The sequence below is a fragment of the Miniopterus schreibersii genome, assembly GCF_964146895.1.
Source record: "Miniopterus schreibersii genome assembly, chromosome: 2".
In the NCBI taxonomy this organism is placed as follows: Eukaryota; Metazoa; Chordata; class Mammalia; order Chiroptera; family Miniopteridae; genus Miniopterus; species Miniopterus schreibersii.
In genome coordinates, this window is record NC_138102.1 from 184,882,862 (window position 1) to 184,985,924 (window position 103,063).

Below are 103,063 nucleotides of genomic sequence, written 5' to 3' on the forward strand. Positions count from 1 at the left end.
GCTGGGGCTGGGGCTGGGCTGGGGCTGGGCTGGGGCTGGGGCTGGGGCTGGGGCTGGGCTGGGGCTGGGCTGGGGCTGGGGCTGGGCTGGGCTGGGGCTGGGCTGGGCTGGGGCTGGGCTGGGCTGGGGCTGGGCTGGGGCTGGGCTGGGCTGGGGCTGGGCTGGGCTGGGGCTGGGCTGGGGCTGGGCAAGGGGAGGGCAGCCCCTGGTTGGAGAAGCCACAGATCCAGGTCTATAGACTTGGCCGGCCGCGTCCTCACCTGCAACGGGACAATGAGAGGGTCAGGAGAGAATGCCCGGCGGGATGCGTGGGCAGCATTCGTGGACAGTGGGCGGGCGTAGGCCGTGAAGGGGCCGCGGGGACGCCCTGTTCCCTGATCCGAGGCCACTCCCGCCTCTTCCCAGAACAGCCCCACCAAGCGCTGGGCACTTGGCCGGCTTCAGCGACTCATTTATTTGCTTCTCTGGGCCAGATGTTTCCACTTAACCAGAGAAATCATTTCAACTTGCCCGTCCCTCCGGCCGCCTCGCGGTCTGCGTGCTGAGAGGCGGGGTGTGTCCAGGCCCCGGAGCCTCAGGACCCCTTCCTTCGGGGAGGCCCAGGGCCCCGAGGAGGGGACACCCCGCTCTGCTTCCCGGCGGAAGCGGGGCGAGGGCCAGCCCTGCCCGGGGAGGGGCCCGGCGTGGGGAGGCTGCGGTCATCTTTTGTCCACTCGCTCGGCCGCTCATTCTCTGGCCCGATGTCCCTCGCTTCCTCAGTGTCGGGCCAGGCTGGGGCTGGGGACAGAGAAACAAAGCCGACAAAAGCCTCTCGCCAGCTACTGCCAGGCCCTGGGAGAGACGGGAACGTGGCTTTATATCCCCTCGGCTGTTGGAAATCTGTCCTCTGAGCCCTCCCGGTGGGACACAAACGGTGCTGGGGGATTCACATTGTATGAGTTCTGTGAGCTGGGGGCTGAAAGTGTCCCAGGCCCTCGCTGGCCGAGGCGGACGGAAGCCCCTCAGGGCCAGGGCCACGCCGGCCACACCCGGGACCTGGACCTCAGCCTCTCGGGCCCGGGGAGCGCAGGCCAGCACCTGTCAGGGAGCCCGGGGGCCGGGTTCCTGCCGGCGGCTGGGGCAGGAAGCAGCTGTGGGAAGCCGAGCGGGGGCGGGAGGCAGTCACACCACAGCCCCCTCCACGGAAGCGGGCGGGGAGGGGACACGGCTGCAATGTGGAACCTCGCACTGAGGCCAGCCCAGCTCCAGGGCCTGACCGTCCCCGCCGGTGGGCCCTGCCTCCCTCTCAGCCTGGCCCCGCCCAAAGCCACAGGGAGGTGGCAGCTGGTGAGCACAGGCTGGGAGCCCCTGAGAGGCAACGGTGTCGCTGTGGTCGGTCCTGGAGGGTGAGATGGAGATCTCTAGGCAGAGACGGGGTGGAAGATACGAAAAGACAAGCCCAGCTTCTAAAGAAAATGGAGTAAAAATTGGCGGCTTTCTTTCCTAATTGACTTCAGTGTGGCCTGGATCCATTCCTGCCTTAATTCTGTTCCAAACTGAGGTCCCCAGCCCCCTGCCTCCAATAAACCCAGCCCACGAGTAGACAGCCCAGCTGAGGCAAAAGAGGGGGGAACAGAGAGTTAGACGAGAAAGATCTTTCTCCAGACTGAACCCCACAGTGAGAGCTGGGAGTAGTGAGCCCACCATCTCTAGAAGCAATCAAACCTGAGAGGAGCTGCTGGGGCTGGCACCAAGGCCGGGCACACAGCAGCCTCATAGAAACCTCAGCACCTGTGCGAGTTCCGTGCCCACGCGGGAAGGGTTGTTACTCCATTCCACAGCTCGGAAAAGTGAGGCTCAGGGAGCTCAGGCCAGCTGGTGTCCCAGAGAACGTTTTTACCCACCGGTTCCCCAAAAGCCCCAGTTCCCACAGGGCAACACAGAGGGGCCAGGCGGCACCTGTGGACTCAGAGGCTGTGTAACAGGAGGGAGCCCTGGACCCAGGGAACCTAGAACGTTTACAGAGGCGGGAAGCACGCCTGCCCTTCGCCCGGGGTGGGGGAGGACGAGCTCCGTGTTCCCAGGATGTGCGCTTACGCTGTTGAATAGCGTCCCCCCCATAAAGTTACGTCCTGCCCCGGCCGGCGTCGCTCGGACCGAAGGGTGGAGGGTTCGATTCCCAGTCGAGGGCATGTGCCTGGGTTGCAGGTGGACCCCCAGCCCCGGTCAGGATGCCTGCAGAGGTAACCAATCGACGTGCCTCACATCAATGTTTCTCCCTCCCTCCCTCCATTCCGCTCCCTGAAAAGCAATGGGAAAAATATCCCCAGGTGAAGATGAAAAAAAAAAATAAAACAAAATAAAATAAAAAGCCACGTCCTTCCAGAGGTGCGGATGTGATCTTATTCAGACACAGGATCTTTTCGGATGCAGTCAGGTCAGGAGGAGGTCACCTGGACCGGGGTGGCCCGCAGTCCTATATGACTGGCGTCCTTACGAGAAGGGAGCCTGGACAGAGACACGCGGAGGGAAGGTGACCGGTGAAGGCGGAGGAGGTGGCGGCTGGAGGGTGCTGCTTTGAGCCCAGGATCCCCTTGATCGCCGGCCGTCACCAGAAGCTGGAAGAGGCAGGGACGACCCTCCCCGAGCCCCCAGGAGGACTGGGTCCAGGACTGTGAGACAACACATTTCTGTGGGCTTAAGCCGCCCGGTTCGCGACCCTCCGTTACGGCAACCGTGGAAACGAATACCTCACGGCGCAAAATCCCCGGAAAGGCGGCCAGGCTCGCAGAGCGGCGACGCCTTGCTCGGGACGCGCTCAGAGGCTGCGGGGGGGTCTCCACCTCCCCCCTCCCGCCTCCCCCACCCAGGCCAGGCCTTCCTGCTGAGACCCACCCATCTTCTGTGCCTTTTTCTTGCCCTCGGGTGGGGGTAGGGGGTGGGGTCTCACCTCTGCCCCCTGGGCCCCCTGCGGCATCTCCCCTCCTTGCAGAGGAGATGTTTGTACCTGCTGATGAGAGATTGTACACGCTCACATCACGCCATGGCTACGTGTTGAACTTCCCCCCGAGACTGAGGAGGGGGCTCCACGGATTTCAATATTTAAAAAACCAGACCAGGCCTCACCCGCTTAGCTGGCAGCTCAGAGAAGGGCAGGCACCTGCCCAAAGGCAAGAGAAAGTCAGAAGCGGGGCTAGTGGGCTTCACAGGCTCCTGAATTAGTCCTGGTTCCCCCATCAAATGGGGTCAGAGCGGAAGGCGGGAGGGGGCCACGCGGGGACCAGCCCCCCCCACCTCCGCGCCCTGCCTCCGGCCTCACCACAGAGAACTCGGCCACGATCGTGACACCCAGCCCTCCATCCACACCACTTCCTCAGCCCTAAGAGCTGTCAGGCCACTGTGTTGCCTAGAAAACCTTGCTGAAAGGGGGCCACCTCTGCACCGCTCCTGCTCCCCGGACACAGCCCGAGCCCGGTGGCTACACTCGGGGCACAGCCGCACCCGCGTGCCACCCTGGACAAGAGAGAGGAGGAAGCCTTTTCCTCTGCCCATCTTGGGGTCTCTGGCGGGGCCTGTAAATCAGGCTGGCGAGACGGGTTAGCGAGAGAAACACAAACAGGAGCTTGTGAACCGAGCGTCGCCCCTGAGCAACCCGGGGGGCGGCGAGAACCTGGGCTCCTCTCCCATCGTGGCTGAAACGGGGGAGGGGGTGGGGGAGCGATGGGCAGGCGGCCAGGTAAAGGGTGGGAAACGAGTCAGGTTTGCTCCGCGCACCCAAACAGGTGCCTCCTCCTTGGAAACAGTTGTTAAGACACCTTTTCCTGGTCCCGGGAGAGCATCGGACATTCAAGGGAGAATTAATACCAGCTTCTAAAACCCCTTCAGAAACTAGAGGCGGACAGAGCACGTCCCAAGGTGTTTTAACAAGTGAGAATTACCCCGATACCAAAACCTGGCAAGGACGTTATTTTCAAGAGAGAAGAGAGAAAATCACAGACCAGTATCACTCATGACCATATGTGCAAAATCCTGGACGCGATTTCAGCAGGTCGAACGCAGCAGTAACGAGACAATGGTGAGGGGTGACTAGGTGGGCTTTTCCCAGGAAGGCAAGGTTGGCTTAATATTCAAAAATCAATCGAGGGCATTCCCTTCGTAGGCAGGAAAAACAAGAGAGATTTAAAAAAATCATATGATTTCAGTAGAGGCAACAAAGCATGTGACCAAATTCATTCATGACCCAAAAAAAAAAAGACTTTTAATTTTCAGCAAGTTAGGAATGTGAGGGAACTTCACCAACTAGACGACCGAAACTGCTGGAAACCCGGCCGCTAACATCGCAGGAAATGGCGAGAGACTGAAGGTTTCCCAGAGCTCCAGGAAGGAGACGGGAAGTCCACTGACCCCACTTCCACTTGTCCTGGGGGTCCCAGCCCAGGTGTGGGTGCCAGAGACGGGACTGTCCATGGAGAAAACCTGTGGGATCTACAACCCACCTCCTCCCACCGGCAGCCCAGTGAGGGAGGGAGGTCCTTGCATTAAAGGGGCCTAGGAATGCAGAATGTGGGAGGGGGCTGGGGCTGCTTCTGTCCAGAAGGCCACCCAGGACCCGAGTTATTTTAAGGCAAATTGGGCCTGGGCTTCCTGCGGAGACCAGGCCGGTTCTGTTTGGGAAATTGGAGAGCGGAGATTGAAGACAGATTCTTGGCGGGACTGTCTGGCTCACTGGCCTCGGGTGCTTGGGCCCAGCGCAGGGGGTGGGCTGCCAGTGTCAGGCTGGAGGGGTGGGGGGATGGGAGCTGGCTGCCCGCGAAAGGCCTGTTCAGACCCCTTTTATCCCCAAGTCAAATCCCCAGGGCAGGGGAGTGGTCTCAGGAGGAGATCTTACTCCTGGTTGGCAGGCTGGGTCCTGCCGGGTTCACAGTCTCAGGCTCCCCTGCTTTGGTCCAGCACCTGGAGCTGAGCCGAGACCCTCAGGGGCGGCACCAGGCCGGCACCAGGCCTAGAGTCCTTAACCGGAGGCTCCGTGCTCAAGGGCGCTGGCCTGTGGGATGAGCACTGGTCTCGGAGTCCAAAGAGGTCTGCCCTCTGTGGGGAGCTTCTGCTGACCTCCCAGGTGGACCGGGCATCTCCATGTCCAGCTCCTAGGGCCCTTTCTGCACCTTAGGTGTCACAGACAAGTGGCAGAATTGGTTTCCAGACCTGACTTCTATACTCCAACCCCCCAGCCCCCCAGAGGTCCCCAGGGCCCTCATCTGTATCCCTGCCCCCAACTCAGAGCCTAGCACAAATGAGACATATGGAAAACACTCCTTGAATTGAACCGGACTCAGCTCTGCTGTGGCCAGTGGGCCAGGGACCAGGGGCCAGGCCAGTGCTGCAGACAGAAGGCCTGGTTTTCAGCTGGGACCAGACCTGGGCAGATAAACCTAGTGCAGGAGCCAGAGCAACAGGTGGAGGGTCAGGTGGCAGGGGCCCCACCCCTACAGCCCAACCTGTTGCCCAGGTGAAGTGCCCAGGTGTGGTGCCCAGGTGAGGTGAACAGGTGAGACACGCATTTGTCAAAACATCTCTTGGGTGCTGACTTTGTACCACGCTCTGCAAGGCACATGCATCGTTTGCCAGACACTCACTGAGCACCTACCGTGGGCCAAGCCCCAGGCTGTGCCCAGGGGACCTGGAGCTGAAGGCCTGGCTCCCAGCTTTCGAGGACTTTCCATTCCAGGGGGAGAGAAGGGGGAGGTGAGAAAGGTGCCTCAGCAGCTGCTGCTGTTCATCACGGCTTCAGACCAGACCAGCTCCTGCTCCGTCACTTACAGGGGCTCGCCCAGGGGTGAGGAGGGACCTCCTGCCCGCTCGGTGCCACCTAACGGAGCAGCTGAGACAAGAGGTCAAGTCTGAGACCCTATGGTACAAAAGAAAAGCCGGGCACACGATGGGGGAAATGCATGCGAATGTCACGTTACCATTACTCAGAAAACTGTACCTTCCCTTCAAGCCACGCAGCCGTGGGGCAGGGCGCTCAAGGTGGTGACGGTGAGGCCCGAGGCGGCCTCAGGCGGACAGTCAGTGGAGAATGTTCCAGGCAGAGGCTCTGAGAGCTGCTACCGGCCTGCCTGCCACCCGCCCCGGCCTCTAGGGGGATGTTGGCCTCTTTCAGCTGAAGCTCGGGGTTTGGGTGGGTCCTCCGCTTCCTTATGTGCCCTGAGCTTGCAGGATTGTCCCCCGAAAAGAGGCCCATGGAAGGCACGGGTCCTGGCCAGGAGCTGGCTGAGCGGCAGGAGGCCCAGCGTCCACTCCCGGCCCCGCTGTGCGTGCTGGTTTCCTATGGCTGTTCTAACACGTGGTCACAGAGTTGCGGGCTCCAAACAACACAGACATATCCTCTTACGGTCCTGGAGGCCGCAGTCGGCCGGGCTGCGTTCTTCCTGGAGGCTCTGGGGAGAAATTTTGCACAGGGCCTTAGGCCTGCAGAGCCCTTGTCCATGTGCCAGGCAATGAGCTAAATCTCATGAAATACCTTTAATGACTCAATCAACCAACGAAAGACCTGTGCAAATGCAGGTGTGACCACCCCCCGCTGTAAGGCAAGGAGCCTGAGGCTCAGAGCAGATGGGTCTCTGGACAAGGGGCGCAGTCTGCTGCCTGCAGAGCCTGTGCCCTCCTGACGCCAGGACAGCCCTGCCACACGGGGGGCGCTGGGCTCATTCAGAGAGCAAGGGAAGGAAATGGAAGATCAGGCAGCTTCCATGTCCAGGGGAGGGGGCCTCACCTGGGGGCAGCTCTGGGAACACACACACACACACACACACACACACACACACACACACAGGTGTCCTGCCAGGCCCGGGCACACTCAGCTCTCAGGGCATCACGGGAGCAGTGCCACGCAGCACCCTGGGGCTCCAGGGGTCGGCTGCCTTCTGGATCACCTGTGTCATGTTCACGCTCACCCCAGTGCTGGTTCCCCCAGAGAAGAGGAGCCTCCGTTAAACCAGACACATAGGTTTTTAGATCAGGAGGTCCTGGGTTCAAATACTGGCTCTGCCCTTACCTGGTGCATGGTCTTGGGCTTTTTAAAATGACTTTATTTTTTAGGGCAGTTTTAGGTTTACAGGTAAATTGGGTGGAAGGTACAGATATTTCCCACATATCCTCCTCTCCCCGCATACCCACGGCCTCCCCGCTATCAACGTCCCCCAGCGGAGTGTGTCACAATCGACGAGCCTGCGCCGACGCCTCGCGGCACCCGGAGCCCGCAGTTTACATCAGGCTCGCTCTCGGTGTGGTACATTCCGTGAGTGTGGGCCACTGTGTAATGACACGCACCCACCATTGCGGTGTGATAAAGGGTAGTTCCACTGCCCTAAAAGCCCTCCGTGTCCCACCGACTCATCCCTCCCTCCCTAACCCCTGGCAACCGCTGATCTATTTACCGTCTCCATGGTTTTAATTCCCAGAATGTCATCTAGTTGGAATCATGCAGCAGGCAGCCTTTTCAGATGGGCCTCTTCCACTCAGTCATGTGCATCGAAGTTTCCTCTGCGTCTTTTCAAGGCCTGGTGACTGAAAAGGTGCTGAAGGGACCAGTTTATCCATTCACCCACCGAAGGACGTCGTGGTTACTTCCGAGTTCTGCCAGTTATGAATGAAGGCGCCCTAAATATCCATGTGCAGGTTTTTGTGTGGACACAAGTTTTAACCCCTCTGGGTAGATACCAAGGAGCGTGACTGCGGGATCATACTGGAGAACGTTCAGTTTCGTAAGAAACCGCCAGACTGTCCTGAGTGGCCGCGCCATTCGCATTCCCAGCAGCAGTGCGCGTTCCCACGGCTCCCGTCCTCGCCAGCATCTGGTGGCGTCAGTGCCTTGGGTTGTCATCACTCCAACGGGAACGTAGTGGCATCTCACCGTTGTTTTAATTTGCATTTCCCTGATGACGTAGGATGTGGAGCATCTTTTCACAAGCTCATTTGGCATTTGTAGGTTTTCTTTGGTGAGGTGTCTATTAAGGCCTTTGGCTAGGCACATTTTTTTTTAATTTTTTATTTTTTTTTTAGAGAGAAAGGAAGGGAGAGGGAGAGAGATAGAAACATCCATGATGAGAGAGAAACATCATCAATCGGCTGCCTCCTGCACGCCCCCTACTGGGGATCAAGCCCGCAACCCGGGCATGTGCCCTGACGGGGAATCGAACTGGCGACCTTTTGGTTCATGGGTCGATGCTCAACCACCGAGCCACACTGCCTGGGTGAGGCATGTTTTATAACCTCTGTGAGCCTCGGCCTCCGATTCAAAAGACAGTATCCGTCCGTTTCAGTCTGGGTCCCAGCGGAAAACAGAATTTACCCCAAGCGGTCCAGATAAGAGGCGTGGCTAAAGGGACTCACCGCGAGCCGGTAAAGGGGCACCCAGGGGCTGGCAGCTGCGGGAAGGTGCCATCCTGGGGCTGGGCGAACAAGCGGAGAACACGGTGTTTCCAGCGGAGGCTGGTGGGAGCTGCAGCCTCAGAGGGACACAGCCAAGGCCGGCTCTGTGGCCCGTGCGCAGTGCGTACGCCCCTGCCCTCTGTCCTGTCCCTGATCGCCAGCGGCTGCCTTCCACGGGCCAGACCCAACCAGGCACCAGAAGGGGACACAGTCCACCAGGGTGGGCACGGAGCCCGGCAGCGAATGGATCTGGGGGGACCGGGGGTGCCATAGATGAAAAGTGAACAACACCACTTACTGTCAGGTTATTGATCTACTAGGCACCTTCTAGGTGCCAAACACTGTCCTAACCACCAGGGACACTCGGGGTGAAGGAAAGGCACCAGTCACCTCTCTCAGGGAATGTCTATCCTACTGGACAAACTAAATAATAAAGAAATAAGCAATTGTGGAATATCATGCCAGGTCCAAGTTTAAAGAGGACAGCAGAGCAGGGCGAAGGAGGGGGTGACCGGGAGGCTGCTGCGGAGGGTCAGAGAAGAACCCGCTCGCAGGGTGTGTTTGCTCCAGTTTGTCCCTCTGCCCAGATGCCCCGTCTGCCTCTGTTTCTGGGAGTCGGGAGGCTTCCCTTCAAATACACACAATGGGGGGGGGGGGTGAACACAGGCAAAAGTACTTCACCAACTGCATTTCGAAACTTTCAACCACAGCCCTGGCCGGTGTACTCAGTGGTTAGAGCGCCGGCCCTCGGACGGAACGGTCCCAGGTTCGAATCCCGCCAAGGGCATGTACCTCGGTTGCAGGCTTGATCCCTGGCACTGGTCGGGGCTCATGCCGGAGGCCACCCATCGATGTTTCTCTCTCTGTCTGTGTTTCTGAAAAGCAACGGAAAAAATTCTCAATCGCTGCCTGTGAGCACACAAGAACCAGTCACCGCCACCACCGGGATGGCGTCTGCCCAGTGCTGCCAACCCCCCCAGAGCATTCCCGCTCCAGCAGCCACCCCACCCCAATACAGTGTCACTGGGGAGACAGGGGGAGCCTTTTTACATGAGGGATGAGAAGAACCCCTTTTAGACACTCTGGGGTGCTGGACCTCGGGCGCTGGGAGTGGGGTGCTGGATACCCCCACCAGGGCAGTACTGCTCAGATTCCCGGAGCTGGGGGGTCACCTGGAGGGCTCGCTGAAACCCAGATTCCCGGGCCCCATCCCGGGCTCTGTGAGTCAGGGCGGGGCCCGAGGGTCCGGATTTCTAACCAGCGGGGGGGGGGGGGGGGGACGACGACACACGACGCTGCTGGGGGGCTCTAGCCGCAGCCCGGGCTCTTTGGGGGACACCGCTGGGGGCTCTAGCCGCAGCCCGGGCTCTTTGGGGGACGCCGCTGGGGGGGTCTAGCCGCAGCCCGGGCTCTTTGGGGGACGCCGCTGGGGGCTCTAGCCGCAGCCCGGGCTCTTTGGGGGACGCCCCTGGGGGGCTCTAGCCGCAGCCCGGGCTCTTTGGGGGACGCCGCTGGGGGGCTCTAGCCCGGGGCTTGGGGGACGCCGCTGGGGGGCTCTAGCCGCAGCCCCGGGCTCTTTGGGGGACGCCGCTGGGGGGTTTAGCCGCAGCCCGGGCTCTTTGGGGGACGCCGCTGGGGGGTCTAGCCGCAGCCCGGGCTCTTTGGGGGACACTGCTGGGGGGTCTAGCCGCAGCCCGGGCTCTTTGGGGGACGCCGCTGGGGGGTCTAGCCGCAGCCCGGGCTCTTTGGGGGACACTGCTGGGGGGTCTAGCCGCAGCCCCGGGCTCTTTGGGGGACGCCCCTGGGGGGTCTAGCCGCAGCCCGGGCTCTTTGGGGGACGCCTCTGGGGGGTCTAGCCGCAGCCCGGGCTCTTTGGGGGACGCCTCTGGGGGGTCTAGCCGCAGCCCGGGCTCTTTGGGGGACGCCCCTGGGGGGTCTAGCCGCAGCCCGGGCTCTTTGGGGGACGCCTCTGGGGGGTCTAGCCGCAGCCCGGGCTCTTTGGGGGACGCCGCTGGGGGGTCTAGCCGCAGCCCCGGGCTCTTTGGGGGACGCCCCTGGGGGGCTCTAGCCGCAGCCCGGGCTCTTTGGACCTGGACCCGCGTGTCGCTGCCTCTGTCCCCCAGCCCAGGGCGGGCTCGGGAAGGGTCCCCCCCGCCCCCCGGCCCCCAGGCCCCTGCGCAGGCCGGCGGGGCGCGCGGAGGACCGGAGGGGCCGGCCCAGGCGGGTGGCTGGCGGAGCGGGACGGGCCGCAGGGGTCACCGGGGCGCCCGGTCCGGGGGGGACACACCCGCAGCCTGCGCGGTGCGCGCGTGGGAGGCCCGGGGCGGGGCCCGGGGAGGCGCTGCGGCCCCCGCTCGCCGCCTCGCGCGGGTTTCCCCGCAGCCGCGGGTCGGGGCGGCCTCGGGGCCCCGCGTCCTGCGCGGGCCGGGGGCGGGGCGGGGCGGGCCCGGGGCGGGGCGTCCGCGGCCCCTCCCCCGGCCCGGCTCGGCTCGGGCTCTGCGCGGCGGCGGCGGCGGCGGCCCGGGGACCGAGGTGAGCGCGCTGCGGGTCGCGGAGGCCCCCCGGGAGGGGACGGGGTGGCCTGGGGCGACACGCGCGCGGCGGCGGAAGGGGGCGCGGGCGGCGCGGGGGCGCGCGTGTGCGTGTGTGTGCGCGCGTGTGCGTGTCGCGCCGAATGCGGAGACATGGGGCGGGGCGGGGGTCTCCCTTGGGTGGGGGCCCACCCTCTCCCACCCTCTCCCACCTGGTCTCGCCGGGACCCCCGAGCTCGTGCTCCCTCCCAGCCTCTCTCCCCCCGCCCCGCCCCCCTTCCCCACCTGGGTCTGAGTTTCTCTGGGTGTCCGTGGGTGGGTCCCTGCCTGTCCGTCCAGCCGCTCGGCCAGCGCCTGGGCCCCTGATCTTCCTTCCCGACACTGCCCGCTCCCCATCGCAGCTCTCCCCGCTTCCATTGCCCCCCTCGAGAGGGCAAACAAAGATGGACAGGGAGGGGGACACCTCCCTTAGGACCCTGCCCCGGCCCGCGTGGGGCCCCACCCCTCGGGCCTCTGGCCTGGGCCGCCGCCACCTTCCTGCAGGAGCTCGCCCTGCAGAGTGTGGGGGTGGGTTTGGGGCATCAGGCAGATCCCAGGGCAGAGGCCCCAGGGCTGGAGCATGGGGGGGGTGGACTCTGTGCCCTCAGTGCCCGGGGCCCCCCCACACACACATCTCCTGAGAGCTGGCACCTTGGGTAGATCTGCCTGGTCAGGGTCTGGGCCTCTGGCAAAGTCAGGTCGGGCTCCAGGCCCTGTTCCCATGAGCAGGGCCTGACGCTTTCTAAGATTTTTTTCCCGATGGAGCCCGGTGGGGAGAGTTTGCTGGGCTGGAGGAGGGTCCCTACCCGTGGGTCCTAAGGTGTGGTCAGCTCTGCTGCCCAGGCCACTTCCTGCTGGCAGCCCCCATTTCCTCGCCCGTGGCCTGGGCAGCAGTGAGATCCGTGGCTGGGCAGCAGCTGCCCTGAGGACCGCGTGGGGTGGCCCTTGCTGTCCAGGTGGTTAGTGACACTCTTGGTGAGAGTGTGGCCGTACCCAAGATGCTGGGGATCCCAGAGGCCATCCCCTGGACTGCATGTGGGGGGAGGGGCACACCCGAGAGCCCTTCCTGGGAGGGTAAGCTAGGGGCTCTGGGAGTGGGGTTCGGGACCACTGGGTTGTCCTCTAATGACAGAGCTTGACAAGATGCTTCTTCCTGTCCTGACTGATGGGGCACCAGGAATCTGCATTTTACAGCCCACCCCCATTCTGGTGCACAGTCAGGTGTGAGCACCGCCGGATGGTGCATTGAATGATGGGACAAGGTCATTTAGCTCCCTCCGGCTGGCAGGCAGTGGGGTGGACCCAGGTGGGGCTTGTCCTCGGGGCCATGGCCCTGCTGTGCGCCTGAGCAAGCCACTCCCCCTCTCTGAGCCCAAGTCCCCATCAGTCAGAGGATGTCAGGGCCTCCCCAGGGGTTTTCCTGCCCATGGGCTGGGATTCTGAGCCCTTTGTAAAAATGTGTGTGTGTTGGGGGCCTGGGATGGGGGGATTTCTCTATAGAGGCGGGCAGACCTGAGTCGGCATCCAAAGCCACCACTGGTTGGCTGTGTGACCCTGAGCAAGTCATTTTGCTTCCCTGGACCTCCCTTTTGCAAAACTGGGACTCATACTACCCACCCCTCTGGGTGGCGGAGGCACAGTGCCCGCTCCGCACCGCACCAGCCCGCCGTGACTGTGGGTATGTATACCGGCCGTGGGAGTGGTTGGCACTGCCTGTGTACCTGCCTGTCTTACCTGTCTGGGGATAGGGACAGTCTCATGGACTTAATTTCTCACCGGCAGGGACAGCGGTCTGTGCAGAAACAGTCGTTAGCTAATGGATTTCTCTGTTTCTAATGGATGGTTTAAAAGCCTGGCGATGGTCAGGCGCAACCGCCTGGTCAGAGTCGGGTGGCGTTTTGTGGGATCCGGCTGGGCTGCCGGGCCGACTCTCTTGCTCAAGGCAGGCGCCGGGAGACAACACCCATGTGTCCCAGGTGACTCCCGGCAGTCAGGAGAGCAGGAAGCCAGGAGGGGCCGGCCAGGAGACAGAGGGGAAAGCCCGGGCCCTCCCCGGATGCCCCGGGTCATGGGTGTTCGTGGGGACGAGGTCCTCTTTCAGGGCATCTGTGCGGAGAGTGGAGCTCTCAAGAGACACCCGCAGAGGACAGGGAAGTCACTCACTCAGTCGCTCATTCACGGGCCTCGCAGGCTGGCCAGATGGCAAGGGCATCCCCAGTGAGGCCAAGAGACCCACTGAAAGGGGGGCGCACAGATACAACCTGGACAGGGAGCTGCCGGGTGAGACAGTGTCATCAGTGGTCTTCGGAGTCAAACAGCAGGTGAGGACATGTGCTGTAGGGTCAGGAAGCCCCACAGGGGTCAGGCACCGAGGAGGACCAGCCACCCCCTGGGTTAGAGTCGGGAGATATGAATTAGAACCTTGGGCTGTTGTAAAGACTTGGGTGAGGGGCTCAATGAGATGGCGTCCCGGTGTCAATGCAACCCTCTTTTATGTCTCAAAATCCAGTCTTGGTTGGGGAGCATCTCGTGGAGGGGGGCTTTGAAGTCTGAGCATAGTTCTAGTGACTCGGGAATCCCTCATCCCAGGACTGGAGCGGCCTAAAGCACTTGGCTCTGGCCTCAGACCCTCAGCTTTGGGTGGCCTGGGGGAGAAGCCAGCAGGGTCAAGGAGGGGCTGCAGATGCTGGGGACCCCAGAGTCAGGTCCACTGTTATAGATCTTGGCAGCACTGTTTAGCTGCTGTGTGGCCTTGGGAAAGCTGCCTAACCTCTCTGAGCGTCAGTTCTCTCATTTGCAAAGTGGAGATTGGAATAAAGAGTTCAGTGGGTGGTTGAGGTACTGGGAGGCCCCTGCTTTGGAGAGATGGGGAAAGTGGTCCCAAGTTCTGTATCACTGACAGTTGTGTCCATCTCGTCCTTCCCAGAGACCAGACTTAAGGCTGAGAGAGGAGAAAGCTCTCTGCACAGGAGGGCAGACAGCAGGTGCCCAATAAATCCTTAAGTCAGACTAGTCCTATTAATAAGGGAAACTGTTAATTATAAAACTGACATAGCTCCTGGCCAGTGTGGTTCAGTGGGTGAGTGTTGATCCAGGAACCACGGGGTCTTGGTTTGATTTCCAGTCAGGGCACATGCCCAGGTTGTGGGTTCGATCTCCAGTAGGGGGCGCGCAGGAGGCAGCGGATCGATGATGTTTCTCTCTCATCGATGTTTTTATCTCTCTCTCTCTCTCCCTTCCTCTCTCTCTAAAAATCAATAAGAACATATTTTTTTTAAAAACCACAAAAACGACATGGCCATGTTGCATAAAGTCTGGAAAATAGATCCAATTCTACCTGTAACCTCACCCCCTGAACATCATTTTTGTGTATCATTTCCAGTCTTTTTTTCAATAAATATATCTTGATGTGGAACTGTTTTTACAGGGTGTCACACTGCACATAAAGTTTCATGTCCTGGTGTTTTTCGCTTAATGTAATACTATGAGCACGCGCCCTGCTCCTAAGTATTCCCGTAGTTCTGAAGTAGGCAGGGCGCTCTGTTCAGGGGCCACACATCCCACCTGGGGGTGTTTCATGGTTTTCTTGGACCGTCCCCCTCTCAGTGGCGCTTCCACGTGGACAGTGATGTAAAAAGCAGGTGTTGACCCGGAGGTCATGCCCCAAAGGCCCAGCAGGACCACTGGTCGCAGGACCACTGGTCAGCCCCCCAGGCTGTGTGGCCTCTGGCAGGGCCCTTCCCCTCTCTGAGTCTCAAGTCCCTGCTCTGCTATGAGTTGGGGGCAAGAACCCCCCATCCTAGGGCTGCTGGAGGAGCAACTGAGGGGATGCGATGTCATGTATCTGGCATGTGGCAGGGGCTTAAACTGTTCTTGTTATTGTTGTTATTTAGGTCTATCTCCCCCGTTGTATTGTGGACCCCTGCAAGCAGGAACCAGGCTCTGTGCATTCCCGTGCCCCAACCCAGACACCCTCAATCATATTTACTGATTTCATCCCTGACATTCCAGTCCCCTCAAATAGAAGGAGTCTTCGTGTGGGCAAGACACTGGGACATTTACACAATCTGATCTTGTTCCCCACGAGTGGGGATCATCAGCTCCATTTGAGAAACGGGCTCAGAGAGTGTGATGGTCTTGCCCAAGGACACACAGTAGGGGAGGGGAGAGCCAGGAATACTTCCTGGAGGAGGTGGCAGTGGCACTGGGCCAGCAGGATAGGGCGTTTGACTGGGCCAAGGCGCAGAGGGCTGGTATTCTAGACACGTAAAGAGGAAGATGGAAACTGTCCGTAGGGCAGGGCGGAGCCCAGCACCCAGCAGGGTGAGGCTCTCGGGCCATTTGCTGAGCCGAGCTGACCTGAAGTCACAGCAGGGCAGAAATGAGCTAAGCGAGCTGTCTGGGCCCCTGACCCTACCCCATGCCCCACCCAGCCACTTTCTCCTGTCTAGGCAGGAAGGGGTGCTCTGCGGGCTCTGAGCCTGCAGACACCTTCCTGGGGACCGGTCAGGGAACAGTGATAAAATATTTATCAGAAACGCCGGAGCTGGGCTTCCCTGCGGGGGTACAGCTGGGGCAGCCGGCCCCAGGCCTGCAGCCTCGCCGTGTCCTGCTGAGTCACTGGGAGCCCAGCGAGCACCTGCTGCCCTCCTCGCCCCTCTGCCCTTTGGCCACGTGGATGCCTCCTAATGTGTAAGCCATTGGGCTGTGTGCGAGGCCAGGGCATCCGGTTCGGCTCCTGCTGAAGGCGGCAGAGCTCGCCCAGCAGGAGGGCACCAGCCTCACCAAGGTCAGGCAGAGGAGGCCGCGGGGCCGGGATCCCCCTGCACCCGCTCCTGCAGGGCCGCACCTCCTTAGTCCTCGCAGCGCCCAGCAAGGTAGGTCCTCTTGCGCCTCCCTGGCGGCAGGGACACCAAGACTCAGAGCCGGGCGCAACACGTCTGCTCCGGTGGCCGCTGGTGGCCAAGCAGAGATTTGGCCCTCGCCTGCCTGACTCCCACCCTCACGGTGCCCGACCCCGTTCCTGCCCCGAATCCGGGCCCGAATCAGGGCCTGCGTATCTCTCCTCCTTGACTCCAAGCTGAGCTGTGATTTCAGGTTTGCGGTTTTGATTTCCAGAGTAACAGCAACAACAGAAAAAACAGTAGCAGATGGCGTCTCCCTGGTGCCGTGTTGAGTGGGAGGGCGAGCGGGCTCTCAGATTCTTTTGTTCATTCATAAAACGCATTCTGGGGACTTGGGCCAGGGGCGTGGGAGACACTTAACCATGTGGCGGGAGCCCACGGAGCCAGCGAGGGCCGAGTTCAGGGCCTGGCCTCCTTACCGGTTATGTTCATGCTGTGTGGCCTCTGGTAGGTTGCTCCGCCTCTCTAAGCTTTGGTCTCTGATTTGTGAACTGGGGGTAAACTCTGCCTTTTCGACTGGGTCGCACCTGTGTCCTTGCTCTGTCACATCCTCACATCCATCTGATGGGCATTGATTGGCCTTTGGAACGGGTCTGGTTACCAGAGGCCCCAGCGGGCTTTGCGATTGACTCGCGCAGGAAGTAACCTCGAGCTGGTGCCCCCCCCGGGGGGGGCCTTTGGATCTGAAGGTTGAAGGTGGAGTTTTTTTCTAAGCTGAGTTCTGAAGGGAACTGGTCCCTGGAGCCACGCTCGCTGCCAGCAGCTGTGAGAGGGAGCCGGTGGGTCACACACAAGCTGTTGATGGGAACCCTATGAGTGGCCAGGGTCATCTCCACTCCCAGTTCTGGACCGGGGTCCCTGTCACCCCCACACTGCCTGTCCACGCACGCAGGTCACGTTCCTCCCCACCCTACGCCTTCCCTCCCGCCTCTGAGCTCTCCCTGCCTTTGCTTGGCCTGGATTTATTTTCCTCCCTTTTCCACTTGGGGGCTTTTATTGGTTCTTCAAGACTCTGCTGGCCAATGCCCTCCTCTTCCAGGAAGCCTTCCTGGCTGCCCCAAGCCTACCCAGGCAGGGCAGGCCAGAGCCCCTCCCATGCCCTCCACACGGGGATCTTTGCTCGTGTCTTTGACCGAGAACTAGAACCTCCAGCTGGAGTGACCTCCTCTCTGGTCTCCAGCCCTCCAGCCCTGCTCCGCAGGCCACGCTCTGCTCCGTTCACCTCTGCGTCCCAGGGTCCAGCTCAGGGCTGGCACAGAGTGGGACCCAGGAGCATCCGATGAATGAGAGAGTGAGTGAGTGAGTGAGTGATGGGCGTCCAGGGCCGGGGCAGGTGTCAGGACCTGTGGTAGGACAGGAGTATGTCTGTCAGGTGTGTCCCATGTGGCCTGTCTCTGTGGACGGGGCCTCCGTTGCCTGACGGTCACAGACGATGGTGCTCAGCAGGATAGCGGGGAATCAGGATTGCTGGGGCTGAGGCTGCTTTGGGGTAAGCAGTGTGACCCTGAGCAAGCCATATCCAGCCTGTCAGGCCTCAGGTCCGTCTGCAAACCCAGCGTTTGCTTGTTGGAGGGAAGGGGCCTTATGTTTGCGGGTGCTCTCAGCATGTCCCACCCTGGCCGTGTCACAGCCCAGCACATGAAAGAGATGGAAGGAAGTGCACCCGGGCAGTTGGCAGTCACTTTCTCTGGTAGCTTGTTTTCTCTTTCAACTTTTTGTCATTTTCAAATGTTCTAGTTCATTCAGTGACTTGGCGTGTGTGTCTGAGAGCCTCGTGCTAAGCCTGGGGAATGACTGTCCTGGTCACACTGCAGTGCTCCATGGGCACCCATCTGACCCAAGGGTGACGGATCTGTCACAGACGGAAGCCCAGAGGAGGCCCCTGGCCCAGTCCGAGGGCTGCAAAGTGGCAGCTTCGCTAGGGAGGCGGGGTGCTAGGGAGGCAGGGGTGCTAGGGAGGCAGGGGTGCTAGGGAGGCAGGGGTGCTAGGGCCAGTAGGTGCCGTGTGGCTGTGGCTGGGGACCTGGAGGAGATGAGGTAGGAGTGGCAAGGAAGTCTGCATGGAGAGGGGCTGGACCAGGTCCTGGATGACTGGGGGGCGGAGCTCCTTTCAGAATTAAAGTAGCTTCACCCCCTGAGGACACCCCCACCGCTTGCCCTGGGGTGCGGGGGCCTTTGCACTTAGGAGCCCTTGAGATCCTTACCGCAGCCCTATGGGGCAGGCACTGCTGTGTCCCCATTTCACAGGATGGGGAAATTGAGGCCACGCCACAGTGAGTGATGGAGCTGCACTTCACATCCAGGTCTGTTTGTCCCCAGAGCCCAACCTGGAACAGTGGGCCTCTGCCACAGCCCTTACTTGTCACCAAGCCTCCGGGCCTCTGCTCTGTCACTTGTAGAGTGGGGACTAGGATGTGACATTACAGACCAAATGAGCCCCAGTTCTGGAGCTAATTCTAATGCCCAGCCCCGAGTCCCCCTGCACTCTGCTGTCTGTGTTCGGAGCACTGCCAAGGGCGGCCAGTCAGGGGGACAGGATAGGAGGCACCTCGGGGACAGGGCTGTAAGAAGGACAGCCACAGAAATGGAAACGCATTTGATTTCACAGCAGCCCTAAGCAGCAGCCAAAAGGAGGTCACCACAGACACAGCCCCAGGTGCAGACCAGGGAGCGTGGGCAGTGGCCTCGGGGGGTGGGGGTGGGGACAGAGTGGGGCGGATCTGAGAGGAAGCCACTCAGGATGCCCCGGGCCCCGGAGGCCGGCGGGGAGCTCGCCTGCCTACTGAGTCACAGAGGGGACAGGGCCAGCGCAGGTGAGGGGACCTCTGCTTCCCCCGAAAGTGAGAAGAACCGGCCCACTGAAAGGAAAAGGCCTCCGAGCTAACAGCCAAGGTCAGAGGCCCTCACCTTGGTCTGAGCTCTGATGGGCACTGCGGGCGGTGAGGGGGTGAGAGGAAAGAAGGGGGCAGGGAGGGAGGCCCACCCAGGCCCCAGCCAGGCCCCACTGTCCTCCTTCCCTGGCTCCACCAAGAGAGGGTGAGGGTCCCCTGCCCCCCGTGGGTCTTCAGCTGGGTGGGCAAGGTGGGCGGAGAAGGTGGGCTGGGCTGGATGTGCCTCAGATGCTGGGTTGTGGGCCCCACGGTGTGCCTGGTGTGGGCCTCTTGTCCCACACTGGTAAAATGGGGACACACCCCGCCTCCCCCACCTTCTAGTCTCCTCCCGGGACACTTTGTGAAGGCTAAAGAGACGCCGAGGCCGGCACAGGGGAAAAGATTTGGCCAAGGTCAGGTTCAAATCCGGTGTTTAGCTTAGAGTCTGGCACATAGCAGGTCTTCAAGAAATACTTGTTAAATGAGAAGCAGAGAAAGGGCCAGCGGCCTTTGGCAGATGACACCACCCTTGCCGCCCCTGTGTCCTCAGTGAAGGGGGCTGCAGGGGGCCTGCCCCACCGGGGACACCGTGGGGACAGGCGCAGCGTGTGGGGAGTTTGCCCACTGCAGCTGGTGGCCTGGGCTGTTCTGTCTTCCAGCCCACATGTACATATGGTGGGCCGGGGCTCGTGGAAAAGGCTTTGGTGGGTGAGGTCACCCTCAGCAGGGTTTTGCAAGATGAATAGGAGCTGGCCAACCAGACCCGGTTTAGGGAAGGTTATCCCAGAAAGAGTGGAGGGCAAGCACGTGGACATGAACTGGGCCTGGCCTCCGGGGACAGGGCCGCTCACCAGGATGTGGGCCTCCACTCTGATTTGCTCAGGAGGCTCGGGGAGGCTCCTGGACCCCTGCCAATCGCCTCAGACACCCCAGGAGCTGACAGGCTGGGCTCCCTGTGAGGGCTAGAGCCTGTGACCCCAAGCACACCCTTTCGTCCCATCCCCGCAGTGAAGGGAGCCCCAGAGACCCCTTGCTGCCGCCACCCCTGAGTCCGGGAAAGCCCCTGAGGGCTGAGCCGGGGCGGGAGGAGGCGCGCAGGTTACAGCTGCCGCGAGGCCACCTGGCAGGCAGACGTGTCACCTTCCTCCTTGTCTGCCACCCACGCTGGGAACCACAGAGAAAGGCCAAGACCTCGGTTACTCAAACCCAGAAACTGCCGAGGAGATGTGAGGAGGAGCCCCTCGGGGGCTGGGCGGGGGCTGGGCCAGGCCGCCCTCCCACACCCAGCACCCCATGGGAGGGCTCAGGGGACAGTAGGCTCCAGGACACGGTGTCCACCACCAGCTCCTGGCTCCAGCCCAGGGTGGGCCGTGGACCTACCTGGGCCCTGTCACTGGGTGACTGGGATTCCTCTTGCTGAGCCTCAGCTCTAAGCACCGTGCTGAGTGTGGCTGGTGTCACCCAGCCACACCCCAGGGCCCCAACCCAGCCTTGGGCACACCCCTAGACACCGAAGTCCCAGTGGATGAAACGACGGACGACCCTCTTCAGTAACCACCCGCCCGAGGCCGTCCGTGAAAGGTGAGACGTCTCCGTGGGTCACACCCAGAAGCTCATGCTGTTCCCTGGGCGGCCTGTCAGCGCGGTTTCCCATCTTACAGATGGGGAGACTGAGGCTCAGAGGATGCAGCACATGAGCAGTGGGGGCCAGGGGTGGGGTGACTGCGTCAGTGCTCCTAGGGCCCCTGGGCACCTGGATCCGAGTCCAGCCAGGCTGACCGGGCCACAGACAAGGGTCCCCAAGTTTACGTGGGTGCAGGAGGGCAGGCTGGGGGCGGGGCCGGGGGCTTCTCAACTAAACCAGCTTGTGTAACCCCCACCCCAGCGCTCACAGAGCCCCAGCTATGGGCCTGGCCTCCTCTTAGCATCCAGCTGGATACAAGCGGAGGGGCTCCCATAGGCCCCCACCTCTTATTTCACATCATGGTCCTTCCCGCCATGGCCACAACCCCGTGTGATTGTGCCACCATCCCCATGGGACCCTCCCGCGTTCTCACTCCTGGAGACTCAGGCTGGGCAAAGCCTGGGCTGACGAGGCCTGAGGCGGACAGATCGGGATGTGGGGCAGAGCTGGGGGTCGGGAGGCCTGAACCCCAGGTGGTGGTCTCCCTGAAACCCTCCCCTGCAAACCCCCTCAGGCACCCTGCAGTCGGCTGCACGGCGCCCACTCTGCGCCCACCCTTCACACCTCCCGAGACCTGGCTCCAGCCTGCCCTGGGACCACCCTCACCTGGCTTCATGCCAAGTGCAACTCATGGCTGGTCCCAGGAGGAGACCCTGGCTGTCTGCGCACCACCCCAGGGAGCAGGTCTGGGGACCGCAGCTGCCCTGAGGCAGAGAGCACCAAGGGGAGGGATCAGGAGGGCCCAGGGTCACCTCCTGCCTTTGCCCTGACTGCCTGTGTGGCCCCAGCTGTCCCCTCCAGAGCCCTTCCCCATGGACTGCAAGTGGTTACTGACCCCTGTGGGTGTCTCTGCTGGTGTCTTCATCAACACTGTGGGTCAGTCCCCATCCTGTCCATCTGACCGTGCCCCACCCTGGCCCTGGCCGGCAGTCATCCCTCCAGGCCTGTTTGAAATGTCACCGATGCTGGACAACCCCAGGCAGTCAGTGTCCTTCTCTGCAGTCCCAGAACCCTGCCCCCTTGCCTCCCTCACTGCCCTCAGGGACTCCACAGGGGACAGGCTCCGGCCTGCAGGCGGTGCTCACGATTATTGTGTGACAGAGGCAGGAGTAACAGTGTGAGGTGTGTGGGCTCCGGGCCAGAGCCGGGCTCAGGTCTCAGTCCTTCCGGTGCGGTCAGCTCCCTCCTCTGGGCCTCAGTTCCCTCATCGGTGGGCACTCTGCTGGTGGGGCCACCCCAGGAGTGAGAGTGGTGGGGTGCCGGCACCCAGCGGGACCCCTGGGAGAGGCCTCAGTCTTCCCATCTGTCAAATGGACAGCTGGGCTAGATGCACTCCAGGGGCTTTGGGGCCTGGCTTCCTGTGGCATGGTGGGGCGGGGCGGGCCCGGGAACAAGGTCACCAGCGTCCTTCCTCGGGAAGCCAGGCTCTGACTTCCTCCTGCATTCGTGGTGTTGAAACGGAAAGGAGGGCCAGGTGCGTTCTGTGAAATGCCCCTTCTTAGCTGCTGGGTTGGTTCCTAAACTTAACCCACGTTTATGGACAGGGAGAGTGTAGGAACCCTGGCACAGGAGTGTGGGGAGGGGAGAGGGAGGGAGGGCCGGAGGCCTCCGGGGCCCCCCGGGCCTGGGAGTGGAACCCTCCCAGTCTCCTTGCTTGTCCCCCCAAGGAAACAGGCTGATCGCTGCTGCTTCCCTGCCCTGTGGGCCACCAGGGGGATGCCCCGTGTGCTGCTCTGCTGTCACCCAGCCCACCGCCCACGGCTTCATCAGCCTTGCCGGGGAAGCAGGAATGACACCACCTGCCTCAAAGGGCGTTGTGACAGCCTGATTGTCTGCACAGCTTTCAGGCCTGTGTTTGGCTGTTAGAAGATACTCGTGTGATATCTGTGTTTGTGTTATTGATATAACCACGGCCAAGATGTATCTGAATTTAAAAAAAAAAAAAGAGACGTGCCAGGAGGCCCAGTACACTGTGAGATATGGACTGAATGTTTACTGAGCTTCCTAGCGACAAGAGCAAAGAGGGAAAGAGGACCACTAGATTCATAATGCCCTTAAGACGAAAAGACAGCTTTCCTGGTAATGAGATCCAAGGGGCAATCCTTCTGGGAGCCCTCGTAATGGGCTCCCCACGCGATGTGCTGAGCAGCATCCTCTGTGGTCTTCCTTGGTCCAAGGACCCTATGTCTGGAGCAGGGTCCTCAGCAAAGGAGAGAGAGAGGGGCCCCCAAAACTTTGAAGTTTCCTGTGTTACCTTCAAAATCCATGAGGAGCTCACCTCGATCTGGAATAGAGCTGACGTGTTCAAGAAAATAATGTTGTTCTCTGCTCCGAATCCTTGGGTCCCACGGGTGCTCCACACAGATGGGCCAGGCTGGCTCCTTAGCCCTTGTGGGGAAGGCTGGGAAGGCCACGCCCCTGTCCCCGCAAAGGGCACACTCACGTGCGGGAGTCGTGCGGACAATCTGGGGGGTTCCCAGATCCCGAAAAACTACAGTGCCCCAGGCCCGAGGCGTGGCGGGCTCTGATCCGGGGTGACACGGGAACTGGTATCTTCTGGGCAGCGATCCTGGACATGATCCCTCCCAGCTGGGCATCTGTTAGTCACGGAGTAGCTGAAAGCTCCACATGGCCGTGACGTGAGTCTGTTCAGGTATGATCAGTGTGACCCAGGCAGGGGTGGGCTTCAGTGCTGAGGCCCAGAAAACCTCAGTGTACTGGTTGTGGATTCCAAAAAAGTAACCCGGAGGACTGGCTGTGAAAGACGTGGGTGTGTTAGGACTCCCGTGGGCACTGTTGATGGCTGGCTGGTGAAGCTGTCCCACTGAGTCCCATCGGGCCTAAGGACAGGCCCTGGGGGGGGGGCACTGCCAGTGCTGTTGTTTTCCTACCACCCGGACTTTCCCAGCACAAGGTTTTAATAGAAACAGAGGAAAACGGGGCCTTCAAGGGGAGGGGTCGTGCCACGGGCAAGCTGTGTCAGATCAAAACACTAGCTGTTTACGAGCCAGGCTGACATCTAGAAGCATCTGGAAGTTTCTTTGGCCTTTCGTAGGTGGAGTTGCTGCCAGGTTCCCAAGGCCTCACAGTCTGCTGCCAGGTGGCCGACATTCCCGCAGGGTGGGACAGGGAGCTGGTGCGCGGGGAGGGGCCCCTGTGCCCACTTACCATGCGTGCCGAACGCCCTCCCAGACAGGCCCAGGCACTTGGGTCATCAGTCGGGACTTTTACAGAGACTGCGGGACACCGAGCAAGGAGACTGCAGACGCTCCCTTTTCCCAGGCCCCGTCCCCTCTCACACCCGGGCAGGTGCCCAGTCAGCTGGTGCCACTGTGACTCGCCCTGAACACCCGCTTCCTAACAGGCCCCTGGCCTTACAACATCCGTCGATGTTTTAAGAATGTCCAAACTTCTAGAGAACTTTTACAAAACTCTATTTGAGCTAAATAGAGGAGACGCCTGAAAGCAAGATCTCAGTAGACCGAGAAACATGCTTCCAAGAATGGCCGTGTGCAGCCCGGCCTGGCGTGTATTTGGAATTAAGGAGGGAACTACGGACTGTCACACGGGTCGGATTGCAGGGCAGTTCACAAGCTTATGTGCCCCCTTGGGGGTCTGAAGGAGGCGTTTCAAAGGGGACGGAAACGATAGGCAGGGCTGGCAAACACAAACCGCGGAAGGACAAGATAAACCTCTTCCTAAAGACCCTACGTGCCTGGGGCGTGACGACCCACGGGGACACCCGCCAGGTTAGGAATTTATGCCCCGGCCACCCCGCGTGGCCTCTCCCTTTTCGGTCCCCACACCTTGCTCTGTTCTGTCTTTGAATGATGTCGAGCCCACTCGTTTCACAGCCTCCTGCCGCCCGCCCTTGGCCGCAGCGCGCGTGTCGCTCGGCCTGGCTCGCGGTGGCCTGTTTCCTGTTCCCGCGGCGCTGTGTGACTGGGGTCCTGGGTTCACGTCCAGCCGGGCTCTGCCTGTGGAAGCTCTGGAGGCCCGGCTTGTGGGCGTCAACTTTTACGTTGCCCTTCAGGCCTCGTGCACCAAGAAGGTGACATGAAACCAAACCTCTCCCGCCCCCAACGACAATCCCCAGGAGACGGGCGTGTTTTTGCCCGGCTCGGGCTTAGGCGGACTCGGGCAAGCTCTCTTGTCATCTCTCTGTCTCAGGGGGCAGATCTTTCTCCCACGAGTCACTTATGAGGGGTGCAGCCCCCGAGACCCCCGGCTTTGCGTGAGGAGCCCAGTCCCACGTTCCGGGGTCTTGTCCCCTGACTGCTGGTTCTAACCTCTCTTTCTCAACACCCCCCCCCCCCAAGGCTGCCGCACAGCTTCCCTTACTGGCCGGGCTTCTAGCTCACAACGTGTTCCTGTGGCCACTGTTCGTTCCAGTTAGAGTACGTTAGGCGCGGACTCTGGAGCCCGACCGCCTGGGCTTGAATCCCGGCTCCACCAGCGCAGGATGTACTCAGTTTATTCATCTGTGAAATGGGGACGGCAACAGTGGGGCTTGCGGCGTTGACCTAAGAAACATCCACACCTGTAGAGAATTTTTCATAAGAGCTTATTTGAGCCCAACTAGCAACATGGCTAAGAAGCAAGCTCTCAAATGCTCCTGGGAATGAAGTTTTGCAGTTTCTTTTATGCATTTGGATTTAAAGAGGGAACTTAGGGGAGATTTCGTGGAGGTGGGAGAAAGCAAGGTACAGGATGGTGTGTTCCCTTGAGGGTGGTTAACCCTTTCCGGGGGCCTGGGAAAGAGGAATCTCTAAGGTGTGTGACCCCAGATGCACAGGAACAAGAGGCGGGCCCCGCTCGAGGCAAAGGTCACCTTTTACTAGGGAAGTAATAGGCCTGGGCGTGACTACCCACCAGGACTCGCCCCGTCAGGAATTTATGATCAGATCACCCGGTGAGGTTCCTGTTGGTTAGATTTACTTTTAATATGTTTTTATTGATTTCAGAGAAAGGAGGGGAGAGGGAGAGAGAGATAAACATCAATGATGAGAGAGTCACGGGTCAGCTGCCTCCTGCGCGCCCCCTGTGGGGATGGAGCCGAAACCCGGGCATGTGCCCTGCCCGGGAATCAAACGCTGACCTCCTGGCTTACAGGCCGCGGCTCAGCCGCCGAGCCCCGCGGGCCGGGCTGCTGGCTGGGTCTGCGGCAGCGCCCCTTTTCCATGCACAGCTGCGCGGGCTGGAGCGCTGAGCGCGCCACGTTGTTGCATATTCTTGGCCCCGAGTGCAGTCGGTGTTGCATTTGCTAGAACTATAGTGGTCGTGTTATCTCAGTGGTCATATTAATGTCTTCACTCTGGCCCCTGGTGATTTCCCTCATTTTCTCACAAGCTCAGTTGTGCGCTTTGACGTTTATAACGTTTCTCCCCGGTGTTTCCTAGGAGATATGTAGGAAGGAGCTCTCGGTTGCATAGTTCTCAAACCGCCCTGCCTCTCGGCCGTCAAGGGGTCAATGCAAAATAATCGTGACGCTCCCCACCAGTGCGGACGCCTCACCCAGCTCCCACAGAGCCCTTCCTCGCCTGTCGCTAACTTTCCTGCTAAATTCGGGCCATCTTAGGAGTCCAGGGGAGTCCAGCTCCGCCACCCCCCAACCCCAGCTCTGTGACTCAACTTCCCATCCGTGCAGACCCTCCCTCCGTGGTCTGACACCCTCAGGGCCAGGTGTGATTTGGGAATTCCCGTCAGACTTTTGTAATGATAATAGAGTCTGCTATGCCCATAGGAGGGGACAATTTCTGCCCAATCTACACAAAGCGGGGTGGACCAGACCCTAAATAGCCTCAGTTCAGGTGGGGTCAGGTTTTGTAGCCCCTTCATTTCCAGAGGGTGGAGGAGGTCTCGGGCGGGGGGGGGGGGGGGAGACTGAGCTCAACTCCTACAAGGACATGTGGGGGTTCCAAAAACATGTTAAGAAGACCATCGTGGTCAGTGTCCAGGGGCCTCTGCGTGCGGGAGCTCCAGCCCCAGGGAGAGCCCAGTCTGAGGGCCGGCAGGCCCTGTCCTGAGACCCCAACACGGGGCAGAGGGAGGGCGCCTAGGGAGTGTTAGCCGAGTTGTGTCAGTGGGAGAAAGGACGGCACGCTGGGGTGCGGGCTGGGGTGCGGGCTGGGGCGGGGCAGTGTGGGACCCAGCGAGGCTGGTGGTCCTGGCACGTGGGCCAGGCATCTCTCAGTGTTTCACAGCTGTGAAGACATCCACAGCCCTGGGGTCACCCAGGGAGGAGGGTGGCATGATTCCTTGAGGGTTCAGAACGAGTCACCCCAAGAGACGCCTCTGTGGCACATGGATAGCTTTGAGCTAAAGGCAACATTAGCTGCGGGTTTAAGAGAAATGCCTGTGCCTCCCCTCAACTACCAAGGAGAACTTGACGGAGGGGCCCTGCTCGTAATAAGAAATGATTTGCCCGACCTGTACGGCAGGGCAAACTACTAATTCCTAACACCTGCTCTTCCTCTGTCCTGCAACGACCTTCCCTCGTCCCTAGCTCAGGATGTCTTATGAGCCCAGTTCCCTTTCTGCCTCAGAACCCCTCCTGCATGCGGGGTTCCCATACGTACGTATGTATTAAATTTCATCATTTTATCTTGCTAATCTGTCTCATGTCTGTCTATTTGACTATCAGACCAACTAAAAGAACCTTGAGGGTAAAGTTTCTTCCTAACCCACATTCCCATTTTACAGATGAGGAAACTGAGGCCCAGTTAAACAATCAAACAGCCCAAGTGGTCAGCTCTGACCAGCTGGAGCCACAGTCCCACCCCGGCAGTGTGCTCCACTGCCCACCCGACACCACAGGGTCTGGCCTCTTGCCGTTGTTACAGTCACTGAACCGGAGACCAGCCGGAGGCAAGGGAGGAGGGCAGCCAGGCAGAGGGCAGAACCTGGGTAAAGGCCCAAGTGGGAAGCAGGCAGCGAGTCTAGAGAACAAGCCGTTGCTTTGTCTCCTGGTTGGGGGGTGGGGGTGGGAGAAAGGGGCCTGGAGGGGCTGAGTGGGAGATGAAGCCGAAGCGGAAGGAATGGAAGGCTGTGCCCGGACTGTGGAGGGTCTTGGACGCCAGGCTTGGAAAGTTGGAGGCCATCCTGCAGGCAGAGGGCCTCGGAGCAGGCGGCGCAGGTCACATGTGGGGCCGAGCGATGCTGGCAGCAAGGAGCCCTCCAGCCGCCGCGAGGCCCAGGACAGGAGGCCCGGCTGGGGAGGGGACAGTGGAGGAGTCCTGAGCCCTCAGGAGCCTGGGGGCCCAGAAAGGTGGGCAAGCTGTGGGGGCAGGGACAGGGCCTGACCGTGCTGGCCCAGCAGGGGCTGGAAGGACAGCCAGGGAACAGTACCTGCCCAGGCTCGAGGTGGGGAAGGTCCCAGCCTCCTCCAGGGAGTTCCCTGAATGCAGTCCACAACCCACCCTGGGGGACTGGAATGGGGACCTCAGTGTGCATCCTGGCCCTGCCCCTCACCAGCCTGTGCCCTGCAGGTCACATCAGGGCCTGGGACTTAAGTGTCCACCTGAGGTGAGGAATGAGGCCACCCAGCTGGCAGGGTTATGGTGGGGACACGTGGGCCAGGCTGGCTGGGGTAGGTAGGCAATAAGGGGTACCTCTTGTCCCCATGGGGAAATGGGACCCCAGCCACCCAGCCAGAGAATCTCAGCAGGTTTCTCCAGTAAGTACTTCCCTTCACAGACTGAACCACGCTCCTGCAGAAGCAGGGATGGCGAGTGGAACGCACTCCTGGGTGGGCACCCATCATCCTGAGCGAAGCCCTGGGCTTGGCAGAGTCCCCACGACCCTACAGCACCTCTTCGCTGGGCAGCCTGGGCTTTATTTACAAAGTCAGCCACACAGGCCAAGTTTCAATACCACGGCGTCCTACTTACCGGGCTGGATCTGAGTCCGGCTGGGACCAGGGATTCCTGCCTCTCAGGCCATCAGGAAGAGTAGTGAGGTGGCGAGTGAGTGACAAAGCCCTCCCAAGGCCCCAAGGCCCCACCAAGCCCTCCTGCGACCTCAGGCTGCCTTTCCTGGGGCTTTTCCTTATCGGGGTGAGTTCTGAGATCCACAGTAGTTCCTTCTTTCCAAGGATTCTTCTAAGAAAAGGCTACTGGCCAAGACAGTGCCCTAGGGAGACTAGAAAGCTGGAAGGCAAGGCTGGTCTGTCTGTTTCTGCCCACATGGCCTCAGTCTACCTGTCTGCACAGTGGGGATGGTCACAGGGCTGCCTCACAGGGCTGCTGCAGACCCAGGTCAGGAAATGCACGCGGAGCTGGCACTGCGGGCACAGCGTGGGCAGAACGCTGCACTGTCGGTGTTCAGGGGCAGGGCTGCATGCCGCGCCTCCAGCACACGCCTCTGCTCCCGTCCCCAACGGCTGCAGTCGGCATGTTCCTACCGGACAGAGCACAGCGAGGGAACAAGGGTGTGTCTTCTGCGAGCACTAGGCCTGGGCCTGGGCCTTTCCACACTGGGATGTGGGGTTCTTTGGACCCCAAGGTCAAGGCCAGGGCCTGGGAGTGCAGGCCCTGCCTGGGGAAAGGCCCTGTGCTAGTGTTATAGGGCCACCTTCACAAATTACTACGAACTGGGCGGCTTACAGCAGAACTTTATTTCTCACAGTTCTGGGGCTGGAAGTCTGAAGTCAAGGTGTCAGCAGGGCCCTGCTCACCTGTCTCTTCCAGCTCCTGGTGGCTGCTGGCAGCCCTCAGCTTCTGTCTGTCCCTCCAGTCTCCGCCTCCCTCTCCACATGGCTGTCCCCCCTTTGTGTCTCTGTCTCCACGTGGCTTTCTTATAGGGACATCAGTCATTGGATTCAGGGCCACCCTACTCCAGTGCGCTCTCATCTCAACTTGATCACATCTGTGTCCAAATAAGGTCGCATTCACAGGTACTGGGGTTAGGACTTCAGCGTGTCTTTTAGGGGTACACAACTCTACCCACAACAGGGGAGCAGTGTGGGAACCCCAGGACTCGGCCCAGCAGGCAGATCACCTTTTGTCGACTTTTTTTTCTTTATTGATTTTTAGGGAGAGGAAGGAAGAAAGAGAAACATCACTTTGTTGTTCCACGTATTGGTTCTCATATGTGCCCTGACTGGGGATCGAACCCCCAACCCTGGGATATGGGGACCATGCTCTAACCAACTGAGCTCCGCGGCCAGGGCAGGGTTGCCTTTTCTGTATCCAACTCAAGTGTGTAGATAGACCATTCCCGGGAGGGGAGGCTGGAGGGGGCGGGCACCTGGGCGGGGTGGCCGAGCTCTCCCCACCCGCATTCTGCCAGCGCCGCCTCTGTTCACGATGCTGATTAAAGAAACTGCGGCGGCTGCTCGTTCAGGGCCTGCTCTGGGCTGGGTCCCTGGTGACACGAGCTGTCCTCATTAGTGTGGGAGCTGGCGGGCATCCCGTGACCGTAGGAACTGTCTCGTCCCATCTCACCCCCTTGAGGGGCAGGTGTGACACCATCACTGTCCATCCCAGAGGAGGGTTGAGATGCCCCCCCTGCCCCTCCCTGGGCGTGGCCTGACCCGGGGCTCCCCAGCCGGCAGACTTTCCCCGTCAGCTGGGAAACACCAGGCACCACCACCAGGGGGCAGGAGCGGGCAGTGCCCGGGGTGGGCTGGGCTGAAGTCGCAGCTGGCAGGTGTGACAGAGCTGGGGACAGCCTCTCTCCCGCTCAGCTGGCCTGGCTCCTGCTCCCGCTGACTCTGACTCCGGCCTCCTGAGCCTCAGTTTTTCCGTCTGTAACCCCTGCCTGTCAGCCTTGCGGGGACTGGACAAGGCAGTGTGGCTCAAGGCAATATGCTCTGCCCTGCCTCGCACCCAGCCCTTTGGGGAAGTAACTTCCCCCAGCCCACTCAGACACAAGCTGGAGGCCGGAGCTCATGACCTCGACCAGGTGTGTGTACCTGAGGTCCCCAGTCCTGGGCTCCAGAGCTGCGCTGACTGGCTGCAGTCCCCCGGGGCCCGGGGCGTCAGGGTTTCCATCTGTGAGGAAACAGGAGTGGAAGGCAGTGCCAGGCTCAGGGGTCCACAGAGTCCCGGGTACCAGACCCCCTGAGATGCCCAGTAGCTGTCCTCAGGCAGGCCATGCCCCCAAAGGTCCTGATTCACAGGGTCCCAGCGGGAGCCAGGCCTGTCCTGCAGGTGCCAGCACTGTGCCTGTGAGGATGATATCTCTGGGCCAGCCCCATGGTGCGGTCATACCACAGCAACCAAGGACCCAGGGTCACCGTCTCCAGCCACGCCTCTCTACAGGGTGCCTGTGGCCCGTAAAGGGCTTTGTGGGTCCTCATTGCCCCTCAAACTCCCCCGTGGCAACTGTGAGGGAGAAGGCAGGGGTCCAACCCTGGACCTCACTGATCTTATAGATGGGTAAACTGAGGCCCTATCGGTCACCTGACCTGGCAGCAGGATGGGGTGGACACCACTTCTGGCTGCCTGTCTGAGGGCCCCTTCTCCCATTCAAAGGACAAGCCCTGGGGATAGAGGGATCCTCCTTGCTGACCAGGGGCCTGTACCAGTCCCTGACACCCTGCTGGCCAGGGGGACTTAGGTCCTGGGGCAGGAGAGGATGTGACTGATGCCATCAGATCTCTCCAGCAGCTTGGGGGACACATGAATAGGTCCCTCTAGTCTCCCATTCCCTTTAAAAGAGAGTGTTTCCCTTTTTTGAGTCTCAGGCACTGGTGGGCCCTGCCCGGGGCCACCCCTTGATACAGTTGTTCAATCCTCCAGCCCTTATCAGGTCTGGAAGGCCCGGTAAGCGAGTGGCAGGCCGGTGGGCACCTGGAGCCCTGTGCCTGCCAGCGGGGGAAGCAGCACAGTGAGAGCCATCACGTGGGGCCTTGGGCCCGGAGGCCGGTCATCTGACGCTCCTCGGGAAGCCAGAAACCAGGGTTTCCTGTCAATCTCTCCATTGTAAACCCCGGCTGCATGTAGCTCTGGTTTTTGGGTTTTCCCCCACACTGCAGGCTGTGCAAAACGCATTCAGGGGTCAGACTTGGCCCTCAGCACCCAACTGCCCCCGCTCTGGGGGGCTGTGATGGCTTTGTCCCCTCCCGGCCTCTGCCTCAGATTTGGTGGCCTGGGGGCTGGCTTCTCCCTGGGCTGTCAACCCCCACCCCCACCTGCCGTGCCCCTCTCTGCCCGTCACCAGCCCACACACTGCAACGACGCCTTCGCCTGCGTCCCCGCTGCACCTGGCCCTGGGCTGTGGGGTGCAGGCCGCCGGGGCCTGGCCGTTACAGCTATTCCTTAACTCTGACTGTAGCTGGCTGGGCCATTCCTACCTCGGAATTTTTTGCAGCCCACCTCTCTCAGGCCCATGCTGCAGCCCAGCCCCCTTTCCACCAAGACCCCCTCCCGGCCACCCCTCTCCCCCCTCCTCCTGCCCCCCATATTCCCTGAGTTTCTTATCGGAGCAGTCCAGCCTCCTCCCCACCTGGCCGGCCCCTCCAGCCAGGAGCCCCCCCGCCCCGGCCTGCTGGTGGACAAGGCCAGGCCTCCCCCCAGAGCCTGCCTCCAGCTCGGGAAAGCCTCTCACCCCGTCCCACCGGGTATGCTCTGCTGCATCTCGCCAGGAGCAGTACCCGTGTTCTATCCATCTGTCTGTCCAGCACAGCACCTTCCTCTGAGCGTCCGTGCCAATCTGGTCTAATTCCTCCCTACTGGGAGGACAGGTGTTTATCCAGCCATTCAACCATGCCTACTGTGGGGGGCGGGGGGGTGTAGAAGTCACCATAGTTCAGCTTACGGCACAGGACGAAAGAGCCACCGAATGACCAAAGGGCAACCTCTGAGCCTCACCCAGGGTAAAGGCAGTTGGGGGAGGGGAGGCAGCATCTCCCGTAGACATCCTGGGTACTGGGGGGCAAGGGCCCAGGGGCAGAAGGCCCTTCCCAGGACTCCAGGCTTTGGACTTTATCCTCAGGCAGTGGGAACCCACGGGATGCCAAGCAAGGATCTCTCGGACCACCCGGAGGAAGAGAGATCTGTTGAGTGCCCTGTGTGGACCCCCAGGGGATAGGGGGCAGTCAGGAGGTGTCTGTCATCCTGGCCAGAGATGCCATCAGCTCTGCCTGGAGAGGTGACCATAGAGGCGGAGGGAGCAGAATCCATAGATGTTTCTAAAGGGGTAAGAAACCACCAGGGGTGTGGCTGGGTGAAGGTGAGGAAGGGGTGACCTGTCAGGTCACACTGGTCTCAGCCTTGGGGATGGCAGCTCTGGGAACTGAAGGTGTCCACACCCTCAACTTTGAGCTCAGGGTCCCAGAGTTTGTCGGTTATGATCTGCCTCTCTAGGACGAGGGCAGTGTCTGGAACATAGTAGGTGCTCAGGAAATGCTGGCTGATTTGAACTGGACAGTGACTCCTCACAAGGCTCTCAGACACCTAGATGGGGCCCTCCTGGCTCCTGAGACCACAAAAGAAGCTCCTGAGCTTCTCGGCTGGGCCTTGGCAAGCCCCACCCATCGCCCCCTTCACCCTGAGGTGCAGGCTTCTGTCTCTGAGTGGGCACAGTAATGTTGCCCTACACTGCGTGCGACACACGGAGCTGGTTCACAGCTCCTGAGAACCATGGAGACGTCAGCTGTGTCCCACCCCCACCCGTGGTATGGAGCCTCTTCCCCAGGGTGCAGGTGCTTTGGTCCCACCGTCGAGGGTGGAGTACAAGAGGCACACACTCTGGGATAGAGGACCCAGTGGCCTCCAGGCCTCAGTTTCCCTCTTCAGTACAACATGGGGGTGGGGGGCTTTTAGCACATTTCTCATGCTGAGACTCTCGGATCAGCCCCTCCTCTCCCCCCACTGATCCATGGGAAGATACGGGGCTGGGGCTCTGGTGACACCATGGCCTGCTCAGCACAGGAGGGGCCCAGGAGGGGTGACCAGAGCAGCATTGATGGGGGCAAGGGGCAGGGGGCGGGTGAACTCTGTGGGAATTCCAGAAGCTGGGGGGTGGGCGGGAGTCTTTGCCATGTGCTCAGGAGGCCTGGGCTAGGCCCAGCTTTGCCACTTGTTGACTATGACATTGGGCAAGTTATTTCACCCTCTGAGCCTCAGTTTCCTCCCCTGGGAAATGGGAAAGTCCTACCTCCTAGAGGGAGGCTGGCCTGAGATCAAGCATCTGTGCACATCTGGCGGGGAGCTTCCCCCAGTGGGGTCGCTCTTCACCAGCCACGGGGCCTTAGGGGACCCACTTGCTTTCTATCATCCCAGAGACCTGAGGGTGGGGGGTTGTAGGAACAGCTTTGCAGGTCTCTGCCCTGGGGGTGGGGGCCTACTCCTGATTCCCCCAACCCCCCCAATCTGGCAACACCTCCTGGATAGAAGAGAGCGATGAGAGCACCCAGGTGGGTGGGGTCCTGGCCTGAGGTCCTGGCCAGGTGGGCGGGGTCCTGTTTTCCGGAGAACCACGGAGACATCTGCGTTCATGTGGCGGGATCTTGAGGGATCTGCGTGCACACAGCCTTTGTGGGGTGCGGCGGGAAGAGGGGGGGACTCTGGCTGAGGCATTGCGGAGCAGGGGAGCGCTGGAAGGGGGATCAGGAGTCGTTGAGCATCGCGTGGCCGTGTCCGCAGTGGCGGGGCGGGGCTGGCGCTGGGGGCTGGGTTGTCCCTGCCGTGCTTGCTGGCTTCCTGTGGGCACGTGTGGCCTTCGGGAGGGCGCAGCGGGCCCAGCGCGACCTGGAGAGGACGGGTGGGGGGCTTGGGGGCTGAGGCCCCGCCCCCGCCTCGCCCGCCCCGCCCCCGGGCCTCACCTGCCCCGCCCCCGGCCGCAAGCCCCGCCCCCGGCCGCAAGCCCCGCCCCCGGCCGCAAGCCCCGCCCCCGGCCGCAAGCCCCGCCCCCGGCCTCTGTTTGCGCCCGGTCCGCGCCGCCCGCTGCGCTCCCCGCGCTGCCACCGCGGCCGCCCGGAGCAATGATTAACCCGGAGGGCCGGCCGGCTGCGGGCCCGGGGCGGAGGCGCGGGGCCGGGGCGGGACCCCGCGGGGCCGCTGGGCTTCCTGCTCGCTCCCAAGTTTCCTCGTAGACGGCGCAGCGCGGCGCCGGCCGGGGCCCGGGGCGCAGCGTGGCGCGTGGCGCAGGGCGCGGCGCCGGGCGCGCGTGGGCGCGGCGCGGGCCGCCGGGGTCACCATGAGGACTCTCCGCAGGTTGAAGTTCATGAGTTCGCCCAGCCTCAGTGACCTGGGCAAGAGAGAGCCGGCCGCCGCCTCCGCGGACGAGCGGGGCACGCAGCAGCGCCGGGCCTGCGCCAACGCCACCTGGAACAGGTAAGGCCGCGCCCTCCCGGCCCGCCCGCGGGCCCGGCGCCCAGAGCCGCGGCGCGGGGAGAGGGTGAGCGCCCGCGGGGAGGGTGCGGGGGCACCGCGGCCCTCCCCGGGCTGCGGGAACTTGCTCCGCCGGAGTGGTGCGCGCGCGGAGGGAAGTTAGTGCAACGTGTTCCTGCAACTGGGGACCGGCGCGCGGAGCCCGGCCGCCCCGGAGCGCCCGGCGGGGGCTGGGGGCGGGGCCCGCGTGCCGGCCGCCCCCCCGCGGTCTTCCCGCGTCTCGGGCCCCGGGCTCGCGGCAGCCTGGGCGGTAACACAGCAGGAAGTATCTTCCCATTTCGCGGATGAGCCGACGAGCCCCGCGGGCGCCGTCGGTAGGTTGCTTCCTGTCTCTGCGCGGAGATCGCGGGGGGCGGGGGCTTTTCCCCGAGCGGCCCCCGTGCGCGCAGCTGTCGGCGGGGGTGCGGCAGCTGCCCCGCATTCCTCAGGCGACCCTCCCCCAAGGGCCGCTCCCAGCCGGGCGGGGGCGTGGGAAGTTCCCCCGCCCCCCAAGCTTTGTCTCAAGAGCGAGGCTGGGATCCGGAAAAGAGAGGGTTCGTTGAGTGGGATTCCCCAGTGTGTCTGCTCGTGGGCCCCTTTCAAACATAGACATTTCCACCCAAAGGAAAGTGGGAAGAGAGTGAGGCTGTTTAGGGGGGCTGTGGATGCTGTGTCGTCCCCCCCCCAACCACACACGCCTGCCAGTGAAATCTTGCCAGATGCTCCTCGGGGCTGTGACCTTGGCCAGACTTGATGAGCCACATTGTGGTGGGCACGGGGCTGCCAACCTGAGACCCTCTGTGCACCAGCAGGACACTCTCATCCCCATGTGCTTATCTTCAGCCCGCAACCAAGTTGCAAAACTGCTTGAGGCCTAGATGTTTCTGCCTCAGTTTCCCTATTTGTCCTCAGCAAGCACATTCCTCCTTGGGGGCAGTGAAAGGACTCTCACGGGGAACCTCACTGACCCAGTGACCTCGCACTGACTTCACGTGGTTTTCTCCTCTCACAGAATTGAGGCGCTAGACACAGTCCTCCTCATGTCTCTGCCGTGGTTTAGTGGAAGGAGCCAAACAGACTTAGTTCAAATCCCAGCTCTGCCTCTTCCCTGCTGTGTGGCCTTGAGAGAGTCACTGAATCTCTCTGATCCTCAATTTCCTTTCCCATAAACTGGACTGTGGTAGGGATTAAATGTGAAGATGGGTATTAATGCCCTCAGCACTGTTCCTGGCATGTAGTGGGTTCCTCTGTAACTCCTAACTCCAGCCCCAGCTCATGTCGGGGTGGGCCTGTAGGGTTAGGGTTTGGGGGGCTCCTCGGGAGTCTGCTGGTTCCTGAGCTTTCACCCACTGAAGCTTTGTGAGCCGCTCCCTTTGTGGTCGGCCCTGCTGGGGGTCCTCCAGACAGAGGTGGGGGCACCCTGGGGCCAGCTCCGAGTCTTCCAGGAGAGGCCATCTGCGTCCCTCAGCTGCTTTTTACTTAGGGAAACTTGGGAACTCAGTCAGCTCTGTTCTGTTCCTGGGCCTGGCGGACTGCGGAGGACTGTGCCCTTCCCACAGCTGGCACCCACAGGGCTTCTACTCAGCTGCCCCCCATCCATGTGCGGCCCCCTTCATTTCCTTTGGCTCACTTTGCCACCATCATAGTCCAGAGAGAGAGATATTATTACCCACCCACAATTTAGAGGTACAGAGGGGGACACAGTCCTGGGAGACTGGCCCACGTAGGACATGGCAGAGCCAGAGTCCTCTTCTCTCCTCCCCAGACAGAGGAGGGACAGCCAAGGAGGGAGCAAAGTGCCTTCCCCTGCCAGGTCTCTGAGTGACAACAGTGGAGGCAGAGGCCCCTCTGGTCTTTGCATTGCTCCCTGCCAGGCCCACAGGACAATAGCCTGGACCAGGACAGTCTGCAGTCGGTCCTGCCTTGCTGAGTTGACTCCTCATGTCCAGTCCAAGATGCACCCCTTTTTCTCTTTGTGACCACATTAGTGTCCTGGGGGCCACTGTAACACATCATCACAAACCAGGTGACTTAACACAACAAATTTACTCTCAGGGTTCTGGAGGCCAGAAGTCCAAAATCAAGGTGTCGGCGGGACTGTGCTCCCTGCAGAGGCTCTAGGGGAGGGCCCTCCTGGCCTCTTCCAGCTCCTGGTGGATCCCTGACCGGTGGCCACGTCACTCCAGTCTCTGCCTCCATCTCGTGAGAATGGGATCCATGCTCTCATTTAGCTGTTCATTCACTCACTCGTTCATTCACTTCTTCATTCACTGGCACTGGGCTGAGCCTGGGGCAGAGAGTCAGCAGCCTCCCAGAGCCTGGAGACCATGGGGGGAGGCAGGAAATAAACAGGACAGAGTCAGCCAGTGAGGGATTTGCAGGTGGGCTTTAGTGCTGGGAGGAAGATAGACCCAGGTTTGGTGGCCCGTGTTCTACTCTCTCCCATCAGTGTGCAGGAAACGTTTGAGTGAGGGGTGGGTGCCCCTTGTGTGTGGAGGGAGCTCCCCAGACCCCAACACTGGTCCCCCACATCTGCATTTGGGTCAGAGGGTGCTAACCATTGCGACACCCTACTCCTTGCCAGGCCTGGATCTGCCCAAATGCTTGAGGTTTGGTGAGCCCAGCGCCCACCCCACCTAGATGTTAGAATGGAGGCCCCGAGACATGCTGGAGCAGGGTACGGTTTGCGCCCTTGTGGTGCAGGTGTCACTTGTCACTCTCCCCGCAGACCCGCCTCAAGGCTGGGTGGTTGTCTTCAGCTTACAGGGTCAGGGCTCTGAACCCAGGTCTGACTGGAAGCCACAGCCAAGGACATGTGCGAGTTCGTGTCCCGCTGGGGCTGGGCATGGTGGGTTTTTGGGGGTGAGAACTCAGAGGCTGGAGCCCACCCCTTGGTCTGCACCCCTCTGGTCCTGGCCAAACCCCACGGAGTGCTCCCCCAAGCAGCCGTGACATCCTGTTGTCCAAAGTCAGGTGGGAGGAGCTCCTTTCATCCCCAGAATAACTCAAGGTGGGACTCACGACCCCCATCTTGCAGGTGAGGCTCAGAGAGTCACTGGACCGCCTGGGTCTAACTCCAGAGCCTGCGCTTCTGCCGCCATGTGGGTCTCTGAGGGGCCAGGGGGTTGGTTGAAGCCTCCAAGGCGAAGGTTGAGAGTGGGGGTTGGAGGCCATGTGGGCCTGTCCGCCCCAACGCCTTGCTGTGAATCCTGAGCCCCTGCCCCTCGGGGGCAGCCTGCATGTGGTCGGCAGACTAATGACCCCGAAAGATGTCCACACCCAATTCCCTGGGACCTGTGAACACGTTACATTGCAGGGCAAAGGGGACTTTTCAGATGTGATTAAGTTCAGGAGCTTCAGATGGGGAGATTATCCAGGTGGGCCCAGTGTCATCACAGGGGTTTGGGGGGTGGGGGGACGACATGGGATCAGAGTTGGAGCAGGGAAACGGTGGAAGCAGAGAGGTTGTGAATGGAGGGAAGGGCCCGAGCCGAGGAACGTGGGCGCCTCTGGAAGCCGGGAAAGGTCGGAAACAAGCGAGTTCGGCCTTGGAGCCTCCAGAAGGAGCCAGCCCACCCACACCTTGGTTTTAGTCCCGTGACCCTGGTTTAGACTTTCCAGCCTTCGGAACTGTAGGAAAACAACTTGGGCTTGTTTTAAGCCACTGGGTTGTGGTCTTGTCGCAGCAGCTGAAGGACAACCACACATTGGGCTTCCCTCCCTCCCCCCATGTGCCCTGGGCCACCACTCCCCCACCGTGGCGTCAGAACCCGGCCACACAGCCGGGAAGGTGGGAATGTGAGGCCCCAGGCAGCCATGGGAGGACATGGGCATGCCACCATCCTTTCTGCAGCCTGCCAGGACGGGTGGGTCAGAGCCCAAGCCAGCGCCTGCCTACCTGGGCAGGGGAGCCTCTGGAGAGATGCTCTAAGCCCTTGCCTGGGGTGGGGGTGGGATTGGAGCCCCTCCCGCTCAGCCAGGAGCCCTCAGGGTGGGGGATTTCAAGCCAGGTGGACTGAAACCAGGGTGTGAGTGATACTTGTTTGCTGAGGGGCAGGTAGACTTGTCCGTAGGTGTTCTCACCGCCACTTTCCAGATGCTCAAATTAGGGCCTAAATGGGGGCAGGATTGGTTCTGTGACACCTGCCTCCCTGTGCCTTATACCTAGACTTGAAGGGGAGGCCAGGCAGTCCCCCCACTTCATTTCCCGGGGCTGGGCATGACCCCCTGGGGTACAGATGAGGACACTGGGGCTCTGGTCATCCTTGGATGGACAGGACGGGGAGAGGGTTAGAGCCCAGGTGGCAGCCGGAGGACCCAGAGGGGACATGTGGGGACCCAGTGGAGCCCAGCACCCCTGCCTGCCTCCGCCCACTTGTTCAAGCCCTCTGGGGGCCCTCTGGCTGGTGCCGGGTCCTGAGGGAGTCAGGTCTCGACACTAGTCGGAGGGGCTGAGGAAGTACCAGCCTTGCCCAGGGCCTGGTCAGCCCTCTAGGGGCACCAGGCAGTGGGAGCAAGGACACCTGCAGAGGCCACTCCCGCCCCCCGTGTCCTCAGAGGCCTCCGGGGGCCAGGTACAGAGCAGGGTAGGAGCCTGAGGAAGGGCAGGCTCTACCTCCAGGAGTCCCCAGATGTGCATCGGCCTGACCCACCAGAGGTGAGGCTTTGGGTGGCCCCCAGCCACTCATTCTGCCAGGGAGGTGAGCAATACAGAGAGGTGATGCTGGACCAGAGACCCACCCACCTGGGGTCCCAGCCGCTCACAGCCCCACGATGGCCTCCACCCAGGCTAGGGTGGCCACAGGTACCCCCAGAGTCCCACAGTTAGCCCTTCCCCCAAGCCTCACCACAGCCCCCCCTCCCCTGCCAATCCTGAGCAGCCCTGTCCCACCAGCCCTGGTGGCAGGTCTCAGCCCATCCTGGACACCCTGGAGCCTCACCAAGGGTCCTGCCCTTCTGCCCTGTGCCACCCAGTGCTCAGACGAGTCTGGGACTTGACCCTGCCTCCCGTCTTCCTTCATGAGGAGGGGACGGCTCCTATGAGGGGCTACAGCTGGAGGGAGGCGGTGAGGCAGGGTCTCCCCTGGAAGCACCTCAAAGGCCTGTGGTTTCCCCGGGACCTCGGCCCTTCCCCTGCCCGGGCCTGCCTACCTCACAGAGAGGCTGGTCTAGGAGGCCACAGCTAGGGTTTCACTTCTGTTTTGGGGGGACGATTAGTCACATGAGGTGCTCTCGCCCTCCCCACCCTTCCTCTCCTCCAGTGGCTCACAGCAGGGTTTTTTGTTTACCCAACTTGGACTTTGAAAAGAACTGGGCCCTCAGCTGGAGAGAGGGGGAAGGAGCTGGGTTCCGCCCACCCACCCCCATGTTTTGGCAGGGTGGGCCCTGGGCCCCAGCTGGGGATAACGCTTGGGGCCTCAATGTTCTGCAGCCGGGGGTGTGACAGTCCCCACCTCATGTGGCAGCTAGGAGGAAGAGATTGAGAAAACCACAGAGCAAGTAGCTGAGCTGTGGTGGATGCTTCTGGAGTCACCCCTGTACCACCAGAGCGACTGCTGACCCACAGCATGACACAGCCTTCGGGGCACCGTCGCTTGCCCACACTGTCTCCTTCAGGGGCTGTGATCATGATTCCCATTGTATGGATGGGGACACTGAGGCCCGGGTGGTCAGAGCATGTGGCCCGGGCATATAACCAACAAGCCCAGAGCTGGGACTCAAACCCATACCCGCCCCTGAACCAGCCAGGGTGACGGGGGTGGGCGGGGCTGCTCGGACTCCAGTGGTGACAGACGGCAAGGTCACAGCATCCTCCTTGGGTGTCGCTTTGCTGCCCCAGTGCCGGGGGTGGGGTGGTAGAGACCAAATAGTAAATCAGATAGGCCTCCCTCCCCAAACCATAGATGGGGTTGAATGCTCTCCCCTCCCAGGTGTGAGGCAGGAGGGACCTGGCCTGGAGTCGGGGGGGGGGGGGGGCGGGAAGGCTTTGGAGAGAGAGGTGGGTGGAAGGCCGTGGGGCAGGAAGGGAGGTGGTACAAGAGTCACAGAGGGCCAGGCCCCCCGAGGGCCCAGACTGCCAGCCTGGCCATCCGTAGCCCCATGATGGAGGGGCACTTCTGGGTGGGGGACCAGAGTGGGCTGGGTCCCTCCGAAGGATTAAGGGAAGGAGAGGAAGGACACAGCAAGGCTGATAGCGCGGGTCCCTGAGAACAGCAGGCCCGGGCTCCACATGCCTGATTTGGGTCCCAGGGAGAATTTGGCCAGGCCCCTCTGAACTTCCTGAGTGGCTGGGACCCCCCCATCCCCTCCACACCGGGCCGGGTGGGGCCGCCCCTGCACCATTCTCCCTGCCCCCCAGCAGCCCCACAGGCTGAGGGTGAGTTCCCAGCTGTTGGGATTCCGGGGGGCAGCTGCTGTGGGACAGCTGGCTTCCCAGTCGCTCTTAGACTTCCCGTCGGATTTTTATCTTTTTTTAGTCTGTAAATGCAGGGCCGGGGCCAGCAGGGGCTTGTAACAGGCTGAGCCCTGGCCAGCCGGCCTTTCCTCCCCGTAGCACCTGGGGGCGGCGCACACGCGGCCCCGTCTCGCAGACAGGAAACAGGCCGGAGGACGCGCGTCCCTGGACCTGTGAGTAAGCAGCATTCCAAGATCAGGCCCTGGAGTCGCCGGCTCCCCGGGTCAGGTGACCAGTGTCCAATGTGGTTGCGGTGCCTGGTGCAGCTGGGGTCAGCTCTGTGACCTGGGCACGTCCCCACGCTGCTCCGATCCTCTCCGCCCACCGGGACATGGGGCCCCAACCCTGCCCAGACCTGGCTCCCTGGGGGAGGCGGCAAGGGGAGAGCAGCCGCTGTCGGGCGAGCTCCGGGGCTCCCCGTAGGGGACTTGGCCTCTCTGAGCTTCAGTCTCCTCATCTGAGAAGTGGGCGGCCAGTCCGTGTTGCTGGAAAGGGTGAAGCGGCTGAAGGCAGAGAAGGGCACCCGGAGCTCCGTGGCCACTGCCCACCCTGTGATGTGACCAGCTGTGTGGGTCCGGCTGTCCCCTGCTCACCAGGGGTGGTGATTCAGAGCGGCAACCACGCCCTGGGCCGAGGGCGGTGGCACCTGGCTCTCACCCTTGGGAGCGCGTGGCCGGTGGGAGGGACTAACAGGAGGGAAGGGGGGGAAGCAGCGTGTGCGCAGGGTACCCGGGTGTCCTGGAGAGGTGACGGGGAGGCGCCTGGAGCACAGGGGAGGCTGGGGTGCGGGATCTGGGAGTTCAGGTGGGAACTGAGGTCCTGGTGTGGATGGGGTCCCACAGGGACGAGCGGTCCCTGCTCTCCAGGTGCCCTGCTTCTGGCCGGCCGGTCCTGTTCCCCGAGCCCAGCAGGGAGGCTCCAGGGGAGAGGGGGCCGAAGGGCGGCCCGGGAGGCTGGGAGGGGTCCCGCCGCGGGTGGACACAGCGCTCCTCTCCCCACCTGCAGCATCCACAACGGGGTGATCGCTGTCTTCCAGCGCAAGGGGCTGCCCGACCAGGAGCTTTTCAGCCTCAACGAAGGCGTCAGGTGAGTGACTGTCCTGTCCTGTCCCAGGCCTGGGTCTGTGAGAAGCAGGGAGGGCCATGCCAGGGTGGGAGGCCCCAGCCAGCCCCCCACCCAGTCCACCAGCCTCACCTGAGGTTACACCCTGAGAGCTGCGGGCAGCAGTGGCCACCACATGGACCTTGACGCTGTTGCGTGGCTCTCGGGCCTGGTGGGCCTCCGCCCCCACCCCTCCTGAGGACATCTTTTCAGGAGAAACAGGGTGGGACTTGGACGGTGGCTCAAGGTAACGCCCTCATTCCCCGCTGATGTTGGGCATCAGGAAAGACTTATTCTGTTGAAGAGGAAGGACCCACCTGGTAATGACGGGAGTGTCATTCCGGAAAAGCCATTAACACCGGCTGGCTGGCCCCCGAAGGCCCCTCATTTCCTGTGAGTAGCCGAGGAACCAGCAAGTACTGGTGAAGGAGCCCCCCACGGACGGACCGGCTGCCCGGGAACCTGCGGGGCCAGCCCACATAGCGTTGTGTTGTAGTGGAGGCGGCCAAAGCTCAGAGAGGCTGAGAAACCTGCCCCAGGTCACACAGTAGCTGCAGGGAGGCATGTGCTGCCTCTGTGCCGTTCCCCTGCCACCCCTGTTGTGCAGACCTTCCCATTGGCTCAGGCCGAGAGTAAAAGGTTAATTTTGACAGCGATAAACCCTTCCCACCCCATCGTGGCAGAACTGAAAGGGCTCCTTTAACCAGATAAACCGAGGCCCAGGGAGGGTGAGGGGCTGGTGAAGTCGGAGAGCAGGAGGTTATTGCCTCCCAGGCCCGTGTGTGACTGTCCAGCTTTTCTCAAGCTGGTCTGGCCACCCAGGGGCTGGGCCCTGGGAGCCACCAGGGGTGTCAGTGGGGCCCCGGGAGCCACCAGAGGTGTGGGTGGGGCCACAGCAGCCCCGTGTTCCTAATATCCCTCTGCTCAGGAAACCAGGATTTTATTGCTAGCCTAAAGAATGTGCTGGTGTTTAAACAACAGAACATAAGGAAATATTTCCAAATTCCTGAGCAAAGCACCGGGACAACCCTCCAGCAGTTTCTACACCCTTCCCCTCCAGCAGCATAAACAGCAGGGGGAGGGGGGGACGGACTATAACCCTAGACCACATGCCCCTGTCACCAGCCCTGAGGGACTGCACAGAGCAGGGGCCTCCCTCAGGAGTGTGTGCCTGGGGTGGGGGGCAGAGATGTATCCCTGGCCCCCAGGGTCCCCATGATCCTTACCCAGGAAACAGGTGGAGGTCATGTGACGTGAGCCGTGGCACTCCTGGCCAGTTAGGTTATTTGGGGCAACCTGTCTTTAGCTGATTCAAAATTAGATGCTGGGCATAGTTAAGTAATAATAGCAGGGCCTTTCTTTTGAGAGTTTGCTCTGTGCCAGCCTCGTGCGATGAGCTTTCCATGCCTTAAACTCTTCACAATGCCTCAGAGGAATGGGCACCTTATCTCATTTTACAGATGGGGAAACTGAGGCACAGAGAGGTCGGGGGTAGCTCAAGGTTACAGGATTAGTCAGTGGAGCTGGGACTTGGGCCCTTCAGGACTGCCTGCCCCCCCAGCTCTCTGGCATCATGAGGCCACCTTAAATTAAGTGAATTTAATTGTGCATTAAATCCGTAATGGTCATTAGCTTTGATCCCACGAGAGCCTGTGGCTGGAGCCATCCATCGCCCCACTATCTGAATTTTCTCCTCGGTTCTCGAAGCTCTTTATGAGAGAAGGCTGTGCCGGGTGCGGGTGAGGCCGGGATGGGGAGTGGTAGCAGGACTCTAACACCTGTCAGTCATCTCCCCTCCCCGTTTTATGTGTATATGTAATATTTGTCTATGTAACTCACTCTTTGGAAATGTACAGTTTGGCATTTTAGTATGTTCAGAAGTTTGTACAACCATCGGCCTATTGAATTCCAGAACATTTTCATGACCCCCTGAAAAGCCTGTCCCCATTAGCAGTCACTCCCTGTTACCCCCTCCCCCAGCCTCTGGCAAATACCAGTTAACTTTTCTGTCTGTGGATTTGCCAATTCCGGACACTTCACGTAAACGGAATCGCTCGGTGTGCACGTGGCCGTTCGTGGCCGGCTTCCCTCGCGGAGACCACGCTTCCAGGGTTCATCCGCATCGGAGCCCGTGTCAGTGCCTCCTTCCTGTTGACGGCCACGTAATATTCCACTGTGTAGAAAACACACGGTTTTGTTTACCCACTCGCCTGTTGATGGACGTTTGGGTTGTTTCTGCCCTCCGGCGGGGGCATCGTGCACAGGACTTTGTGTGGACCTGTATTTTCATTCCTCCTGGGTCTGTGCCTGGGGCCGCACTGCTGGGTCGTCTCACAGCTCTGAGGTTAGCTCCAGGAGGAACCGCCCGGCTGTCTCCCACAGCAGCCGCTCCGCTCCACAGTCTTGCCAGCCCAGGGAGGACTCAGTTTCTCCATGTTCTTACCAGTACTCCCCCTCTAGTGGGGGAGAAGTGCCCCCTCATGGCTTTGGCCCGCAGTCCCCTGATGGCACGGCTGGGCATCTCTTCATGGGCTAATTGGCCATTTGTGTCTCTCGAACGTGTACGCACACCCTGTGTCCAATTTTTTCATTGGGCTCTTGGTCTCCTCTTGTTGAGTTATAAGAGCTCTCTATATATTCTGGGTCGAGACCCTTACCAGGCACTCATTTGCAAGTCTCTTCCCCATGCCACGAGCTGTCGTTTCACTTCCTTGATGGTGTCCTTGGAAGCACGGAGGTGTGACTTTGATGACGGCCAGTGTGTCCAGCTAGTCCTCCTCCTCAATCCCCTTGTTCCCTTGACCCCCTTTCTTCTGAGGTGCAGAAACGGACACACTTGCACAGTAGTTTTTCCAGGTGGAAGAAAACCTTAGAGGCTAGGGCAGTTTGGGTCGCAGAGGACACCTACTTAAGGACCCAGGCCTCTTTACCTGATGGCTTCCGTGGCACTGCCACCGGAGGACCCATGAAAGTGTAGCTGACCCAGCTCTCTGCAGGCCTGAGACGGGTGGACGTGCCCAGCCCTCATATTGGGCTGAGCGGGTTTGTGTCCCACTGGCCCCCAGCAGAGCCCCTGGGACATCCTCGCTGCCACTGTGTGGTCTCTGACTCCCACCCTCTCTCCCTCTGGTCTCCCCTCCCGCCCACAGGCAGCTGCTGAAGACAGAGCTGGGGTCCTTCTTCACGGAATACCTGCAGGTGGGTGGTCTTGCTCTCCAGCTGGGTGGTCCAGCTCTCCAGGTGGGTGGTCCTGCTCTCCCCCTGGGCTGGGATTGCTCTCCAGCTGGGTGGTCTTGCTCTCCAGGTGGGTGGTCCTGCTCTCCAGCTGGGCTGGGATTGCTTCCTGAACTGGCCAGAAAGGACCAGGGTCACCTCCTCTCAGTGGACATGTGAAGCACTAGGTTCCAGGGCCTCTGCCTCACCATGACTCAGTTTCCCCATCCGCATCCCCAACCGCAGATGGTTGTGAAGGTTAAATGAGAGGATCCTGGTGATGTCTCAGCACTGTGCCTGGAGTCTCAGCACTGCGCATGCAGGACTCAGGCAGCTTTCTTATTACTGGCCCACCTCCTCCTGGAACATCAGTGTGGGCCCCTAACATCCGTGTTTGAGTCATCTTGCAGCCCCAGTGCCCTGAGGCACAGAATATCAGTGTCGCCAGGGCCCCTCTGTGCCAGGTGCTGCTCCACTTGGCATTCCTGCCCCACCCCCCAGTCTGGGCAGCGGGCCTGCAGAGTCGTGAACACATGGGACCTGCCGTGGTTACGTGACTCTCTGGAGGCACGATTCACATGCCACAGGGTGCACCCACTTAAATGCCCAACTCCGTGGTTTGTACTATAGGCACCACTGTCGAATTCCCGGGCATTTCACCACCCGCCCCAAAGAAACCCCACCTTTATCATCACCCCCCCCCCCCCCAGCCCCTGCAGCTACCAGTCTGCCTGCCTTCTGGATTTCCATCCTGGGCATTTCATGGGGACGGACTCGCACACTGTGTGTCTTCTGTGTCGGCTTCTTCCGCTGAGCACAGTGTTTCCGAGGTTGGGCTCAGCCGTGGCAGGTGTGGGTGCTCCGTTCCTTTCTACAGCCTAACACCCCATTGTCTGCGCGCCCCGCTTGTCCACTTGCCTGTGGGTGGACACAGCTGTTTGCACCTTTGGCTGTTGCGAGCCGTGCGGGGACCACGAGGTGTCATCCTCAGCCGATGCCCGGGGCGGCCGGCGCTCACGGGACTCCGTGGGGTGAGCCTCACGGTACTGACACAGCTCGCAAGCCAGGCCCCCAGCACCCCCATGTGCTTCATTGTCCTCCCTCAGTCCGGGCGCGAAGGCAGCCCCCCTGCCCGCTCCGCTGAGGCTCCAGCTGCTGCCTGTCTTTTGGGGTTGTCCCTGTAGCCACCTCCTGTCTCGTGACAGCCCTGGTTGGCCGGTTGTCAGCGACCTCCTGGGCTGAGCTGAAGCTCAGGTTCTGTGGCATGTGGGAGATGGGACGTCAGCGAGTCCCTTCCTCTGAGCCTCGGCTGCAGGCGGTGGACTCTCGGGGGCCCTGCCTGCCAGGAACCCTCAGGACTGACGGCGTCTCCGTGTGCCTTTCAGAACCAGCTGCTGACGAAAGGCATGGTGATCCTGAGGGACAAGATCCGCTTCTACGAGGGTAAGTGGCAGCCCCGTGACGGGCCCGTGTCCTGGGCCACGCTGCTTGCTGGTGTGGCTGCTGGTCATTGTGGCTAGGGCGGCACCACCGGTGTGCCCGCAGGAACCGTGGCACTGCCTGCCTCACCTGGGCCCCCGGGGCTCTGGGCCGGCCGTGTGGCTCTCCTGGTCAGAGGACTCAGAAGGGACAGAAATGATGCATCAGGGCAGGAGGGGACCTCGTCAGGGAGAGCATCTGCCCCTGACTTGCTGGAGCCCAGGATCCCTAGAGATGTCCGAGAGAAGGCTCCTGCCTCACCCACTGCCCACAGCAGCCTGGGAGAACTGCAGGACCTTCGAGGCCTGAGGGGAAGTGGCTCGAAGAGGCTGGAGCAGGTGGCTGACGCCTGGGTGGGAGCAGCTGATGGGGGCTCCCTGCCGGACATGCTGGGGACTTTTCTTTCAGTGCCCACCCCACCCCGAGAGGCCTGTGGGTCACTGTTCCATTGCGCAGCTGGGGAACAGTCAGACGATGGGCGGTTTGTCTAGCCGCACTACAAATGAGGGGAGGCGGGACTCAAACCCAGGCCAGCCTGACTCCAGTGCACATACCCTTTGCCTGGCATGAGTCCCAGCTGGCTCTCTGCCTGGCTCAGGCCTCAGCAAGTAGGGGAGGGCCCTGACTGACCACCCTCTCTCCCCCAGACCCTGAGTCTCAGTGGGCCAGCCAGGTCCTAGCACCCTCTGGCTCCCAGTCTCTGTGGGCCCTGGGGCAACAACCAAAGCGTGTGCCTCCCGGGGAGAGATCAGTTTTGGGAGGACCCGGCTCAAACCGATACACCTTTTTTTTTTTAATCTTCACCTAAGGATATTTTTTCCATTACTTTTCAGAGAGTGGAAGGGAGAGAAAGAGAGAGAGAAGCATTGATATGAGGACACATTGATTGGTTGCCTCCCGCACGCACCCCGACTGGGGATCAAGCCTGCAACCGAGGTACATGCCCTTGGCTGGAATCGAACCCAGGACCCTTCAGTCCACAGGCTGATGCTCTAACCACTGAGCCAAAGCAGCTCAGGCCTGATACACCTTTGCTAAGGGTCTTCTGTGTGCCAGGCCTGTGCCAGGTGCAGGTTTCATGAATGTTTGTTGAGCACCTACTATGTGCTGGGCACTGGGCACATGCTTACTCTGCTAGACTCTGTCCTGACTCTGCTGACTCACCGGATCCCCCAACAACCTTGTGAAGCAGGTACCATTGTTGCAGCCACTGAACATAGGGGGAAACCGAGTCACAGTGGGGTTCAGTAACGTCCAGGTCACGTGGCTGCTACATAGCAGCCTGGCTCCTGAGCCCACCCTCTCCGCTGCTCCAGATATCTCCCCAAGTCCTCACTCTGACCCTGGGATGAAGAGGTGTTAGTCTATTTTGTAGAGGAGACTGAGGCCTTAGAGGCCTGGGGTGCTCAGGATGAACTCTGAGCTGTGTGTCCCGTTCTATGCACACCCCCTCTGTGCGTATGAGTGGAAGCTGCTGAGGCAGGAGCCTGAGAAAGGCCATGAGAACCTCAGATGTGGAGGCACAGCCACCGGGGGTTCTGGGCGGGCTTCCTGGAGGAGGCAGCACCTAAGCCTGCAGGGCAGTGAGGATTTGGCACCTGGTGGAGACGCCCTCCCACACCCCTCTTCTGACTCGGCACATTCCAGTGGTGGCTGTGCCTCCCACCAGCTCCAGCCCAGGGGAGCTAGGATTGCCAGAGAAGGGGAGCTTTGTGTGGCTTGGTGGAGTCCTGCCCACAGTGGCCTTGTCCGCCAGGCCACCCAGCAGGGAGTGTCAGCCCCATCCAAACTCCCCAGGCCTTGGGGACAGGCTGGGAGCCCCAGGCTTGAGGGCAAAGGGCCTGGTCCAGTTCTCATCCAGCCACAGACATTTCCTTCTGGCCTCAGTATCCCCGCCTTAGACTATAGAGTTCGTGGGGCTCCATCCACATGCTCAATACGTGTCAGAACCCAGGTGTCCTCTGGGGACCTGGAAATGGAGGAGACCCGGGCCCTGCCTAGCAGGGCCTTACAGCCATTTGGGGACACAGACAAAGACTAGACGGTGACAGTCCAGTGTGCTGAATGTCAAGGCGAAGTCCTGGGAAGAATGGATTGGTTTCACATTAGCAGTCAGGGAGGGCTGCATGGAGACAGTGACCCTTGAGTAGAGCCTCAAAATGTAGTCTGTTCAGGACATCTGGCCTCCTTCAGTCCGGGCAGTGGGAACAGTAACCAGCCTCTACCCTGAGGGCAACCCCGAGACCCTCCCCTCCGCCTCCCACCCCAGGGTCCCAGGGAGAGCTCTTCATTGAGACTATTGCCTGTGCCCAGCCTTGTCCTCACCCATGGCTCTGATGGACAGCGTGGTGACCCCCCTGGGTGGCCCCAGGCCTCTGGTGGACAGGGTGGTGACCCCCCTGGGTGGCCCTAAGCCCTCACCACCTGCTCCTCTCACTTGCCTCCCTGGAAGCCTTGAACATCTACTCCCAAGCAGAGTGATTCCTGAAAACGGGAAGCCTGGAAGCCAGCCTAGAGGTGGAGGCTCCTTCCCAGGACCCGTCCCAGGTTGTAGTTTGGTGGTCTCAGCGCAGTGGCTCATAGGAGTGGACTCCAGCTGCAGCCACAATAACTCTGTGGTCATCGCTGTCCCTGGAGATCTCCCTGAGATGGCTGAGACCCGAGCTGACATCGTTCATTCTGGTCTCTGGGCCTCCCAGTCGGCCCTCAGCACTAATAAAAGGAAGACTGACCCGCCCCCAGGGCAGAACCAGCTGGGTCACTGCCGCTGCCTGGGTCCTGCTGAATGTCCCCAGGGACACAGCAGCCCAGTTGTTATGACAAAAGCCAGCACTTCCTGAGCACCTGCTTTTAGCCCTGTGCAAGTGGGCCAGTTACTGCACCCATTTTACAGAGAATGGCACTGAGGCTCCAGGTGCGGGACTCCCCTGGGGCCCCACAGCAAAGGTTCAACTTAGTGCAGCCCGTCATCCCTGAGAACCCCAGCACCCCCAGACTGAAGTCCCCAGCAGAGAGCTCTACCCAGGCGTGGACTCTGTGCTTTACATCTGCTTTCTGCCCCGGGGACTGGAGTGTCCTGAGCCCGGTGGACACAGGCATGGCCTGTGCCCAGGGCCACCCCGCAGCCAGCCTAGGGACTGAGCCGCCGCCTTCTTGCCGGCAATGCCGGGGACCTGAAGGGACCTTTATATTCAGACAGAGCCTCCGGGGCAGCAGGCACCCGCCTTTCCCGCCGCAGACCCAGGGAGGACCGGGAGCTGGCCGCCTGGCGGGGAGCCCCAACGCCCGCAGACGGCCGAGCAGAGGCCAGAACCCCCACCGCCAGGCGGGCTGGATGGGCCTCCCGGGGCCGCTCCACCAGGCTCCCCGCCCAGAGCCCCAGCACCTATGCAGACCTGGGCTCTGCGGGGAGGGGAGTAGGGCCCGGAACTTAAGCAGAGTGAGGAGGGAGCCCAGGGCTCTGGCCTGGCCCCCTCGTTCCCATGGAAACCTCCAGCGGTCAGGCGCGAGCAGTGCAGTCTGGGAGACTTGCCAGCTGGGAGCGAGGCCCCCCTCACCCAGAGACGCCCACCACACCCCTGCTGGTGGCTGGTCTGGCTTCCAGGTGGGGGGTCAGCTCCTCCCGGCCCCAGCAGCCCTTCATCCTAACTCTGCTCTTCCTGATAGAAAGGAGGAGGGTTCAGCTCTGCATTTCCTGGGGGATCCCGGAGCCAGCCTGGTGGCACCTCAGCTGTTACCACCCCCCTGGGGACTGGCCACCCTGAGGATAGCGCTGCTCCTTCCCAGGGCCAGCAGAAGTGCCAGCAAAGCTTGTCCAACTGCCCTCTTTCCACACATCTACTTTCGTGGTTCACACACCAAGGATGTCAGTCAGCCCAGCAAACCATCCTAAGGCAGCTTGGATAGCACCTCCTCCAGAAAGTCCTCCCTGCTTGACCCTCTCCACCTTCTTGCCTCCTCTCTTCTACCTGGAGATGTTGCTATGGTTAGACATGGTCTCCCTGGCTCCGCAGGTCCCATCTCAGGCAGGGACCCAGGCCCTTGAGAGAGACCTGAACCTCTGGGAAGGAGGCTCTGTCTCTTCAGTGGTCCACTGAGGTCACCCTTTGCCATCCTCCTGATTGCTGTTTAATGTCCTGCTTCCCTGTCCCTTAATGGGACTGGGACTGTTGGGGGCTCGGCTGGGTCTCCAGGGTCAGGCCTGGCACAGTGTAGGTGCTCTACCTGTTGGTGGCCAGGCTGGTGGGTGAGTGGAGGGAGGGAAGGACGGGTGGGTGGGTGGATGGATTCCTTAGCTCCTTGGCGGGTGGGTAGGTGAATCAGATGAGATGGGACATGAGCAGAAGCCCCTGTTGGGGGTGGGGGGGCACGTCCGTGCAGCTCTGGCCCCTGTGCGGGTCCAGCGCCCGTGCAGGCCTGGCGTGGGCAGGAGCGGGAACTAGCAGCCAGCACGCACCTGCACTTCCTCTGCACCAGGCCCTGTTTATGCTCAACATTTCGTCTCTTTGGCTCCGGGAGGTGGGCCTGGGACTGCCCCGTTTTGTTAACGTGGCGGCTGAGGCACAGAAAGGTTAAGCACCGGCTCTGGCCCACCCAGCTGCCCTGTGCTCTGTGCCCTTGACCTCAGGGCCCCACCCCAGGCACCTCCAGGGCCTGGAACCCAGCTGGAGCTCCTGCATCCTGCTCACTGACGGAGAGAGGACCTCTGACCTGGGGGGAGAGAGGACCTCTGACCTGGGGGGCAGGCGGGGCCTGCCACGCCCACTCGGGACAGGCCGTGATGGCTCCCTGTGCCCACAGGACAGAAGCTGCTGGACTCCCTGGCGGAGACCTGGGACTTCTTCTTCAGCGATGTGCTGCCCACGCTCCAGGCCATCTTCTACCCAGTGCAGGTGAGCAGCCCTGAGCCACGGGCCCCCCCAGGCCTGGGTGACAACCCAGACTGCCCCGCCGGGAGGGAGACGTGCCCTTCTGCCCCTTGATGCTCTTACGGGCACATTGTCCCTGGACCTCTCAGAACCTGCTTTCCACCCGCAAGAGGGCAATAAAGCAGCTCCTTCCTAAAGGCCCTACAAAGCCTGAGCAGCACGTAGTAGGCCCTGCCCGGTGCATAGTGGGGGCTCTGTGTGTGCCAGTAACCCTTTCCTTGCCCGTTACAGGTCAGTGGGTCCCCTCCCCTGTGTCTGGCCCCAGAACCTGAGGGGGGAAGCAGGCAAAGGCCCCCGTGACGGGCGGGCGGGCGGGCGCGGTGTTGTGTCTCCGCAGGGCAAGGAGCCGTCGGTGCGCCAGCTGGCCCTGCTGCACTTCCGCAACACCATCACCCTCAGCGTGAAGCTGGAGGACGCGCTGGCCCGCGCCCACGCCCGCGTGCCTCCCGCAATCGTGCAGATGCTGCTGGTGCTACAGGTGGGCACGCGGTGCGGCTCCCGGGGCAGAGCCGAGACGAGGGCCTGGGTCCCTGTGGGTCGCCAGTGGAGTCCTCAGGAGGAACCTGGGAGGGAGAGTGACGCGGGAGTGGACAGAGGAGCTGTGCAGAGACGGGTTCTGGAGAAGGCTGGCCTTGGCCTGATCCCACGGGCGCCCGGGAGTGTGACCAGGACCAGAGTTGTCCCTTGTGGGCAGGGTCTGGGCCTTTAAACCCCTCATCTGTCGGTCACTGGGGCTCTGGGCCGCCTTCCCCATGCCCCACAGTGGTCCTGACGTCTCTGGTGTGGGTGCCTTTCATCCGAACAGCAGCTCTGGGGAAGGGGCAGCTGCGAACTGCTGGCAGCCATACTCTCAGCAGCAGGTGGGGGGGTGAGTGGCCTGCCAGGGACGGGATCTGGTGGGCCACCGGCAGCCTCCGCTGCAGACTGGGCCTTTCTACTCCATCCGGAGCCCTGGGCAGGCACAGCTCTACAGTTTGCTGGCTCTTCTCACTGCCCCGGGACCAGGGCAGGCACCGCCAGCAGTCCCATTGCACAGGCAGGGAGGTAGCATCCCCGCCAGGAGCCTGCCTGCTTGCAGCTGACAAGGCCTCGCCCGAGTCTGACCAGCTCCAGAGCCCTGTTCATTGTTCCGAATCCCCCGTGCATGTGGAAATCCTGCTAAGTTGGGATCTGTGAGGTTGGTCCTGGGGCCCAGGGCAGCCGGGGAAGATTCCAGAGCAAGGAAGGGCTGATGAATGTGGAGGTTGACGGGTCAGGGGCTGCACTGCTGGGAGCTGCGGTCGTCCTCGCAGCTCCAGGGGTGCCAGGCCTGCCAAGCCAGGATTTTAAGGGCGTTCAGGTCAGACCTGGCTGGGTTGAAGCTGGGGTCCTTGTGGGACTTTGTCTCCCGAACCTCTTTTCTCGTCTGTGATGGAGTAAGACCGCCTACCTGGCAGGGCAGGGTTAGGGAAATGGAGAGAGATCGGATGTAAAGCCCTCCGAGATGCCCCTGGAAGCAGGCACCATGCGGCTGAGATTTAGAGCCAAGAAATAAGGTCTCACCTTGATCCCATGAGCCCATCCTTGTGGGTGGCCAGGGTGGGGTGGTGCTGCCCCCTGGTGGCTGCTGTGTCTCATGCAGCTTCCTGGGCTTGGCCCCATTGCCACCCAAACTGTCCGTTTCCTTGTGGGTGGGACCCCAAAGCACAACCTTTTGCCGTTACCCCATCCCCCCAGTTGGCCTGCACTTCAAATGACCTTGCCCCAGCTCCCCAGTGAACTTGCCCCTACAGTTTTCAAGTCCCAGATGGGTCTGAAGTCACAGCTGCCGGTCAGCCTGTGTTGAGGACCTACTGTGTGCCCTGTGCTTCACCCGCAGAGTCACAGTGCCTTCTCACCGGGTCCCAAAAGCCAGGGAACAGCCATTCATCTGAGTGCACACAAATAATGCAGCCCCTGGGCCCCCATGTCCTCTCTGCAATGGGGAGCAGAAACTAGACTTTATAGACAAGTTCTAGAAATGAAATGACATAAAGTTCAATGAAGTCCCAGCTCAGCTCAGCGGTGTCATCCTATTCCACATCACTGCTGCTGGGGGCGGAGACAGGTCCAGGGAAACCTGAGGTCTTTTACATTCGTCTGGGTGGCATAACAGGGCATCCAGTGAATCCCACCCCCTCCTTGTCCAAACACACTGGATCCATGGGGTCTGTAGTGATGTCCCTTTTTATTTCTATCGTAGTAATTTGTATCTGTCTCTTTTTTCTTAGTCTGGCTAGTGGCATATTGATTTTACTGATCTTTTCAAAGCACCAGCTTTTGATTTTGTTGATTTTTTTCGATCGATTCCTCTTCTCAGTGTCATTGATTTCTGCTCTGAATGTTAGGTTTTTCCCCTCTTGCTTACTTCAGACGTAATTTGCTCTTCTTTGTGTAGTTTCCTAAGGTGGAAGCTTAGGTGATTGATTTTTGATGTTTTACTTTTCTGATATATTCATTCAATGCTATAGATTTCCCTCTAAGCACTGCTCTTGGTGCATTTCATAAATTTGGATAAGTTATATTTTCATTTGGTTCAAAACCTTTTCAAATATTTCTTGAGATCTCTTCTTTGACTCATGTGTTATTTTTTTCTTTTTAAAAAACATTTACCCATGAAACCTTTATTTTTAAATATATTTTTATGGATTTCAGAGAGAGGAAGGGAGAGGGAGAGGGAGAAACATCAATGAGGAGAGGAGTCATCGATCGGCTGCCCCCTGCACACCCCCTACTGGGGACCGAGCCCACAGCCCAGTCATGTGTCCTGACCTGGAACCAAACTAGTGACCCCTCGGTGCACAGATGACGCTCAACTAACTGAACTAACTGAACCACACCAGCCAGGGCATCCTTCCTTTCCTTTTAATCTACTTGTGTCTTCGTGGTTTAAGTGCGTTTCTTGAAGGGAGCCTAGAGTTGGGTTCTCTTTTTGTCTTCAACTGTCATCCACCATTACTCTCTGTGTATTTTGTCCCTTACGGACTGGCAGCCCCTGAAGAGCGATGTCATTCATTCATTCATTCATTCATTCGTGTATCATTCATTCAGCAGGCACTAAGAGCCTGCTGTGTGCCAGACCTCTGCGGAGGGCACTAGGGAACACAGAGCTTGTCCGCCAGATTGGCAAGACCAAGGCCATCCTGTGGGCAGCCCCATTTCTCAGGTGGAGACCCCTGCAAAGCCCAGGACAGGGGAGGGGTCGGGGAGGAGCTGGCTGAGACCTGTCAGGGGAAGCAGGTGGAGTGCAGGATGGGGAGGGGGCAGCTGTCAGGTGCACAGGCCTTAATGGCCCAGCTTGGATGTGGACCCGGGCCTAGCCCCATGGGGCAGCCTTTCCTGCCTGCAGTGCTCCATGGCGAGGGAGTGAGGGTAGAGGCTCCGGGTGAATGAGCTTTTCCCTGCAGGACTTCCAGGGCCTCTAGAAAGCCAGTGCTCAGGGGACTCTCCTGAGGGGGTGATTGCAGAATGCCCAGCCTCACGCGGCCACAGGGCCCTTTTCCACAGGACACCATGGTCACCCAGACCCCCAGCTGCCGTGGACAGTCCCAGAGGGTGTCAGAGCAGGAGAGTGACTGAGAACCCAGCTTGAGAGGATGGGATGGGAGGATTGGTAGGCGCTGTCCTCGGGGCCGGGGCCCCGTGGGAAGGGGGTCAGGGTGCTCGTGGTGTCTTTGAGCTAAGCCCACTAGGGGAGGGAAATGGGGTATGCTGGGCAGTGACCCTCCACCTCTCCCTCTCGCAGGGCGTGCATGAGTCCCGGGGCGTGACCAAGGACTACCTGCGGCTGGAGACACTGATCCAGAAGGTGGTGTCGCCCTACCTGGGCACCTATGGCCTCTATTCCAGCGAGGGCTCTTTTACACACTCCTGCATCCTGGGTAAGAGTCGCCAGGGCCTGGGGTGGGAGTGGTTACCACTGGGCCCATCCAGCTCTACCAGGGCCCAGGCCATGTGCTAGGCCCTGGTCACACAGGTATCAGTCACCTGGGGACCCTCCATCAAGGGCCGAGGGGGACCCAGTGGGCAGACACCCAGAGGGTGATGTGACGTCTCTCCCGAGAGTCCAGCATCGTCTTTCGTGTCCCTGAGGAGGTCACATCTATGCCCAGTCCTGAAAGTCAGGTGTTGGCCAGGCACATGCTAGAGCCCCAGAAATCCCAGCCCCTCTAGGGAATCCAGGAGAGAGACAGGGACGGGGCAGGTGCGCTGGCCTCCTGGGCTGCGTGGCGTGTCCACAGAAGCCAGCCCACTGAGCACCTACTGTGCACCTGCGCCTGTTCTTGGTCCTGGGGGTTCAGTAGAGACCAAGCCCCACCCTCATAGTCTCTCGTCCACCAGGGAAGACAGTCCCCAGATAAGTCCCCAAGGTGCCCTGTGCCCAGGCGATACAAGGGCCATGTACAGGGAGCTCAGGGAAGTCCAGGCTTGGAGGTGGCTGCTGAGCTGAAGGGCCAGGAGGAGCCAGGCCTGGGAGGAGGTGTAGGAGGAGCGTCCGGCCCCAGTGGGCAGCAGTGTAAGAGCTGCTCCAAGTGTCGCCCTCACCTAGAATGCCCCCCCAACCTGCCGGTGTGAAACCTACCTGCCGGGCACGTCTCAGCTTGGGCAGGGGCCTGGCGCCTGGAGAACATTGAGATGCCCGGGTTCCCTCTGGTCCTGGCTGACGGGACCCCCGCGGGGTGAGAAGGGAGCCTCGCCTCTGGTCCAGGAAGGGGCTCTGAGCCGCTCACCACCCTCCGCCCCCTGCCTGGTGACACTCTGTGGAACTGCATGGTCCTGAGTGGGAGTGGAAACCGGCCCCTATGTAGCCTCAGCCGCCCCTGGGGTCCTCTCCCATCCTGCAGGGGCTCCCAGGACACTCAGAATGAAACCCCCAGCCTTGACCTCACATTGAAGGGCCTCTTGTTAGCTGCCCTGCCATGGCACTTGCCTTTACCTGACTCGTGGACCACCCATAGGGTTTGTCACACACACACACACACACACTCTTAAGACCCAGTGAGGACGGCGCTCACTGGAGGATCTGCCTGCATCTGGCAGAAGGCCGGGCCTGGAACACCCTGGTGCCTAGGTGTGCCCAGCGGCCGCCCGGTCTGAGTGCCCTGGCCTCTGGTGCCTAACGCCTGTCTGTCTGTCTGTCTGTCTGTCCACAGAGAAGCACTTCCTGCGCCGCTCCCGCTCCGGGGACATCCTGGCCAAGAACCCGGTGGTGCGCTCTAAGAGCTACAACACGCCGCTGCTGAACCCGGTGGCCGAGCACGAGGCGGAGGGCACGGCGGCCAATGGCACTGGCATCCGCAGACACTCGGTTTCCGAGATGACGTCCTGCCCCGATGCGCCCAGCCAGGGCCCCATGGGGGACTTCGCACCCTCCACGGGTCCCCAGTCCGGGCCCTGCCCCAGCAGACTGTACCCACCCACGCAGCCCCCTGAGCCGGGCCCCGCCGGCAGCTCCCCGCCCTCCTCCAGCCCCGAGAACCTGGTGGACCAGATCCTGGAGTCCGTGGACTCGGACTCCGAAGGCATCTTCATTGACTTTGGCCGGCGCAGTGGGTCTGGCGCCTCAGGGTTTGAGGGGGCCAGGGGTCGGCAGAGCATCGTGTGAGGGCCCCGGGTTTTTATGGAGCCCAAGAGTGTGCCTGTGTGTGCGTGCGTGCGTGCGTGCGTGTGATTTTTTTACTCTGTCCCATCCAGTCCCCAGCCAGCCTCTGCCACTTTGGCTTCCCAGTCTTTGTTGGAGAAACCATCTCCTCCCCCGGCCCGGCCCCACTCCGTTCTGGGGGGCTCTGGGGTGTCTGCGTGGGCAGCTTCACCTGGCTCCTGCAGGTCACCAGGTGCACGGGCCAACCTCCGATGCGTGGAACGGGCATTGCCACCCCCTCCGCCCCCAGCCCGCCCCCACACGCCACTCCCAGACCCACACCCACGGAGACTGTGAATCTGGCCCCTTGGCCAGGCCCCAGAATGACCCTCAGACCCACCTGCCTCCTCCCCACTCACCACAGCACGACCTGCGGGTGACTGTCCCAGACCCTAGGAGCCACCTGCCCGCACTTGGCAGGGTGGCTGTGGGTAGGAAGAGGGTGGAATAAAACTTGTCAACCCTGCTCCCAAGCGTGTCATGCCAGGGCCCCCTCGGAGACCTCAGGGCGCCTCGCGGGGCCTCCCCTCCCCACTGCTGGAGGGGCAGGTTCCTGTTCCCTGCTTTCTCGGTCCCGTCCTGACAGACGGACCCAGGGACCCGGAGGGAGGGGCCGGGGAACCCAACAGCCTCAAGAGCTGCTGGGACCCTAAGGGGTAGAGGCTGGTTCAGGTCATTGGCCCCGGACAGAGGAGTCTGAGCCCTGCCTGTGCCCTCCCCAGTGAACACAGGAGCCTGGAAGGAGACGGGACTCGCTTGGTGCCCCACCAGAGCCCTACTAGAGAGGGACACATGGGGAGGGACCTGCGACACCTGCTCTCCCCACCCCTGCAACTGTGTGGCCTCGACAGGTGGTGCCCCCCTCCTGCTATTGGGTCCAGTTCCTGAACCTTGATGTGGGTTGGCTCCTAGCTTGTCCCCACAGTGGCACCGGTGGCATTGGCCAGGGTCTGGGCTGTCCAGTCCTACATTGAGACACATACATCCTCATGAAGGGGCACACGCCCCTGCCCACCGCCGGCGGGTTTCTTACATGGGGGGGGGTCCCAGATCCTCTTGCAGCCTCCCACTGCCCAGAGCACCCTCCTCTGAGTGCCCTCTGGCCATGCAGGTCACCAGAGGCATCCACCTGCATTTGTATGGCCTGTGTCACGGTCTGCTGGGGGCTGGGACAGACACCACAGCCGGAGGGACCTGAGGAGAAGCTCATTCCCCGCAGTCTGGAAGCTGGGAGTCGGTCGGGCGCCAGCTCGGTCGGGTTCTGGGGAGGACCCTCCTCTTGGCTCATAGGCGGCCGTCTGCTCAGGACCTCGAGGTGGGGCACTCATCCTGTGCATCGGGCCCCACCCTTATGACCTCTCTTAACTTGAGAGACCCAGTCTCCAAATACTGCCACACTGGGGTGAGGGATTCAACATGGGATTTGGGGGGCACAGTTCCCTGCATGTGACTGGTGGATGATGAGCCCGTTCCTCAGGCAGCAAGACCCCCAGGCCTGTACTAGGAGCCAGAAGATGGTCTCCATGGAGGCAGGAGCCCAGCCAGGTCACCCCCGTGGAGAGGTGGCATTTAGGAAAACACTGGAGCCTTCCTGGTGCCCTTGACTGCACCTTCTCTGAGAGTTAATTTGTTTTGGGGGGTGCACCCTAAAATGCTCCTGGACCCAGGGTGTCCTCTGGAGTTCCTGCTCTGCTCCCGCTGGTTCCGTGTCTCGGAGGCTTTGGGGGAGGTACCACCAGGCAGGCTGTGGCCCAGGAATCACCAGTGGGAGGACATGTGCTCTGAGGGGAGACAGGAGGGTTCCCAACAGGTGGGGAGCTGCCTGCAGCCAAGGGAGCCCCCAGAGAAGGAAGGGAAGACATAAGAGAGGAAGGCTAGGGGGTGGGCCATGCCGGGGGAGACACCCTCTAAAGTTGTGACTTGTTTGTGATTTTCCATTTGACCATGAAAGTAATATTTGACCTATAGTTTAAAAGAACTGAATATTCCCCAAGAGAACTGAAGGCAGGGCTTTGGAGAGAGACTTGTCCACACACGTTCACGGGAGCGGAAAGGTGGAAACACCCCAAGTGTCCATCAGCAGATGAGTGGGTGAGCAGAACGTGGGGTGGACATGCAATGCAATTTGATTTGGCCTTAAAAAGGGCCCGGCCGGGCGTGGCTCAGCGGTCGGGCATCGACCTAGGATCCAGGAGATCGCGGTTCGGTTCCCGGTCAGCACACATGCCCGGGTTGCCGGCTCGGTCCCCAGTAGGGGGCGTGCAGGAGGCAGTGGATTGGTGACTCTCATCATTGATGTTTCTCTCTCTCCTCCTCCCTTCCTCTCTCTGAAATCAATAAAGATAAAAAAAAAAAAAATTCTGCCCCATGCCACAACATAGCTGAACCTTGAGGACATCATTTTCAGTGAAATAAGCCAGGCACAGAAGGAGAAATCCTGTGTGATTCCGCTTACATGAGGTCCCCAGAGGAGTCAGGTTCATAGCTCTCTGCACCACGTCCCCGAGGGACTGACTGCTGCCGTGTGGGCCCCTCTGCTGAGGCGCACGTGGAGGGGTCCTCCCAGCTTCCCAGCCGGGGGACTGTGGTCCTGAGCTCCAGGAGTGTCCAGCAGGGACAAGGGCAGAGGCCTCAGAGGTTCTGGGAGATGTAGGGAGGCTGCTGGGCAGAAGACATCAATCCAGGATGCCATGGAACAGACTCCAGGTAAGCCCCCAAAATCATGATGCTATGCTCCTTGCCTCCTGAGCACACGACAGGCCTGCACGTCCTGGTCCCTTGGTGGCTGGTGGGGCCCTGTGACCAGCTCTGGCCAATGAGTGCTGAGCAGAAGGGCCTTGTGGCCCTTTGGAGCCGGAGCATTTCATTGCCAGGCAGAGACACTGCCCCCCTCCCAAACTCGTCTGCCCTGTTCATGGTGATAGGCATGTTCCAGATGGGACTGCTCCAGGTGGTAGGGAGCGGGGGGCTGCAGACGTGTCATGAGTGGGGAGACCTAAGTCAGTGTCAGCCCCTGAGACTGGGGGATGTTTGTTACTGCAGCATAACCTGTCTTGATCTGACTAATACACTCTCTCAAATACTGTAGAGGAAGATGGTCCGTGAGTGGGAGAAGGCTGCTCCTGGGACGTCACATTTTCGATGTTTGTGTGTATGGCATGCCCCTCGAGGGCAGAGCCAGGACCCTGGGGTCTCACCCTGAATCGGTCACTTAACTGCCGTGTGGCATTGGGCAAGTCACCCATCCTCAGTTTCTCCATCTGCAACAAGGGCCTTTGCAGACATAAAGTTCTGCATTGGTGATGTGCCCCTGCTCATCCGTTGCCCCCTGTGGACGCACCCAGGGCAGCGCTGGCTGCAGGACCGTAAGCTCCTCCATAGCAGGCGTCTCTGAGGAAGCGGCTCCGCACAGGTGACGGTGTGTTGGGCAAACAAGCACTTCATGGCTTTCGACCTGAAGGTGATAACGGCTTGGTAATACACTGATGGTGTCACCGCAAGAACGCTTCTCTCGCTGACTGATGTGTTTGCAGAGCTCAGACGGCCTCGCCCGGCCGTAACACGCTGTGAAAATGTGAAGTGTCGGGAACATCATCACGGGAAGGATTTCTCATCTGACATTTCTCTCTTCACTGCGAGGAATTATGTGGGCCCGTGTTTGGAAGGGGAGGAGGGGCCGGGTCGCATTTGAAAAAAAAAAAAAGATTGTGGGCCCTGGCTGGTGACTCCGTTGGTTGCGCCGCCTTCCCAATCCAGGAAGGTTGCGGGTCCGATCTCCAGTCAGGGCACATACAAGAATCAGATGGGTGGATGGGTGGAGCAACAAACCCATGCTTCTCCCGCTCTCCCTCTCTCAAAAAATCAATCAAAAATTTTTAAAAGGCGCAAGGGGCCAGAGGACAGGACAAGTGTCCCACCCTGATGTCAGATAGGGGAGCAAGGGCATGGCCTGCTCGGGTGCCAATCGAAACGGCTTCAAGGTTAGGTCCAGACAATCCCCAAAGCGTCTGGAGCAGGCATGGGGGCGGACGCGGTGTGCAGTCGGTGCTAACAACCAACTGCATTCGCTCGAAACGGGCCGGCCCGCGAGGGGAAACCTGGCCGGGGGACTTGGCTGGCCCACGAGGGGAAACCAGGCCCACGAGGGGAAACCAGGCCGGGGGGCCTGGCCCACTAGCGGCAGCGCAAGCCCCTGCCCTCTCGGGGTCTCAGGTCCCCGCCCCTGGCAAGGGTTGGAATGTGATCTCCCGGCCACCTCTGGCCCAAGCCGGCTGTCACACCAGCACTGCGCTGGGAAATTTTGCTTTCGTGGCTTCAATATGGTTTGAAGTGAACAAAGTCTGGGCTCAGCAGCTGGCAGGGAGAGTTAGTTTGGGAGGAAACAAAGGAGAAGCCTAAGGCCTGGGCCAGGACCTGCGTTTCTTCCTTCCTCCCAGCTCTCCACCCCCGGCGCTTGTTAATGCGGCCCCGGCTGCTTGGGGAGAACCTACCCTCCGACTTCATAAAGATGGGCGAGCGCAAGTTTAATAAAGCTGGGGACAAACGGCTCGGAGGGCAGTCCCTGGCTCTGCACCGGTCCTCCTCTCCTGCTGTCGCTAAGGGCTGGAAACGCAAGGAGCTATTGTTACCGCAACAAAGGGAACGGACTGACTGGCGGCCGCTGACTGCCCGAGCTTGGGGGAGGCAGGAGAGGGGACCCGAGAGGAGCCGCCTGGGCTTGGCGGCCCTTTCTGTTTCTGCGTCCTCTTACCATGAGCGGGGCCCACCTGCATCCCTGTGCCCGCAATCGCTGCGCGTTGCTGCTTTGCTTCGTGTATTTTAACATCACTCAGCTGTGGCCGTGGAATCTGTATGAGCTTCCCACAAAACACAAAAGCGAGGAGAGCCGCCCCCGCCCCCCACTTCTGCTAATACCAAGAAATGACGACGCCGGCCGGGGACCAGCTGGGGGTGTCCATGCAGAGTGCTTTTTACAAACAGAAAACGTGCCAATTGTCCCCCTTTCTCGAGAGACAGAGCGTACAGTGATGATTTAAAAAGAGATGTTTACACTCCACCAACGGGAAGGAGAACCCGGCACAAAGCTCCCGACGAAACCCATCAAGTGAGTTTCTGAGAAGGGCTTTGACGGAGAGAGGGGCCTGGTTCCTGGTCCACCCAGAGGCTCAGGTTTACGTGTGTGTTCAGCTAGGCCCGCAGCGCCCTCGGCCTTGTCGCCAACCCGAGTCCTTCGGAAGCAGGAGGTGCTAAGTAATAAACACCGTGCAAGCGTGCCCTGCGGGTTCAACAGCCTCGGCGAGGAAAAGGCGGGTGTGTGGATGGTGATAGACACGCGCTCCGTCGGATGGGTTGGGGATAACGCCTGCGATGCCCCGGGCTCGGGGCTAAGCCCTGGGGGACACTGCCGCGAGCAAATGAACAGCCTCGTGGCTCTGGCCCTCTGTGGAATGGTAACGACTAGTGTTTAGAGCCAGGCATGGGTCCCATTGCTTCTAACCCGTGTTCACTTACTCCGTGGTTGTCACTGGTGAAGCTGACTCTTAACTTTGGGGAAGATAAAAGTTTGGTCTGACTTCCTCCTGGTCCCTGGAATGATCATGCGTCTCAGGATTAGCCAGTTAGATGCCTTCCCTGAGATTTTTTTTCTGCTACTATCGGGACAGAAAGTCTTCACACTTTGTTTAAAAGGTATAAGGACATTTTATCATGCGATACTTTGTAAGAAATAGAAAGCGCAAACCAGATTAAGCAAGAAGAGAATTTATTCGGCACAGTTAATGAGAAAGTCCGGAGATAGAGCCAGTCTCAGGGCGGGTTTGATCCAGGGGCTCTGCCATGTCACTAAGGACCCGGTTCCTTGCCACTTTGGCTTCACCCTAAGCCTAGGTCTCTTTGTGGTCACAGGGCGTCTGCCTGGTGTCCCTAGTGCTCCAGGCTCCCTCATCTAGAGGAAAGGAGGGAGCAGGACGGGCTCCCCCCAACCTGCCAGGCAAGGTCCAGCAGCACCTGCCTCACACCCACGGCCTGGCCTGAGCTGCTCCCTGTGGCCCGATGAGCACCCGCGTGATTGGCTCAGGCCCGGGGTGAGGTCTGCGAGGAGTTGAGAGGAAACCTTCATCCAATCAATGCCCCCGAACGTGGGCACGGCGGGGATCCCACCCCTGGCCCTGAAGCCGCTGGGGGAGCATCTGTTGAAAGGCTGTTTCCTCCCAACTCCTCGCAGGTCTCACTCTGCAGGTCCCTCAAGTGGGGAACCCGGTGGGCAAGGGGAGGGCCTGCCCCACGCGTGGGTGCGGCGCCCAAGGCCGGCGGGACTCGGGGCCCCTCGCGCGCCCAGGTCCGGGCTTCCGAGCTCCGCCCCCTTCCCCGCCCACGGGGCGGAGCCACCCGCCCCATCCCCGCCCCGTCCCCCGGGGAGACTCAGCCGGACCCCGGGGCGCCCAGGGCTCCAGGGAAATGCTCGGGGGCGGGGCGGGGGCGGAGCGGGGGCCACGTCCGGGGCGGGGCCAGGTGAGCGGGCGGGGCCGAGCGCAGGTGCGGGGCGGAGCGCAGGTGCGGGGCGGAGCGCAGGTGCGGGGCGGAGCGCAGGTGCGGCGCCCGCGGGCTGCAGCCAGGTGAGCCGGGCGTCGGGGCGGGGGGAGCCCGCGGTGCCCGGGTGGCGACCTCGCGCGCGCTGGAGGCTGTGAGCCGGGCGGACCGCGCGCCCTGCGCAGGTGGGCGAGGCGGGCGCCCACCCTGGTTTTCCAGGAGCCGCGCCCCTCCCCTCTGTTCCCCTCTGTTCCCCTCTGTTCCCCTCTGCTCCCCTCCGCTCCCCCCCACCTCGCTCCCTCCCTGCCCCAGGCTTCTCTCCCGGGGGTCTCGCGTTGGGGTCGGGTCCGGCCGCGCTGACTCAGCCCGAGCTTTCTCTGGCCCCCGTTTCTCCTCCGCTGACTCGGGGTCTCCCGTCGGCCGGGCGCACCCCGCGGGGGCCTCTCAGCTCGTCTCCCCGACCCTGGGCGGCATCGACCGTCCCGCAGGTGAGAAAACTGAGGCAGAGCAGGTGCTGCGCGGATTGAAACTCAGAGGCTCGGGTGGGGGGCTGGCCTGCTCAGCGCGGGGGGATGGAACCCCAAAAGTGAGTAGGCCCGAAACAGATCGAGCGGGTCGGCAGCCTCCACAGCCGCCAGTTAGGGGCGAGGCCCTGACCGCTTTCGCTTTTCTCAAACCCTGGCGCGGGGCCAGCCTGAGAATTCCTGGGAGCTGCCTGGCAGCGGCAGACTTGGGGGTTCCCCAGCACCGCGGGGTGCAGGAGGCAGGAGGAGGAAGGCAGAATTCTCGAGACACCCAAGCAGAGGGAAGGAATTCCTGTGCTTCCCTGTTTGCCGGGGTGGGGACAGGGCTGACTGGGAGCGGGCTGTGGACTCAGGTTTTGTGGCCGTGGCCGTGGCCGTGTTGATTGGGGGGCTGTGAAATGCAGGGTGGACGTCTGTCCGGGTGAGAACTCAGAATTTAAGACTCAGCAGTAAGCTTCCTTGGATGGTCTCCGGTGGCAGCTTTAGAGTCTCTTTGTGAGCTCCCCCTTGGTGCAGTGACAGGCCGTTCCTCAGCCCCACCAGGGCCGGCGGGGAGTGGGGGACAAAGAGGGACACCCGGGGCACTAGCCAGAGCCCAGCTAGTCCGTGTGGACAGCCACATCCCCAGTCCCTGCCCACAGGGGGCCCAGTCCCTGCTCTCTGTGTGATAGAGTGGTCAAGGTGGGCTTCCTGGAGGAGGTGACAGCATTGAGGTGGAAGATGTGTAGGAGGTAGGCAGGGAAGGGTGTGGCGCTTTGTGGGCACACAAAGACTGGGGGACTGTATGTGCCTGGGGGTAACTCACGTGTAACGTGGGGGTAGAGATGCCTGTGGAGTACCGGGCAGGCGGAGCAGGTAGCAGCTGACCCGAGTCATTCAGGTGTGACCTCACTGAGATCTTTAACAGCAAGAGCTCAGGCCACCCCGGATGGAGGTGCCCGATACGCGGATCTTGCACCGCATTTGAAAATCCATCCCGTCGCCCGATTGTAGCCCCTTTCACTGCTGGGGAAACTGAGTCACGGAGGCAGCAGGAGGGTGAGAGAGGCACAGGAGGAGCCAGAGAGCTGTTCCTGAGCAGGTTACATTCCCTCTGCGGGGCTCAGCCTCCTGACCCATAAAACGACCCTGTTGGCTGCCCTCCCCCGGGATGGCCGTGGTCACCGCCACGAGGCCGTCAGGCCCTAACAGACGCTGGATGGTCTCAGCCTCACGAGGCAGGGATGGTCACTGTCCCCTTTCGCAGGTGAGGGAGCCGCGGCGGGGAGGGTTAGTGGCTTTCCGAGGTCGCAGGGCCGGTGAGCGGTGCTGTGGCTGTGGCGTCCACACCTTCCCCGCCGGGTCCTGTCACCTCCCGGGGCCCTGAGGTCTGCCCTCGGTGGACACACTCGAAGCCCGCCAGTGACTGCCCTTCAAGTCTGTGTGACATTAGCGTGGGGATATAAACGTGATGTTTTCCGTTTCTTTTCAGATAAATCACTTACCTTTCCCCTCAGCCCTCTGATTGAGGCTGATACCTGAGGAACACGTGCCACGTGCATCCAGAGGTTTTCCAGGCCTCCTGGGGGACATTTGCGGGGGCCCCCTCCAGGCCAGGCACTGTGGGGGTGGGGACAGCCTTGAAGATAACCTTGGGGGGGGCTCGCTGCAGGTGAGCTCGCCCGCCCTCCTGGGTCCTGCCCCAACCACCTTCATGTGCGGGCTCCTGGAACTTCTGGCAGCGGATCTGGCCACTGTCCAGGTTTCTGGGTCCCTGGAAGGCAGGAGACCGGGCTGAGGACTCTCCCCAAGTCCCCTCTCTGGCCTTTTTGTCACCTCTCACTTGGGCGTCATAAGCAGCAGCTTGTCCTGAGACCCAGGGACTGGTCGTTAACAGCCGGCTCTGTGGCCTTGAGTCGCTAACCAGAGCTGCCAGCCACTCTGCCTCGATTTCCCGTCTGTAAAACATGGACAGTGCTAATTCCTACTCGCGGGGTTAGTGGGAGGTTAAAATCAGTTAATTTGTGTAAAGTGCCGAAAACGGGGCGTGGCGCCGTGATGTGTGTTTGCACTTGTTAGTGTTAGTCCCAGGGTTTTATTCTAAGAACTTCAGCTGGGACTAATACTAATAAGTGCAAAAACAGGCAGGGCCTGGGGATGTGTCCCTGCCTTCCAGGGACCCAGAGGCCCCTGGGCACCTCCGCTGGCCGCCGGGTGGTGCGTGTGGAATGAACTTGCGGGGAACCTGCCACTGCCCAGGCTGAGGGCCAAGCAGCTCTTTCTTCCGTGACCCCGGACAGAGCAGGGCAGCCAATGGAGCTTTTCGGAGGAACTGGTTTGGCAGGCCCGGAGTCCAGAACCTTCCGGGGAGGTGACCCCTCCCCACCCGGTCATAACATTAAAACAAGCAAAGGAGAGCGTCAGGCAGGGGCCAGTGCATTTGTCATCCACAGGACGGCCCCAGGGGGCTGAGGCCAACACAAGCTCACCCCCCCCTGCTTTCGCATGCCCATCCGCTCACCCCAGACCTCCAGCCGCTCACAGAGGTCAGAGTAGGGGTGGTGGCCGACACTGCGGAGAGATAGGGGTCTCTGGGTGGGGTAGAGAGGGGATTGCAACCGGGACCCTGGTCTGGGAGGTACAGTGTCCTGGGACCTGGGGCGCTTTCTCTCTCTGGCCACGTTGAGGGAAAGCATTTGACCTGGCTGAGCTGTAACCAGATCTTTCTGTCAAGAGGCATCTGGAGGTGGAGAGTAGGTTTATTTGAACCTTGTGGATCCTGCGTCAGTTTCCAAGGAGGCCAGTGAGGCGGTAGATTTGAATTCAGACTGAACAATTGAATTGGACTTGAGGCAATGATAATAATAGAAACCACCGTGGGTCACTTACTCCCCTGCAGAAGCCGCCCCGCGTTCCAGGTAGAGGGGGCGGAACGTGCAAAGGCCCTGAGGCAGGAACGAGGTGTCGTGATTGAGGGGCAGCCCGAGGCCACAGTGGCGGGAGCAGAGAGAATGGGGCGAGTGGAGGTGGAATGAGATGAGTTCTGGAGGGTGGCAGAGCCAGGCTACAAGCAGTCTTTCAGGTGTTTGTAGGGGTTGGAGTTTTATTCTGAGAATTACAGGAAGCTGTTGGCCCTGAGAGGCTGCCATGAGAGGCGCGGAGTAGGCAGTTGGGACATTCGAGTCCAGAGTTTGGGGAGAGGTCTGTTCTGAGTTCTGAGATTTAACATCCCTTAGGCAGGAGAGGAGAGGGCTCAGGGTCCCCGCACCCCGACAGGTCTGAGCATGGGTGATGGAGGTTATGGCAGAGGCCCCGGCTGTGTCCTTTTTGGGGAGAGAGCAGCCTGGGCGGCAGAGAGTGGAGGGAGCGAGGGGGCACTGGGAGTGACCTGGGAATGTGGCATGGCCTTGAATGCCAGGCACTATCTTGTGCCTAACCCCTTATTTTTACTTTTTTTTTAAATCTTCACCCAAGGATATTTTTTCCATTGCTTTTCAGAAACAGTAGAAGGGAGAGAGAGAGAGAGAAACATTGGTGTGAGGGAGACGCATTGGTTGGTTGCCTTGCGAACGGGCCCTGACCAGGACCAGGGATCGAGCCTGCAACTAAGGTACGTGCCCTTGACTGGAATCGAACCCAGGACCCTTCAGTCCGTGGGCCGGCGCTCTAACCACTGAGCCAAACTGGCCAGGGCTGTTCTCTCATTTAACAGCCCCCCCCCATAAGCTCCTGCTCATGTCCCTGGCCTGGGTGAGTGCTGAGACTCAGGTGTGGGTCAGAAATGGCCCCGGCTGTCAGGGAGCACACAGTGATAGGTCAGGAGGACACACAGACACAGGCTGCAGGTGACGAAGGCTGTGATGGAGCCGGGGCTGCCAGAGCTCAGAGGAAGCCCCTCTCCTAGCCTGGGGTGGGTGAGGCATCTGGGGGCGACAGGACACTTGAGAATGTAATGAACAGAAAACCCAACTCTGAGCTGGCCCAAAAGTCAAGGCGGATACATCGGCCATGTAGCTGAAACGGTCTGGGGATGGCACGGAGATCAGGTGTGGCTTGATCAGGGCTTAGCAATCGCTGCCTTTTTGGTGGGCCTCTGGATCTTCAAGGGGGCAGTGAGTGGTCCTCTCCTGACACACGGCTCTTCTTCCCCAGAAGCACCTGGAAGCTTTTCCTGGTGCCTCCCGGGCCTGAATGAGCTCATCACTATCCTGTGGCCAAGGAAATAGTCATGTCCCGATGGTCTCAACTCGGCTTCCCCACAGGCCTTTGAAGCAGGAGATGGGATTTCTCTTAGTAATGAGCGGGCTCTGGAGGCGGGGTGGGTCAGCTCCTGGCTGTACAGGCGAGAGGTGCTCCCAGGTGAGCCCAGGAACCCCCTGCAGAGCGAGGCGGTGGGAGCAGCCCCGAGTCTTGACGTCGGTGTCTGCGAGGACCACAGGGCGAGGGAGGGGGGCCCCAGCGGCTCTTTACAGACCCCCTTGCCCTTTCTGAGTACCAAGAGTCCCTGGGACTTGGGGACAGGCCTCCAACAAGGTCATGTAGCGAGTCACAGCTCGTTTGGACCTTGCTTCAGCCACCTTGGGTATCTCACTCAAGTGTCATGCCCAAATTCCTGCGGCTTCTGGCCCCGCTATCCAGCACCTGCTGCTGGCGTGTCGGAGACCCAGTGGTGTTTGTGAGGAAGAGTGGGCAGTGGGGGTTGGAGCAATACATTTGTGACAGCTGAGACAAAGGGGTGAAAATTACTGTTTACGGGGTGCCACTAGAAGACCCTAGAATCCCAGCTCAGTGGAGACCCCTTCTCAGCCAAGAGCAGGAATCCCTGCCCCTCCCACCTGTTTCAGCCCTTTTCTCTCTGGGCTCGGTGCCCCCCCAGAAATAAGGCTCAGGCCAGGATGGTGGTCCCAGACCGGAGCCAGGCCGTGCAGGTGCCGTAGTGAGCTCTTCCCCTGTGTGCCCTGAGCCCCCCCAGCCTCTCAGATGAGATTTGGTGCTAATTTGCCCGAGGTAAGTCGGTGTTAATGTGTAGTTACTGCGTTTAGATAATTGCTGTGAGGGTCTATTTATGTGCAAATATATTTTTACAGCAACAAACCATTTTGCTGTGCGTTATAAATAGAATAGTCGCGTGATTTGAAATCCCTGTTGCGTGACGGCCACGTGGTCCACGTCTCCGGCTGGCAGCGGCCCACGCTGATGGCCCCTCCTCAGTGCCCCAGTCCCCATCCTGATGGCTCCTCGGGCCCCAGGCCGGGCTCAGAGGGAGAGGGCTTGACGGGCAGGCCGGGCAGGAGCCGAGGTGCAGACCCGGGTGGAGGGTGAGGTGGGGATAGAAACACCTCTCGGGCTGGGTGCCCAGAGCAGCTACATTAAAAGGTCATTTTCAGGGAAGGGGGAAATAGGATTGTCTTAAGATGTAAAAATGAACAAGTGTTAAAGATGTTCTTTGACTCAGGAGGGAACTGGCAGATGTTATCTCTGGTTGAAATAAGAATCTGAAGGACAGAGGCATTTGTAGGTCAGGAATATAGAAATGAAAGCGCAGTGGGGGCAAATTTGGGGCATTTGGGGGAGGAAGGGAGAGAAGGGACTGGAACTTCTACTGGACAGGACAGAGGTGCTGCCTACAGACAAGAATGATTTGTGTCGCCTCCGTTATCTACAACTTGCAGGCTTGTAACCGCTCCCAGAGGACGTCAGATATCCGAGGGGTAGATAACCCAGGGGGCGTCCTCTTGTCTGAACAATGCACGCTTTCCGGGCACAGGCTGGTCCCACAGTCACAAGAAGGCCCCGGGGGGGACCCGTAGCGACCGCCGGGAAATTGATCGGTAGCCTGAGATTTAAGTAACAGCTCAGACGACCTTCCATGAAGAGGGGTGGGGTCCCCTTACAAAGATGGGCGACCAGACGGCCTGGAAACAAAGGTGGGAAAGAATTAACTGTGGGTGGCGGGGTATTGGATGTGGCTTTTCGCTTGCATTTTTTAAAAAAATGTTTGACATTTCCCATCAGGCCAGGAGTCCTTCTGGCTCTAGGCTGGAGTCGGAAGATCTGGTTTGGAGACAGTTCTCCACGAACTTACCATGTGGCTTTCGTTTGGGCGGGTCCCTTACCCCCTCTGGGCCTCAGTTTTCTCTACAGCGACAGTTGAGGGCACACGATGTTCACGGGGATCCTTTCCGGCTCCGCTGTTCTGCGATTCCTGTGTTTCACGGGAAGGAGGGATCTGAGCGTGTAAGAGGCTTGTGTCAGATGACCTGGTCCAGAGAAACAGAGCTTATGGGAGATATTGGAGATATTTGTCTACAGCCATCCACCTGTACCCACGGGGACTCGTCCCGGGGCCCTGCAGGGACCTGACGACGCGGGCGCTCAGGCCCATGTATAAAATGGTGTGGTATTTGCACAGAACTAGCACACACTGCCGTGTGTATTAGGCACCTCTAGCTCACTTATAACTCCTAGTGCAGCCTAAGTGCCCGTGAAGACTTGTTACACTGTATTTCCAGGTAATAATCACAGGCTCAGTACAGATGCAGCCGCGGGGACTAACTGCGCAACAATGTAACACTGTAAAAAGGATGCTTTGGATCTGTGGTCGGTTGAAGCTGCTGACACAGAGGGCAGACTCTGTAGAGAGATCGGGGGCGCTGTGTTCCTGCCACTGTGGGGACCAGGCTGGGAACTCGGCGGGAGCGCAGGTTGTGGTCTTCAGGCAGAATTCCTTCCCTGGAAAACCTGGGGTTCTGCCCTTGGGGCCTTTACCTGACTAGACAAGGCTCACCCACACCTGGGGACGGTCTGCTGTGCTCAGAGTCACTGACTGCTGGTGTCCACCGCATCCATATGCACCTCGCAGCAGCACCTGGATGGGCGTCTGACCGAACGGCTGACACGTGGACATCCATCACAAGGCGGGAGGGACCAGCCGCACCCCTGTGGGGACGCACCGCTCCCATGGGTGCCCTCCAGCTGCCCGGCGCCAGCTGAGGCTCCTGGGCCTGGAGAGCGTGGACTGACTGTGTGGGGCCCGTGGGAGCAGAGCGCTGGCCTCCCCGGGGAGTGCCCAGGGCCCTCCCCGCCGACCAGGCGCAGCAGGGGTGGGGAGCGGCCCCCAGGCTCTGGTGCAAGCCCATGGGGCACCCGAGCCAGTGGGCGGGCCATAGTTTATTCTCGGCTATAGGACTGTGGGTGGGTGGAGGCTCACAGGGCTCCCCGACCCCACAGATCCCCCCCAACTAGCTGTTGTTGCCACGACAAAGCATGGATTATGGGTGACACGCGCCGAAGTGTGCAAACTTCAGAACAAATAATAGTGTCCGTGCCTTTTGAGAAGCGATCAGGGGAGCGATTTCAAACCTGTAAGGGGAAAAGGGACTTAAGTGCCCCTGTTTGGTGAAAGCGGAGTCTGGAGGCAAAACAGGCCCCCTGGCTTCAGAGGCTCCGAGGGTCCAAGTCCCCTCACCTCCTGCACCTGGCCCCAGGCCGGTTGCGTGGCCCACAGACAAATGACGGAGGTCTCAGCTCCCCAGCCCCCCCCCCAGCTCCCTGCAGCACTGCCTTGGCTGCCGCCAGAGCTCTGGGTGGAGGCGATTGAGTTTCTTTTCTCACTTTCACTGCAGGTAGGGACTGGCTCCTGGCCAGGTGTGGGCACAGGGTCCCAGGCCTGGGTGTCTCCCCTGCGCCCTCCCTGCTCCCCAGCGATCTGCTCCAGCTTGGAGAAGGCTGGACTTGGAGGGTGGTTGTGGGTTCCTTGTGAGGAGAAGGTGGGCAGCGGGGCCTGGGGGGGCCCAGGTGGGGCATTGCTGGGCTCCACTGCCTGGCGCTCTGTGCCCGCATCCTGCCAGGGAGCAAACCCGATCCTGTGTGTGCACCGGGCCCCGGCCAGCTGGCTGTCCGCTCCCATCTGCCTCCCTGCCCTCCAGGGTCAGGTGACCTCGGAAGAACCGGGGATGCAGGCCTGGGGGTGCTGTGGGCAGGAGGTGGTGGCAGGCCCAAGGTTGGTATGAAATGTGGGTCGTTGTGATGTAGAATTGTATGCGCAGGAGCGGGGTGGAGTGTCACAGTGAGGGGCTTGCTGGGGGTGACGGCTCAGGGCTGCCAGCAGAGAGGAGCCAGGACACGTGTGTACACGTGCGTGTCTGTGTGTGCCTGTGTGTGCATTGTCACCGCTTTCAAAAGGACCCTTGCTATCTAGCTGTCACCTCTCTAATCGCGCCTCCCCCAGCCCCTGGCAGCCGCTCGTCGACTTCCTGTCCCTATCAGCGGGATCGGACAGCATGTGGCCTTTTGTGTCTGGCTGCTTCCACGCAGCGTAATGTTTTCAAGGGTGATCCGCATCCTGGTGTGTGTCAGTACTTCATTCCTTTTATGGACGTATAATATTCTGTTGTTTGGATGCAAATGGATTTTTTTAGATTTACGCAGGTCAGTTGAAGTACCGTCCCGGGCACAGGGTAACCCCCGGCTTTAGTTCTGGTTACTAGCTGTGCAGCCATGAGCAGTTCTGAATGGCCTTGGCCGGCCTCAGTTACCCGCTCTATACAGTGGGTACAGGAATGAGTGTGCGTATTTCCGAGGGAGGTGGCGAGGCAGGCGCGATGGTGTCCTGGACACTCGTGGGCCCTGCGGGTGCTGTTCCCACCCCCACTGCCCTCCGCCCTGCTCTCCCGGGGACACGGGGCTGGCTGGTGAGAGGGAGCCCCGTCCAGGGACGCGTGTGAAATCCCCCCCCCCGCCGGGTTCCGTGTGCTTCTCCCTCAGGGCGTCGGAAGGACCCCATGCCCGGATCCCCAAGAGTTGGCATCGTGACAGTGAACCTGGGCCACTCCGCCCACCAGCAGAGCATGTCCCTGCCGGAGCTGGAGGAGCTGGCGGAAATAGGTATAAGTGTGTTCGCCCCTGGTGTCTCTGTGTCCTCTCTTTAAAAAAAAAAATACCTCTTTTTTGATTTTAGAGAGAGAGGAAGGGGGGGAGAGAGACAGAAGCATCAGTGAGAGAGAAACATCACCGATTGGCTGCCTCCTGCGCCCCCTGCTGGGGATCCAGCCCGCAGCCCCGCCTGTGGCCTTGTGGGAATCGAGCCAGCGGCCTCCTGGTTCCTAGGCGGATGCTCGACCGCTGAGCCAGGCCGGCCGGGCCCCCTCTTCTCACAGAGACAGCGTCATCGGGTTCAGCGCGACCTCATCTGACTCATTTCATCTCTAAGGTCACTGTTTCCAAATAAGGTCACGTCCCGAGGTTCCAGGCAGACAAGAGTGTTAGAGGGACCCTATTGAGCCCGTGCACCCGGGACCGCAGTCCACCTGACCTGGGACTTGAAGTCCCCGCCCTTTACCAGCAGAAGACATTTCCCAAAGACCCTCGGCGTGTTTTGGGAGAAGGAACCGCCCCTTCCAAAACTCACCGTCGGAAGACTGCACGTTCTTTCTGCCTCGTAGTGCAGCGACCCGGGGTCCGCCCACAATGCCCGCCCCGGCTGTGCGCCCGCCGCCGGGGCCGGCATCTCTCAGCAAGGGCCCGAGTCAGAATTTGGAGCTGGGAAACCGAGTTCAAGTCCACACCTGGTGCCAGTCAGCAGGGTGACCTTGGGGGAGTCATTCCCCTTCTCTGAGCCTCAGTCTCCACTCCCGTCGGTGTGGAGGCCAGTAGCCAGCCCTCGGGTCTCATTTTTCTTCTTCCATGGTGCTGCACACTGAGCGGCACATAGTGGGTGCACAGCAGAGGTGGGCCCATGGGTGCACAGGAGAGACGGGTGCATAGTGGGTGCACAGTAAAGGTGGGTGCATAGTGGGTGCACAGGAAAGACGGGTGCATAGTGGGTGCACAGTAAAAGTGGGTGCATAGTGGGTGCACAGGAGAGACGGGTGCATAGTGGGTGCACAGTAAAGGTGGGTGCATAGTGGGTGCACAGGAGAGACAGGTGCATAGTGGGTGCACAGTAAAGGTGGGTGCATAGTGGGTGCACAGGAGAGACGGGTGCATAGTGGGTGCACAGTAAAAGTGGGTGCATAGTGGGTGCACTGGAGAGACGGGCGCATAGTGGGTGCACAGTAAAGGTGGGTGCATAGTGGGTGCGCAGGAGAGACGGGTGCATAGTGGGTGCACAGTAAAGGTGGGTGCACAGGAGAGACGGGTGCATAGTGGGTGCACAGTAAAGGTGGGTGCATAGTGGGTGCACAGGAGAGACGGGTGCATAGTGGGTGCACAGTAAAAGTGGGTGCATAGTGGGTGCACTGGAGAGACGGGCGCATAGTGGGTGCACAGTAAAGGTGGGTGCATAGTGGGTGCGCAGGAGAGGCAGGCGCATAGTGGGTGCACAGGAGAGGCAGGCGCATAGTGGGTGCACAGTAAAGGTGGGTGCATAGTGGGTGCACAGCTGCGGCATGGTGACCTCCTATAGAAAGCCGTCAGGAGGCCCCCCTCCTTCCTGGAGAGCACAGCTGACTTCCTCTCACCCTCGTTGTCTCCGTAGAGCTGCAGAGAGATGAGGAGGAGGCGGCAGCCGTCCCGGGCGCCGTGAGGAGACCCTCGGCGGTGCCCACAGCTGGCCAGGACCCTGCACTGAGCGTGAGCCACCCCTTCTACGACGTGGCCAGACACGGCATCCTGCAGGTGGGAGGTGAGTCCCAGCTGGGTGGTCCCCGGAGCACCCACAGCGCAGCCTCCCTCCCCCCCGTGCCCCGCGCCAGCCGGGCTGTACCCGCGGAGCGAGAGCCACCCCAGGAACTCACGTGCCTGCCAGTGTTTTGAAAAAAGCAAATGATATACCTGTCGGCCTCCGGGGACAGTGAGGACCTGGAACTGTTGCCTCCTGTTCCTTTGGGAGTGGCACGTGCCACTCCAGGACCCCAGCAAGGGCTCTACTCCAGGTGTAACCGCATGTCACTCCCACCAAGGGGGTCCCCAGGGTTTCCTCCCCCAGGTGCCACTTGCCCCGTACTGAGCATCGAAACCACACCCGGGAACCAAAGACTTGTCACAGCAACATTGAAACGACCTGTCGTTACTTACGGGATTCCACAGTGGGCCAAATGGAAGCTTTGTAGCATTTTCACTCTCAAGATAGTGTTTTGTTTCTGTTTTTTGAAATTTTATTTATTGGTTTCAGAGAAAGAGAGAGAAGAAGGGAGAGAGAGAGAGACGCTGGTTTGCTGCTCCACTTATGCGGCCCTGATTGATTCTTGTATGTGCCCTGACTGGGGATCGAACCCGCAACCTCGGAGTATCGGGACGACGCTCTAACCAACGGAGCTACCCGGCCAGGGCTTCAGATAGTGTTTTGTGAATAAAGTTGGTTTAAGTATTTCCAGAAGTGGTCACCCTCCGGGGCCGAGGCTGCAAGCTCAGCGGGAGATTCGATGGCGGGAAGAGGTGTGAGCGGAGGGAAAGTTCTGGACCCCAGGGTCAGAGGCGGTGGGAGGTGTCATCTCAGACGCCGAAGGAGCGAGTGACAGAGGAGAGATGAGAGGGACACCCGGGATGTGGTCCTGCGGGATGACCGGTCACCCCCCCCACGCCCAGATCTTCCCTTTCAACCTGTTTGGACCCAGCGGGGCTTCCCTGCAGGTCGCAGGCTAAACCAGTCTTCAGAAGTCCTTTTACTTCTGCAGAAACGTTAGCAGCCTTAGAACAACACCCCAAACACACCCCAGTCACGCCCAGTGGAGTCGCCGCTGCCTGGCTGGGGCTCCTGCTGCCTCCCTGGGGCCCCCACTGTCTCCCTGGGGCCCCCGCTGCCTGGCTAGGGTCCCCGCTGCCTCCCTGGGGCCCCCGCTGCCTCCCTGGGGCCCCCGCTGCCTCCCTGGGGTCCCCGCTGCCTCCCTGGGGCCCCCGCTGCCTGGCTGGGGTCCCTGCTGCCTCCCTGGGGCCCCCGCTGTCTCCCTGGGGTTGCGGCTGCCTCCCTGGGGCCCCCGCTGCCTGGCTGGGGTCACCGCTGCCTCCCTGGGGTCCCCGCTGTCTCCCTGGGGTTGCGGCTGCCTCCCTGGGGCCCCCGCTGCCTGGCTGGGGTCCCCGCTGCCTCCCTGGGGCCCCCACTGCCTGGCTGGGGTCCCCGCTGCCTCCCTGGGGCCCCCACTGCCTCCCTGGGGCCCCCGCTGCCTGGCTGGGGTCCCCGCTGCCTCCCTGGGGCCCCCGCTGCCTGGCTGGGGTCCCCGCTGCCTCCCTGGGGCCCCCGCTGCCTCCCTGGGGCCCCCGCTGCCTGGCTGGGGTCCCTGCTGCCTCCCTGGGGCCCCCGCTGCCTGGCTGGGGTCACCGCTGCCTCCCTGGGGTCCCCGCTGTCTCCCTGGGGTTGCGGCTGCCTCCCTGGGGCCCCCGCTGCCTGGCTGGGGTCCCCGCTGCCTCCCTGGGGCCCCCGCTGCCTGGCTGGGGTCCCCGCTGCCTCCCTGGGGCCCCCGCTGCCTCCCTGGGGCCCCCGCTGCCTCCCTGGGGCCCCCGCTGCCTGGCTGGGGTCCCCGCTGCTTCCCTGGGGCCCCCGCTGCCTCCCTGGGGCCCCCGCTGCCTGGCTGGGGTCCCCGCTGCCTCCCTGGGGCCCCCGCTGCCTGGCTGGGGTCCCCGCTGCCTCCCTGGGGCCCCCGCTGCCTCCCTGGGGTCCCCGCTGCCTCCCTGGGGCCCCCGCTGCCTGGCTGGGGTCACCGCTGTCTCCCTGGGGTTGCGGCTGCCTCCCTGGGGCCCCCGCTGTCTCCCTGGGGCCCCCACTGCCTCCCTGGGGCCCCCGCTGCCTCCCTGGGGCCCCCACTGCCTCCCTGGGGCCCCCGCTGCCTCCCTGGGGCCCCCGCTGCTGGGCTCTGCACTTAATCGCCCTCCCTCAGCCGTGATGGATCCCCCGGAGCAGGCGAGAGGCGCGGTGCCGGGAACCGTTTCTCCATCACAAACAGGGCTTCTCCCGCCTCCAGACCGTGAACGATGCTTGTTGTAAACACAGGGGAGAAACAGGGCCATGAATTAAACCAGCGCCTCGAGGAACCTGCCTGTTATCGATGGGTTTCATTTCCTTCCGTGGTACATCATTCTGAAGCCCGCCTTTGGGGCCCTGGCCTGTTAGTGGGTGACAGTGAAGGGTGTTCACTCATCGTGACTGATGTTGACACGGTCGCTGTGGCGACTGCTTAATACAGTGTAGGGGCTGGATGTCCCGGGGTCCCCGCAGCTGGGGAGTGCGGGGGGCCTCCCCGCTGGGATCGCAGGGTTCCCAGGGGCAGAGGAAGGGGGGGGCTGGGCTGGGCTGCGCCCTCGGAGTCAGCCAGCTGGGAGCGTGAGCCCGGCTCTGCCTCCCTGGGCCTCAGTTTCCTCCCCGTGAACGAAGCAGCAGCCCCGGAAGCACCCAGCGCCCTGCCCGGCTCCTCACGGGTCAAGTTTATTGAGCACTTACTGTGTGCAGGCACTATGCCAACTTTAAGTTACAGTTTTAGCCCTTCCTGTGCCCTCAGCGCCTGTGGTATCACTGTCTCCCTATCGCAGGTGGGCAGAGGCTGGGCCAGGCTGCCGGCTGGGGGCGGGCGGGATCCGGCCCCGTGGGCCGAGCGCCTTTTCACTTGTTATTATTTCACTTTTCAAACCCATCTGATGTCGAGAAAGGAACACAAGGAGCCCAGGTTACCCACCGCTGCCCCCCCGGAAGCTTTGTTGGATGTTGGTTGAATGTGAATAATGCTGTGACGTTACTTCGGCCGGACGTTTAGAAATTTGTTGCTATGGAAAGAAAATGCTGAGTCAGTGGCCCTCTGGGTCGTGAGGGGAGTGAAGGCTCCTGTGGCAGCCCACCCTCCCCGAGCGGAGCGGCCTGCTGTCGATGGGCCCCGGAGGGCAGGCGCTCTCCCGGGGCCGTGGGCAGGCGGGGCCGCGGCTGGTCATCCTCTCCAGAGCCGAGCGCACAGTGGGCCCTCAGCAAACGCTGTTTCACCTGATCTTTTACCCACCGAATTGTTTAGTGCATCCCCGAGACCCTCCACGAGGCCTGATTTCAGGAATAACATCGCTGCTCAATAGGAACTTTCCCAACTTCAGAGGCAAACTCTCTTTCCTGTCCGCCCCCCGGCGAGCACAGACTGGGGGGGGGAGGTGGACCCCTGGCCTCCCAGGTGGTGGGACGGGGTTGAGAAAATAGTTTGTCCCCCCAGACACAGCCACCAATGTTTTGTGTGGAAAACGCCCATTAGGCAGGGGACGGGAGGAAACGGGTGGGCTCCCCCGTGGCCCTTTCAGACAGCGCTTTCCAGGCAAGTGGCAGGCAGGCCGGCGTCGCGGGGGAGCGCGGTGGGCACTGCGCCGGCTCTGGATTCCGCCTTCAGAGGGCTGCCGGGCTCCCGTGCAGACCCGTGTGTGTGCGTGCGTGCACACGTGTGCACTGTGGGTGTGCACGTGGGTGTGCACATGCGTGTGCGTGCACCGTGTGTGTGCACGTGCGTGTGCCTGCACCGTGGGTGTGCACGTGTGTGTGTGCGCACTGTGTGTGTGCACGTGCGTGTGCCTGCACCGTGGGTGTGCACGTGTGTGTGTGCGCACTGTGTGTGTGCACGTGCGTGTGCCTGCACCGTGGGTGTGCACGTGTGTGTGTGCGCACTGTGTGTGTGCACGTGCGTGTGCCTGCACCGTGGGTGTGCACGTGTGTGTGTGCACACTGTGTGTGTGCACGTGCGTGTGCCTGCACCGTGGGTGTGCACATGTGTGTGCACTGTGTGTGTGCCTGTGCGTGTGTGCACCGTGGGTGTGCACGTGCGTGTGCCTGCACCGTGGGTGTGCACGTGTGTGTGTGCACTGTGTGTGTGCCTGTGCGTGTGTGCACTGTGTGTGTGCACGTGCATGTGCCTGCACCGTGTGTGTGCACGTGTGTGTGTGCATTTGTGTGCCTGTGTGTGTGCAGCCTGGATTCGATGCCTCCCAGAGCCGGAGGGGTGTGGGACCACTTTGCTGTCACTCACTCCAGGTGAGCATCTGAAGGCAGATGTACTTTACAAGGACCGTGAGTCGTGCACCTTTCTGGAAGGGCCGGGTGCCCTTCTTCAGGTTCCCGGCCATCTGTCTATAATCGGTCCTTCAGCCAGTCCGTAAATGGTTACTGGACAAAACCTGAGCAGCAGCCTGGAGTCTGGGGCACAGGTGGTTAGACGGGGGGTCGGTCCTCAAGGGGCCCCCACCCAGCTGTCCCGAGCAGGGCGAGCACGGATGTGTCGAGACAATCACAGGGCGACCCGGGACATGATGGGGGCCGGGACCAAGCACCCGTGCTTCTGCGAGGGCTCCTGCACCCCGAGTGGTCACACCCTTAGCAGCTATCCCCCAGGCCGCCCGGCTTTCTCCAGGGCCGAGTCCTGGGGAGCCCTTGGGGGGGGGCAGTGCTTTAATTTTGTGGGTGGAGGCAGCAGGCCGAGTGGCAGGCACTGGCTTTGAAGCCAGTCAGACCTAGATCTCAGTCCCAGGTGCCCTCGCATGCTGGGTGGCCTGGTGCTGACGACCACCCACTGGCCCCGGGTTTCCGTTTGTGGTGCTGGGGAGCTTGTTTGCAGCAGGCAGGCCGGCGGGGAAGACGGACTTGGCCGCTGCACCCGAGCGTCGCGTAGCAGACTCGGCTGTGTGCCGGCACCTGACCTCAGCTCGGTGCGCCGGTCAGGAGGCGGCCATGCTCGTTCATGCCCGTGGGGCTCCGGGGAGGCCGCCCGGGGCGCTGGTGCCTCGGCGAGGCTCATGCCCATGTCTTCCTACAGGGGAGGACCGCCTCGGGCGACGCATCATCACGTTCAGCTGCTGCCGGATGCCCCCCTCGCACGAGCTCAACCACAGGCGCCTGCTGGAGTAAGTCCCACCCTGTGGCTGTGCCCGTCCACGCGCCCCTCCCGGGCACGCACCGGCCCGCACACGCCTCCCTGTGCTCGCACCGGCCCGCACACGCCTCCCTGTGCTCGCGCCGGCCCGCACACGCCTCCCTGTGCTCGCGCCGGCCCGCACACGCCTCCCTGTGCTCGCGCCGGCCCGCACACGCCTCCCTGTGCACGCACCAGCCCTTGCACACGCCCCTCCATCACTCAGCGCAGAACCGTTGTTCAGGGTCAGAGGCTGACATACATACACTGACTAGGGGATCCCCAGGCAGGTGTCACATCGACTGCCAGGTCCCCAGACCCGCCCAAGGGACTGCTCCCTCTCCAGCCCAAGGTGGCTTCAGGGCCAGTCCTGAGCTTTGACCTTAAGCCTCAGCGCCCTTTTGGGCCTCCCTGTCTGTCAGAGCCCTTTCCATATGTCCGTCCGTCCCCCGCCCCCCAGGCCCTCTGCATTTGCTGTTTCCTGCTCAGAAGGAAGCACCTTCCACTTACCTGTGTCTGGCCTCAGCCACCATCACCCCTGCCCCTTGCCACTGGCATCGGCACACTCTGTGCGAGGGCCACGCTGCTTCCAGTGCCCCCTCCTGGTGGGGCCAGTGAGCTGCAGGCGAGCAGGGCACCACTGGCACCTTTGTCTGGAGTCGCCTCTGGGTGAGCGGGAGACCTCAGCCCGGACACACTCCACTGGGGGGAGGAAGCCTCGCTCTGGGGACAGCTCCTGCTCCACACGTGGCCACTGTTTCCACCACACGTTCTCCCTGTCCAGCAAGTTATACTGCGAGGCAAGTCCCAGCCAGGTTGCCTGCAGTGGCCAAAAGGCCCAAGTGACTGTGTTTGGGGCACTTCTTGTGCCCACGGGGCTCACATAGCTGCTCCTGCCTTGGATCTGCTCCCTGACGACACTCTGCGGTTCACTCTCACGGCTGGACCCTGGCCCATTTCTGGGCATCTCTGGGAACATTTGTGTGCCCCTGTGTGGGACAGAGAGAAGTGTTGGCTGCCCGAGGAGCCTCGCTCATGACTGGGGAGAGCTCAGAAGGCCGCAGTGGCAGGGAGGCTGTGCCAGCACTCCCAGATCCCGGGTCCCAGATCCCATGTCCCAGGTCCAAGGTCCCAGATCCCAGGTCCCAGATCCTGGCCAGTAAGGCCCACCCACCTCCCACCCACAGCGTGGCTCAGAGCAGCCGCCGTCTGGAGGCCCAGCTCACAAAGGCAGGGTCAGGTCCAGACACACCTGGAAGCCTCTGGGCTGGTTGCTTCCCGAGAATTCCTGGACCCAAGCTTCCGATCGCATCCGTTAGAGAACCTCCAACAGCAGCTCAAGATCCAGTAGTGACGGCAGAATCCCCCTGGGACCCCGTGCCCGGGACAGTCTCAGCCCATATTGCTGCCACCAGGAGGTGTTGGCCTCCCTGGGAGAGCTCACACCGTCTGCATCCCACTCTCAGGGCTTACGGGACCCCCCGGGAGAGAGGGACACCGGGTCCCAGGACACGCTTATCCCGGGGTCCTCTGAAATTAAACACACTCCCTTGTCCATCTGTCCCTTTTGTGGCATCAACTAGTCCATGACTGTGGGTGGGCCCACACTGAGGGTGCCACTGCTGGGCCAGGAGCGAGTCCAGGATTTGTCTTCTGGTAAAGACGGAAGTACCCCGGACAGACAAAGCAGGCTGGCGGTTGCTGGGGCAGGGGGCAGGGGACTTCACGGCCATGGGCTTTCTTTGGGGTGATGGAAATAACTGGAACTAGAGAGAGAGGTGTTGGCACAACACTGAACGTGCTAAATGCCACGGAATTGTTTACTTTAGTGTTAAGTTATGAATTTCACCTCCATCCAAAAAAATCTGACCACAGTTGGTACGTTGTATTTTTGGGTGTTTTTTAAATTTATTTTTTATAGAGAGAGAGAAACATCAATCAGCTGCCTCCTCCACGCCCCCCTCCTGGGGATCGAACCCCCAACTCAGGCATGTGCCCTGACTGGGAGTCGAACCTGCAGCCTTTCAGGTGTGACGTCCGACCAGCGGAGCCACACCGGCCAGGGCCACGGTCGGTGCGCTGAGCTCTTAGTGCACCTGCCCGAGAGAGTGCGGCCGCTGTGAACAGCTGTGTGGGTCATTCGCTGCCCAAGGGCCTCAAAACCAGGGGCTGCCACCCGCGGGTGCCCTTCTCCCAGTGTGGAGGCGGGAGCACCTCCTCCTAATTCAGACAGGGGTGCCCGTGGGCTTCTGGCCTTGTCCTCTGTCTCCCCTGTGCCTGGCCCGCCTCACACCTGCTGTATCAGGGTACCTGTGATGGCAGCCAGGGCCACTTGGAGAACCCAGGATTAGGGCCTCCCCTCAGGACCCCTAACTTAATCACGTCTGCTCAGACCCTTTCCCCAGCGAGGCCCCGTTCACGGCTCCCAGGGACCTGACCTGGATGTCTTTTGGGGGGCATTTTTGGCCTACCACATCCACTCCCTGGCTGTGTGACTTTAGAGAAGTTCCTTAACATCTCTGAGCCTCAGCGGTCATCTAACAAACGAGGCCCGGGCCCCCCGGTGAGTAGATTCTCCGCATGGCCCTAGAGGTGATGACGCCCGGCCCAGGGCTGGCGCCCGGCTTCCGTCCTTGGGGGGGCCTGACGGGAGGGGGGCTTTCGTGAGCGAGCCTGCGCTTCCTGCGCAGGTATCTGAAGTACACGCTGGACCAGTACGTGGAGAGCGACTATACCATCGTCTACTTCCACTGCGGGCTGACCAGCCGGAACAAGCCGTCCCTGCACTGGCTCCGGGGCGCCTACAAGGAGTTTGACAGGAGGTGGGTGCCCCTGAGCCCGCGGGTGTGGCCGGGGGCGGGAGTCGGGTGACACGGTGGGGGGGGCACAGCTAGGGGTGGGCAGGGCAGATGTAGGGGGCGAGCCTGGGGCGGCTGGGGCACCTCCCGCCGGAGCCCGGGCGGGCGGGCACGCGTGTTCTTGCGGGGCCCGCAGCCAGCATTCCAGCTCTGCCCACCTCCAGGCCTCGCCCCAGCTCCTCGGCTCTGCCGAACGGCTTGAGGGCAGCCAGACAGTAAGTGAGCAAACGGGCGGGGACGGGTTCGAGGAGAGCAGTTTCGGACGCTGAAATGTGAACTTCGCCCCATTCTCACGTGTCGTGTCATGAACTGTTACCTCTGAAATTTCTTTTCAACCCTGTAAAAACATAAAGCCCCTCTTAGCCTGTGGGCTGTAGAAAGCAGCGGGCAGGCCCGCTCTGACCCCCGATAGTGCCACGGCCACCCCGCTGGCCTCTGGCTGCCTCCCTGCCTGCCCTGGGTGCCTCTGGCCCTGGCCCGTGCATGCCAGCCGCCTTGGCTCGGCCTGGTGACTTCGAACTGAATTATTTAGGAAGGAGGGAGGCGGGCGAGCTAAGAAGCGCCTCGTTTTTAAGGGAGGTGCCCGGTGCCCGTCTGTGTGGCACGGTGTCGGCCGTCTCACAGCCTGTTGCGGCCCACACAGTGGACCCCCTGCTTCCCAGCATCGGTTCCTAGCAGAGAAGGGGTTGAAGGGTCTGTGCAGGTTTGGTTCTGAGAGCTGTGGCCACGTTGCCCTCGGGGCGCACCCCCGGGGGCCTCTGTGAGCGGGCGCCGGTAATCTCACGGGCGCTAAGTGCTGGGGGCCTGCCCGGGGCGGGGGGGGCGGGGGGGCGGGGCCCTGGTTTCCCCGAGTCCGACCGCTGTCTGAGTTTGGTTCCACGTCCCTGGATTGGCTCTGGCAGAAGCGGGCTCTGCAGCTCGGGTGTCTCCGAGGGGCCTGCTCTGAAGTCCTGCCCCCTCCCCTCAGGTACAAGAAGAACCTGAAGGCTCTCTACGTGGTGCACCCCACCGGCTTCATCAAGGTCCTGTGGAACGTCTTCAAGCCCCTGATCAGGTGCCGGCCCCTGCTGGCCGCTATCCACGGTCTCCGCCCCACCCTCCGGGGCCCCAGGGACTCTTTTCTTAGTGAGCTGCTACACACATGCATGTGCTCACACGCGTGCACACACACCATCTGTGACCCCCAGATTGCTCTCGGGGGCTCAAGCCTGCCTTCTGAGCCCCCCTCCACTCTCTGGGCCACTCTGGGATGTGAAGGAACTTCCCGGCGTGTCTCGTGGTACGAGGTGACTCTGGGGGAACCCTGCGCCCCACCCCCCCCACCACCACCTCGGTATACAGCCTCCCGAGCCCTGCTTGCCACCTGCAGAGCCTGGGGTTCGGCAAGTGTCCGGGCGGCTGGAGAGGGGCACCGGGAGCTGGGACGGAAAGATGCAGGGGTGCTCGCGTTGGCCCGAGGAGCCTCCCTGCGGCTCTGAAGCTGACGCCTCTGTGCCCCCAGGCGGCTCCTGCAGAACTGAGAGGCCCCCTTGGCCCCTCAGTGCGGGTGCTGGGGGTCCCGGCACCCGCCTGATTCCCCCTCACCCACTAGGGGGGCCAGTGCACGAGGCGGGGCCTCAGGCCCGCCCTGGGCTCGGGCTGGGCTCCTGCAGTAACAGCTCAGATTCAGCTGTAAGAGGGGGGAGCCCCTGGTGACAACGGGGGTCACGCACTCGAAAGCTGGCTGAGAGGCTGCACCTCACATGTGTGCTTCTCACACACGCACACGCACACACACACACGCACAGGGACGCGAGAAGCTTTGTGGGGCTGGCGTCCCGGGGACGCTGAGTCCGCGCCCGTCGGGCCGTGTGGTGAGCTCGCGCCGTCCAGTGCCAGCCACGCTTCGGGGCAGCTGTGACCCAGCAGCCGGCCTGGCTGGGGCGCGGTTGGTTGGAGAGTCGTCCGTGCGCCAGAAGGTTGCGGGTTCAATTCCCAGTCAGGGCACAGGTTGTGGGTTCGATCCCCAGTCGGGGTACGAACAGAAGGTGCCCTGTCAGTGTTCCTCTCTCACATCGATGTCTCTCTCTCTCTCTCTCAAAGCAACGGAAAAAGTATCCTTCGGTGAGGATTGAAAGAAAAAGTTAAAAAACAAAATAGAAACAAGCGGGCCAGTCAGTAGCGGTCACTTGCCAGGAGTGGGCACTGGGCATGCACGGCTCCCACGTTCAGCCCTCCTGTCCTCTCCCCACTTTGCGGCTCAGGAAACCGAGGCTCGCTGATAACAGTGGGCACAGGGCGTAATATTGCAGTGACTGTGTGGCGTCAGGTGGGCACCAGGTTTATCGGGACGCTTCGTACATCGCACACGTGTCCAGTCACTATGCTGTACACCTGAAACTAATGACACTGTGTGTCAGCTGTAACTGAAAAAGTTAAAAATGAATTTAAAAAATAAAAAACTAGCGACGGACACAGGTGGTGGTCGGACAGTGGACTGGTTTACAGACAGCTGCCCTTAGGAGGGAGAAGCCCCGTTTCCCGGGGGGACTGAGGCCCTGCGGATGGGTGAGTTGACTCGCCCAGGGCTTGCCCGGCCTCGTGGCCACGCGGGCTCCACTGTGGTCCACAGGGTGGCAACGCCCTGGAGAGAAACCGGAGAGGGCTCCGGCGTGGCCCCTGCCCTTGCGGGCCCCTCACGGAGAGAGGAGGTGGCCGGGTGGGAAGCAAGCCGCCGCCGACTCCGGCAAATGCCAGCCCTGAGCCCCGGCAGGCCGCCCTCCCGCACCCTCGGCCCGCAAGCAGTCCCCACGTCTGTCGATTCTCGGCAGATTCCAACGGGAGGCGGGTATTTAGTTTTATGCAGACGAGTCTCAGGCGTTTGGCGCAAAGGGAGCTTCTAAGGCGCAGCAGCTGCAGACGGCCGGCCTCTGCTGCGTCCTGGGTTTAGGCTGTGTCCGCAGTTGCTCTGTGAGGCTCTCCCAGGCCCCCCCCCCGGCCGCCCACAGCTCTGCAGTAGCCTCATTGCTTTCACTCTCTTGCTTCTGCTTTTTTAGCCACAAGTTTGGGAAAAAGGTCACCTACGTCAACTATCTGAGCGAGCTCCGTGAGCACCTCAAATGCGAGCAGCTGGCCATCCCCCCGGAGGTTGTGCGGTGAGTCGGACCCTGTCCCGAGCACGTGGACCGCAGCGGCCCGTTTCCGCGGGTCTCAGCCCCACCCCATCTGTGGGGGCATCTTAGTTTCCAGCGTGTGCCAGCCGGGCCTGGCTCGGACTCTGTGGATCCGCGGACGCGCAGTAAGGATGCTGACTGCCACTCAGAGGGACGGCCTGAGGGAGGCACGTGCGCGGACGCGGTGTTTTCCTCGCCCGCCACCGCGAAATGGGTTTTTAAGAATAGCCACAGGGGTGACTGCCGTTCACAGTCCCGGTGTTCAGCTTTTTTGCTTTAGAGCAGAGAATTAGGGGTATTTCTTGGGTGTGTGGGTAACTAGATGGACTGACATGTTCTCAGGCACATCAGGGCGCCCTCTGACCCCACCTGGGCGCCCTCTGACCCTGCCTGCATGCCCTCTAATGCTGCCTGGGCACCCTCTGACCCCACCTGGGCACCCTCTGCCCCCACCTGGGCACCCTCTGCCCTTTGCACCTCCCTCTCTGGGCGGCTCCTCTGAAGGAGCAGGGCCTTCACCGAGCTGCGTGCAGGTGAGGTCAGCAGCCTTGCAGGGGGAGTGGAGATGTTGAGCTGCCCCTGGTACCAAGTCAGATGCCAGATGCTGGGATGGAGCCACGCAGGGAGTATCTCTGCCCTCAGGACACGCCCAGGTCGTAGAGACCACAGGTCGGTGACGACAGGGGCTGCAGGAGGCCATGAGCCCAGCTGGGGAGGGGCCTCGTGGAGAGGGGATATCACAGAAGGCTTCCAGGAGGAGATGACTCCTGAGGGAGTTTCACAGGGACAGTTGACTGGATCAAGAAGCCGGGGAAGGCCCTAGCTGGACTGGTTAGAGCATCAGCCTGTGGACTGAAGGGTCCTGGCTTTGATTCCGGCCAAGGGCACGTCCCTGGGCTGCAGGCTCGATCCCCAGCCCCAGTTGGGGGGGTGCAGGAAGCAGCCAATCGATGTGTCTCTCCCACATCAGTGTTTCTCTCTCTCCCCCTTGCACTCTCTCTGAAAAAATATCCTTGGGTGAGGGTTATTGAAAAAGCCAGGGAAGGGTGTTTGCAGCAGGGGGGAAGTCCCTACGCAGACACGTGGGTGACTCGGCCAGGGGTTAGCAGGAGCGACTGGACGGTTGATGGGGTTGGACTTCCCTCCCTGCCTTTTGTGTGAACCCCCTGCTGCAGTGGGGGTGGGGGGGGCAGTGTTGTACATGGGCCCATGAGGGTGAGACGTCCTATGTCCTGCGGACGTTCGGGGGCGGGGGGCTCCTGTGGTCCGAGCCTCTGCCCTGCGAGGTGAGAGCCGGCTCCGGCTGTGCCCACAGATACGACGAGAGGCTCCGGAACCTGCGCAAGGGCCGGCCGCTCCCTCCCGCCAAGACGCCGCCTCCGCGGCCCCCTCTGCCCACCCAGCAGTTCGGCGTCAGCCTGCAGTAGTAAGTTGGCCAGGGCCAGGCCGGGGCCTGTTGCTCTGTGGGACCGGGGGACGCTCTGCGTGCGGGCCGGCTGTCCCCAGACCTTTGCCTCTAGCAGCCGAGCTCAATGCTGCAGGAACAGTGGAGGGTGAGCTGGTCGCCGGGGCCGCGTGTGTGTGTGTGTCTGTGTGTCTGTGTGTCTGTGCATCTGTGCGCAGGGGACCGAGCAGGGAGCAGAGGACCGGGGACCCAGGGTTCTCACCCCAGCTTTCGTCACCGCTGCTCAGTTCTGACCCCAACCCCAGGCCACGGCCGGGACACTTCCCACCGCCTCGGACGTGAAGCGTGGCCACGGGCCTTGCTCTGGCCAAGACAGGAGCAGCGGTGGGGAGGGTCACATCGGGAGGGACCTTTAGGAGCCAACGTGCGGTGACGGACCAGGTCGAGATGGCAGTTCACATCCCTGCGTGACCACAGTGTGTCCCCTGGTGGCACCCATGCCGGACACAGAGCACAAGTGACAAGTAAACTTCTGTTGGGCTCAGTGCTGGGACTGAGGGTCTGTTGTTACTGTGCAATATCCTGTCCTTCCCGACTGCTCTTCCCCTTATTAGCCACCTGACCTTGAACTCAGCCCCCCTTCTCAGCTTGTTTCCTTATTTCTGAGATGAATGAGTTGGATGATATGATCTTTAACCTTTAATGACTCCGTGTGAAGGATCCTGAGCCACTCGTCCTCGGTGTCCTGCGCCAGGCGCTGCGCAGAGAGCATAGGATACTACCTGGGACGGCTGCGGGGTGGGGAACGGGCCGCCTTGGGCTCCGGTTCCAAGTCGTGTGCCAGCCTGACTTGCCAGGGCCTCCCTCCCGTTAGAATTTTGGGGACTGGTCTCGCTGATGATGCCAACCTGAAACCTGTCTCCACTGCCCATTCCCCTCCCAAAGAGGGTCAGCTGTGCAGGGTGGGTCTCAGCATTCCAGGGCCTGCTGCCACCTCGCAGCACCCACACAGCACAGCAAACCCCCACCTCAGGGCACAGGCCCTGGGCTGCTCCAGGTACAGGAGCCTGGGAATCAGATCTGATTTGAACCCCACGCTGTGTGATTTCAGACAAAACAATCAGCCTCTCTGAGTCTGTTTTGTCCTTTGTAGACACGGGGGACACCGGGCACTGCGAGGAAGCCGGTGGGCTTAGGAGCGCGCTGGGCACACAGTAGGTCCTCACGGCACGGTGCTTTCTGTGAGGTTCACGGGCACTGCCCAGTTCTGCCTGGGCCTGGGCCCTCCGGCCTGACTTTGTGGCTGAGACCTTCGCCCATCAGCGCTGTAAGCTGCAGCCATCCATCCGTCTCAGAAACTGGGAGGGGACATGGGACAAATGACCGGCCCAGAGGATGGGAACAGCCTAGGTGCCCAGTGAGGCAGACCTGCCCACCCTCCCTGTTATCACTGCAATTCCAGGTCACCCTCCCTCCCTTGCTGTTCCTCCTGTTTTTAAAAAGTCACAAACTCACCTCATCCCTGCATTCCTTCTGTGCAAAACCAAGGAGAGAACGTGCTCTGAATTACTGGAAATGCGTCTCCCAAGGGGAGGGGTTACAAGCAAGAATTATGTGCCGAGAATCCCCATGCGCACCCCTCCCCGGCCCTGCAGACACTGGCCAGGAGCGCACTGTGCACCCCTGAGCTTTAGGGTGTGGGTTTAACACAGTCCAAGCATCCTGGCAGAGACCTGGCCCTGGCCCTGGCCCTCACACGTGGAGCTACTTGGGGAGGGGCGCGGTGTGGGGTGGTCCCCGCTGCTGCCCTGGGTGCCCCCACCCAGCCTGGAGCACACGCGTCTTTAATCCAGAGTCCCCCCAGAGCAATTGCCATTCCCTGCACTGACTCTGCCAGTCCCTGGAGCAAGCCCCTCTCCGGGCCAGCAAGTCTGAGAGGGAGAGGAGGGGAGGAGAAATCCATACTGTGGTTTCTGCTCTACTGAGAGCAGTAATTTAATGCCAGGGCCCCGCTCTGCGGGCTGCTGTGGGAGGCGCGGGCCAGGCTGTCGGTGCTCCTTAAACCCACCAGGGAGGGAAGCATGCTCGGCTGGGAGCCCTGCGACTGTTGCAAACCCCCCCTTCTGGGACCTCGGTGTCTCATGATCCCACAGGCCCCTTCCCGCTCTGGAAGTCAGCTTTTAAAACACAAAATATTGGCTAAGCTGTAGCCAGAGTGTGTGTTCAGCGGCCGTGGCGATCCCAGCTCATCGGGGTCCGGCCTGTTCTGTGGGTCTCAGTTGAGCCCCTCCCAGGAGTGTTAACTAGCCTGGGCTTTGGAATCAATGGACCTAGGAAATTTGGATCCTCACAAAGGAATGAAGAGTGCCAGAGAGGGTAAATATATGAGTAAACAGGAATTTACTTTCCTACTTTAAGAATAGCTTTGAGCCTGGCCGGGCGTGGCTCAGCAGCTGAGCGTCGACCTGGGATCCAGGCGATCGGGGTTCGATTCCCGGTCAGGCACATGCCCGGGTTGTGGGCTCAATCAGTGACTCTCTCATCATTGATGTTTCTGTCTCTCTCTCTCCTCTCCTTTCCTCTCTCTGAAATCAATAAAGATAGATTTAAAAAAAAAGAAAAAAGAATAGCTTTGAAAGTAAGTTGACTGTTTAAACAAAAATAACAAAAAAAAAGTAGTGTGGTGTTTCGAACACGTTGGAGTATTGTACAGTATGTGGCACAACACGGGGTGGGGGGTTTGCAGAGTGGAAATGCACTGTTGTGAGGTGCTGACACTATAAGTAAAGTAGTATAGTAGTATTTAAAAGCAGACGATACGGTATTAAACATCGGTATTGTAAAAATAGGCCCACCACCAATAAAGAGATATGTCTAATATATTAATGGAGGATAAATGGGGTCCTAAAATATTACTGAACTAATCCTCAAAACAAAGTTTAGGACAGAGGGAACAGGAACAAAAAACAATTCACAAGACGGTGGCTTTAAACCTAGCCATATGGTTAATTACATGAAATATAAGTGGCATAAACATTCTAATTAAAAGACAGAGATTCTGAGATTGTATTTTAATAAGGAAGAGCTTACTGATGTTTACAACATAAAAATGTATAAGACTCTACAGGGTGAGAGTAAAGGGATGGAAAGAGACATACCGTGTAGTCACCGATCAAAAAGGAAGTGCGAGTGGAGTGGCTGTATTCATATCAGAGAAAGTAGGCTTCACAACAAGCGATAAGACTCGGGCAAAGAGGAGGGACGTTTCACCATGATAAAGAGGACATCATAACCCTAAAAGTGCATGGACTAGTAACTGAGCTTTAAAATATATGCCTCAGCCCTTTCGGGCGTGGCGCAGCAGTTGAGCGTCGACCTAGGATCCGGGTGATCGGGGTTCGATTCCCGGTCAGGGCACATGCCCGGGTTGCGGGCTCCATCCCTGGTTGGGGACGTGCAGGAGGCAGCTGATCAATGACTCTCTCAATGTTAATGTTTCTATCTCTCTCTTTCCCTCACCTTTCCTCTCTCTGAAGTAAATAAAGGTATATTTTAAAAATAAATAAATAAAATTAAAATTAAATTAAATATATTCTGCAAAACTTGGTAGAGTTGAAAGGAGAAACAGACACACAATTCTAATAGACTTTAATACCCTTCTCTAAGTAGCTGATAGAATAAGTAGACTGAAAAGGAGTCTAGAAAACACAAACAACACAGTCAACCAAATTACCCTAATTGATGTTTAAGAAACACACCTCCTAAGAATAGCAAAACATACATTCATCTCTGCTAAAAAGTGACAGAGCAGGATCCCAGCCAGGTGTGTCTGACTTCAGAGTCCCTTTCCCTCCGCCCACAAGGTCTCTCAAAGATGCCGCCTTAGGAGCAAGAAAATCTAGCAGATGAAGAAAGAAAAAATGTGAAGTGGGACCCGATGGGGGCAGTAGATCCTGATTCTGCTGGGGTGGGGTGTATGTATGTGTGTGGGGGAGGACCTTTTATATTTGTACATAATATTTTAAAGTTTCTTTATGTGGATCTGTATAAGATTAGCACAGAGACCGAGTGGTAACGGCCTGTCTGAGGCAACACTCTGGGTTTTCATTGAGGATGTTTTTTTGACTGATCAGCTTCTAGACCAAATCCTCTGGTTCTGCCCTTGCTCACGGCCAAGTCTTCTCTCACCTCTGGGCCCTCCCCTCTGTGTTTCCCTCTTTCTTGAATGCCCTTCCCTCTTTTCTCCTCTGAGGCTCCTACCCATCCCTCAAAACCCAGCTCAGAAGTTGCTGCATGGGAATCCTTTCCCACTCCGGTCGCCCCTGTGTCGTATGTATCTCCGGTGGAGCCCTCAGGCACTGCCCTTTCTAGTTTCATTATTTATGCCACTCCTTGCTTCCTGAGGGCCGAGGCTGCATCTCTCTCTGCAGGGCTCCTCGGTCCTGTGTTTTCACTGGGGTACAACAGAGAGGACCAGAGCCCTGCGCTCTCCGTGACCGCCCATTCAGCCCAGGTAAAAACTGTTGCTGTCTTTCTCTCCCCTTAGCCTCAAAGACAAAAACCAAGGCGAACTCATCCCCCCTGTGCTGAAGTTCACAGTCACATACCTGAGAGAGAAAGGTGAGCGAGGGCTGGCCCCGGCTGGGGGCGCGAGGGCTGCCCGGGGCACCGCCCTGGGAGGTCCGTCTCGGGTCCTGAGCACCCCGGGCCAGGGAATTGGAGGAGTGGGCACCCATGCAGGGTGGGTGACCAGGATGGGACGGGCTCAGGCACAGTCGCTCCAGCTGTGGACTCTGGACCTGGACTGTCTGGACTTGAATCCTGGCTCTGCTGTGTACTAGCCGTGTGACCTTGAGCCGGTTACGTGCCTTCTCCAGGCCTTGGTTTCTTCATCTGCCCAATGGGTTAATAACGGTACCCGATTCACCGGGATCTTGTGGGGCCTAAATGAGGTGACACATGGACCCTCCGTAGAAGGGACCCTTTGACAGGATAGATGAGCTTGGTGTGCAGACCCATCGATGTCTTTGGAGGGCTGAGCCTGTGGCTGCTCCGACATCCCAGAGGCCAGAGCTCAGATCCACAGGGAGGGTGTGCGGAGGCCGCCTTGACCCTAACAGGAGGAGCGGTGGTCACCTGCGGAGGCAGGGGCAGGTGCCGCAGGGGCGGAGGGGACCGCCACTGCCGCCCGGCGCTCCAGGAGCTGCACGTTCTACCCACACGAAGCCCTCGCCTCCGCAGCTGGAGGGCCTGAGTGTCACTTGAACCTGTCTCCACTTTGTCGTTTCTCCTGCTTCCCTTTGCGTCACGTATGTCAGAAGGAGATGAAAGATAGAGCATAAATACCAGTCAGAAACTCTTTAATGCAGCTACTCCTTTATTCATTAAAAACAAAACAAAATATAAAAACGGCCCACAGTAGGTGTTCAGTAGGTATCTGTTGAATGAACGAATTGGACACCCCCTATCCAGCCGCGGCCCAGGCCTGGGTTTCCGCGGTGACCCCACAGCCTCTCGGGCCCACGGTGGGTGACCTCCCCATTACCCTTCCCTCCGCAAAGCGGTGACTGTGACAGCCAGGGTCTCGCCTCGGCAGGGACGAGCTGGCCATGGAGTCAGGGAGGCCTGAGCTCTCCCGCTGGGAGGCCGCTGCTCCGGTTTCCTTGCTGTGTAATGAATCAGCACGAACGTAGTGGCTGGGAACACCATGAGTGTTATTTCGTAGTGTCTCTGCTCAGGGGTCTCACAAAGCGAAATTCAAGGTCTCAGCCACGCTGTGTTGCGTTCTGGGGAAGGATCCACTTCCACACTCATTCAGATCGTCCGCCAAATTCAGTTCTTTGCGATCGTGGCTCTGAGATGCCTGTTGCCCTGCTGGCTGTGGGCCGCGGGCCTCTCGGCCTCGCTCTCCTCGCTGCGTGGCCCCCGCCAGCCAAGGAGGGCGGTGCGCAGGCAGGCGGGGCCTGGGAGCCCGACGGGGCCTGGGAGCCCGCCGTGCTGGGCCTGTGAGGCGCCTGGGGCTCTCTCCCTGCAGGGCTCCGCACGGAGGGCCTGTTCCGGAGATCGGCCAGCGTGCAGACGGTCCACGAGATCCAGCGGCTCTACAACCAAGGTGAGTCGGCTTTCGGGGACCCCCCCCCCGAGCCTTCTGCCCTCTGGGGCCTCAGAGCCCCGAAACCCAGGGCAGCGGAGCTCTGTCCGCCAGCCCCCAGAATAGCCCAGGGCCTGGACAGCCCCCCGAGGGAGTCCCGTGGCCAGCCTCCTGGGGCAGGTGGCCACACGATGCCGCTCTGCCTTTGGGGTTTCTCTTCCCAGACCGGGTGGTCAGGCGGTTTGAGTGCAGGGAATAGTTTCGTGGGGGCTCCACTAGGCAGCAACTCTGCCCAGCTCGGCTGGGCTCCCTCAGCTGCCAGGTGTAACCTGCAGGCAGAGAGACTCGGTGTCAGAGCTGAGCCACCTCAGTGACATCGGTCAGCTCACAGGGAGGCTCCCCTCTACTCCCTGCACCCTCATCATTGCCATAGTCACGCATTCACTCGTTAAGCAACAGGGCCAGCACCGGGCACCTGTGGGCCAGCCCTTCTCAGCCCGGCGCTGGGCACTGGGGGCGATGAGAGCCTGGGCCCTGACCTAGGCCAAGCCACACAGCAGAGACATCGGTAACCCGCCCAGCCTCGGCCAGGCGCCCTGGAGAAGCAGAGGGTGGGATGACAGCACCCCCATTTCCAGAGGACATGTCACTCCAGCATAAGGCTCTTCTTCCCCTTGGGAGGTTTAGAGCCGCTTTGCATCCGAGCCCGTTCTGAAGCGGGCACCCCTAGCCCGGGTCCGAGCTCAGACGGGCAGTGCTCTGTGTCCAGGGAAGCCTGTGAACTTCGATGACTATGGGGACGTGCACATCGCTGCCGTGATCCTGAAGACCTTCCTGCGGGAGCTGCCCCAACCGCTGTTGACCTTCAAGGCCTATGAGCAGATCCTGGGCATCACCAGTACGTACCTGCCCCGGGGTGCCAGCCAAGGGCCAGGAGAGGTGCTGTCCCCACCTGGACTCCTGCCCGCCTCAGCCAGGCCGCCCGTGTCCGTGGGAGGGGTTGGGGGTCGTCAGGGGCAGCTGGGCAGAGTAGCAGGGTGGCCAAGGACAGGCTCAGTGTGGTTCCTGGCACACAGTAGGTGCTCCATACACGGTGGCTTGTGACAGTCAGCGAGCGGGTCCCTGCTGCTCCCCTGGGTGCTCTTTCTGAAGGGACCACAGCGGGAGCTGGAGGTGGGCCCTGCACCAGGACCCACTCCGGGACCGTCACTCCCCGAAAGGTGAGGCTGGAAGCCGAGCTCCAGAGCGAGAGGGTGGATGCAGGCGCTGGTTCCTCCGAAAGTCCCACCTCGCGGGGACTCCGTGTCCATATGAATTGTCCAGGACAGCTTGTTTCCACGAAAGAATGGCTGTGATTAAAAAGCCAACCGGGGCGTTCACGGTGGGGGGCTGTGTCTTTCAGCCGCGGCTGTGTTTGTAGAGCAGAGTGTGCCGGGGAGCCCTGCCCAAGGCGAGCGGGAGGTCAGCACGCCGAGGACTGGGGTGCGAGGGGGGGGTGAGCGTGTAAGGGAGTGTGTCGGTGAAAGTGTGTGTGAATGTGTGTGTGAATGCATGAGTGTGAATGTGTGAGTGTACATGTATGTAAGGGAATGTGTGTGTGAGCGTGTGTGGGGGGGGGTAAGTGTGTGGACGCGCCTCTGCGGCAGGAGCTTGGGGAGGGCTTGCTAATTTGGCCTGAAGCTCCCAGAGCTCAGTGAGGGCGTAGTTAAGAGGGAACTGGGGTCTCGGAACCTGGGGCAGCCCCATCCCGCCCCCTGAGACGTGTGGGCACCTGAGCTGCAGAGTCATAAACGGGTTCAGGTCGTCTAGAGCGAGGTCAGCACGTTTGTTCTGTAAAAGGGCCGGATGGTAAATAATTCAGGTTTTGGGGGCCAGACTCAACTCTGCAGAAGCAGCCGGAGACAGTGTAAGCGAATGGGTGTGGCTGTGCCAATAAAGCATTATTGATAAAAGGAGGCCTTTTGGCCCCTGGCCCTCGGGCTGTCGTTTGCCAGCCCCGGGCCTGGACTCCCCTTTGTAAAGCGACCGGCTGCCCAGGGGAATGGAGCCGGAGGAGAGAGGGTTTGCTGGAAGGAGGAGCCCAGGCCCCACAGCGGGACACTGTCCTCCCCGCGCCCGCCCTGCCCTCGGGAGGGACTCAGGAAGGACCCTCGTGCGTTGCAGGCGTGGAGAGCAGCCTGCGGGTGACCCGCTGCCGCCAGATCCTGCGGGGCCTTCCGGAGCACAACTACGCCGTCCTCGGCTACCTCATGGGCTTCCTGCACGAGGTGGGCGAGCGGATGAACAGGGCTGGGGGGGCCTTGCCCTCCGCGTCAGCGCCCACACTGCCCAGGGCCCGGGGTCACCCCTCCTCAGCCTTGGAAGGCCACCCCCTGGCCCCAGAGGACTTGACCCCAGGCCCAGCGGGCAGTAACCCCACTGAGCAACCCTCGGTGCGGCCGGCGGGGTCACCATGCCCACCCCTGCCACTCCTGCACCGCTGCCCTCGGTTATTGCCCATGACCTTTACTGGTCCCACCTCATCTCCTGAGTGGGGGGGCCCTGGAGGGAGGGGGGCTGTGTCCCAGGTCATCTGGCTGGGTGATGCCAGAGGCCATGCTCCTGGCCCCTGTGCTAGAGGCCACCACCCGAGGGGCCTGCGTCCTCTGGAGTAAAGAGGAGTCTTGGGGGGGGGGCTCTGAGGGGTCCCAGGAGGAGATCATAGAAGGTCAGAGCCGGAGGGTCCCTCGGGGCATCAAGGCTGATCCCTTCCTTTTTTAAAAAATGTTTTTATTTCAGAGAGAGGAAGGGAGAGGGGGAGAGAGAGAGAAACATCAATGGTGAGAGAGTCATTGATCGGCTGCCTCCTGCACTCCCCCGACTGGGGATCGAGCCCGCAACCCGGGCATGTGCCCTGACCGGGAATCGAACCAGTGAACTCCTGGTTTATGGGTCGACGCTCAACCCCTGAGCCACGCTGGCCGGGCAGATCCCTTCCTTTTACAGATGGAGAAACTGAGGCCTGGAGCAGGGAGGTGGCAGCCCAAGGTCACAGTACAGGCTCCCCACCCACTGCGCAGGTCCTAGGGTCACCCCTGTTTCCCTGTGTCCTTCAGGTGTCCCGGGAGAGCCTCTTTAACAAGATGACCAGCTCCAACCTGGCCTGCGTCTTCGGGCTGAATTTAATCTGGCCGTCCCAGGGGGCATCCTCCCTCAGTGCCTTGGTGCCCCTGAACCTGTTCACCGAGCTGCTGATCGAACACTACGGCAAGATCTTCAGCACCCCGGATGCCCGCGGGGAGCTGGGCGCAGGCCCAGCTGGGGCGGGGGAGCAGGGCGGCCCCCCCGCCAGAGGCCTCGCGGCACCCACCGCACCTCCATCCCCTGGCAGCCGCCGGGAGACTCCGCTGGTGCTGGAAATGTCTCGTTGAGGTCTGTCTGTCTGCACTCGTGTGTTTTGTAAACTTGCCATTAAATGACCTTCTAGCGAACCTTCCAGTGACAGTGCCATGGTCCTGGTCCTTCGGCCCCTCCCCGAGTTCCCGGGCTGTGGGTGGAGATGATGGATCTGTCCGTCATAACTCGACATGGTCTAACTAAAAATGGGTATTTATGCCCTGGCTGGGTGGCTCAGTTGGTTGGAGCATCGCCCACACACCAAAAAAGTGGGTTTGATTCCTGGTCAGGGCACATGACTAGGTGGCCCATTCGATCCCTGCTCGGGGCACGTCTGGGAGACAACCGATAAATGTTTCTCTCTCTCACATCAGTGTTTCTCTCTCTCTCCCCCTCCGCCTTCTTCTCTAAAAGCAATAAAAAACCATATCCTCCAGTGAGGATTTTTTAAAAAGTGGGCCTTAGCTGGTTTTACTCAGTGGTTAGAGCGTCGGCCCTCAGACTGAAGGGTCCTGGGTTCGATTCCAGCCAGGGGCACGTGCTTCGGTTGCAGACTCAGCCCCAGTCGCGGCACGTGGGAGGCAACCGATCAGTGCGTCTCTCTCACATCCGTGTTCCTCTCTCTCTCCCCCCCCTTCCACTCTGAAAAGCAATGAAAAAAAATATCCTTGGGTGAGGGTTTGAAAAAAAGTGGGCATTTGTCGGCTAGGGCCTTGCACCGGGCGGCGACTGCTGCTGTGAGGCCGTGTGACAGAGCCGTCCCCTAAGACAGCCGCTGCCTGGCTGCTGCGAGCGGGTCCGCTGCGTGGCTCTGGTCTCGCCCGGCTTTAGGAGGCCGCACGGGGCCGTCCCCGCAGCGGGGGGGGGGGGGGGGGGGGGCAGGTGTGCTTGCACCCCATTGGCCCAAGCCGGTGTCATGGCCAAGGCGGGGCCGCCAAGGTCTTTGTTAAAGGGGGTGACTGGGGAAGGGTCCCGGGACCTGTTCCCACCCTGCGGCCCTGGCCGCTGCGTTAGCTGGTCCCGGGGGCTGGGAAGGGAGACCGCTGCCCACAGAATATGGGAGAGGGCAGCTCGCGTCCTCGGCGTGGGCGTGGTTGGGGGCCCAGCGGGGTCCCGCCAGCGGGGTCAGAGGACAAAAACAATGACACAGGCGACCCAGGGCCACAGGCTGGCGAGGAAACTGCCGCCACCCTCTGCGGGGTCCCTGCTCTGTGCCCACCTGCTTGGAGGCCTCATGGGCACCCAGCTGGGTAGGTGTCATGGCTGGGACGTGAGGGGGCTTAAGTGACAGCCCTCTTCCCTGCCCAAGCTCAGAACGTTTCTTTCTTTAATTTTTTTAAACACATCCCCCCAGCTCTGACCGACCAGCAGGGAGCCCAGGCCAGGGGCTCCCCAGGAGGGTTCAGCCTGGAGCCCCAGGAAAGCGGCGCCCACCGCGGCCTCTGGGAGGGCTGCCGGGCCCCGGCCCCGCCCCTCGGAAGGCGTCCTGTACCCACGCAGCTCAGGACACCCCAGGACACCCCTGCCGCAGCCTCCGAGTCCTGCTGCAGGAAAGAAGCATCTGATATAAAAATGATGGCTCCCTCGCGCGCACGCCACCCCGAGCCCAGAATTAACGACATTAAATCAGGCCTCATGAATTATGCAGAAAGGTTTGTGGTGTGACACGCGACTGTGAAGTATCTCTGATGCCAAGAGGTGGCCCGAGACGTTCTTCCATGGCTGCTGTGACAACGGTCTCCCTCTGACACACGGTAACCGTGGACCTGCAGCTTCAGCGTGGCGTGGCCTTACCCCCCCCGCCCCCCCGCAACAAAGCGCGATTTCCCGGTCGTTTGGCAGCGAGAGAACACGGTTACGTGTTCCCGTCTTGGAAAGACACTCGGCGCCTTTCAGCTAAAACAATGATTGTGATGTCGAGATGAGGCCTCTGGGGTGCCTCTGTTGACAGGACGTGTGGGATAAATTGTCCAAACATTCACTTTTGCAGAAATGATGGGGATTTTAGGTGACTCTGGAGAGTAGGCAGGCTGCGGAGACGGTGTCACTAATTCCACAACGAGTGACGGATTCCGTGCAGAACATAGAATCTGGAACAAAGCCTGAGGCTAGTGTACCCCGAAGAGAGCCGGGCTGGGCACCCCGCTTCTGGGGCCAGCTCAGAGGCACAGCTCTGTGACCCGAGGCAAGTCATTCCACCTGCTGGGAGGGGTCCAAATGGGAGGGCTCGGCGTGGGCTGCTGGCCTCCCCGGGGGGCGTGACCGGGCTCACCTCTTCCAGCTTTCTCCCAGTCATGTGCTGGGAAGGGCAGTGTCCACTCTGCAACTCTGTGTGGTCAAGCACCTGCTCTATGCCAGGTGGTGCCCATCTCACAGTTACAAGGACAAGTAGGGTCCACCTCCTGCCCGCAAGGGGCGTGAGGAAGAGCTGGGGAGAAAACAAGCAAAGAAACGCACAAGATAGCCCCGGCCGGTGTGGCCCAGTTGGTCGAGTGTCGTCCGGCGTCCCGAGCCCTGAGAGGTCGCTGGTTCCGTCCAGGTCAGGGCACGTGCCCAAGCTGCAGGCTCGGTCCCCAGGAGGGGGCGTGCAGGAGGCAGCCGACGGACGTTTCTCTCTCTCTCCCTCTCCCTTTCTCTGTCTGAAATCAATAAAAACATATTTTTTAAAAAAGAAAGAAATGCACAAGATACATGTTTTTAGGGCTAAAGCAGGATGCGCGGGACCCGGGCAGGAGCAGGGAGGGAGGCGAGATGCAGGAGAGTCACGGCACCTCCCGTGTTCTCGCCTGAGCTGGGCGGACAGCTGAGGGTGGTTTTCTTCCCCCAGATGGGAGGCAGGGTGGGAAGGAAGAGCAGCTCCTGCGTTGGTTTAACAACAAAAAGCTTTCCTGCTTGTTAAACAACAACAGCTGCTTAGGTGGGAGAGAGTCGATGACAAACTGTCAGAAAAAAGGAAGTGAAAGTGAGTCGAATGTTCGAGCAGCCCCAGGTGGCCGCTGTTACCTCGCTGAGGATGGAGCCTTCCTGTCCCGCGCGGGTCTATAAACTGCTACAGGCTCCCACGCGCTCCGAGCGCCCGCGGGCCGCCCCGGTTAAAGCCGGGCCGGCCGTGGAACCACCAGCTAAGTCGCCGGACAGGCGGGCGCCGAGCTGTCCGCACAAACTGCGTTCCCGTCGGACACGCGGTCGGAGGCGGCCCACGGGCCCGTCGGTGGGAGGGCGGCACGTAATCTGCGTCGGTCCCTGCGACTGAAAGGCGTCCCGTGGCTAAAGCGAAGGGGCTGGATCTGTAGGCTCAGCGTGGCTGCCGAGTGGGAAACGCACGTGTTCTCGCTTGTGTAAAACTGGGAAACTCCCCAACCCTATATGTAGTTTATGAATTAACCAGTATTTTTACATTTTGACCAGTATACATAGAAAAAATAATTTTAATGTTAGCCCTGGCTGGTGTGGCTCAGCGGTGGAGCATCGTCTCATGCACCCAGAGGTCGCCGGTTCGATTCCCCGTCAGGGCGCGTGTCCGGGTTTCCAGCTCGGCCCCCAGTAGGGGGCGTGCAGGAGGCAGCCAATCGACTCTCATCATTGATGTTTCTCTCTCTCTCTCTCTCTCTAAAAAGTAAATAAATAAAAACATTTTTTTAAAAAAAGTGAGTAGGAAGCTGACATTCCTCGCAGAGGGGAGGAGCGATAGGGTCTTTAACTCCGTTTGTAATTTTTCTATCTGCACAAAGTATGTCTAAGTGTCCACCTCCAGCAGGGCTGAGCAACTCCCCCAGGACCTGGCCTTTCCACGGACAGCGTCTGTGAACTCTGGACAAGACAGCAAAGACCCACCATAAGCAAATCAGCCGTGACTTGGAGGCACTGGAGATGAGCACGGCGGCTCCTGGGGGAAGGCAGCACATGAGGACGCGCAGGGCACAAGATGAGCTTCCGTGACGTGGCTCTGTCTCCAGTAAAAAATCACCTCGAAGGACAGAGGGCCGAGTTTGGGACAGCCACAGTCCCTGGAAAGGGAGGGGCCGCAGAGGGGAGCCTAAGCTCTGTGCCTCAGCTGTTGGTTCATTGTCTTGCAGTATTTGGCCAGGCTCGTGTCTGTCGGTGCAGGAGGAGGTGCTAACACGTATCAGCCCCCTCGTGAAGCTGCTGGTTTAGGGCCACACAGGTGTGGTCAACTGCTAAGGCCAGAGAATGGGCGCCTGTCTGGGAATGGAAGGAATCATGGGTTGCATCTCAAACCCAGCAGCTATGGCTAATGCTGGACACAAGCTGACTTTGGAACCTCTGCTCTCATTTGCACTCATGCGCACACAGGCATGTGTGTGTACATAGAGATACACGTGCACATGCATGCGCAGTGTGCTGGTCAATGTTTAACCACTTACTGACTCCCTAGGAATATAAAGCCCTCGTTTGTAGCACTTGCCAATTGCTGCGGTGTAAATACTCCCACGTGGCCAATCTCAGACCACCCATGTGAAGTCACGGAACGTGGATTTGGAAAGAGATGCACACAGGGACTCCCTGGGGCTGTTGGGAGCCAGCTCCAGCACCAGCACCAGGGGTGGCCCTTCCCTGGCCCAGCCTCCCCTCCACTTCCAGGCAGTGTCCCTGCCTTGCTGGAGCCTCACCGTGGAGACCCTGGGAAGGCTCCTCTTGCTGACTTACCCCAGGTGTGGGGGGAAGCTGGGGCAGAACTGTAATCACACGTTCCCTGCAGGAACCAGCCTTCCTTGGCCGTATTCTCCCACCGCAGGAAACCGCCTGCCACTACTGGAACCAGGAGATCTCTGCCACTTGGCATCAAAATCGTACCTGTTCGCAGCTGCATTGCCCTGCAGCTGGGTGGGAGTCCCTCCCTTTTGTTTGGAAACCAGGGATCCTTCGGGGTTCAGGGCCCTCGCCATGCAGAAGGTGGCCAGAAAAAGTAACAGCAGCTTGGCCAGCACCCAGTGCTCTGTGGCCTGGTGCAGAATCCTCCCCGGGGGACCCAGCAGGCTGGGGGGGAGGGCGAGGTGAGGGGCAGCTGCCCGAGGTGGGGTTGGATGCTGACGGCTTGGCCCAGTCAGATGGTCTCATGCTCTCAGGTCACAGCAACCTGCTCCAATGCCTGGGACGCGTCTGGGTTGGGGGGGGAATAGACACCGCCCAGCAGCATCACCGGGAAACCGCAGGCACCGTTCTCAGGAGCCAGGGGAGTTCTGAGAGGTGGGTTTGGAGCCAAAGCAGTTTGGTTTAAGAAGCAGTCTGGGCCGATGGGGGGCAGTGTGGTCAGGAGCCCTTAGCCTGTACCCCTTGTCTGTCCCCTCCTTCCTCTCTCACCCGGGGCCACGTGGCCATCTGCAGCCTCAGACTGGTGAGGTGGCTGGGTGAGGAGTGCATACGCATGTGGCTTGGTGGGGTGGCCTCCAGCCATCCACACGCACCGAGAGGTGACCGGTGTCCAGCGGTCAGAGTAGCAGAGCGGCTAGGAGTGCAGGCGTGCTGTGTGACCTGGGTGTTTCGCTTTAGGTTCCTGTGCTTCCGTCCCGTGAAGGGCTGTGACACACCAAGGCAGGTGCAAGGAAGGAGCCAGGTGGGCAGGCACAGAGCAGTATGGCACGGCGGGCTCCGCTGGTGGCTGCGCCAGGGCAGGTGAGGCAGAAGGGGCGGCGATGGGTGACCCCGGGGCAGAGGCCACAGGGAAGCAAATCCCACACAGCCTGGGGAGAGGGGCCGTTATGGTTGCCTCGTGTCCCCCAGAAGATGTTAAAGCCCCAACCCTC

General features: G+C 60.7%; 2 protein-coding genes across 8 annotated transcripts; both read left to right on the forward strand.

The window, feature by feature from the left end:
• Nucleotides 1-10,891: 10,891 nt before the first annotated feature.
• PRR5 (proline rich 5) lies at nt 10,892-59,921 on the forward strand. 3 transcript variants are annotated; one of them, XM_081128494.1, is made up of 9 exons: nt 10,892-10,941; nt 34,597-34,716; nt 42,212-42,292; nt 45,457-45,505; nt 46,906-46,963; nt 51,800-51,891; nt 52,265-52,405; nt 55,691-55,826; nt 57,099-59,921. In XM_081128494.1, exons 2-9 carry the CDS (start codon nt 34,607-34,609, stop codon nt 57,548-57,550), a joined length of 1,119 nt encoding a protein of 372 aa, XP_080984620.1. In that variant the 5' UTR covers nt 10,892-10,941; nt 34,597-34,606; the 3' UTR covers nt 57,551-59,921. The 3 variants fall into 3 exon arrangements, with proteins under 3 accessions (XP_080984620.1, XP_080984621.1, XP_080984622.1); XM_081128495.1 differs by lacking the exon at nt 10,892-10,941 and adding an exon at nt 15,720-15,856; XM_081128496.1 differs by lacking the exon at nt 10,892-10,941 and having other exon boundaries at nt 34,391-34,716.
• Nucleotides 59,922-64,112: 4,191 nt separating this feature from the next.
• Nucleotides 64,113-97,755, forward strand: ARHGAP8 (Rho GTPase activating protein 8). 5 transcript variants are annotated; one of them, XR_013998171.1, is made up of 14 exons: nt 64,113-64,200; nt 73,384-73,503; nt 75,095-75,241; nt 80,322-80,409; nt 83,108-83,239; nt 84,243-84,329; nt 86,311-86,409; nt 87,743-87,853; nt 92,379-92,452; nt 93,867-93,944; nt 94,693-94,821; nt 95,326-95,384; nt 96,087-96,190; nt 97,019-97,398. XR_013998171.1 is itself a non-coding variant. In XM_081128490.1 (13 exons), exons 2-13 carry the CDS (start codon nt 73,401-73,403, stop codon nt 97,331-97,333), a joined length of 1,467 nt encoding a protein of 488 aa, XP_080984616.1. In that variant the 5' UTR covers nt 64,137-64,200; nt 73,384-73,400; the 3' UTR covers nt 97,334-97,755. The 5 variants fall into 5 exon arrangements, 4 of the variants coding, with proteins under 4 accessions (XP_080984616.1, XP_080984618.1, XP_080984617.1 ...); XM_081128490.1 differs by lacking the exon at nt 95,326-95,384 and having other exon boundaries at nt 64,137-64,200; nt 97,019-97,755; XM_081128492.1 differs by lacking the exon at nt 95,326-95,384 and having other exon boundaries at nt 64,183-64,602; nt 97,019-97,755.
• Nucleotides 97,756-103,063: the final 5,308 nt, after the last annotated feature.

Excerpts from the sequence above, each read along its gene's own strand:
- ARHGAP8 (XM_081128490.1), top strand. The coding sequence starts at position 73,401 with ATGCCCGGATCCCCAAGAGTTGGCATCGTGACAGTGAACCTGGGCCAC. Across the intron at positions 73,504-75,094 it reads GGAGGAGCTGGCGGAAATAG|AGCTGCAGAGAGATGAGGAG; the intron begins GTATAAGTGTGT and ends TTGTCTCCGTAG. Across the intron at positions 92,453-93,866 it reads CACATACCTGAGAGAGAAAG|GGCTCCGCACGGAGGGCCTG; the intron begins GTGAGCGAGGGC and ends CTCTCCCTGCAG.
- PRR5 (XM_081128496.1), top strand. The coding sequence starts at position 34,580 with ATGAGGACTCTCCGCAGGTTGAAGTTCATGAGTTCGCCCAGCCTCAGT. Across the intron at positions 34,717-42,211 it reads GCCAACGCCACCTGGAACAG|CATCCACAACGGGGTGATCG; the intron begins GTAAGGCCGCGC and ends CCCCACCTGCAG. Across the intron at positions 52,406-55,690 it reads AGATGCTGCTGGTGCTACAG|GGCGTGCATGAGTCCCGGGG; the intron begins GTGGGCACGCGG and ends TCCCTCTCGCAG.